The following is a 121,039-nucleotide window of genomic DNA, read 5'->3' on the forward strand; positions in this document are numbered from 1 at the left end:
TGGAGCCTTGTTGAAGGAAGTGTGTCACTGTGGGGGCGGGCTTTGAGATCTCCTATGCTCAAGGTAGGCCTAGTGTGAAAGTCTCTCCCTGCTGCCTGTGGGGAAAGATGTACAATTCTCAGCTCCTTCTCTAGCATCATGTTTGCCTACATGCTGACATGTCTCCTGCCATGACAATAATGGAATGAATCTCTGACACTGTAAGCCAGCCCCAACTAAAGTGTTTCCTTTATAAGAGTGGTCGTGGTGTCTCTTCACAACAATAGAAATGCTAACTAGGACAGAAGTTGGTACTGGGCACTGGGGTATTTCTGTGATAGGCCTGACCATGCTTTTGTTTTGAGGAATGTGGACTTGGGGACTTTGGATTAGGAAAACAGTTGAATGCTCTAAGTAGAGCTTAATGGGACATCCTAGTAGGAGCATGAAAGACAATGGTGTTGAGGGTGATTTGACTGTGGAGGTTTCAGAGGAGAAGAATTTTAGTATGTGGCCTAGAGACTGTTCTTGTGATGTTTGGGCAAAGAATGTGTCTGCTTTCTGCCATTGTCCAAAAAAATTCACCTGGGGCTAAACTAAAGAATTATGGATTAACAGCTTTGACAGAGGAGATTTCAAAACAGCATAAAATTGACTATGTCCTGCAGTTATTAGTGACCAGCTTAGACAGACCTGTAATGAAAAGGAGTAAACACAAAATGTACAGTTGGAGGAAAAAAGGAGCACCAGGAAGTGTAAACAGATTAAAGAAAAGCCTGATGCTAAGTGGAATAATGGGACTGGTGACCTCAGAGCAAGACCCCACCCAGCTAAGCTTCCAACTTATAAAAAGCAATTGAAGAAAAGTGAAACAGAATTAAAGAAAAGCTTGGGGTCAGGCATGGCTGTGCACACCTTTAATCCCAACACTCGGAAGGCAGAGACAGACAGATCTCTGAATTCAAGGCAATCCTGGTCTACAGAGCAAGTTCCAGTACAGCCAACATTAGGCACTGAACAAAAACAGAAAGCTGGCAAAAGTGTATTTGAACAAGGGGGCCATGTTCCAACCCCACCATGCACCAGAAACTTAGCAGCTTTCAGTCACATGGTTCTGGCTTTAGAGTCAAGGATACAAGAAAGGAGTTGTAAAATCTCCATCCACAACTAAGGAAAGCAGCTGAGTCCAGGAATATGTCAGTGGTGTCTCTCTGCATGGAGACCTAGAGGGGCCATTGTGTGAAGCTGTGGAGGTGAGGCCTCGATTGCCTTGGAGACCCCAAGATGCTGAAGATGCCAGAACTGTGGGATACCTGCCAAGGGGAGCTGCTAACAGGGAATGGAAACAACCCAAGAGAAAGATGTAAACTGCAGTCAACAAAGTGGAAAGGAGTTGGATATCTGAAGAGTGCTTTAATATTAGACACGGAGGTACAGAATTTGGAGTTTGTCATGCTGATATTTGGTCTTGCTTTGGTCCAGTATTTCCTCACTATGCCCCATTTCGTCCATTTTAGAATGGTAATGTATATCTTGTACCATTGTATGTTGGATGTATGTGATCTGCTTTTCATTTTGATTTTACAGGGGGTTATAGATAAGAGATTGCATGACTCTCAGAAGAAACTTTGAACCATGGACTTTAATTTTTTTTATTTTACAATACCATTCAGTTCTACATATCAGCCACAGATTCCCTTGTTCTCTCCCCTCCTGCCCCCTCCCCTTCCCCCAGCCCACCCCCCATTCTCCCCTCCTCCAGAGCAAGGCCTCCCCTGAGGACTGAGATCGACCTGATAGACTCAGTCCAAGCAGGTCCAGTCCCCTCCTCCCAGGCTGAGCCAAGAGTCCCTGCATAAGCTCCAGGTTTCAAACAGCCAACTCATGCAATGAGCACAGGACCTGGTACCACTGCCTAGATGCCTCCCAAACAGACCAAGCCAATCAACTGCCTCACCTATTCAGAGGGTCTGATCCAGTTGGGGACTCCTCAACCTTTGAACCATGGACTTTTAAACACTGTTGAAACTGTGATAGAATATGAAGACATCTGAAGTTGGACTAAATGCATTTGGCATTATGATATGGCTACAAGCCTATAGGGGGCAGGGAGTGGAATGTGGTGGTTTGAATGAAAATCGCCTCCATAGACACATAGGGAGTAGCATTATTGGAGGTTCAGCCTTGTTGGAGTAGCTGTGACCTTGTTGGAAGAAGTGTGTCACAGGATTGCACTTTGAGGTTTCAGAAGCTCAAGCCAGGCCCAGTGGCTTACTCTCTCTTCCTGCTGCCTAAAGATCCAGATGTAGAACTCTCAACTCCTTCTCCAGCACCATGTCTGCATGCTGCCATGTTTCCCACCATGATGATAATGGACTAGACCTCTGAACTGTAAGCCAGACCCAATTGAATCATTTCCTTTATAAGAGATTCCATGGTTATGACATCTATTTACAGCAATGAAACCCTAAGACACCAACCTACCACATGAAGTTTCTGCCAAGCTAAGAATCCTGAGCCTGGGTCCAGTGGCAAGATGGAATTCCACAGCCTCCTCCCTTCTGCAAGATGGTTTACTGCTAGACAATAAGATGGAGTGTCTACTTGGAGTTCATTTTGGTTTGTTTCTTCCAGTGGTTTGGTGCTCTGTTTGCTTCATCTACTCCCCAGTGTACTAGGCGACATCCATTGGTTTGGAGCTTTCAACACTAGGGTACAGAATGAGTTGGAACCTGTCTGGCCCATGGGCAGCAAAAGCTCTTTGGGGTCTGGTGCTTCACAGTACACAAAGAAGGAAGTTATTAAACAAATGCAGCCCTGTCATTGACTACACACTCGTGACCACAACAGTCCTCAGCATCAAGATCTACAGTGGGAACAAAGAGGAACAAAAATAGACCGCGGATATGACTCTCCTGCAACCTGCCTCTCAGCCTCCCACAAGTGGTCAATTCCAGTATTTGAAGAGCCAGAAAAGAAACATCTCCAGTTTCTCATTTCTTTTTGTTCTTAAACTTCTTTTCTTTTTAACCATTATTTTAGCATTGTTTTATTTTACTTAAAACAAAGCTTTTAGCAGTTTAACTTTTGATTTTTCATTTTTTGAGACAATCCTTCACTATGTGGCTTGGCTGGCCTGGAACTTGCTATGTAGACTAGTGTGACCTTGAAGTCACAGAGATCCACCTGCCTCTGCCTCCAGCGCTGGGATTAATGCACTACCATTGCCTGCCCTCTGCTTACACTTGTCTAATTGCATTTATATATATTGTCTTCATTTCACAATCAGAGTTTTAAAATCTCTTCCTCTACCTCACCTTTTTAAATCTGCTTTTACTTTAAAAATTATGTATGGGGAAGAGGGGATCCTGCATGCTGCAGTGTACATGTGCTGATCAGACTGTGGGATGTGGTTCTACCCTTCTGCTCATGGCTGCCTAGGACCAAACTCAGATGGTCAGTCTTTCTAACAGGTACATTTACTTGCTGTAGTGGTTTGAATGAGAATGTCCCACATAGACTCATATATTTCAATACTTGGTCCCCAATTCGTGGAACTGTTTGGGAAATACTAGAGGTGTGACCTTATTGGAGAAGGTATGTCACTGGAGGCAGACTTTGAGGTTTCAAAAGCCCATGCCAAGCCCAGTTAGCTCTCTCTGCCTCCTACTTATAGCTCAAGATGTGAGTTCTCAGCTGTTCCCAATGGTGTGCCTTTGTTTCATGATGAACTCTAACTCTCTGAAACCATAAGTTCCAAACTAAATACTTTCTCTTATAAGTTGCCTTGATCATGATGTTTCATCATGACAATAGAAAAGTAACTAAGACACCTGCTGAACCAGCTACCTAGTGTATATTTATCAATTTTAAGTGTGCTTACATTGTTTTATTTTTGGTATTACAATATTTGCCTTTAGTTGGGTGTTGTATTTTTCTTTAATCTGGTTTGTTTGAACACTGTCACTTTTTTACTAGTCTTTCTCCTCTCTCATCAGAACTGGGGGTTGAGCCACCAGCACAGTGGTTCTCAACCTGTGGGTCATGACCCCCAGGCATCAAATGATCCTTTCACGGGAGTCACATATCAGATATCCTTCATGTCAGTTATATGCATTACAATTTTTAACAGTAGCAAAATTACAGTTATGAAGCAGCAACGAAAATAATGTTATGGTTGAGGGGTCACCACAAGATGAGGAACTGTGTTAAAGGGCTGCAGTGTTAGGAAAGTTGAGAACCACTGCTCTAGCAGATGGCAGAGCTCAGTAAGAAGAGTCCCATATAAACCTTAAAGAAATATTCAGGGTTGGAGATTTAGCTCAGTGGTAGAGCGCTTGTCTAACAAGCACAAGGCCCTGGGTTCGATCCTCAGCTCCAGAAAATAAGAGAGAGAGAGAGAGAGAGAGAGAGAGAGAGAGAGAGAGAGAAGTAATATATAAATATAATAAATAAATAAATAAATAAATAAATAAATAAATAAATAAATAAAAATAAAAGAGGATTTCATGGGACTGGAGAGATGGCTCTGTGGTTAAGAGTACTTGTTGCTCTTGAAGAGGACCCTAGTTCAGTTCCCAGTACCCAGCTCACAGCCATCTGTAACTCCAGTTCTAGGGGACCTGGTGCCCTCTTCTTACTTCTGTGGGCACTAAACATGCCCATGGCACAAAAAAAAAGAAATATTCATTACAATAGATGCAATAATAACAACACAGAAACAAGAAATATGGAAAGCAAGACTATATGATTCATTTGAAAGCACCTAACTCTTCAATAAATAAGTCCAAAGATATGGTAAAATGGTTGAAACACTGAAAGAATAATCCAACCGTCTGATTTTTGAAAGGATCAGTGAGAGGACAGTAAAATGGCTTAGTAAGGAAAGTGCTTGTCATCCAAGCCTCTCAACCTGAGTTTGATCACCACAACCCGTCCTAAGATAGAAGGAGAGACTGATTCCACAAAGTTCTCCTATGACTTCCATATGTGCACAATGGTACACATGCGCGCGCGCACACACAAAGACACACACAGACTGTGTTAGTTACTTTTATATTGCTGTGACAATACACCATGACCAAGGCAACTTATAAAAGAAAGTGTTTAAGCTGGGTGTGGTAGTGCATATCTTTAGTCCCAGTACTCAGGAGGCAGAGGCTCTCTGTGAGTTCAAGGCCAGCCTGGTCTACATAGTGATTTCCAGGATAACCACAGATACATAGTGAGATCTTGTCTTAAAAGGACTTGAAAAATATTTAATTAGGTGTCAGAGAGCTAAAGTCCATGATGGCAGAGCAAAGGCGTGATGGCAGGAACAGCTGAGAGCTCACATCTTGATCTACAAGCAGGAGGCAGGGATAGCACACTGAAAATGACATGGTCTTTTTAAACCGGAAAGCCCATCCCACAGTGGCACACCTTCTCCAACAAGGCCACACCTCCTAACCCTTTCCAAACAGTTCTACCAAATGGGGACCAAGCACTCGAATATATGAGCTTGTGTGGGCTATTCTCCTCCAAACTACCTCACACTTACGATGAGAAAAACATTAAAAAGGATAAATTAATTAAAAAGGATTCAAATAAATATGAATGAACAAATAATTCAATTCCTGTTTTGTATAAGAAACTCGGCAATTGGGATGGAGAAGGAGAGGATGGGAAGAGGGAGGGAGAGTCCTACTAATAAAAAGGAGAATGTTGGAAATGAAAAATGTAATAAATAAAATAAAAATCTCTCAGTGGAAAGCACCACCAACAGACTATACCAGGTGGAAGAATATCAATATCAAATAAAAAGTTGAAAAATTAATACACCCAGACAACAGTGTTGTTACCAAAAAAAGCCTCTTAACCACAATAGTCCAAACCCCTGGGACACGATTGCAAGGACAAAACCTACAAAAGAAGGAACCAAGACACAGATTTAAAGAACAGAAAAAAAAACTAATCAATGGAATTATACCAAAAAATTCAAATCTGAGAAAGGAAATTTATATCCAAGTGTGAACAGCATTTAGCATTCCATTCAGACACAACCAGAAAACTCCTTTCCCTGTCATATCATAGCTAAAATATTAAGTGCAAAGAACAAAGAAATAGTGAAAGCTGCAAAAGAGAAGTGTCAAGTTACTTACAAAAGCAAACCTACCAGAATAATAGCAGACTTCTCCACAGAAACCCGAAAAGCCAAGAGAACGTGAATTGATGTATTTTGAGTGCTGAGAATAAACAACTGCAAAGCAAGGCTACTATAACTTGCAAAGTTATCCTTTAAAGTGAAAGGGGAAAGAGAGAGCTTCCATGGTCAATCTAAACTAAAGCGATTTGTGTCCCACTAAGTCAGCATTGCATATGTTTTTTAAAGGACTAGTACACAAAGAGGAAGAAAGCTCACGAAAAAAATAAATCACAAAAGCTCAAGAGAGAACACATCTCACTAGAAGTATGGATTCAAAATAAGAAACAGGATATTGGCCTGGAATGGTGGCACATCCCTTTCCTCTCAGCACGGGGAGACAGAGGCATGCAGATCTCTGTGAGTCCAAGGCCAGCCTGGTCTATATAGAGAGTCCCAACTCAACCAGGACCATGTCTCAAAAAAAGAATTTGAAATAATCAAACATTATCAACACAGTAAATAAGCAAACAGCTAAGATGAAGAAAATATTGATACACACCATTCAACAATAACTCTAAAAGTGAATTGTCTTAACAATTAAAAGTTACAGATTGGCTTAATGAATCAATATAAAAATTTGTTCTGCCCTAAAGAACCTCACTTCACTAAAACACATACAAACTGAAAGTGAAAAGATGGAAGATGATATTTCAAGAAAATAGAATCCAAAACTAATTGGGAGTGTTTGTTTTAGTATGTGACAAAACAGACTTCAATCCAAAATTAGCCAGAAGGGATAAAAGGTGATTACATATTAATAAAGGAGGATTATTAGTCAGGGCTCTCTAGTAGAACAGAACCCCCCCCCTCTCTGTGTGAGTGTGAGTGTGAGTGTGTGTGTGTGTGTGTGTGTGTGTGTGTGTGTGTGTGTGTGTGTGTGTGATATTTGTTAGAATGGCTTACAGGCTGTCATCTGGGTAGTCCCACAATGGCAGTTTTCTGATGGAAAGACCAAAGTTGCAGTCCATGAGACTGGACGTTTCAGCTGTCCCAATCTGGTGCTAGAGTTCCAAGGATGTCCTAGACAGCTGCTAGTCTTCATTCTACATTGGACTCCCAAATAAGAAGCTTCTGATACCAACGAAGAATGCCTCAGCAACAGAAAGATGGCCTTATCGGTGAGAGCGAGGGCAAGGAAGCAAAGAGAAAAAGCTTCCTTCTTCCATGTCCTTTTATGTGAGCTTCCACCAGAAGATACGGCCTAGATCTGGGGTGGGTTGTCCCACCTCCAATTATCTAGATTTAGGGTGCATCTTTCAACCTCAAATGATCCAATCAAGAGAATTCCTCACAGACATGCCTAGCTGCTTGGGTTTTCACTAATTACAGGTGTAGTCAAGTTGACAACCAAGAGTAGCCATCACAGGGAGCAATCCATCAATGGGTTATAAAAGGCCAGCAAGATGGTCAGCAGGTAAAGGCATTTTATGCCAAGCCTGACCGCCTGAGTTCGATTCCTGGAACCCACATGGTGGAAGAACACCTTCCATAAATTTTCCCTTGACCTCAACACATGTGTGTTGCACTTGCACATGTGTGTACATACAAGTGTATGTATGCACATGTGCATGTGAGTACATGCACACACACAGATACACACAACCTTTAAAAATGAAGGCCACTGGGAAGGCTCAAGGGGTAAAGGTATTTGCTGCCAAACATAACAACCTGATTTTGATTCCCGGAGCCCACATGGCAACTGGCACAAGTTTTCCTTTGACCTCCACACATGTACACATGTGTGCACAACGCGCACTCAAACTAAAGAAATGCCTTCTGACTTATAAAACAGAAGAAAATGAAATACAATTTACCAGAACCTTTGGTACACAGCTATGGCAGCTCTAAGAGGAAAGTTTTATAGCTATGAATGCTTATATTAAAAAAACGAAAGAGAGAGAGAGAGAGAGAGAGAGAGAGAGAGAGAGAGAGAGAGAGAGAGAGAGAGAGCAGACTGATGCCATCGCCCTTGGTTGCCCACCAGAACTTGGCAGGAAGGGCCTATTGGTGAAGTCAGCACACACCACTTTCCACTTTGGTCACAGGACTTGGGGAAATCAAGCTGACGCTAAACTGGAAGCCTCCCTCCTGCTGGCTAGCTTCCATAGTGCCACGAGGTGCTAGGCAGGCATCTAGGAAAGGCAAGTCACAGTCTTACCCAGCTGTGATCCCTGTGAAGTAAAATAACAAGTCACCAGGAAAGATATGCCCACTGGTACAAGCGTGGCATGAGTATCTTGAGCAGGGCAGCCAATAGCTGACTGGGCTGAATTTAAGGTCTGCTCAACAGAAAAAGAAACTCATGCCTGATATGGTAAATCTGGCAAAAAGAAAGAAATCCATGGCTAGAGAGGTGATGGGCCCTAGGGGAGAATCTAATATTTCACTGCCTTCTAAATACTTATCCTCATACCCATAGATTAGCCCAGACAGATCACACACCTTATCAGAGAAGCTTCTTTTAGCAGTGGGAGAAATTAATATGGAGAACCCAAATTATCCAAGTGCAGGGAATAGGTGACTATGGAGTACTCATCCCCAAAGGGGGCATCTATTTCATAGCCACTTCCCATAAGTCTCAGGGACTACCACAGAGGGGTCAGAAAGACTGTAAGATCTAGAGCTTGTGGAGGGTAGCTTTGAAACTGGACATGACAGGCATTCATGAACAGCTGTGGTTGTCTACACAAGATCTGCACAAGAACAATCTAGTCGATATTTCAACATGATGGAAAGGGAAGTTAAAAATCTCACTCCTAGTTGAGATGCTATAGGAAGTCCATGGCTGTCAGGGAAGAGAAAGGTCAGTTTTCTTAAGGGGTGAGGCCCCTGTTAGCTTGTCCATACTACCATGGACAGCCCTTCTATACTCATGTGCTTGGGGGTAACACTACTTGGACTCTATATATGCATATATATAAAGAATTATGAGTAATAAATACTTATATTAAGTCATTTAGTAGAAGGAGTATATTATGTTAAAAAAGCAGTAGGTTCAGGTTCAAGATTGTATCTAGTAGTCACATATGTTTTCCTAGACTATTTTGTCTATGAGCTTGGGAAATAAATTGATTTCAAAGTGAAAAAAATTAGAGATCTCTCAAATAAATATACTATTGATGTACCCTAGAGTCTAAGAACAATGAGTATGATCCAAACCCCAAAGCAGTAGACAGCAAAAGTAATAAAGCTCAACATAGAAATTCATAAAATATATACTGGATCTTATGAGAAAAAAAGATTGAGAAACCCCTAACCAAATTAACCCCCCAAAAAGACATGAATTAATAAAATTGCAGAAGAAAAGGGAGTTGTTAGACTCCAATAAAATCCAGAGACTCATTGAGAAATACTTAAAAATTTTCTATTCCAAAATACAGAGTAGATAAAATGGACAAATTCCTAAACAGCTCTGATGTATCAAAATTAAATAAAGATGATTTAAACAACTTAAACAGGCCCAAAACAAAAACAGGATTAATGTACTAATAAAAATTCTCCAAAGTAAGGATCTACTAGACAGATTCACTGCCAATTTCAGACTTTTAAAAAGCCAACACCAATGTTTCTCAAACTGTTCCATAAAATATAAAGTCAATGGATACCACAAAACTCATTTTCAAAAAAAACAAAAACAAAATTACCCTGATAGTAAGCTGGATAAGAGCACAATAAAAAGAGAAAAGTATAGAGTAACTGCTGTGATGAATTTAGGTACAAAGATTCTCAATTAATGTCTTACAATCTGTATTGCAGACACATTAAGAAGATTATACACCATGGCTGAACTGTTTTAATTCCAGGGATACAAATTTGATTCAACATAAGCAGAAAAGAAGTGTAATGTAGTACACAAATAGAATTAAGGACAGAAACTATGTTATCATCTCATCTGGAACATCAGGAAAATTCAACATCCCTTTTTTCATGATAAAGACCCCAAAGAAACTAGAAATAGATGGAATATACTGCAGTATGACAAGGGCAAAGGTATGTGGCAAACCTATGGCTAACATTATACTGAATGGTGACAAAACTGTGATTATCTTCTCTAAAATCTGGAGGAGGACAAAAGTATGCACTATCTCCTTTTTTATTCAATATAGGGCTTGATGTCTTAGCTAGAGCAATACAACAAGAGAAAGAAATAAAAGATGTACAAACAGGAATGGAAGAAGTCAGATTATTCTTTTTTTCAGATGGCATGATTGTAGATGTAAAAGACCTTAAACCCCCCACCAGAAAACTCTTAGAACTGATAAACCTTTCATCAAAATAACAAGATACAAATCAACGTGCATCAGGCAATAATAGACTTGCCGAGAAAGAAATAATGGGGGGAAATGCCATTCACAATAGCTTAAAAAAATACCTAGTAATAAACTTAGCCAAAGAGGTAAAAGACCTCTATAATGAAAACTTTAACATAATGAAAAAATAAACTTAAGAAGACATTAGAAGAGAAGACCTCCAATATTCATGGACTGACAGAATTTATGTTTTATAAATGGCTACATTACTGAAAGCAATCTCCAGATTCAATGTAATCGCTGTCAAAATATCAGTGACATTCTTTAAAGAATGAGTGAAAACAATTCACATGGGAGCAAAGAAAGACCCTCCACAGTCAAAGCAATCCTAAGTACAATGAGTAATGCTGGTGGGACCACCATACCTGATCACAAATTCTATTACAAGAGGAGGCCAGGGAGATGATGGATCAGTGGGTAAAAGCACTTGAATTGCAAGACTACCAACCTGAGTTTGGATCCCTGGAACCCAAGTAAAAGAGCATAATCTGTCCTCTGATCTCCACATCATGGAGAATAATCACTGAAGAGAACAGATAGCCTAATGAATAGGAGAAAAAACTCAACCAACTGTATACCGACAGATGATTAATAGAGTATATAAAGAGCCACAATATTAAGCAGCAAAAACAAATCATCCAATCAATATAAGTGCTGATGAACTGAATAGATAGCTCTCAAAAGAAAAAATGCAAATGGCCAATAAATACTGGGGAAAAAATCTCACATCATTAGTTATCATGAAAATGTAATTTAAAACTGCTTTGAGATTCATTCTCACCCAGTCAGAATGTCTCTCATCAGGAAAACTAATGACAACAATTGCTGGCAGGGATGTGGGACAAGAGGGACCTTTATACACTGTTGGTGGGGATGCAAACTTGAGAAGCTACTATGGAAATTAATATGCAAGTTCCTCCAAAGACTGAAATAGAACTCCCACGTGACCTAGCTATGCCACTCTCGGGAATATGCCTTAAGGACTCTATTCTTGCTGCTCTATTCACAACAACTAAGAAATGCAACTAGTCTGCATTTCCATCGACAGATGAATTCAATACAAATAAAAAAACAAATAAATAGATAAAGTGTGGCACATAGACACATTGGAATTTTACTCAGCCAGAAAGGAAAGTGAAATTGTGACTTTTATAAGACAATGGACTGAATTGGAAACCACTGCAATAAAATAAGCAAGTTAGAAAGACAAATACCATGTGTCTCCTCATATATATATATATATATATATATATATATATATATATATATATGGGGGTTAGTGTGTGTGTGTGTGTGTGTGTGTGTGTGTGTGTGTGTGTGTGTAGGAAACTACAGGTGATCTTAAGGGAGGAGAGAGTAATGGAATACGCGTCACATGAAAGTAGAAATATGAACCATTTGAAAGGAGGAGGAAAAGCAGCCAGAGAGAAGGAGGAAGCACTGGAAAGGCAGTTGGGAAGGGAGATTTATAGGAACAAATCATAGTGACTATTTGTGAAGAAGAAGAAAGAAGAAGAAGAAGAAGAAGAAGAAGAAGAAGAAGAAGAAGAAGAAGAAGAAGAAGAAGAAGAAGAAGAAGAAAAGGAGGTAATGTTTGAGTATAAGAGAAGTGACTATAACCAAAACACTTACATGCATGTATAAAAAAATGTCACAATGAGACCCATTAATTTGGTTTGTTGTTGTTTGTTTTTTTTTTTTTTTTTTTTTTTTTTTTTTTTAGACAGGGCTTACTAAATAGCCCTAGCTGGTCTAGAACTCACTATGAAGACCAAGCTGGCCTTGAACTCACTAAGATCTGCCTACCTCTGCCTCCCAAATGCTGCACTTAGGGCTTTGCACCACTACAGCTGGCCCTATAATTCATTATTTTATACAATTGATATATGCTAATAAAAGTGCCAAGAGATAAACCAGTGAAATGGGTTAGCAGGTAAAGATGCCTGCTGCCAAGTCTCATGGCCCAAGTTCAATTCCATGGCCTCACATAGTAGAAGGACAGAATTGACGTTGGAAAATTGTGCTCTGACCTCTACATGCATGACATAGCACACATATGTGCACAAACACACATGCAAGCTAAATGAATAAAATGATTTTTAATGCCAAAAGCAAGGCTGAATAGATGGCTTAGCAGCACCCATGAGCCTTCATTCTCACAACCTCCAGTTGGTCTCTGTGGGCAACTGTACTTACAAACACATACACCCCCACATAGGCACACAAGAAATGAGTGTAAGCATGGAAGAAGGAACTTGAACAGCTTTACAGTATTGAAATAAGTTATCTAGCAGCACAAAAGATGAGATATATGCAGGGAAAATGGCTAATAAGATATCCTAAAATCATTGAAGAAAGCCAAGGGAGGTGCAGACCAATAATCCTGGTACTGGGGAGGATCAGGAGTGAGTTCAAGGCCAATCTAAGCTACATAGCAAGAACCTGTCTTGATAAATAGGTTAGACAGACAGACAGATAGCAAACATAAAGGCCCAGTCAAAATAGAATAGAAATTACTGGCATCTAGAACAAGATCGGGGACTTAAAAGAAAACCTGAGGGACTTTTGTCTCTCATGTGTTTGAATTAAGGAACTTGGGACTACATAGAAGTTTTGATACAGAAACAGACTTATGAGACAAGGAGTTGAGCCATTAAAAAAAAACAACTCTCCAAAGCACCCACTTTCTCCAATTCCAGATTGGAAATTCTTGTCAAATCCTGTCTGTGTGGCACACTCTAGATCTCAGCATTCAGATGAAAGCAGGTGAGTTGAAAGTTCAGTGCCAACATGGACTCTACAGGTAGATCGGGCCTTAAAAAAGAAAGAGGGGGGCTGGAGAGATGGCTCGAAAGTTAAGAGCACTGGCTGCTCTTCCAGAGGTCATGAGTTCAATTCCCAGCAACCGCATGATGGCTCACAACCATCCATAATGAGATCTGGCGCCCTCTTCTGGTGTGCAAGCGTACATGCCCTCTTCTGTACGTGCAAGCGTACACTGCATACATAATAAAAAAGAAAGGGGACAGTGGAAGACAGGGAACTTACCAGATGAGCCAGAGTTATCTGTACCACTGCATTTTGGTCCCAGCAGGCCATGGCGCGGGTCTCACAGCCCATGTCTATGACGTCCCTGACATGTTTATCCTTTGCGTGGAAGAGTTGTTGTGAGTAGCTTCAGGGCTTCAGTCTAGGTGAGAAGGGAGAGGAAGGGAGGTAGGAGCTAGGAGCCAGCACTGGGCAAGGCATCAAGGTGAAGGGTGAGCCTATTGCAGACCACTATTCAGAGCAGGTTCAGCCATGGCTGTGGACGTTGGGGACCCCAAGAGTGGTTTCCGCCACTGCGATGTGGTTGTGTTTATCAATGAAGAGGTGCTGAGGAATGGTGGTGGCCCGAGCTTCTACCTGACCTTCCGTTCACGGCCCTGGAAGGAAATAGAAGATGGTCTGAAGTCTGTCGTGGCTGATACCCGTGTACCACGCGCCATCAAGAGGGCCTGCGCCTGGAGTGCTCTTGCCCTGGGAGTGAGGGTGGCTACGAGGCAACGAGAAAAGCAGTCACGACGTGTCCAACAGCTGCACAATGAGGTAGAAGAACATGAGGCAGCCACCTGGACTTTGGCCACAGACCTGGAACGGCTGCGTGAGGAGCGTGACGAAGTGGTCTCTGAGCTTCGCAGTGCGAGAGACAACCTGAAGCAAGTGCTACACGAGTGTGATATGCTGCACAAGAGGCTGATTGAGTTCGACCTGTCACAGCAACTTCTGGCTGAGTCGCAAGATACGGAATATCCGGGTACTCTGCCATGGCCTCTAATTATCAAAGAACATATAGAGGCTCTTGACACAGACTTGCAGAGTGGGCAATATGCAGTGACCCCGAAGAAAGACCAGATGGCATCCGTAACAGGTACGCCAAGTTCCCCAGGTCCTTGAGCCTAGGCCCCACAGCCGCCTCTACGTGTTCTCTGCATTATTGCCAGTGACACCCCCTCCCCAATCTAGAGTACTCTCAGAGAATACAGTACTCTACCGCTGAGCTATACCCTTAATCTGCAATCAGACTCTTTAGCACGGTAAACCTAATTGCATATATGGCTCTTTCTCCAGATTCAATTATACACATGTATGTGTATATATAATTTGTATTGTTTTTGAGAAGGGTAAAATTCTACTGAACATGTCAGTTTATCTTTGAAAGGAAAACATTTCCAGTAGCAGGTATGTCCCCAAGTGGACAGCAGTTGACTGCTATCTATTTAGTTACCAGTCTGAAGAAGCTGATGTTATGAAACATTCTCTTTTTTCTTTCTGTACTCTCCTTGACATCCTTTTTGCTTAACAGCAGACCTTCTGCAGGGCATAGCTATGTTTTTGAAACATAAGATGCAGGGTGCTCTGGGTACATTGCTTTTTCTTTGAGAATGCTATTGCTATTTCTTTAATTTGTTTTTATAACTATAATTCATGGGTGCTATTCTTTGTGTCTCTTAAGTTCTAGAAACTTTGCATGAAGCTGAAGAATTCTCAGCTTCCAGTGTGTGAATCTTCACGAAATGTCCTTCAGCAGCAGCCTCCACCTCACTAAGACCTCAGCTAGCTGCTGATACAGAGAACATGAGGAACTGAGAAGAAGAAACTGTCTGGGTATATATTCTAGAAAAACAAAAAGCATACAGATTCTGTTAGAACTTAATCCACTGTCACTGAGGAGTTCAAAGGGATGCAAAGGCCAATGTAAAATTTCAGAGGATGTCACAAGTTTGTTGAATTTCATTCATTTGTCCATTGAATGGTTACTGATAAATTGGTGTATGCTAGAAACTACAATTACATTACCAAGTATGCACATTATAATCCCTCTGGGTAAGGTAGGTTAGGTGATAATAGAGAACATAATTTCAGACATGGTGTGGGTCATGGTGTCCTTTGTCCTGCATGAAATAGAACCTTTGCAGAAACTCTATTGAAAACATATCAGGATCCATTTCTGTAAGTGGGGGGGAGCAACATTAAGAGACTTTTATTTGGGGAACACTGAAGAACAAAATAGTCTTGTTAAAATTTAGTTTCTCCCTTTGCCAAGGGACTAATTTGATAATAAAGGAAGAATTTAAAGAGCTATAGTGTTAATAGCAAATTTGATAAATTTTGTGTAATTCATAAAACAAAGTTATTGATTACTTGGAATTTGCTAGGAGTTGGAACTATATTGTATATTAACTGCTACACATCATAACCCTTCTTGGTTTGTTTAGCAAAGAAGGAGCATAATTTGAGATACAAATTAGATCAGAACTGTTTTATCTGTCTTGCATATAATGTGGTCCTGGGTAAAACCAGTAGAATAGCTGGATCCATTTTTTCAGTCAGTTTGGGGACAACATGAAAGAGATCTTCATGGATGGATCTGAGTGACTAAACTTAGTTTCAAGTTATGCAAATGAGCAGTGGCAAAGACCAGGAAGGTAGCCTCATGAAAATACAGGCAGGGTTTCTCTGATTCTCTGGCCATTTCATCTCTTGAGGGCCATAGATGTCTTCCTGGCTTCTCAATAGCCTACCTGGAAGATCACTAGGTTGTCTTGGAGTATTTAAGAGAGTATTCGCTACACTCTCCAGCCCTCAACCTTGAACTGCCTCCATCCCAAGTCTCTCTCCTATCAGAAGCGATGAAGAACATCAAGGCTACCACAGCACTCTGTATGGATGGTGCTTTGGGGGATTAATTGGGTTTTAAATAGAACTGATGTGTGGGAAGGCACTCTTCCCAGACTCCTCTGACAGTAGGTGTGGTGGTGATATTTTATTTGTGCTGAAATGTTGTATTTTATTTGTATGTTAATAAATAAGGTTTGCACTTGAAATCAGAGGTCATAGTCAGCCATAAACAGAAGTCAGGCGGTGGTGGCACACACCCTTAATCCGATCACATGGCAGGCTGAGTCTCTGTGTGTTCAAGGACACAGCCAAGCATGGTGACACACACTTTAATCTGAGTACCAACCATAGAGACCTGGAGGTCTATATAGACAGGCAGTGATGAGGAAGTTAGGTATCTGGGTTAAGAGCCAATGAAAAGGCAGAACAGCAAGGCAATAAAGGCGCAGGTTAGACAGGAAGAGGTTCTCTTGGGAAACTACAGCAACATGGTGGGCTAAGGTTAGTTGGTGGCTATTGCTCCCATCTCTACGGCTTGCACCCCTGTATTTGGCTCTGTGTTTCTTATTTAATAAGACTGTTTAGAAATTCGTCTACAAGGTGTAGGATTTTCAGGCTTTCTATGCCCCTGGGTCAGTGGCAGCAAGGCATGGAGAAGCCAAGGAGGAACTGGGCCTGTTAGGTTAGAGTCACATTCAGTCTGAAATACAAGTGTCCCTGAGATCCCTGAAGGACCCTGCCCAGCTAGCCAGGATCCACTTTGTCAGAGTTTTTCTGATGTTAATTGGTAATGGAGAGTGTATTTGCCCGCTGTGTGTTCTACATAGTTTATATTTCAGAGATTTGTCCACTTTCCTTCCATCCCAATGAGGGAAAGTGAAATTCAACCTCATTCCTTATTGGAATGCTACTCCTCTTCTGATGATTGACAAGAACTGGAAGTGCCTCTGTGGGGCCTTCAATCCATTGTCATTTTCCTGGCTTCCCTCATTGTCTGAGTCTGCATGGACCCTTGAGAGTGGGCATATCTGTAGTTCCTGAGCTAGGAGAGTGAGGTGGGTATTTCTCCCTGATACCAACATCCCTTTATGGAACAAGGAGTCATTTTCCTGAGGCTCTCCATGGTTCCCTAATATAAGCAGGAATCTCTTGCTTTTCTGCCCTCCATGGCTTTGTGCCCATACTCATACACAATTTTTCTTCCTTTCTTTCCTTTCTTCCATCTTTTCTTCCTCCTCTTCCCCGCCTCCTTCCACCACTCACTCTCTTTCTCTTCTCCCATCCATCTGTCCATCTGTCTGTCTTGTGGAGCCCAGATTGGTCTTGAACTACCTGATTATCTTGCACACCCCGTTGCCTCTACCTCCTGAGTGCTGGGACTATGCATGTGGCCTGGGTTTATGTGAAGCCAAGGAATGCCACCCAGAGCCTTGCACATGCTATGTTCTGATTGAACTACATCCTCAGCCCCTCTCCTACACATAATCTTACCAGGTGCTTATAATTCTGGAAAGTAGCCAAGTCATAGACTAATCACAAGATTAATATTCCATGGGCTTAGCAAGGGTATAGACTGACTACCTGCTTGGTATTGGGATAGAAAAAGAGGCAAATAACAAAAGTGACCCTGCCTCCGCAGCGTTCTCATCCCTCAGACTTGGGATGATTTGTAGAGTACTAGAGAGGAAGGAGTCCACAAAGGATATTAGCCCCAAAGCTAGACTGTCTGGGTTGGGACACGTTTTATGACATTCTTGGGTGCTATTATAGCTCCTTGGAATATAGGAAAGACAGGACACAAATGAGACTTGGGAGTATTGTGGCCCATTTTAGTGTGGACTAATAGCATCAAAATTACTGGGGCATTTGTTAATTGTAAATTCTCGAGTACTACTTCATACACACTGACTCCAGACATTCTGAAAGTGATGCCTAGCAGGCATGAGAGATGCATGCCTAAATTTGAGATTTGTCTTCTATTTCTTTGTTTTGTTTTGTTTTGTTTTGTTTTGTTTTGTTTTTTCAAGACAGGGTTTCTCTGTGTGAACTTTGGAGCCTGTCCTGGATCTCACTTTGTAGACCAGGCTGGACTCAAACTCACAGAAGTCCACCAGGTTCTGCCTCCCTAGTGCTGGGATTAGAGGTGTCCTCCACCACCGCCCAGATGAGGTTTGTCTTAATCCACAGCATAATGTGAACAAATTGTCCTAGATCTCATTACAGCTGGTTCATCTAAACAGACCTTTCCATTTATACTCTGAGGTCCACCAAAATATCTGTAGGTGTGGCTTTTGTATAGACTAATGTGATTACCTAATGTTACAGGAATTTTTTCACATCAAGTTGCAGAAATCTTTGACTAGATTCATTTACAATGGCTCCCAATTCCATCTTCATCCCAGTCTGGACACATGAAGGGAAAGGTAGTAAAGTGTTTTGCTGGAGGGGGCTGGACTATGAAGCCAAACAATTGTGCTCAAAATGCTGCTCTGCTCTGCAACCTCAAATATGTTACTGAATATTCCAATCCTCCTCAAGTGTTGGCTCCTCCATCTACCATCTGGGTTGTTCTCTGTAATGATGTGATAATGGTTTAGAGGAATAGCAACTAAGGACCCACACATATCATTGAGTGCTTAGTATTTGAGACCTTATGGCTACTATACTGTTGGTGGCTGCTAAGGTGTGGATGTTGTCTATCCTTCCCTGAAAGGCTTATGTTGGAGGCTTGGTTACCTAGGATGAGAAATGGTGGGACCTTTCAGTGGTAAGTCCTAGTGAGAGGTCCTTAAGCTATTGGGAGCATATTACCAGAAGGGATCATTCTTCTCCTGGAGTGAATTCTGAGAACACGTTGTAAAAGCACGAGTATGAGTCCTGATTTTTGTTTTGTTTGTTTTCTATTTCAAGATATAATTTCGGCCTCATTCACATGCCCTACCAGGTGATGTAGTCAATCAGTCTTTAATAGAGTAGAGCAGACACTATTGACATACTTTTGAATCTCTGGAAACGAGGGATAAATAAACCCCTTTTATTCTTCTGCAAATTTTTCATTTATTTTTGAAATTATAATTATATCATTTCTGCCTTCCCTTTCCTCCCAGAGAACCCTCTCATATACCCCTCTGCTCTCTCTTCCAAATCCATGTCCTCTTTTTTAATTAATTGTTGTTACATAATATATGCATATGGATATACATATATATATTTCTAAATATAACCTAGTCTATCTGTATAATGTTACTCCAATATATGGTTTTAGGGCTGATCATTTGGTATCAGTTAGCATGCTCTTCCCTGGGGAAGAATATTCCTACCCCTATCAGTAGCCTTTAGTTTCCTATAGTTTTTTGTGTAGGGTTGAGGCCTCTTGGGCTTTACCTGCATCTACTTTGGCATGTCTATTGTCATTGTCCTTATTCAGTTCATGTTTAGGCAGTCATGTTGGTGAGACTTTATGGGTATAGCTTCCTACATTCCTAGGGGACACAATCCTACAGCAAACTCCCTGATCCTCTGGCTGTTACCTTTCCACCTCCTCTTCTGCAATGTTCTCTGAGCCTTATGTATGGGAGTGTTTTGTGGATGTATCCATTGGGACTGGGCTCCACAACTCTGCGTTTTGGTTGGTTGTGCTTTTCTGTGATTGTCTCTGTCTGTTGCAAAGAGGAGTTTTCTTGAGGAGTGGTGAGGACTACATTTATCTGTGGTTATAATTAGGATTGTGTAGATTTAGTAAAATGGTGGTTACAGGTTCTCATCCATGATCATGACTTCACTAACCCTTAGTGGTCGGCTAGGTTTTCAGTACTAGGCACGGTTTCACTCTTGCTGATAAAGTCTTAAGTCCAACTAAGCAGCTTTTGGTTACCATCATAGTTAAGTGGGTGTGTTGGTTGCAAGGCTGGTTGTTATTGTGGCTCATAGACATCATAGTTAAGTAGGTGTGTTGGTTGCTTCCTTTCTTTGGAAGCTTGCATGGTGCCTTCTAGTACAATGAAAGCTAGTCCTCAGAGAGGACTCTCATTATTCTGTATTTCCTTCCCCTCCGTAAAGATCCCCCCTTTCTCATTTCCCCCATCAGATCACCTGTACACTGCTATTACAAAATCTATTACTCCCAACCCTCTACCCCCAAAATGGCTCCTTTTTACTTTCCAGGTTTCTGCAGTTACTCCAGGTTATGAACTCACATCTGATGATTTGGGAGAGAGCATGCAACATTTTTCTTTCTGTTTCTGGGTTACTTCATTCAATATGATCTTTTCTAGCTTCCTTCGTTTACCTGCAAAGTTCGTGATTTCACCTTTCTTTACAGCTGAATAGTATTCCATGATTTATATGTATCACATTTTCATTACCTATTCACCAATTAAAGGGCATTTAGGTTGTTCCCATTTCCTAGCTATTGTGAACAGAGCAGCAGTGAATATGGTTGAGCAAGTATCAGTGGTGTAGGATGTCCTTTGGGCATATGCCAAGGAGGGTATAGCTGGATCCTATGGATGATTTTTTAAATTTGGTTTATTTGTTTTTTGTTTGTTTGTTTTTACATCCCAACCAAAGTTTCCCCTCCCAATCCCTTCCCCCCATCTCCCTTCTTCCCTTCCCCATTCACTCCTCCTCCTCTGTTTCTCCTTAGAAAAGATCAAGCCTCCCATGGATATCAGTCAACCATGGCATATCAAGTTGCAGTGTGACTAGGCACCTCCTCTTCTATTAAGGCTGGATGAGGCAATCCAGTTGGAGGAATGGGTCCCAAAAGCAGGCATCAGAGTCAAAGACAGAACCTGCCCCCACTGTTAGGAATCCCAGAAGAAGACCAAGCTACACAGCTGTCACATATAAGTAGAGGACCTAGGTCAGTCCCATGCAGGTTCCCTGGTTGTCGGTTCAGTCTCTGTGAGCCCCGATGAGCCCTGGTGAGTTGATTCTATGGGTTTTCTTGTGATGTCCTTGACCCCTCTGACTCCTACAATCCTTCATCCCCATTTTCTGAAGGATTCTCTGAGCCCCACTTAATGTTTGGCTGTGAGTCTCTGCATCTGTTTCTATCTTTCTGGGTCTGGGTTACCTTAGTTAGGATGATCTTTTCTAGTTCCACCCATTTCCCTAAATTTTCATGACAGTCTTACAAAAGCAATCTACAGATTCAATGCAATCCTCATCAAAATTCCAATACAATTCTTTATAGACATTGAAACAATACTCAACTTCATATGTAAAAACAAAAAGCCCAGGATAGCTAAAACAATCCTGTACAATAAAAGAACTTCTGGAGGTATCACCTGTAGCTGGAGTTTTCCTAGTCCTGCCTGGCCCACAGTCAGGACAAATCTCTCTCACCCACCAGTCCTGCAGCCGCTCAGACCCAACCAAGTAAACACACAGAGACTTATATTACTTATAAACTGTATGGCTGTGGCAAGCTTCTTGCTAACTCTTCTTATATCTTAAATTAACCCATTTCTATAAGTTGCCATGTGGCTCATGGCTTACCAGTATCTTACATGTTGGTACTTATGGCAGCGGCTGGCAGCATCTCCTGACTCAGCCTTCCTCTTCCCCGAATACTCTTCTCTGCTTGTCCCGCCTATACTTCCTGCCTGGCTACTGACCAATTAGCACTTTATTTATACAGATATCCACAGCAATCACCATCCCTGATTTCAAGCTGTACTACAGAGCAATAGTAGTTAAAACCACATGGTATTGGCATAAAAACAGACAGGTGGATCAGCTTATGCTTTTGGTATCTTTGTCAAATATTAAATAGATAAATTATATGTACTCTCATGTTTGGGTCTTCCATTTCATCCTATTGGTCTACAGGCAGGAAGTATAGGCGGGACAATCAGAGTCCTTCATTTCTTTGGTTAGGTTTATTCCAAAATATTTTATTTTCTCTGAGGCTATTAGTGAATGGGCATGTGTCCATGATCTGCTTATCTATATATTTGTTAGTGGTGTATAGAAAAGCTGTTGATTTGTGCAAGATGATTCTATATCCTGCCACTCAGCTAAACTTGTTCATCATTTATAGAAGTTTTCTAGTAGAATTCTTGGGATCTCTATAGAACCATGTCATGTGCGAATATAGTTTGACTTCTTTCCCCATTACACCCTTTAATTTCCTTCTCTTGCCTTATTGCTCCAGCTAGCACTTCCAGCACAATATTGACAAAGAAGCAAGACAGTGGACAGCCCTGTTTCAATCCTAAATCCAGTGGGATTACATTTAGGATGATGTTGGCTGTGGGTTTCTCATATATAACTTTTATTGTCTTGAGGTATGTTCTCTACATTCTCTTGGACTTTAATTGTGAAGGCTTGTTGGACTTTGTCTTTTTCTGTATCTATTGAAATGATCATGTGATTTTTGTCTTTAAGTTCATTTATGTAGTTTATTACATTTATTGACTTGCATATGTTGAACTATCCCTGCATTTCAAGGAAAGCCAAATTGGTCATGTTGGATAATCTTTTTGATATATTCTGTATGCTGTTTGCCAGCATTTTACTGAGCATTTTTGAGGTTATGTTCTTCAGGGATATTGGCCTGTAGTTTTCTTTTTTGTTGTTTTGTGTTTACCTGTATTCAGTAGTAGTGATAATGGCTTTGTAGGGGTTTAAGAGATTTCTCTCTCTTCTCTCTCTCTCCCTCCCTCTTTCTTTCTCTCCTCTCTTTCTCTCTCCTTTCTTTCTTTTTTCATTCCTTCTCCTCATCTTCTCCTCTTCCTCCTCCTTATTTGTATACTTTAAGAAAAATTGGCTGTAGATCTTCTTTGAAAGTCTGGTAAAATTCTGCTGTGAATTCATCTAACCCTGAACATTTTTTAACCTGGAAGGCTTTTTTTATTATTTCAGTCTCCTCATTTGTTATGGGTCTGCTTATGTTGTTGAGTTTTTCTTGGTTTAATTTTGGTTATATGGCTGAATCTAGAAATTTAGCCACTTTTAGGTTTTCTAGCTTAATGGCATACAGGTAGTACATTTCAAAATGTTCCTTTAAAATATTGGGGATTTCTTCAGTATCTATTATAATGTTTCCCTATTCGATTCTGATTCCATTAATGTGGGTCCTCTCTTTCTTTTTCTTTCTTTCTTTCTTTCTTTCTTTCTTTCTTTCTTTCTTTCTTTCTTTCGGTTCCTTGGGACACGGGTCTATCAAGCTTGTTTATCTTCTCAAAGAACCAGCTCTTAGATTGGTTGACTATTTGTACTGTTTCCTTTGTTTCTATTTCATTGACTTCTACTCTAATATTCATTACTTTTGTCTTGAACTAGGTATGGATTTGGTTTGTTCTTGTTTGTCAAAACTTTCCAGTTACATCATTATTTGTGCTCTTTCTGATTTTTTTATATAGGCACTTAGGACGATAAATTTCATCATAGCCACAAAAGCTTTTTTGTGTTGTGTTTCATTTTCATTTAGTTACAGAAAGGTTTTAAAATTTCTTCATTTCTTATTTGGCTCAGTCATCATTCAACTCAGATATCTGTTAAGTCCATATGATATATAATATCAGCTAATTATAGAACTAGGCTGGCCTCAATCTCACAGAGATCCACCTGCGTCTGGCTCTGGAGTGCTGGGATTAAAGATGTGCACAACTGTAGCTGAAGTTTTCTCCAGTCCTGCCCAGCCCCACGGACCCTGCAGCCGCTTATAAAATAATCACTCAGAAGCTTGTATTAATTAAAACTGCTCAGCCATTAGCTTAGGTCTACCACTGACTAGCTCTTACATTTAAACTCAGCCCATTTCTGTTAATCTATATGTTGCCACGTGTTCCGTGGCTGTACCTGTGTGCCATTATATATGCTGCTCCCTGGACGGTGGGCTGGCGTCTGCTGACTCAGCCTTCCTCTTCACAGAATTCTCCTTGTCTGTTTATTCCACCTATACTTCCTGCCTGGCTACTGGTCAATCAGCTTTTTATTTATCAACCAATCAGAGCAACACATTCACAGCATACAGAACATCCCACAGCACACCACCACTACTCGGCAAAGCTGTGCTTCTTATAGAGAACAGAGAGATGGATTTTGTTGATCCATTCATCCAGCTTGTGTCTTTTGATTGTAGAATTGAGACCATTGATATTTAAAGTTATTATAGAAATATATGTGTTAATTATGTTCATCCTGTTGTTGATTTTTGGTACTGTGTTGTCAGTGGTACTTTGCTTTAATAATTATAGCTTCGTATGTCTTTTTTAAATTTTTTAAATTTTTATATGCACTGGTGTTTGACCTGCATGTCTTAGTGAGGGAGTCGAATCCACTGGAACTTGAGTTGTGGACAGTTGTGAGCTGCCATATAGGTGTTGAGAATTGAACCTGGGCCCTCTGGAAGAGCAGCCAGTGTTCTTAACTGCTGAGCCATCTCTCCAGCCACTGGCTTCATATTTCTTTACAGTCTTTCTGCTCTGCTCATTTCTCTCTTCAGTCAGAAAAAAAACACTTTCTGCATTTTCTTTAGGTTTGGTTTGTTGGATATAATTTAACTTTTAAAGTAGATTTATTCATTTTATTTTATGTGTTAGTGTTTTACCTGCATGCATGTATATATGCTTGATGCCCACAGAAGTCAGAAGAGGGTATTGAATCCCCTGGAGTTGCAGAGGTTGTGAACCACTATGTGGGTGCTGGGAATCAAACCCAGGTCCTCTTGAAGAACAAAAGTTCTCTTAGCTGCTGAGCCCTCTCTCCACCCCTACTCCAAAGCTAACTCTTTATTATTATTATTATTATTATTATTATTATTATTATTATTTCTCTCATACATTACATGCACTCCTCCCAGACCCCCTCCCCTACCTCCCTTCTCCCCCATATCCACTATCCACTCCTTCTCTGCTTCCCTTCAAAAAAAAAGCAGGCCTCCCATGGATATCAACCAAGCATGGCCTAACAAGTTACAATAAGACTAGGCACAAAACTTCATATCAAGGCTGGATGAGGCAACCCAGTAGGAGAAGAAGGATCCCAAAAGCATGCAAAAGAGTAACACACACACACACACACACACACACACACACACACACACACACTCACACATGCTGTTGGGAGTTCCAGAAGAACACCAAGCTACACAATCATAAGGTATATGCAGAGGACCTAGCTCAAGATGCCCCTGTGATGACAATTGGGCTGGCACTGATCTATGAGCATAGCAAAATAATCATCATTAGGAATCGTTTCATTGACTTTTCTTTTGAGACAGGGTTTCTCTGTGTAGCTTTGCACCTTTCCTGGAACTCATTCTGCCTTTAATCCCAGCACTTGGGAGGCAGAGCCAGGCAGATCTCTGTGAGTTCGAGGCCAGCCTGGACTAACAAGTGAGTTCCAGGAAAGGTGCAAAGCTACACAGAGAAACTCTGTCTCAAAAAACAAAAAACAAAACAAACAAAAAGAATAAAACTGCTATGAACATAATTGAGCAAGTGCCCTTTTGTGGTATGAGTGACCATCCTTTGGGTATATGTCCAAGAGTAGTATAGCTGGGTCTTGAAGTAGATCAATTCCCAGTTTTCTGAAGTACCGCCATACTGATTTCCATAGTGCCTGTACAAGTTTGTACTCCCATCAACAGTGAAGGAGTGTTCCCCTCCACATCCTCTTCAGCATGAGCTGTCACTTGTGTTTTTGATCTTAGCCATTCTGACAGGTGTAAGATAGAATCTCAGAGTCATTTTGTTTTGCATTTCCTTGATAACTAAGGATATTGAGCAATTCCTTTAATTGTTTCTTGGTCATTTGAGATTCTTCTGTTGAGAAATCTGTTTCGATCTGTACTCCACTTTTTAATTGGATTATTTGGGTTTTTTATGTCTAGTTTCTAGAGTTCTAGATATATTTTGGATATTAGCCCTCCGTCAGATGTGGGATTGGTGAAGATCTTTTCCCATTCTGTAGTCTGCCATTTTGTCCTTTTGACGGTGCCCTTTGCCTTACAGGAGCTTCTCAGTTTCAAGAGGTCCATTTATTAATTGTTGATCTTAATGCCTGTTCCATTGGTTCTGTTCAGGAACTTGTCTCCAGTGTCAATGCTTTCAAGGTTTTCTCGTCTATCAGGTTCAGAGTGACTGGTTTTATGTTGAGATCTTTGATACTTGGACTTGAGTTTTGTGCAGGGTGATAGATATTAATCAATTTGCACTCTTCTACATGCTCACATCCAGTTAGACCAGCACCATTTGTTGAAGATGCTTTCTTCTTTACATTGTATTTTTCTGCCTTCTTTATCAAAAATCAGGTGTTCATAGGTGTGTGGATTTACATCTGAGTCTTTGATTCAATTCCATTGATCCCTGTATGTTTGTATGCCAATAACATGCAGATTATTATAGTTCTAAAGTACAGCTTGAAATCAGGGATGCTGATACCTCTGGATGTTCTTTTATTGTACAGGATTGTTTTAGCTATCCTGGCTTTTTTGTTTTTCCATATGAAATTGTGTATTGTCATTTCAAAGTCTGTAAAGAATTGTGTTGGAATTTTTATGAGGATTGCATTGAATCTGTAGATTGCTTTGGGTAGGGTGGTCATTTTTACTGTTAATCCTACTGACTCATTAGCATGGGAGTGTAGCACAAATTGCTAAAAGGTCTTGTTAATAAAATCAAACCTGAAGCCAAGTATTGGGGTGAATGCTGGAAGATCAGAGAAGCAGAACAAGCCACAGGTTCCTCACCTTGCCAATTCCTCAGATGATCCTGTTTCCTCAGACTGGATGCCTCTCAGCTAAACTGTGCTGCTCCAAAGCCTAAAAGCTTAACCTGCTAGTTCCTGGTCCTCATGCCTTATATACCATTTTGCTTTCTGCCATCACTTCCTGGGATAAAAGGCTCACTTTCTGAGATTAAAGGCATAAGTCACCATGCTTGGCTGTATCCTTGAACACACAGAGATCCAGGTAGATCTCTGCCTCTGGAATGCTAGGATTAAAGGTGTAAGTGCCACCATTTTCTAGCCTCTGTATCTAGTGGCTGTTCTGTTCTCTGACCCCAGATAAGTTTATTAGGGTGCACAATATTTTGGGAAACACAATATCACCACATGGAAGATCTTTCCATCTTCTGGTAATTTCTTCAATTTATTTCTTCAAAGACTTAAAGTTTTTGTCTTACCAGTCTTTCACTTGCTTGGTTAGAGTTACCTCAAGATACTTTATATTATTTGTGGCTATTGTATAGAGTGTTGCTTCCCTGAATTCTTTCTCAGCCCATGTGTTTAGGGGGGATACTAATTTTTTTTTTTAGTTAAGGTTGTATCTAGCCACTTACGTAAAGGTGTTTATCAGTTGTAGGAGCTCCCTGGTAGAACTTTTGGGGATTGCTTGTGTATGCTATCATGTCGTCTGCAAATAGCAATACTTAGACTTCTTCCTTTCCCATTTGTATCTTCTTGATCTCTTTCAGTTGTCTTATTGGTTCAGCTAGAACTTCTGTTACTATTTTGAATAGATATAGAGTGGACAACCTTGTCTTGTTACTCATTTTAGTGGAATTGCTTTGAGTTTCTTTCCACTTAACTTGATGTTTGCTATGTTTGCTGTATATTGATTTCATTATGTTTACGTATGTCTCTTGTATCCCTAATCTCTCCAAGACTTTTATCATAAAGGGGTGTTGGATTTTGTCAAGGCTTTTTAGCATCTAATGAGATGATTGTGTGGGATTTTTTTTCTTTCAGTTTGTTTATATGATAGATTACATTGATTGATTTTTGTATGTTGAAACATTTCTGCATCTCTGGGATGAAGCCTACTTGATTATGGTGGATGCTCTTCTTGATGTGTTCTTGAACTTGGTTTGTGAGTATTTTATTGAGTATTTTTGTACCTATGTTCATGAGGGAAATTGGTCTGTAATTCTCTTTCTTTGTTGAGTCTTTATGTGGTATGGGTATCAGGGTAACAGTGACTTCAAAATGAATTTGGCAATGTCCCATCTATTTTGTGGAATAATTTGAGGAGTATTGGCATTAGCTCTTCATTGAAGGTCTGGCAGAATTCTGGGCTAAAAACACCTGGCCCTGGGCTTTTTTGGTTGTTGTTGCTGTTGGGAGACTTTTAATGACTGCAGTTTCCTTAGGGTTGGTTATAAGTCTATTTAAATTGTTTGATCTTGATTTAACTTTGGTGAGTGGTATCTATCGAGAAATTATCCATTTCTTTTAGATTTTGCAATTTTGTGCAGTACAGATTTTTTTTTTCGAGACAGGATTTCTCTGTGTAGCTTTGCGCCTCTCCTGGAACTCACTTGGTAGCCCAGGCTGGTCTCAAACTCACAGAGATCCGCCTGGCTCTGCCTCCCGAGTGCTGGGATTAAAGGCGTGTGCCACTGCCGCCCGGCACAGTACAGATTTTTGAAGTATGACCTAATTCTTTGTATTTCCTTGGTGTCTGTTATTATATCCCCTTTTTCATTTCATTTCTGATTTTGTTAATTTGGATATTCTCTCTCTGCCTTTTGGTTAGTTTGGATAAGGGTATGTCTATCTTGTCGATTTTCTCAAATAATCAACTGTTTCATTGATTCTTTGTATTGTTCTCTTTGCTTTGATTTTATTGATTTTCAGTACTGTTTATTTCCTGCCATATACTCCTCTTGGGTGTGTTTGCTTTTTCTTTTTCTAGAGCTTTCAGATATGCTGTTAAGTGACTAGTATGGGATTTCTCCAATTTCTTTATGTAGACACTTAGTGCTATGAACTTTCCTCTTAGCACTGCTTTCATTGTGTACCATAAGTTTGGGTTTGTTGTGCACTCATTTTCTTTGAATTGTAGGAAGTCTTCTACTTATTTATTTCTTCCTTGACCCAATAGTAACTCAGTAGAGTTGTTCTGTTTCCATGAGTTTGTAGGCTTTCTGTTGTTTCTGTTGTTGTTGTTGTTGTTGAAACCTAGTTTTAATTCAGGGTAATCTGATAGGATGCAGGGAGTTATTTCAATTTTCTTGTCTCTGTTGAGACTTGCTTTGTAACCGAGTATGTGGTCAGTTTTGGAGAATGTTCCATGAGGTGCTGAGAAGGTGTACTCTTTTGTGTTTGGTTGAAATGTTCTGTAGATATCTGCATCCATTCTCTTAGTTGGTTCATAACATCTGTTATCTCCAGTATTTCTCTGTTTAGTTTTTGCTGGATGACCTGTCCATTGGTGAGAGTGAGGTATTTGAGTCTCCTTCTATCAATGTGTGTCTGTGATTTAAGCTTTAGTAGTGTTTCCTTTACAAACATAGGCTCCCTTGCATTTGGGGCATAGATGTTAAAAACTAAAAGATCATTTTGGTGGGTGAGTGTGAAGTGTCCTTCCCTATCTCTTTTGATTAATTTTGGTTTGAAGCCTATTTTATTACATATTAGAATGGCTACACCAGCTTGCTTCTTAGGTCCTTTTGCTTGGAAAATCTTTTTCCAACCCTTTACTCTGGGATAATGCTTATCTTTGAGCTTGAGGTGTATATCTTGTATGCAGCAGAAGGATGGATCCTGTTTTTTGCATCCATTCTCTTAGTCTGTGTCTTCTTATTGGGGAATCAAGTATTTATTGGGGAATAGAGAGATACCAAAGACCAATGATTGCTAATTCCTGTTATTTGTTGTTGGTGGTGTTGGTGGTGGTGGTGGTGGTGTTGGTGTTGGTGGTAGTGGTGTGTGTGTGTGTGTGGTGTGTGTGTGTGTGTGTGTGTGTGTGTGTGTGTCTGTGTGTCCTTTTTTTGGTTTTGCTAGTGAGAATTACTCATTTCCTGTGTTTTGATGAGTGTAGTTAACCTCCTTGGGTTGAATTTTTCCTTCTAGTACCTTCTGTAGGGCTGGATTTGTGGGCAGATATTGTTTACATTTGACTTTATCATAGAATATCTTGTTTTCTCTAACTATGGTGATTGAAAGTTTTGCTGGGTATAGTAGTCTGGGCTGGCATCCATGGTCTCTTAGAGTCTGCAATATATCAGTACAGGTCCTTCTGGCTTTTAAGTCTGTATTGAGAAGTCAGGTATAATTCTAATAGGTCTGCCTTTGTATATTACTTGTTCTTTTTCCTTGCAGCTTTTAATATTCTTTCTTTGTTCTATATTTTAGTGTTTTGGTTATTATGTGGTGAGGGAACTTTCTTTTCTGATCCAATGTATTTGGTGTTCTGTAAGCTTCTTGTTCATTTATAGGCATGTTCTTCTTTTAAGTTAGAAAATTTTTCTCCTATGGTTTTGTTAAAAATATTTTCTGGGCTTTTGAGCAGGGGTTCTTCTTCTTCTATTCCTAGTATTCTTAGGTTTGGTCTTTTCATGGTGTCCCAGATTTCCTGAGATGTTTTGTATCCAGAAGTTTTTAGATTTAACATTTTCTTTGACTGATGTATTTATTTCTATCATATCTTTAATGCCTCAGATTCTCTCTTCCATCTCATATTCTGTTAGCAATGCTTGTGTCTGTAGTTCTGGTTTGCTTACCTATATTTTCCATTTCCAGGATTACCTCAGTTTGTGTTTTCTTTATTGATTCTATTTCCATTTTCAGGTCTTGAACATTTTTGTTTCCTTGAACTATTTTTGTTTTTCTTGGCTTTAAGGAATTTCTTCATTTCCTCCAATTATTTGTGTTTTCCTCGATTTATTTAAGGTGTTTGTTCTTTTCCTCTATAAGGACCTCAGTCATCTTATATTTCAGCTGTGTTAGAATATTCAGGGTTTGTTGGACTGTGGTGGTGAGATAGTACCCTGGCTGTTGTTGATTGTGTTCTTACACTGGTGTCTAGGCATCTGAATTTGGGGGTAATTATAGGTCTAGGTGTCGATTTCTAATTTGTCTTTGTTAGATGGGTGCTATTTTTCTTCATTTCTGTTTCCTCTCTGGTCTTCTTGCCAGAGTGGCCTGTGGTTCAGTAGTGTATCTGAGTTGGGGGCTGGAGTTCTGGAAGCTGGCACGGCCTCTGATCTAGCTGGGGGTCCTTCTGCAGGAGTTGGGGTTGGGATATCGTGGTGAGGAGGGGTGGTGGGGTAACTGAAGGTAGGCTGGGTGGCACAAATAAGGACAGTGCTGGGGCCGGTGGGCTACCTGCAGTTATGGTGGCTCATATGTCCTACGCTTCAGCAGGGTGCCTCTACTGGAGTCGGGGGCTAGATATGGTGATGAAGAGGGTAGGGCTGATTAGGGGATGGGTCGGGAAAGCACTGAGAAAGTGGGAGTGGTCCATGGGCAACCAGCCTACCTGGGGTTCTGATGGCCAGCCAGAATGGCCTCTGGTTGGGTAGGGGCCTTCCACCAAAGCTGTGGGCCAAGATATGGTGACAAGGGGAGAAGGGGCAGTTGGGGGTAGACTGTGTAGGCACCTAGGAAGTGTTGGCCATCTGCAGGGGTTGGAATCTTAACTGGGGTCCTGGTTGACAGCTTGGCTTCTGGTGGAGCAGGGGAGGCTTCCACTAGGGTTGTGGACCCAGATGTGGTGACAAGGAGAGGGGTGATAGAGGGTGGGCTGGGCAGGCAGAGGGACTGTTGGAGATTTGCAGGTGAGGTGGGGTGCATTACCTGGGGTTCTAGATGCTGGTGTGGCCTCTGGTAAAGCAGGGGCAGATATAAAAAATGTTAAGATTGTTTATGTCAAAGAAAGTCTTTGTCTCTTTCACTATTGGCAGATAGTTTTGCTGGGTATATTAGTCTAAGTTGGACATCAGTCTTTAAGGACTGGGAATGCATTGCTCTAGGCTCTTTAAGCTTTCACAATTACCATTTAGAAGTCAGCTTATTCTGCTGAGTTTTCCTTTATTTGTGACTTACGCTTATTTTCTCTTGCAGCTTTCAATACCTTTTCTTTATTATATAGAGTTTTCGTTTTAACTATGATATGCCATGGGGATGTGGGAATTTTCTTTTCTTGTTATGCCTATTTGGTGTTCGGTGTGCTCCTTGTATCTGTACAGGTGTGTCTTTCCTTAGTTTGGGAACGTTTTCTTCTATGATCTTATTGAAGAGCTGGTGCATGCCATTAACTTGGGGTTCTTCTCCATCTATGAGTATAGTTCAAAGGTTTAAGTTTTCATGATAGCCTACATTTTCTGTGTGTTCCTTTCTTTTAAATTGTTTTAAATTGTCCATACTCCATGCTTATTTGGTCTAGGTCTTTCAGTTCTGATATCCTATATTCTAATTCTATTTCCTACTTTTCCATAGTTGATTTCTTGGGGTTTTCAATGTCCTCTTCATTTCAGCTTGAGTCCTTCAATGTTTCTATCTCCTGATTGAATTCTGTTTTTAAGTCCTGGACTGTCCTTATCATTTCCATCAGCCTTATGTTTGTGTTTTCTTGGGCATCACTCAGGCATTTATTCTCCTTAATTCCCAGTGGTTCTTACCCTTCCTGATGCTGTGACCCTTAATACAGTTCCTCATTTTGTGGTAACCCCCCAACCATAAAATTATTTTGTTGATATTTCATAACTGTAATTCTGCTACTGTTATGAATAGTAATATAAATGTCTGATATGTAGGAGATCTGATATTCGATCCCCCAATGGGGTCATGACTCACAGGTTGAGAACCACTACTTAAACTCTTTCACCTTAATTTCATTTGAGCTATGTCTGTCTTCTTTAAACTCCTTGAAATCTTTGATGAAGTTTACAATTGTTCTCTTAGATTCTGTGCCGAGTTCATCTAGGAAATTCTCATTGGCAAACATTTCTACAGGACTGGTACATTTTGGAGGGAAGATACTGGCTTGATCTTTCATATTGTTTGTGTTTTTGTGATGATATCTGGGCATGTGGGCTTGTTTTGTTTTGTTTGTTTTTCAAGACAGGATTTCTCTGTGTAGCCCTGGGTGTCCTGGATCTCACTCTGTAGACCAGGCTGAGCTTGAACTCACAGAGATCTGCCTGCCTCTTGAGTGGTGGGATTGAAGAAATGTGCCACCACCGGCAGCTATGGACTTCTTTTCTTAGTTCTGATTCTGATAATGACAGAGCAGGTTGGGGTAGAAGAGATGAAGTGCAGGCAGGTTGGGAGAAATGAAGTCAAGTAGACAGTGGGGACTGGAGTGTCCTACAGGAGTGCTTCTTGGTCCAGTCCTGGAGTTTAAGGGCAGATCTGGCTCAATGGAAAGGTTGGATATGGCATGGGAGGGGCCTGTGAGTTGGAGAATAGTTAGGGAGGATCCTAGCCAAAGCCTAGAGATCATTTGTGGTGTAGGTAGGGGAACTAGACTAAGCTGGGCAATGGGCTAGATCTGGTAGGTTGAGGAGAAAGTGTAGATGGGGAGGTCACACAGACTCACCAGGCTAGATCCTAAGGAGGGAGATGGGAATTTTCAGTGGGTGCAGGGGGTGGATGAGCACAGAAGGGCCCTGGTGGTGGTAGGAAGGTAGGGTAAGTCCTGGCAGAAGCCTAGAGGTTGGCAGTGGTGCAGGCAGGATGGCCAGACTATGCAGGAATACAGGATGTGGGACACAGGGGAGGCCTCTAAATGTCTTTTCTTTGTAAAATGTCCACCTAAGTATTTCATTGTAGTAGCAAAAAATTAATAAATAAATGGATTGACATAGTGCTTATCACCACTGTGTATGGTATAGCTATAGTAGATACCCTTACTAAGAATTGTTCAGAGAACCTATTTACATATTTACTCAATTTAGTGCAAATCAATCACTTACCCACAGTCATTTACTAGAAATTAATGTGACCTGGATTCAAATCCCAACTTGTTAGACATCAAATCCATAGTTTCTACTGTAATGCAATACATTAGTAACCTTTAATTCTTGACAATTAATAGTAAGCAACAGGGTCTGATGATGCCTTGATCCACAGAAATGACAATAGTGTAGGGAGTTTGAGTTATAATCTGGTAGACAGGGAAGAGGGTGGAGATGGCGATAGAGCCGGCATCTTCCCTCGTGTTGGCACTAGAAAGGGAGGTGACTACTGAGCACATGGCCCATTGACACCATTGGGGACATTGACAGAGCCCCTTCCCCTAAGCATACCCAACTCCCGTTTGTCTCAACTACAAGTGCTGGCTCCCAGCTGCCCCCTCCCTGTAAGGGCCTCACCTACATTGTATGGAAAGATGTGATGACAGAAAGTAACCTCTTGCTCTCTTCTGGGATGAGAGCTCACGAGCCCAGGGCTATGTGACTAGACTAATGAAGAACACAAAAGAGGAACCCTTCTTGATAAATGTATATGTCAAAGAGTGATGTGAGATATGGCAGAAGTGAAGGCTTTGTCCTTTCACAAGGTAGGCTCTCACTTATGTGCAAAAAACAAGAGAAAGCCCACTCTGAGGAAATTATTTTCCCAGGGCCTTTCTCATTATCAAAGAAAACTGGATTCACCTAAACTGAACTACAAAAGGTAGTGAAAACCATTCATAACCCAAAAGCCAGGAGGAAGTTATTTATAGTTCCTAATATATTTTCTCTATACATACAAATACCTTTTTATATACATGTATACAGGCTGTAGGACTTTTTTTATAGGTTTCACAGTTGTAGATGCAGTGGCCCCAAGTGTATCCTTCGGTTGTGGACTGTGGAGCCAGCATGAGGGAAAATCCAGGCACAGGAAGAATGTGTGGAGGGCTAGAGGAGTGGAGAAACAGAGGAAGGAAGGTTTCCTTACCAAAAACAAATGGGACATAGTTTTGAGAGCCAATCTTATGTATCCCCAGATGGCACTGAGTTTGTTATGTAGCCAAAGAAGACTTCTGCTCTTCCTGCCTCCACTGCCCAGTCACTGAGATTATAGGCATGCAGTGCTGGGGATTAAACCCAGGGTTTCACGCCTGTTAGGCAAGCACCTTACCTGCAGATCCACATCCTCAGCCCATTATTTTTACTTAATAGACATAAACACATTGTCATTCTTATTTGAGAATGTGATTTTAAATGAGTATATGATATTCTAGCATATGAATGAATGTTTCACTCAGTATTACGCTAGTGTGCAGTTTTCTGATTCACAGGCAAAAGTGAATATTATCATTAAAAAATTCAGTCAAATTGGGGGCTGGCAAGATGGCTTAGTGGGTAAAGCACTCACTGTACAACCTTGGTGATCTGTGTGCAACCCCTCAGAACCTACACAAGAGTGGAAGGTGAGAATCACTCCCATGAGTTGTGCTCTGACTTGCATCCATGTGCCATAGTAAGAGTACACACCTACTCACACATCATACACACACAGGAATATTTTAACTTAAATAAACATTTAGTCTGATAGTTACCTTGTTTCGTTTCCATTTCTTCAGTGACTATGAAGATGGAGCATCTTCTCAAGTTGTCTATTTACAGCTTTTCTGCTGTGATTCACCTAGTTGAGTCTTTGCTCCAGTTCACTCACGGGAATGGCTGTCTTCTCTTGTTTTGTCAGTGTCTGGCAGTACGGATATTATCCTAACCCGTACACTTCAGAAAACAAACATTTTCTCTTTTTTTTGCTTTCATGTTTAACTTTGTGTCTGATGTTACTTTAATGCTCAGAAAAAAATAAATTTTTATGTACTGAAATGTCTTCCTTTTAATTTTTCAGTTTTCATTGTGTGTGTGTGTGTGTGTGTGTGTGTGTGTGTGTGTGTGTGTGTGTTGATGCTGGGGATTATTCCACACCCTGTGCATGCTTAGCAAGTGTTCTACCAGAACAGTATCCCCAGTACTGTGTTCTTTGAGGTAATATACACAGCCAAATTTTAATAGACCAACAGTTCAATAGATAAACCACAGTACACACAAGCAAGCTGTGCAGTGTGTGTGTGTGTGTGTGTGTGTGTGTGTGTGTGTGTGTGTGTGGTAATTTATAGAGTTGTTCTCTTCAGATCAGTAGGGAAAGAATGGAACATTGAAAATGATGGTTAGCTATTAAAACAATAGGTTACTTATTTGGGGGAAATAGGTTTAGACACCTAACTTCACAACATTAAAATAAATGCAAGTATGCTTAAAGAGGTTAAAATTTTAAACTATGAAAGATCCAGAATCAAATATAGATGGATCTTTGATTCTAGCTTTATAACACATTCCAATAAATGTATTGTGGTATTACTCACCAAATATGGCCTTTTTAATTATTATTTTGATATATGATGAGTGTGTGTTGTACATATGTATGAGTGTATGGATATGTGTACCAGCAGAGACCAGAGGAGGACCTCAAGTGTCTTCCTCTGTAAGTATCTGCTATATTCTCTGAGACAGGGTCTCTCACCTATCCTGAAGCCCACCATATGGGCAGCTCAGCTGGCTGGCTGGCAAGCTTCCTGGGTCCATCTCTCTTCCACACAGTGCTGGAGTAAAAGGCATATATGATGGTGGCCCGATTTTATGTGGGTCATAAGGACTCAAATCCAGGTGCTCATCCTTGCACAGCAAGCCTCTTACCCTCTGAGTAGTCTCCCTAGCTCAGATTCCTAAAAAACTGACACATAATTATACATAATAATGGGATACACTGTGACATTTCAATACATTTCACTATACATATGTAGTGATTAGTTCAGGGCAACTGATATGTATTTCTTTGTGGTGTGAACATTCACAATTCTCCCTACAGGTTTTAATATTTAAAATGGTATTTTCCAACTATAGTTATCCTACTCTGCTATAGACCATTAGAGGTTATTCCTCCTACCCATCTTATCTCTGTACTCTGAAAGCATTCTATCTTCTTTTCCCTATACCCTTTCTAGACTCTAGTAGCCATGATGCCATTCCCTACTTTCTATGGAAACAGCTTTTCATATCAATGGCATATGGCATTGTCTTTCTATGTCAGATACATCCCATATAACAAATATCCTCCAATTCTATCCACATTGCTGCAAATGACTGAACTGCATTTTTTCCTCTATGTTAAAAGAAAAAAAAATGTGTATGGGTGTTTTGCTTGCAAGCATGTCTGTGCACTATGCATATACCTGCGGCCTGTGGAGGTCAGAAGAGGGTGTTTAATCCTGTGGAATTGGAGTTACAGATTCTTGTGAGCTGCCATGTGGGCAGTGGGAATTGAATCTAGATTCTCTGAAGAGAGCAGCCAGTACTCTTAACTGCTAAGCCATCTCTTCAGTCCCAACTGCACTCTTTTGAGATTAAATAATGTTCTACTGTGTATTGTACAATACTTTCTTTATACCTTCATCTGCCAATGGACACACAGGATGCTTCCACATCTGGCTCTGGTGAATAGCACTGCAACTAACCTATAGTATTGCATCATACTGATTTCATTTCCTCTGGATTTGAACCCAGTAGTGGGACTTCTATATCATGTGATAGTTCTATTTCTAGTTGTATTCTCATAATATTCATATTATTTTCCACAAATATATGTTCACAGCAACAGTTTTCAAACCTTTGTCAGTATTTGTTAGTTTTTGCTGTTTTAGTGGTGAATCTTGCTGTGTTCTTGGTATCCATCACCTATGTATTCTCTCAGCTAAAGCTTTAAAATCAATGGTATTTATTCCATTGAGCCTCGTGTGTACATCTTTCTAGTGGACTCTGAGACTATGTAACTTCACAATTTGGTCTTCTTTTTCTAACTCAGTTTGACTATACATCTTCTGTTCCTCCAAGTTTTATCTCAGTCCTATTCCCTCTCTACTCCCTCCTCCTGTGATCACAGCATCAGAAATTTATCATCTTTAAGGAAAAAGTTCAGCTTGATATCATTAGGCAAATATTTATTGCCTACTATATACTTGATGGCATACTCTTCAATCTTTTTAACTCTACATCATAGAATGTAATGTTATTTTAGAGATGGGTAAGCCAAGCCTAACTTAGAGAGGTTAAATAAATTGTTTAGGGCCACATAGTTACTTTGTGATCTAAAAGCTAAGGTTCAAAAATTTGTTCTGACATATACGCCACGCTAGAAGATACAACACTTAAAAGAAAAGAGGACATTGGACAAGCTATGGGCCTTAACATTGAAAATTCCAGCAGCCACAGATATAGACGCCTTCTGGGAATTAGAAGTGGCACAATAACGAGTATGTTGTTCCCTTAGCCATCTGGGAAATGGAAATTAAAACTACACTGAGATGCCATCTCACCCCAGACAGAATGGCTACCAGCAAGAAAACTGATAAACACTGGAGATGGTGGGAGGAAAGAAAAACCCTTATACATTGCTGGCAGGGGTGTAAACTGGTGTAGCCAGTACACAAGTCAGTGTGAAGGGCCCTCAAAAAACTAAAAATGCAACTACCATATGATTCAGCCATAACACTTCCAAATATGTTCAAAGGACTATAAGGTCCTACCACAGAGGCACTTACACATCCATGTATATTGCTGTACTCTTCATAATAGCTAAGAAATAGAATCAGATCAATGAACAAGAAAAACATGGTCAGTTACATGCAATGGATTTTTATGCTGCCTTAAAACAATGAAATTGTGGGGCTGGAGAGAAAGTGGAGCATTAAGAGTACCTGCTATTCTTCTAGAGGACCTGAGCTCACAACCACCTGGAACTTCAGCTCCCAGGAATCTAATACCATCTTCTGGCCTCTGTAGACGCCTGCACTCATGTGCATACACACAACACACAAGTGCACGTGTATACATACTGTGGTGATATTTTATTTGTTCTTTGATAAATAAAGCTTGCCTGGAGATCAGGGGAAAAGGCCAGCCATTTTAAGTAAACAAAATCAGGCAGCACATGACCTTAATCTGATCACTTAGCAGGCAGGGTCCCTGTGTGGTTAAAGCCGTACTCGGGAACAGAGCCAAGTGTGGTGACACACGCCTTTAATCCCAGTACCAACCATAGAGACCTGGAGGTCTGTACAGACAGATAGAAAGTAACAGAACTGCATAGGAAGAGGAAGTGAAGTAGCTGGGCTAAGATAGCCAATGAGAGGGCAGAACAAGGCAATAAAGGCGTAGGTAAGACAGGAAGTAGCTCACATTTGGAAGCTGCAGAGTTGGTAAGGTAAGGTTGGCTGGTGGCTTTCCTTATTTACCTGATCTAAGGCTTTCACCCCTATATTTGGCTTCATGTTTTTTTTATTTAATGAGACCATTTAGAAATTCATCTACAACATACAAATAAAAATAAAACTTTTAAAAAAGAGAATCATACTGTTTACCGGAAAATAAGTGGAACTAGAAATGACGTTAAGTGACATACCAGACAATTATCACACACATTGTCATGTGGATCCTAGTAAAAATACACTTTTTTTACTTTATACATTTGTGGTTTTGTGGGAATGGTTATTGATCATGAAACTAGAAAGGGGACCATAAGAGCCAATGCCCTGAGACAAGAGTTACAGATGGTTTTGAGCTGCCATATGGGTACTGGCGATTGAACCCAAGTCCTCTGCAAGAGCAGCAAGTGCTCTTATCTGCTGAGCCATCTCTCCAGCCCCCATATGTCAATGAGATGTGAGCACAACTGGCACCAAGCCTGATAACCTGGATTTGATCCTTGAGATTCACATCATGGAGGGAGAACCAACTCCCACAAGTGGTCCTCTGACCTCTGCACATACGTGCTTGCATGTACACCAACTAGAAATGTAATTAAAAGTTTCAAAAGAGAGAGAACTGGTATGTTGTCCTATAGAAGGCTAAAATGAGAGAGTGTATAAGAGCCCTGGTTTTATCTGCTTCCATGCTATTCATTACTAGTTAATGATTAATGGCAAATGATATAATCTATGTACAGCACTCTCCATGGTGCCTGGAAAATTCCAAAATCCTTTTTATTCCAATTTTTAACATCTTTGAAATCAGCAGGCCTCTTATATTATAATTGGAAATATTGATCTTACAATTGATAGGTCTTAGACACAATGGAATAAGGCATTTGGTGCTTTATAAATGTTTAGCTGTTATATGAGATGATTGTTCATTCATTCAATAAGGTTTTTTTTTCCTGCACAAATCATATGCCAGGCAGTGTTTTAGGTATTGAGACAGAATAAAAGATTCACCACCAACTCCTGTTCTCACTAAATTCATTTTCTAGAGGGAAACAGACTTGAAATATACATTAACAAGTAAGGGACACAGCATATCTGATGCAGATAAGTGACACAAGGTAAGGAGAATGGAAAGTCATGGGAATGCTGTTATCTTGTGTGTGTGTGTGTGTGTGTGTGTGTGTGTGTGTGTGTGTGTGTGCGCGCGCGCGCGCATGCAAAGGCCCTGGTCTATGCCTTATTTCTTTGAAACAGGATTTCTACAAAATATTTTTAGCATATTCCCCTCCCCCAACTCCTCCATCTCCCTACCCACTCAACTTCATGTTTTCTCTGTTCCTCTCCCTACCTCAATCAAAACAAAAAAAAAAAACAGTAAAAAAAATTTCAAAACAAAATGAAAATGAAACAATAACTACCACCACCACCACCCCACACACAAAATAACAACAGTAACCAATAGCAACAACAACAACAACAAAAACCATGGAGTTTCTGGCCTGAAGTTTGCCATTTCAACTCATCTGGCTGGCCAGCAAGCTCTTCCACCATCTGCCTGTCTCTGCTCCTGGTGCTGGGGTTATGAGTATTCATGGCCATACCCAGCTAGGGCTTCAAATTCAGGTCCTTAAGCTTGCAGAGCAAGTACTCTTACCCACTGAGCCATCTCTTCAGCCCTGGAGTGCCATTTTCAACAGGCTGGGCAGGTAATGCTTCACTGACAAGATGACAGTTTCAGAAGACTTGACTGGGGTGACAGGGTGAGCTATGAGGAGAGCTAGGGAACAAGCTTTCCAGGAAGAAGGCACAGAAAGTGCAAGGGCCTTGAGATGAGCACACCCTTGGGAGAGTCAACATGGCTAAAGAGGAATACAGGAATGAACTAGACAAAGCAGGCTACAGATGATGGCTAGAAATTTAAATATGAAGGGAAGACTCTCTAGAAACTCTTTCAAAACTGCTCTAGATTTGGGAGTAGGAGCTGTGTTATCAGGGCTCAAACTGCCAAGTGTCATAGCTACAGTGCACTTAAAGCCAAGGGATGACTCGGGGACAGGAGTGACATCAATTTAAGGAAAGCGAGGACAGAGAGAGTGCCATTTAGTTTCTTAAACACTAATGCACAGTCAAAATGATTCATGATGCAGAAGAATTTAAGGGCAGAATGATAATGATACGTGATCAGAATAACTGAATGAGGCTAGCTTGGGGGAAAAATGACATCCAGAGCTTAACATCAGTAAAACGGTACACAGTAAACTGGCACTGAACTTTCAAAAGGCATGCTGCCACAACATTCAATCACCATTCAAAACTCAAGACTAGTGAACATTTATGGATTGATTTATAGGCAAGCTGGTAGAGCACAAAAGTCGGGTTTATGTAACTAATATAAGGCAAATGCTTTATAAGTTCTTAGAAGGGCTGGATGTATAATGCTAAATACCATCATCGTCTATGTGGACAGACAAAGCAGAGTTTAGATGTCAGCGTGGCCCACTAACTTCAATGCTTCAGTGATCTCACCTCTCTAAAAGGGGAATGATAATATACAACCTCAGAATTACTGTCCTGAATGAAACAATGTGTGTCTCCGAGAACTTAGCATTGGAGTTGCTCAGTTAAACTAGAGTTGCCTCCAGGCGTGGTGCACAATTTAGCATCAGCACCTGAGAGGCAGGAAGATCTCTGTGAAGTTCAAAGCTAGCTAAGGCTACATAGTAAGACCTTGTCTCAAGGGAAAGAGAGAGAGAAAGGGAGGGGAGGAGGGAAGGAGAAGAAAACCAAAGCTGCTTTACTATTAAAAAATGCATTGTTGTTCACTCTACATACCTCTTGAAACAAAGCAATCCAGATTTACAGTGCCTCCAAAAGACAGAAACAGTAGAAGTAATGGAAAAGAGGAAATGCTTCCCCAGGGTTCTAAAGACAGTATTAGCTTTCAAGGATTAGACATAATGAACTTAAAGGGTGATCCTTCAAGTTGACTCAGAGCCATAGAAACCCTTACAAGCAACACACATACTCCTCTTGCTAGCTGTAATTTTGTTTGTTTGTTTTTGTGTGTGTGGGGGGGGTTTTTTGAGACAGGGTTTCTCTGTGTAGTTTTGGTACGTGTCCTGGATCTCGCTCTGTAGATCAGGCTGACCTCGAACTCACAGAGATCCACCTAGTTCTGCCTCCTGAGTGCTGGGATTAAAGGTGTGTGCCACCACTGCCTGGCTGCTAGCTGTAATCTTAAAGTAAGGTACTGAATTGTGAAATATGTTCAATAAAGGAGCTGAAACAAAAAATATTCTGTAGAAATTCCCTTCTTCCCCGACCTATCCCACCAAATACTGTGTAGAGCCATTTTCCCAATTAAAGCTGTTAATGCTGTGCATGACAGTGCTGTTTATAACATCAATACCCAGGAGGTAGAGGAGGCTCAGGAGGAGTTCAAAGCCCCGTTATGTGAGATCATATCTCATGGGGGGGAAAAGGGGGAGACAGAGGCAAGGTGATATGAGTTCGAGGCTAGCCTGGTCTACAAAACAAGTTCCAGGACAGTTAGGGGTATTACACAGAGAAACCCTGACTAGAACAAAGGAAGAAAAAAAAAAGCAGGGCGGGGGAGGTTGCATAAAAACATGTAGCAGCCAATCACGAAATGAAATGCAAACATTTAAGAACAATTGAGAGTCAGTGCTAAATTCCTTCTCCCACCAAAATATCTGAAGTTATGTAAACAAAGGAGTAGTTATTATTTAACCTAGCCATCTAACAAATGAGTAGGCAGATGGCTTGCAAGGAATTCAGGGAACCTTTCAGCTCCTCTCCTGCCCCTGTTGGAAAGCATCTATTGATCAGAATGAACTTCAGTGATGAGTATAGGTCATTGGTGCTCACAAACATTTAAATACATTTATACAGAAGTTAGGGCTGGAGAGATTGCTCAGTGGTTAGGAGCAGTGGCTGCTCTTCTGGTTAGACCCGGGTTCAATTCCCAGCACCCACATGGCAGCTCACAACTGTCCCCTTTCCAAGGGAAAAAAGACTACTGAGCTATTTCTCTCTCGTTCATAACTAGAATGCAGAGCCATGTTGTGGACATCTGTCCTCAGCTCCTTTTTGAACCTCAAATAGAAGTTATCGATACAAGGATGGCTGTTTGACTGCATCTTAGTCTTCTCTACCTCACTGTTGGGGAAGACTGGGTGTGGTCATGGGGCTGCCTTGAAAGCCCAAAGCCCGTAATATCGGGACCCAGTCACTGGCCTGCTTTTAATGGATTTACTAAAGTTCCAATTTAATGATATATATACATATATATGTATATATATATATATATATATATAATTTTTTAAAAAAAGTTAAAGTTGTTGATGTATACATTTTGGTTTGGGTATTTTCTTGGCATCTTCATGATTATGTAGGCCCTCATATTTGAGTGGTCTATTAAAAAGGTTCTGGTCTCTTCCTTACAATGGGAATTGGTCAAGTTGCAGACCTTTGAGATCATGATTCCTGCTGACACGTCAAAAGAACAGGATCTAAAGATACAAATCAATCTGAGCTCTTTAGGCTGCGCACACAGAATAAAAATGAAGTTATCCATTGTGACATGGAATGTATCACCTTTATTAGATTTAATGTATCAATCCAAAATCACACATTAGGAGATCAAATGAATACTACAACATACTTTATTTGTCCCCCATTCATTAGTTCCTTAAATGAACAAATCCAAAACTTGAAAGAGCAGCAAGCGTCAGTTCTTCCAAAGAGGCTTAGGTGGAAAATGATTCACCATTCATGAGTTCAAAGTCTTAGTCTGATCCACTGTTGTACTGGTATAAAATGAACACACAGAGAAAAGCTAATTGAACACTCAACTCAGTTCGTAGACTTTGAACTTCCTATATTTGATTGGAGTTGAAGCAGTGTTTTTAACCTATTATTATTTTGTATTTTACTGCTCAGAGAATAAAAGATATGTCTGCTGTTAATTATCTAAGATAAAGCCATGACACCTAATGAAGAATTAGTAACATTAGTTTCCTGCTCAAAAGTAGAAAGGTTTTAAATAAACCCATACTTTTGGAAGCTATCTGAATATTCAAGTCATATACTTAGCAAGCCAAAAAGTCCATTTAATTAATCAGGCTTCTAGAGAATCATCCAAAATATGTATTGAAATAAAGCCACTATTCTTTATTGTATCAAGTGACTAAATAACAAATAAGCGGAAGCCATTGGAGGACATCTTCTTAAAAGCCATTCTATATATATTGGAGCAAATGGAGCACTTGACTGCTAAAGGAGATGGGATTGAATAACCCAGCATTCTACCCAGTTGGGAGTCTCTGCTTTTGAGGTGGACATACAGACAATAGGGAAGCAAATTGACAAACTTGCTTTCTTTTTAACAAAATTCCATAACCGCAGTTAATGGCAAAGTATCCTGGCATCAATTCTTGACAGCAGCATAGTGGTGAGGAGCCGCACTGTGCTTAGAGGTAGATTGGGACTTGATCCTGGGATCTGCTACCAAACTAACATCACTGAGACTTAAGATCAATATTTTAGGCTTAACCAAAATTTCTGAAGCAGATCTTTGGATTCTTCTGTTTTTAGTAGAGAAAATAGCTCAAGGAAATCAACATCTGCCTCATGATAATGTCAGGTGTGCAAAGCTGACATTTGGGACCTAAACATGCACAGTATTATACTTCAAGAAACTCAGCAGCTGAAGAATCCAGCAAACATAAGGATGTGTAGTCTCTATTACCCTACTTCAGAAGCCAGAGCCATTAGTGGCCCCTACAGGGATATACATTTATCAAATAAATTTCTAAAATCATCCCAGCCGAGCTTTGGTTAGGCGGCCACCTGATGGATGGCACGTCAGGGCCCACTAGATTCCACAGTTAGCACGTGCTAACTGTGAGAGGAAGAAGTCAATGCATTAAAATATCAATTTGAGCTCACTGAGGCACAAAGTATACAGGAGGGGTTTTCTTTTGTTATACAGGATGAATTAACTTTCTAAACAAGTTAAAAGCTGCAAAACAGTTCTAAATCACAGCCTTAGAAAACACATAGCCCATCCTAAATCAACCCCTTATAAAAGGCTGACAGTGTTGCTTTATCTTGTAGTGTAAATATAATCAATATGTTCCAAACTGCAGAAGCCCCTGCCCCCCCAAAAAAATAGAAAAAAAGAAAATCCTTGTTAGAATATAGTAGCTCTCACAGTAATGGAAAAACAGGCAGAGTTTTCTGTTGAGTGCATTTTTGTTTACAAACGTTTTTGCAGTTATAAGGGTAGAATTCAGAACTTCACATATACATGCAGTACCACTTGGGATATACCCCATACCCCTTTTTTAAGTAAAAGAATTACACAGATTTAAATAATTCTCTTTAGAAGGTGAAGAAACTCATTCTTATTTTGAGCCAAATTTTAGGTTTATCATCAAAGAAGATGAATTAAGTTTTAAACTTTATTTCAGGAAGCAAGTTAAATTCTCTACCATCTTTGATTTTGCAAATAACATCAAAGTAGCAAAATACAACTAACTGAAACATATAAAATTATACTTCAGTAAAAATGCTTTCAAAATTGGATCCAGATGCTTAAAATTATTTACTTTAAAGAGGCATAGTCTAAAGTGTAAGTTTTCTTTCAATTACATCTTAACAAATGGAGAAAAAAATGAAGGGGTGAAAAACTGGTCCTAATACATTTCTGAAGTATTACTCATGCCCAAGCCAGCTTGCAACTCACTGAAGTCAGTCTGTGAATCTCAATCACACAGCAATTCTTGGCTTTTAGCCAATGGAAGCACTATACTGATTTGATTATACAGACTGATAACCAGTACGACTTTTCCTTCTTCCAATCATGTAAGATATAAACACAGCAATTATAAGGAAGCCCAAGGCCACACCCACTGCAACAGGAATAAGAAAGTTGAGGTCAGAGTCAGCAGCACATTCTTCAGCTGTTAGAAAAGAACAGACAGACAGCAAAGAAAGGAAATTAGTAAAGAATGCAATGAGATAGAAGCAAACAGGAAGCATTTTGAGAGTGTAGACACATGCTAATCTTTTTAGAGCATTACCCTTATTTTCTCAGTAACCACCAAAACATTCCATAGCTACAGGCCATTGTTTCTTAACATTTCATGTAAAATTACCAAATTTCTCGTACAAAAAGGGAAAATGGGAAAGGGTTCAAATTCAGAATTAAGCTTATACAATATAGTTGTATTATTAGTGTATACAATTTTAGAGTTGCCCAACAGCATTAGGGAAACTGCCTCCAAATCTCCCCATTTCTTTCTCCCTTGCCACATCTAGCCTTAAGGTATTTAAGTGGGAATGGGGATCTAGCTCAGTGCTAGAGTGCTCGCCTAGCATGCCTAAGGCTCCTGGATTCCATAGCAAGCACATTTGGAAAAAAAATAATTCTGTACAAGTAATAGACAGGATCAAGATAATGTGCTATAGTTCTTTTAAAGATTAATTTATTTGTATTTTATGTATGTGGGTGTCTTGCATGTATGTCTGTATACATGTGTTCTGTGCCCTGGAGGCCAGAAATGAAGTTACAGGTGGGTGATAGCTGGCATGTGGGTGCTGGGAACCAAACCCAGATCCTCTGCAAGACCAACAAATACTCCAGTATCATTATTTTAAGCATTAGGCAGCTCACAGGTTACATGTAATTCTTTTTAGCTAACTGATGGCCTTGCTAAAAAAAAAAGAGCAGAATCTAAGGCATACAAGTCCATCCCATGGATTTACCAGACTACAGCATGAACAATGTGGGCACTAAACTCTGACTTAAGACATAATTGAATTGGAAATCAGACTCTTTGCAGGACTACCTAATTTAAGGCCTTTGTCAAGTTATTTAAGCTGGACCTCACTTCCTTCAACTATTAAAAGGGGATACTGACACCTACATCATAAGGTCCTTCAGGATTAAGTATATTTTTAAAGTATCTGACCCATAACAAGTGATCCACAATTACTCACTCCCTTCCCTTTTCCTCCTATATTTATGATGCAGAGGCTTGAGTTTTGACAGCACGGAAATCCTAACAAGTGTGTCTTAATAGATGACTAAGAAGGCCTATATTCATTATTTCAAAAAAGCAAAACAAAGGACAACTCAAAGTGCCTACCTTTGTTCTCAAAAGTTCAAGTTTAAATCCGTCATCATTTTACTATTGAGTGAGTGAATTTTATTCAGATTTTAATGCAAATACTAGTGGGTTCATTGCTACCACACATCAAACATCTGTGAAGTCATATCCCTTTCCATACAGTTCTAGACTTAAAAGTAAATAATCTCTAAGGTCTTTTCAGTACAAGGCTAAAGCAATGAATAAATTATAATGTTTTGTGTGATCTGTGATCCATCAACAGCCTGCATATATCCTCTGAGATTTCCTCTTCTTACACTTTTGTCATTCACAAACACTGTCATGCTTCTGAAAACATAATGTGAATTTCAGTAACTACAATTGGCTTTTTTTTTTTTTTTTGGAGGGTACTGTTTTACTGAAAGCTCCCTAACAGACACTGACAGCTGGGTACCTAAACACATTTGTACTGTTAATTAGTACGTGACAGAAACTCTGAACAAGCCAATATACACATTAGAATGAATTAATGATCATTTCAGTATGAACATGGTCTCATCTGTTAAATCTTTGGATTTATTTATATTTTCCATCAGCACCTCACTTTTACCATGAAAATGTTTCAATCTGGACTAGCTGTCTAGCTAATTGTAATGCCTCTCAACACGGTGCCCCACAGCGGCTATCTTGGAGAAGCAAGAGCAAAGCTGCTGTGCTTCGTTGCCTCCCTTCTGAGATTGCTGTTAGCTTACATTTCATAAGTACCAGTCTGATGACAACACTAAATAGATTTGAATGCTCCAGAGATCAACAAGATGAGGTAGAGAAACACAACACAATCTGTCCTAATTAGTTCATAGAATCTTCTATCTTTTAGTGTTAATCAGGCATCCAAAGAGGAGGAAAACAAGGCAAGTGGTTAATGTTTGACTCTTTGCAGTCTATATTGCTGAAAAATAAATATTTCCTTAAAAGCCCAGGTTGGGCATGGTAACACATGCCTGTGATCTTTGAATCTGGCAAGCCAACGCAAGCGGATCTCTGTGAGTTTGAAGCCAGCCTGGACTACATAGCAAGTACCAGATCAGCCAAGGCTACAGAAACTCTTGACTCATAAAACAACCTCCCCTCAAAAAAATCCTTCTAATTAAGAAGCCAGTTTGAGTTCTGTTATAGCCTCCTCAGCCTGTTTTTAATCTAGGGGAAAATCACAAGTTTGAGAATCTAATTTCATATTTAATTTGAAGTCAAAGGTAACAGTGAAAGTCATAACCTTAAAATGATGTAATATTCTGGTTTCTCTTTAGGTCTTATAAAAATGTGGATGGCCCTAGGACTATCTCTACTTCATACCCCTGAAAACCAAGTCTTAGCATATCTGATGTATTTTAAGCCTTGAACTATATACAAAGGCATAGCTGTAGTGAGTTTAAATCAGGACAGCTGGTACACATCGAAACAAAACACCAGTGGTGAAGCAGTATTTATTAATTTCAGTAAGGTACAACTCTATAATGGTCATATTAATAAGTTTAAGGCATCTCAGGTTAGGATCCCAATTTGGCCAAAGCTTCTTAAGACAGATCTTAAAATATTGCACATGTGTCTTTTTTTTTTTAAGCCAGTCTGCATTTTAAGTGGATCAGAGAACAGTTTTTAATGAAAAAAAAAAAAAGACTCATCTCAAAATGATGGGGCCGATTTAGGAATGAAAGTTCCAAGGAACAAAGTGCTTCATACACTGAGAGGCAAGAAAACCTTACTATTTGAACGCATTTTGTAATACAATCATGAACGAATTTTGTAATATAATCAATTAGATTGTAGGTTCTAAAACTGCTCATATCCAGTATGATGGCGCTTGAGACCAATAAAATAAGCCAGCAACACTAGAGTAAGTACTCCTGCCAGGGCTGCTCCCACTGCTATGGGCACAAGGAAGTTGTCTTCATCTGCACTGCAGTCTTGAGCTAGATGTGGAGAAAGGACAATTGAGAACAGAAACAATGACATTTCAAAAGTCTCCATTTTAAGTTAAAATGACAGCACTTCCCAACATACAGATTTTTACATCAAAATAACGTCACTAGCATTCATTATCAGTAAATGAGATGTTCCCCAAAAGTGATCCCTTAAAAAACAAAATACAAACAGACAAAAAACCCAAACCAGAACTTTTACGCAGTCATCCCTCCATAAAAAGCAGTCATTGGAGGAGAAATATGTATAGCCATCACATACTGCCAGGCTCCTTACAGAAAATAACAACAAATAAATATAATTTGATTTCCCTTGATCAGCCTAGAGCTTTAGACAGCAACTATCATATTGAATCCTGAATGTTACAAGGTACTAACTCACAAACTGAACAGCTATTTCAAGCTGACAAGAGCTCAATGCATAGTATGTCAGCTCACTTGGTAATGAGGAAAGATAATTAACCCCTACTGGCATAACTGTTGGCTTCGTGATGTGTATGTAGTCTAGGGAAAGAGGAATACTTAGTCACTACTGGTAGGAATGTAAAACTGGTTTAGCCACCATGGAAATCAGCATCAAATTTCTACTGGAAGGAAGAAAACATGAATCTGGAAAGGGGACTGATCAGTAAGGGGGCACGTTGATAGGGATGGAAGGAGACAAAGGTTGCATGAGAGAGTAATCAGAACACAATATATAGATAATTCAAATTGTCAAAAAAAACAAAATTAATCTGAAAAATTAAAAAGAGAAATACCACATATACAATGATCCAGGACTTCTAGTATTGGTTATATATCCACAGGAAAGTAATTCAGTATATCAAAACAAAACATCCTAAAAATAGAATTACTGTATGATCCAGCTATACCACTCCTCAGTATATATCCAAAAGATAAAAAAATCAACAAGTCACAGAGATACCTGCACATCCATGTTTATTGCAGCACTAGTCACAAGATATAGTCAAGACCTAACTTAAAGATCCAACAAGTGAATAGATGAGGAAAGTGTGTTATATATACAAAATGGAGTTTTATGTAGCCATAAATAAAAATGAAATCCTTCCATTTGAAGGAAAATTGTGGAACTAAAATTAGCATGCTAAGCAAAATAAGCCAGACTCAGCCAAGTCCCCCTTTTTTATATGCAGATTCTAAATGTGTGTGTAAGTACAAAGGAGACCATGCAGGGCATAGAGCTTCTGAAGAGGCAGATGATATACATGTGTGGTATATACTCAATGTTATATATATGACATGAAAGCAGAAGGGGAGGCCATTTGTCAAGAAGGGTTAAGCAAGAGGGCAGAAGGAAGGACAGGGAGGACACCAGGGAAGGAGAAAATGAGACTATAATGGAATATATAAAATGCTATACTAAAACACTGTATGCTAACATAAAAAATAGTATGTGTAGTCCAGTGTGATAATCAAATAAAGAAATCAGTGGTTAGAAATGCAAGACATTCTATAGTTGAGCAAGCAAAACACAAAGTATCATGGAAGTGTTTCAGGGACCCTGTCAACTCAGCTTTGTTACATAATATACCTTGGAAAGGTGACATTTGAGCAGAGTTTTAAGACAAGGAATTAACCATGCAGGTAGGAGGAGGCAATGCAGGTGTAAGAAACAGTGCAGACAAAAACACAGAGGGTAAGAAAACATGAAAGTCCAGGAGCAATGCAAGGGGGGGTAACACAGAACAATGAGTGGGCTGGATGGAAGCCAGAAAGAGGGTACTTAAGACCAGCTCACTCTTAAGTGGTTCTGCTTTATACCAATGGAAACAAATAGCAACAGGAATTCAAGCACAGTACTTGTTTTAGAATTGTAGGTGGAAAATTGCAGGTAGTAAGCTAGGAGCCACCTCTATTGATAGCATCCAAGTGACCAATGTAATTCTCCTGACCTGGGTTAATGAAGTGTAGATGCAAAAGGGAGAGACCACAGATCCATTTAGAAGGCAAAATTGACAAAAATGGATGTAAAGAGTGTAACAGGCTGCAATAATAGGATGGTTTCCAATTCTACACTTGAGTGGTTACGTAGATGGTGGTGCTGTCCGTTGTGATAGTAATTCAAAAGAAAGAAATATGAATTTTAGTCCTGTTGCATTTGTAGTTACTGAGGATGAGTGGGATAGAGAATGAAAAGGGATATGTAGAAGGGGGAGATACTCAGTTTTGGATTGAATTTAAGATGTCTGAGTCCCCAGGTATATCATTCCTGAGTACATACCTAAAGGGGTGTATCCTACCATAAAGACCTGCACATTTGTATCTATTGCTGCACTATACATAGTAGTAAACAAATACATAGTAGGAACTAGCCTACATGTCTACAAAAAAGTGACTAAAGAAAATGTGGCACAAATACACAATGGAAATGAAATCATTCCACTTGAAGAAAATTTGATAGAACTAAAATTAGCATGTTAAGCAAAATAAGCCAGACTCCAAAGACAAATCCCACATGATTACTCTCATACTCAGATACTGTGTTTTAATTTGCATATACAACCATGAAACTAGACCGTGGGAGGGGAAAGCTATTTTTAAGGGAAGAAGGGTGTGATCCAATATATGTGACATGAAAGCAGAGGGAGGGAAGGGGAAAGAGAATCAATAAGAATGAGTGTGTAGGAAAATGTTGTTATGAAAACCCTTACCCTGTGTAGTTTTTTAAAACACTAACAAAACAAAAGATGTCTGGGTCCCAACCAAAATGTCTATAAATTGGGACAAATAAAATAAAAAGGGTCCATAAAGAAAACCCCTAGGAATACTAATATCTGAAGGACAAGGGTATAAAAAAAAAGTAGGAAATGCAGATAGAAGATGGTATCACAGATTAGGAGAGGGAGAGCTCCAATTAGTATGGGAGAAGAGTTTAATATATTACAGAATTCTGAAACAATGAATATTGGATCTAGCAATGTGGTGGATAAGGTATGAGTCAAAGTGCTGCAGAGACAAGTAAATGGCAAGTGAATAGCTAGTGATCAGTCATGACATAAAGGACTAGGGAGAAGAAAGTCATTTCTATACGATTAAGATTCAGAAAAAGACAGCATGGAGGTACTTAGAATAGGAACATAAAGAAAAGGTGGCATGTGGAATAGATAAATATGTTTGTAAGATGAGATAAATGTTCCTAAAATGAGGAAAGGAAAATGTCCATTGCTAGAATGTGTGTTCCATGTGATATCTTGGCAGATTAAAGAGCAGATATGGAGTAACAGCTCCCCTTTATGAAAACATCTGAGTTTTTAGATCTCAGTGTCTTTAATTACTATCTTCAGTTTGAAGAAATAGTTATATTTAATGAAAAATCAAGTAAGTAGAATTTTTAAAAGGCCAAGGCTAATGACATGTTGAAGATGTTCAATGGAAGGCTTCCTAGGACGTAGGAGGAATGAGATTCCAGAAGTACTTACCATAAAAGGAAAAATCTACTTACTATGCATGCAGGGAAGGCTGGAGAGACAAAAAAGACACTTGCAAAGATTCACAAAGAGGATCAGGATGCTAAAACACTACTCATGTGTATTCCCCACTCCTTGCCTCGTGTTGCCTGGAGTTTTCCTCCAGGCACTGTACTCTACCAGAGGCTGGTAAATCATGTAAATACATTTACTAGGATTGTGTCAAAACAAGAATGAAAAGGGTTGGGGTTAAGAGCATTGGCTGCTCTTCCAGAGGACCCAGGTTTGACTCCCAGCATCCACATGGCAGCTCACAACCATTTGTAATTCCCATTCTAGGGGATGCCTTGTTCTTCATTCCATACTGAAAGGGCACACATGTGGTACACAGACATACTTGTAGGCAAAACACTCATATACATAAAACAAAAAAAGAATGAATAGACTGAAATGCGGTTCTGACCATGATTACAATCACAAAGTGTGCCAAGTTCTTTTCTGACTGCCAGCCCTTAGGGTAATAACTGGAAACAAGATGCAAAACTGGATTCTACAGACATTCTGACGCTGACTCTGGCTGCCAACTTGATGGTCATTTTAAACTGGGTTCTACTAAGAACCCAGAGAGTTGACAATGCCGAATTTGACTTGTGAACAGATGGTAATAAAGGTTCCCAGTTGGCTCCGCCCCTTCAGTTTCCCAAATTACCACCCAGCCTATAAACTATTAGGTGGCACATACCATAAAGTATTATGCCTTAGATTTAATACCTCTTGGACTCTTAAAATTTCATTATTAGATTAATTTCTTATTTTGGCAAATGTCTCAACAGTCCTCTCGTTCCCAAATTGGGTATTTGACCTAGTACTGAGATGACTTTCATAAATACTGCCAATAAGGCTTTCATGTAAGACAAATATTCCCAGAGCAGATCAAAAAGGCAATTCCACTAATACAAAGACCTTTCTAGATGCTGTCACTTACTTAAAATGCTCAATTAGTGTGTGAAATATTAATTTACAATAACTATTGATTTTATGAATTCAACTTTAAAAGTATGTAGGTAATTGAAACAAATTCTGATTTAAAAAGAGTTATTTTACTCTTTGTTCTTTGTTTTTGAAACAGGGTCTCATGCAGTCCAGATTGGCTCAAATTCAATATTTGGCCAAGGATGACCTAGAAATCCTGGTCTTCTGCTGAGATTATGAGTGTGCTCCACCACTAAAACAGTTCATTTTAATGGTACTGTGTCATGAAGAAAAGAAATACTCATTATGTAGGTCAATTTGACCTCAGCTATTTGCTTAATGTACATTTAATACTATAGTGAAAATGTTTCTGAGAAAGGAAATAAACTGTCTTTGTGGGATTTTCTTGAGACAGGGTCTCAGCGTGTCATCTTGTTTGACCTTAAACTCACTATGTAGACCAGGCTGGGCTTGAATTCACAGGGATCTGCCTGCCTCTGTCTGTCTCCCAAGTGCTTCAATTAAAGGAGTGTGTGACATTGGGTCTGATTGTTGAGATTCCCCCCCCCCGGCACTGGGCTTGAACTCAGGGCCTGATACATGCTAAGAAAGTGCTCTATCACAGAGATACACCCAACCCTGTGAAAAAGTTTCCAAGCCACGAAAGCAATAAAAAGTTTAAAGATTAAAAAGTTTCATGGCCATTAAATTTTCATTGAAGTTACCTATAGAGAAAAAAAAATAAAACCCTACTAATCTTCAATTTTCTACTCTGAGATCTTTCAAAGATAATTTTCGGTCTAAGAATTAGAAAACACTTATCTATTTATTTAAAAAAAATGAAACTCCTCTTAAAAACTAATTAAGATTTTTTTGAAAGAGTCACTTTGTGACTCACCTTCTAATGTAACACTTATTTATGCGTCTTTTAGATCTATATTCAAAACATTTCAAGTATTATCACATGAAGCTGAACAGATACTTGAGACTGGTATGGGAAAGACGGCTCAATGGATAAAGTACATGTTATTATGTAAGCATGAGGAACTAAGTTCAGATACCTAGCATCCACTATGTGCATCTGCAACCCAGGTCAGCACTAGTGGATCCAAGAGCACTCTGGCCAAGTGGTGTAGCAGAAAGAACGAGCCTCAGGTTAATGAAGACTGTCAGAAAAACTAAAGTGGAAAGCACACAGGAGGAAACTTGACCTTGATGTAGACTTCTGGCCTTCACGTACATAGATAACCACACATACACATGCATACACATACACACACACACACACACACACACACACACACACACACAATATACACACATGCAAGTACACGCACATGTACACCACAAAAATATTTGAAGCTATTCAGTATAACATATATGTCTACACCAATTTCAAAGACAAGATATAATAAAAGGAATTTAGCTACCTAGGTAAAAGAGAATAGAAGAGAAATGAATCCAAGACAATTTAACTTTACCTAACAAACAGATGAAGTGCTACAATCTTAAAAACAGATTAATCTTCTAAGAATTCATCCTGACAACACGCAGGAAATAACAAGATGTTGCACTGTTTGCTGAGTTTAAGTATGCACTTGAAATAAACCAGGTGGCTTCTTATCAGATTCCTTCTAAAATACTCAGTGGTGTATATATCTTTTCTGAAATGGAAGGTACTAATCAAAGAAGTAAGAGTAAGCAGAAATGTCAAGCCTCTAATCCCTAGATGAAGAAAACTGTAAGGCTAACACCCCCGAAAAAGTTCAGCAACTTGGCCCGAGTCTCCCACAGTAGCTAACAATCGTGTTGAGAATTGTGATAATTAACTGTAATCCCAAGGCTTACCTCAGGAACCCAGGAGAAACATGCCAGCTGGGTTGCTGTGGTGTCTTGTATGACATACTAATATGACTGAGAAATTACATGGAAGTTTTCGAGATAATCTAAAAGACAGATTGTGTTATAGATATGAAATGCTAGCCTCAACTTAGGAATTGAGAAAAGTGTACAAAAAGATGCTCTGAAGCCAGGCATTGGTGGAGCATGCCTTTAATCCCAGCACTGGGGAGGCAGAGCCCAGCGTATCTCTGTGAGTTCGAGGCCAGCCTGGTCTACATAGCGAGATCCAGGACAGGCACCAAAACTACACAGAGAAACCCTGTTTCGAAGAGAAAAAAAAAAAAAAAAAACTAACAAAAAAGATGCTTCTGAAGATTTTACTATGAAACTAATATCCCAGAGATTACTATTTTCCTGAGAATATGACTCAACAAAGGTGCTTACATTAACACATGTGGGACGGGGACACACACACACACACACACACACACACACACACACACACTCCCTTTCACAGACTTGCCAAATAAAATCATCCAGACCTGCAGCCTAGGTAATTCTTATTCTGCAGCCATCCTTGTGTCAGTCAAGCCTTACATATGGGATTTTTCTTTCCAGACAGAGCAACACAGAGACAAAATTTATTGAAAACAGTCTAGTTCTACTCTTAAGCACTTCTTCTAAGGTCATTTTTTTTTCTGTTTAAAACTGCCATCATGTAATATACAAATCTTCACTTTAACCAATGGGAAAAAATGTGAGCAAATTTCCTTAAGAAATAAAAGAATCTTTATTGATTTGATTTAGAAGCAATGCTGGGCAAACAGACAGGCAAATATCTGAGAAGAGATATGGTACATCAACTAGGAATTTAAACATTTGAAGAAAAAACATGGAAAGTACTTACATGGACCAGTTTCTTATACAAATGCTAAAGCATGGAAAAACATCCCAAATCAAATAGAGTATTACCATCAAGGCGCAAAACCATTAAAACAAAACAAAACAAAAATACAAAAGATACAAAGACAGTGTGTCTACAGGAAATAATAGTATATATAGCAGTACATAAACTGGCCCATGTAAAATACAAAAATATTTATTGAATTCAGATCTTTCTATAAAACAGTGCTTTGGAGGTATTTTAATATGAATCCAATATACAATCTAAATGTAAAAACTTTTAGAAACATTAACAGCATTAAGCCAGTGCTACCCACTTGTTCCAATTAGTCTTTTTAAAAAGCTGTTTTGTTGATTCATGACAAACGTCTAATACCTGTGCTCTTAAAAGCATAATCCTTTCTTTTAAGATTAACAAGCTTATGCTAAAACACAGTTTAAATGGAAAAATATTTTAAAAATCAGATTTGTTTCATTTCTAACAAGTGTTTTAAGCTGGCTGTGCAGTTCCCTGTTGTTCTAGGAGATGGTTAGTCAGGAATATGATTCTGAACCAGTAAGGTTTTCAGGCTAAGTGGAAAGCAAGTTAAAGTGACACAATCTCTGTCACTCCTATATAACCCAAAAGACAGTTACAGACATACACATGCTAACATGCAATTGCCTATATATGTATGCATATGTACCATGTATTCAACATTAGCATTTTGGAACCCAGACAGTTCTTCATTTTCTCATGAATGAAAGGCATATAATCTGCCCTCCAAAAATAACAAGAACCTTCTATATATGGCTGCAGATCAATATTTTAAGAAATGTTTGCTGGGTCATACCAATATGTATGTGTTGTATGTGTACATGCATGTATGTATGCATATATATATGAAAGATCTCCTAGAAGCTGCAAGGAATACATGATGTGTTAACTATCAGGCTGAAAGAATTTGCTCTCATATAAGCATTAGGTGATGCACAAAAATGAACAACTGTTGCCATCTGAGTACAAAATTGAATACAGAAGTACCACAATGAACAGTAACAATGTAAGTTTTGGTTATCACAGAACCATTTAAACATGAAGCCAAAGTAGTCAATGATGGAGCAGTCAATGCAAACTGGAAATGAAGAATGTGTTAATGGACTAAGGCAAGACCATGACTTTTGGATTAGGTACAAGCTATTTTATGAGTGTAAGTGCACTTCGTTATCTAGGTTCTGAGACATACTAACATTTCTTCTTGAAGAAAACAGGAAAGAACAAAGCACATTACCACAACTAAGGAAGACTGGAAGGTTCAAGAGAAATCTGCATTCATCTTAGTGCTGCATGTAGAGGCCAATTTCTGGGTACAAAGCACTAATGCCCTCATTTGGCATTGCCTAGCAATTATCTCTAAAGCACCTAAAAACAGATTGAAATGCCCAGTTGGAATTGCCTTGTGTCTTGCAATTTAAAAGATTGAAATATCCAGTTTTTTTTTAAAAAAGATTAAATAAAAAGATTAACATCTATTCTAAAATTTAAAAAGCTTTTGTGTTTTGTCATTTCAGCCACATTAAATACAAATGTATTCAAAAAGGGTGAGAAAAGAATTTTACTGGCAAGAGCGTGATACTGCTGGGCTCTGCTCAAATCTACTGATATCTCTCTCTTTCATAGGTCAATATGGAGCAATGCCAAAGTAGCTAAGTCAACCTGCAAATAAAAGTCACAAACAATGCAAAAGAAGCAAGTACAAATTCCTGAGATCATGTTGTCCAAAATCAACCTCATGCAGGCAGAGAAAACCTGCTTTTTCCTACACAGTACAATTCCTCATCAAAATTTGTAAGTCAAACACTGCGACACAAATTCCAGCCAGTGAAACAAAACTTGTAGTCCAGGTAATTTTGTACATGCCTTTTGCTATAGAAGTTTTAAACTCCTTGGTCAGGGAAATCAAAATCACACGACTCATTTGTAGTTGACAGTATTTGGGAGTCTTTTGTTTAAGTTTGAAATCTACCATATCACCCAATCTAAAAGCAGGACTGTAACTAAATGTACCTTCAATAGTATTACATACAGGAACTTGTACTTGCTATATGATTTTGTAACAGAGATCACATGTGTATTAGTGTTACAGAGTCTGATATCCAGCATAACTCTTTCTTCTGCCAATTAGGTAAGCAATCACTATAACGATAATCAAGCCTGAAAGACCAGCACCAACTATAATTGGTATTAGAATGGTGTCATCATCCAGCGAACACTCCTGGGCTGTAGGTGAGAAAAAGTGTGTAACAGATAATGAGTATAATCAAAAAAAAAAAGAATGTCTAAAAGTAAAAGATGTTGACTCAAGTCAGAAATGCTCTTATAAAATAAATTTCAACTAACAAAGGCAGGTATATTTTTAAGATAAAGTATAGAAAGTGATAACTGGCTAAAGCTAAAATCCTAAAGTGTATTTGTCTTTTCATTTGTGAGTACATACAAAATATTCCTACGTGTAAATAATGAAAATCACGTGATACACACACTGTGTTATAGTTCTAAGATGGGAGAATTACTTATCAGCCCATGTCTACAGAACCAGTTTCACCTCTGAGTGGAAGAGTGGACATCTCTGGGGAGATAAAGAACACCAGGGTAATCACTGAACTGAACAATTGCTGGCTCTGGAGTTCTTTAACAATGAGTGAGCGTCAGCAAACTACAGCCCATGGGCCAAACCTGGCTGAAGAGCTAAAAATAACATGAATAATTTTAAATGACTGGAAAAGAGGATAGTCTTTTGTGAAACATGAGAGTTACACGAAATTCAAATTCAAGTTTTACACTCATCTGTATGAATTGCCTAGGGCGGTTTCCAAACTACAATGGCCGAGTTGAAGAGTTGTGACACACACCATATGACCTTAAAGCTCAGTTTAGACTTTTTCTCAAAAAGCTTGTATGTCCCTAGCTTAAAATATGTGATCTGAGTGGGTGGAAGAGTTAAGGAACTAGGACCTCTTACTAATTTGAGTGTGTTTACTACATGTTTTATCAATCTGGCTCAGAATAGCAGGCCAGAGGGACTATTATTTCTATTTATAGAAAGTAGTCTGATCTAATAAAATCCAATCAACACTCTTCAACCTGACTGCAATTCTATTTCCTCCCTGAATACACTTAAGTATTACCTGGGTGTTATATTTATAGTTACCCACAACCAAGAACCTAGTTCCACAAATAGATCATGCATTCAATATCAGTATTAAATGTTCTATATCTCTCTGGCACCCAAGCTTTCAAATTAGGCAAAGAGCATAGCTCATCTTGGGCCACTGCCAACTAGATAAATAGACCTGAACTGAAAATAATACTGCAGATGACTTTAAATTCTAAACACAAAATGATGTAGTGGAACTAAATGAAGATTAAAAAAAAACCTATTAGAGGATCGAAATGATTAAAGTAATAAGCAAAAAAAAAACACACAGGAAGAAATTGGATTATTTTGGTTTTTGTGAAGCAGGATCTCATATACCCCAGGCTAGCCTGGAACTGACTATGTATCCAAGGATGACCTTAAACTCCAGATACCTCTGCCTTAACTGCCTGAGTACTATGATTAGAAGCATATGTTACCACTCCTGGCAAAGGAAATGGACTCTTGAAATTTTTTAAGTTGTGATTAACCTTTCTTCCCACAAGAATGGTAGGGTAAAGTGCCTGGTCTCTTTTGGACCCATGCAAGGCCGACTAGGTATTTGGTACCACTGCAAAGGCAGCTGAATAGTTCACAGTATATTCACTTTAATCACAACTTCTCCATTTACTTATTAACCTCTAGATTAATTGTTTGAAAGGATAGGAATGACTAGAATAGCTCTGTTCAACAAAGCTCTGCTCCACAAACCCCCAATTTTAAGTAATTGGTTTAAAAGCATAAGTCACTTAAGGAATTTGCTGTACTTTTTTATGTCATACATATTTTAATCTGCAATGCCAAATACATCTTTCATATTCACACAAATACAATATAATGAACCCTACATGAGGATTTCATTAAAAACCTGATAAAAGCCATCATTAGTCCAAAGTAGGTCTTCAAAAAGCTTTACTTGAACTAAGACTCTCTAAGTCACTTTGGCTAGCAAGACTAGAATTCATGGGATGTGAGGCTTTGCGACCACCCTTTATCTTGTGTCTTAACCAAACCAAACTGTTTTCATTTGGGTATGTTTCCCAAGAAGATGGTCCAATGAAGGCAGATGTAAGGTACTTAAAGCTGGTGCTCCAAGTGCCAACCCCACCCAAATTCAACCCTAGGGGAGCATCTGTTTCTTAAAAGGGATCTTTAAATATTTCAAATGATTTTCAGAATTTCAAAAATTACATCTACTTTGAACAAAATGATAAGCCAAATGAAGTTACACAATTTGTTTGAGGCTGTGAGAACTTTCTATCAGAATCAAGAGAAGAATTCATATTTTTCTATGAATCCCCATGACTCAGAGGAAAGTCCACCTATAGGGTGATAGAAGACAGTAAATAGTTTGCTTGATTCTTACCTGTAGAATACTTTCCTTCGGTCACATTAAAAGGTTGCACCTTTAGGTTAAAGGTATTTATCTGAAACGTTCTAGACACTGAAACAACCTGCTCTTTGTTGCACATATAAGAACTTCCCAGAGGGGCATCCCAGAAGCTAAGATTGTTATTTGAAACGCTGAAAGCTGCAGAAAAAAAGGCAGGTTAGTTAACTTCTTAGTCTATCAACATAAGAAAAATGAGACAGTCGTTAGGGTTATGTCGTGTGTGTGTGTGTGTGTGTGTGTGTGTGTGTGTGTGTGTGTGTGTGTAGATGTACCTGGATGTGTACATGCATGCAGTGATGGCCTGATGATGGTGATGGTGGTGGTGTGGTGGTGGTGTGTGTGTGTGTGTGTGTGTGTGTGTGTAAATGCACCTGGATGTGTACATGCATGCAGTGATGGCCAGATGACATCCTTGAGTGGAGACAGGGATCCACCTGTCTCTGCCTCCCCAGCACAGTGCAGAACACCACACCCACTTTCTTTCACTCTGGTCTTTGTGCGTGCGAGCACTTGAACAAATGAGCTATCTATATCCCTAGCACTTTCTTGAGGATTTTCAAAATATGGCTCTGACCCCAAAGAAACAACTCTTGCCATCACTAAGTTCACTTAACTTCTTTGTTTTATTTTGTTTGATTTCTGAGACAGGATCTCATTATATAGCTCAAACTGACCTAGGGCTCACTATGCATCCCAGGCTGTCCTCAAACTCATGATCCTCCTGTCTCTGTTTCTTAATGCTGCAATTTCAGGAATGCACCACATCCACTCCCTAATCTTTCCATAAATGCTTCTATAGTCTAAAATTCAGTCATTTCCTTAACATTTGCATACTTTGAAAAGATGAGTCTGCAAAGGAGATGATTCTACACTATACACTATAGTCCTACGTTAGATTTAAGTTGTGATCAAGAAATACTTTTTACATAGCATCTTCTATTTCATAAGACATGATCTGGCTGGGCAGTGGTGGTGCACGCCTTTAATCCCAGCACTCTGGAGGCAGAGGCAGGCGGATCTCTGTGAGTTCGAGGCCAGCCTGGGCTACAAAATAAGTTCCAGGACAGGCTCCAAAGCTGCACAGAGAAACCGTGTCTCGGGAAAAAAAAAAAAAAGACATGGTCTGGTCATAAGCTAATTATCATTTCCACTCCTTCCATAAAACCTACCTTCTTCTCCCCTAGGCCAATGCTGTGCTTACCTGAGCCATTAGCCAAATACATGCTGACATTCACTCCCTTCAGATAGAATCGGTTTTCACTTTTCTGTTTGAAAAAGAGCTTCCAGTCAATAACATATCACAGCTGTCTAAAAAAACAGTTAATACCTGCAGGATAGCAATCTAGTACTAATATACAGATGAGGAAACCATAAGACATCAGCCAGCAGTATAAACTACAACTAAGTCTTGTCACTAATTGTAACAAAACCATTTTCCAATACATTTCATTTCTAAACTCTTTGACCATGGTACGGTATTCAGGAATTCTTGGATATAAATTCATCTCTGTTTTATTCTTCTTGTCACTTGCTGAGTCCACACTATCACAATGTAACCTTTTTTGGTTTTTCGAGACAGGGTTTGTCTGTGTAGTCCTGGCTGTCCTGGAACTCACTCTGTAGACCAGGCTGGTCTTGAACTCAGAGATCCACCTGCCTCTGCCTCCTGAATGCTGGGATTAAAGGCGTGTGCCACCATGCCAGGCTCATAATGTGACCTTTTAAATGGGTGCCCTGTTTTCAGATCCTCCAGTTCTGTTCTCTTATTTTCATTACTATTATCTATTTTATTTGCTCACCATATTGATTTTTCAGTACTATTACCTTTGCATTTTATTTTTGTTTTCTAACCTTCGTAGTTTGCGGCTGGGACCCAGGGCTTATTGCAAGTAACATGCAAGTGTTATTCAATTGAGGACATCATGAGGCTAATGTTCATCTACTAAAATTTTTACTACACTTATTTAGTGTGTGTAAATGCATGAATTCATGCCATGGCATGTGTGGAGGTCAGAGGACAACTCATGGGACTTGGCTCTCTCCCTCCACCATGTTTGTTCTGGGGATGGAACTCAAGCTATCATCAAACTTGGCCCATCTTGCCCATTTTTATTTTTATTACTTATTTGTTTTTGTAAGACAAGGTCTATTATACAACCTCTGGCTGTCCTGGAACTCACTATGGAGGCCAGACTAGCCTCAAACTCACAGATCTGCCTACCTCTGCATCCCAAGTGCTGGCTAGTTTCATTTTTTTATTAACATACATTCTACTTTTATTTTGAGACAGTGTCTTGCTATGTAGCTTTGGATAGGCTGGAACTTATTATGTAGACCAAGCTGGCCTCAACTCAACAATCCCCCTACCTCTGCCTCCCAAGTGCTGGATCAAAGGCTTTTACTACCACATCCCACTAAATACATTAATTGTGTGTATTAAGAAAAGGTTTCTCTACATACACAGGAATGTACTGGATCTTACTATATAGACCGGCTAGCCTAGAACTCACAGAAACTGCCTGCCTCTGCCTCCCAAGTGCTAAGATTAAAGGCGTGCACCACCACACCTAGCACTTAATTATATGTATTAATGGGGCTCAGTGTGGTATTCTGATACATGCATACAGTATACACTAATCAAATAAGGGTACTTGGCATTCCCCTCACCTTCGAACTACTAATGTTAGAAGCTTTGATGTCCTCTCTTCTAGATCTTCATAAAATATAAAATAGGGTACACTGAATTAATTATCCCATTGTGGAACACTTACTGTATCTTATCCAGTATCCCTCAACCTAGCCTCCCCTCTCTATCCATTGCTGTGGGATGGTCTGTATGTCAAATTGTTCTGATTGGTCAATAAATAAAACACTGATTGGCCAGTGGCCAGTCAGGAAGTAGGTGGGACAAGGAGAGAGGAGAATTCTGGGAAGCAGAAGGCTGAGGCAGAGAGACACTGCCAGCTCCTGCCATGACCAGCAATATGTGAAGACACCGGTAAGCCACCAGCCATGTGGCAAGGTATAGATTTATAAAAATGGGTTAATTTAAGATATAAGTACAGTTAGTAAGAAGCCTGCCACGGCCATACAGTTTGTAAGCAATATATGTCTCTGTGTTTACTTGGTTGGGTCTGAGTGGCTGTGGGACTGGCGGGTGACAAAGATTTGTCCTGACTGTGGGCAAGGCAGGAAAACTCTAGCTACAATCCATTATTTTTCTGAAGCATTCAACTGATAAACCAGCCACTCTAATAAGTGCTTAGTATACACAAAGTAATATATCTAAGTGTTTCATGGAACTAACAAGTTGAACTAGACTTGTACCTTGCCCTCCTAGTGCTTGTAATCTGCCAAGGAACATAAGATAGATACATAAGAAATTAAATACATAGCTCAGTGGTGGAGGGCTTGCTTAGCATTTATGAGCCCTAGAGTGCTGTTCCCATACCAACCCCACCGCCCTTAGACTGGAAAGAAAAGATACACAAATAAGCTAAATCTGTTAAAAAGAAAGTGGCAAGTTAAGAAAACTGGCAGGAAAGAAATCATTTCCAATGAGGGAAGATGCAAAAGTCATGCTAGCTAAGGAGGGGTCGGGGATTTGTGGTGGGCAGATTTGGTTACAAAACAAGTGGACAAAGAACATGTTTGAGAAGGCAATAGCATAAGCAAAGGTAATCTACACACTTGAGAATTAAGTGCCAACCATTGTTCTTTTTGTATATGAGACAGTGGAAATTGAACCTAGTATTCTACCCACGTTGGGCAAGCATCCTGACACTGAGCTACATGTTCCCAGGCATTTTATTTGCTATTTGAAACAGGGTCTTACTACGTTGCCCAGACTAGCACTGAACTCATGTAGCGCAGGCTGGCCTTGAATTTGCAATCCTCTTATCTCAGCCTCCCAAGTAGCTGGGAGTATAATACCTATGCCACTAGACCTGGTTCCAATACCTCTGTACTACTGATGCTTATTGTGCCCGGTTTAAGATGAGTCATTCAAGCACAGAGTTGCTAAGTGACCTCCCTCACCGCTGCCAATTAGTAATCAGTGAGCTGGAAATTAAAACCCAAAGTCCAGCTACAAATATATGGACTGGTTACTACTGTGCTCAGACTTCAGAAGCTATGCCTGAAAGTCAGAGTGAAGGAAGCATGCGGTCCAGGAAGTGAAATAAAGGCTACAAGAGCAGAATGCCCTGAATGGAGGGAAAGGCTTGAACCACCCTTCTGCAGAGTTTAGATGTTACCTTGTTGGCAAAACAGAATCAGTGAAGATTTATGGGGAAGAGTTGTGCTTTAGGGAGATGAATCTAAGGGAGATAAGGAAGATGTGAGATAAGGTAGGAGGTTTTTGAACAATCCAGGCAAGCGGTAGCACAGCTGGAAGCAGACCTGAGGCAGAGAGAGGGGAATGAAACGAAGAAGACAGAAATTTCAGTAGCAAGCATAGTGGAGGGTTTGATGTCCTCTTACACGTCCTTCCTCTGTTGAGGCAATGCCTCTGCCTGGCATTAAACACGTCACATGCATCATCTTCCCAAAAGATCTTGACCGTGTTCCTTTACCCAGGGACAAACTCTACTCTTCCACTTCTCCTCATCTCTGTATGTACAAATCTGACTTATTCCTGAGTGCCCTCAAACGTCACCCCTTCCATTAAACCTTCACCTCCTCTCCAGCCAGGACTAACCTCTTCCCCTCCTCTTTGCTCCCACAGCACTTTGTGCTAACATCTGGCCTGGCACTAGCATGTACATAGGTATACTTGCCTAGCATTTGTGAGGCCCTAAATTCAATCCCAATCAAGACAGAAAGAGAATGAGAGGGAGAACAAGGGAAAAGAAAGAATATGAATAAAATATGAATGACTGTCTAGAAAGGCCTTTTCTTGCTGTATTGAAGAGGCTGGTTCTTTTTTGTTTATTTTGTTGTTTTTGCAGTCTTGGAAATGGAACCCCAGAGCGTCACACTTGCTAGGCAAACACTTGACCACTGAAACTCCAGGTATTTGGACATTTTTTAGTAATAATTAGGTGGTCACATGTATACTGTAACAAAGGATTTACTTGAATATCGGGGAGAAGATTTTTGTCAACATTTCTAAAATAAAACTGTTTGATATAGTCATGATTTACTCAATAAACAGTCTATAGGAAAAAGGTTATATTCAAGATAACAAGTTCAAATGTGAAATGACATACTGACATTTTTTGTTGTGTGTTATTTTTTTTTTTTTGATATGGTGCCTTACTACATAGCCCAAGCTAGCCTTGGACTCTTGATGCTCCTGCTTCGCTATAGGTAGATGTATACCATCTTGCCTGTACAACAGATACTGAAACTATATCCCATCTCTACATATAGTAATATGAATTGAAAGCAAAAGTGGTTTTTAAACAATTATACAACAGTTCTGCTCAAACTGTTCTCTCACCTATAACTATCTCCTATTCTTCATTCCCATTTGCTACTATTGCACACATACATCCACCAATCACACAAAATCAAGACTATTATTTGCTTCTGAAATGGTAGAAATTAAGATCCCCAGTTATTAATGGATGCTAGCAAGAAGTAGAACAGGTATGCCTAATTGCTCACAGTTCAGCTCTTCACATAAGCATGAGCAACAAAAACCTGAATGCTGGCACTATAAAGGACTGTGATTTAATGAGTCAATGTATGTACTTACATAGAGCCTACATATAACAAGAGAACTGTCCCTCAAATTCTCAGAGGATTAGTACCAGGATCCAGTACAGATACCAAAATCTAGGATGATGCTCAAGTCCTCTTTTCAAAATGGTGCTACTTACAACTTACACATGTCTCCTGTACACTTTCAATCATCCCCAAATTACTTATAATCCCTAAATATAAATGCTATGTAAAAGGAATAGTGTATTGTTTACATTTTAATAACAAAAAAAAGCCTGTGCATTTTCACTATAAATGCAATTTTTTATGGTTCTGGGACCAAACGCAAGGTCTTGAACATTCTAAGCAACAGTGTCTGCCACCAAACTTGAACTCCAGGCCTTTTTACTTAATATTGAATCAAGGTTGGTTTAATCTGTGTATGCAGGACCTAGAGAAACAAACAGCTGACTATGCTCATTAATGCTAGCTATTACTAATACAGACACTATTATAAAGAATCTTAATGAGGACTGGAGAGGTGGCTCAGCAATTGGGAGCACTGGTTGTTCTTTCAGGACCCAGTTCAATTCCCAGCACCCACACGGCTGCTTGCAGCAGTTTGTGGCTTTACTTCCAGGGGATCTGGCGCCCTCACACAGACATTCATGAAGGCAAAACACTAATGCACATATATATATATATATATATATATATATATATATATATATATATATCTTTTTAAAAGAGAATCTTAAGCTGGGCAGTGGAGTCACACACCTTTAATCCCAGCACTCAGGAGGCAAAGGCAGGCAGATTTCTCTGAGTTCAAGGCCAGCCTGGTCTAAGAGTTCCAGAACAGTCAAGGCTACACAGAGAAACCCTGTCTCAAAAACAAACAAAAAAAGAATCTTAAACTATGAAAGATTTAAAATGTTATGTGTAAGCATGAGAATTGTTTAATAATACTGAAAAACATTATCATAAAAACTAATTAAATATGGAGTAATTATACAGTTAGGGTTTTTTTTAATGTGAGTTCATTCTTGCTCCTACATTAGAGTATACATAATGGCAGAATGGCAACTTTCTATGACAAGAGTCTAGCCCACAGACAGTTGAACTAACTCAGAGATGCACAAGGATAAGCAAGCTTTACTTTATAATTAGTGTTATAAATGAAAGCAAAGCCAAATACCCACACACACATATACCTACCACTGTTTAGACTTTCAAGAGTACTTCTCAGAGAAAGAACTTAACTTTAGAAAACAGCTGGTACTCACCACAGCAAAGATAAAGTCAAGATACTTAATTTGGCTGTTGTTTAGCCTAAGTTGAGCAGTTTGAGGAAGACATTTGCCAGTGAAGTCAGTTGTAGCAGGGTTGATGTTAAAAATGAAAGGCACCTTCAGGGGAATGAACAGAAGGAAGGTATGGATTAACTAAAAGTCCATAGCAAAGCCTTATACTCTGATAAAACCAACATCAACGTAGAACAAAAACGCCTTTGTTTCAATACTTGAATTCGTGGTGTCTTACTTTCACGAGAACTTGGCACAAGCCCTCAAGCTATGACTCAGTCGACTTCAACAACAATAACAAGAGGGAAGCTTTCTCAGTAATGAGCCAAATAAAAACACATTTTTACAGAGCACAAGAGCCATCTGTCTGGCTTGTTTCAATCACAGGATCCTGAAAATGGGATTTGTTCATTGGCACTCCTCCTGGTGCCCCAATGAGGTACTGCAAGCAAACGAGTACTTGTGCATATCTCTGGGCTCTGACTCATCAAATGGCCTTGTTCCTGCACACTAACCTACAGTGTGGTTCAAAGAAAAGGGTGAAAGAGCTTTGGTTTGATTTTTAATTTTTGGTGGTGTTGGAATGGTACCCAGGGTCTTATGCATTATCCAAGTGCTCTACCACTTAACTCTATCGTCATTCCCAACTTAACTATGTATGCTGAGCTACTGAAGGCTGATAGAATCTAAACCATAAAGAAGTCTTTTAAATTGGCAGGTTTGCTGCTGGCCAAGATGCCTTAAAGGTGACATTAACTCTTCATGGTTATAGTCATTCCAAACTAACCAAAGCTCAAGTCAACACTAAATCTGCATTTAAACTTGAATCATTCTAGTAAGTTCTTAAGTGCATGGTAGGCTATACTTGAGATGAAAAATTTTTTTTTCAAGTTTACTGATAAAACAGACGACTTTACCTTCTCCTCAGTGATGTTGAGCTGCAGCCCCATGGTAGCCAGCAGACAGGTAGCATTGCCATTAGTAACATTATAGTTTCCAACCTTTGGAGTTGGAGTGGGTGTCGTAGTAGGAGATGGCACAGTAGTATGAATAATGGGTGCTACAGTGGTGACGGGTATGTCTTCGTCACATACGTGTTCTAAAACAAAGGAGAAAATAAGCTATGCTGGTCTTGTCTTCTTGCTTTATTAGGCCAGGAGAGAGCAAACTACTTCCAGAGTTAGGTTCCCACAGTCAACAAGAGTTAATTCGAGCAAATGAAGACCTTGGTGGTATAGTTTTCAAGTGGATGAAGCAGGGATTCTTAAACTGTTTCATATACAGATAATCTCTTGTGAGTTTTGAGCAGAGTACACAAACTCAGAACACATCAAAAGGTTGTAGCTACTGCAGTGTGGCCACATACTCTGCTTTTTCAGGCCCACAAAGGCCTTTATTTCAAAGAGCTTCACCTGCCTCTAAGGGGAAATCCATAGCATGTCTGAAAACACCCCACCCCAGCTAAAGAGTCTTTTTCCTTCCAACATACAACCACTGTGATGAAGGATAATGCTTACTAAAAAAGTTTCAAAATCATTAAAGGATCTAAATACAAAGGAATCTTTTATTTCCACTACCCCTACAGAAGGTCACAGGCATTTAAATCCCTTTTTAGGAAGTGTTAGTAGTTTTCTAATAATGAATATGAAATTATTACATTTCCATTAAAAAGCACATAAAATTATTTTCAAATCAACTTCTAAAAAGTCAAGGGTAGAACACAGAAATCTAATTTCTAAACTTTGGGCACAGAACTGCTAAGAGCACACCGCCAAGCTATTTGAGGATTTGTTCAATTGTCAGGTTTTATAAGCTGAAAACATCATAGAAAATATTTTTAAAAGACTATTCCAAAGGCTAGATAAATGGATCTGCAGTTAAGAACACTATCTGTTCTTCCAGAGGACCTGAGTTCGAGTTCCAGTGCCCACATGGTGTTTCACAACTGTGCGTTAACTCCAGTTCCTGGGGATCCAACACCAGGTATGCATATGGTGCATAGACATATATTCAGGCAAAACACTCACACAAAAAAATTCAAAAACACCAAAAACAACTATTCCAGAGCCAGGCATGGTGGTGTATGTCTTTAATGCAAGCAGTCTAAGAAAAAGTAGATCTCTAGGAGTTGGAGGTCAGCCTGGTCTCTATAATGAGTTCCAGGCCCTGTCTCAAAAAAAAAAGAAAAAAAAACTGAGGCTGAGGACATACCTCAGCTGGTAAAGTATTTGTCCTGCAATTCTGAGACCTGAGATAAAACCCCAGAACTCCTGTAGAAAATCTAAACATGGAGGCATATGCTTGCAATACCAGTGCTGAGGGAAAGGATGGCCACAGGTAGATCCCCACAACTCATTGGATAGCAGCCTAGCCTACTCAGTACTTTCCAGGCCAGTGAGATACTCTATGTCAAAAACCCATGTAGAGGGGACCTGAGAAATTATACCCAAGGTTGACCCCTGGCCTCCAGTGTGCACACTCCTATTCATTCTCTCTCTCTCTCTCTATCTGTCTCTCTGTCTCTCTCTCGTTCTCTGTCTCTCTCTTGTTCTCTCTGTCTCTCTCTGTCTCTCTGTCTCTCTCTCTCTGTCTCTCTCTCTCTCTCTCTCTCTCTCTCTCTCTCTCTCACACACACACACACACACACACACACACACACACACACACCCCACATACCATTCCTTGTATATTATAAACTTGCAACTGAAATTACCAGTAAGAATGACTATCACGCCAGGCAAATCCCAGTACTCGGGAGGCAGAGCCAGGTGGATCTCTGTGAGTTCGAGGCCAGTCTGGTCTACAGAGCAAGATTCAGGCACCAAAACTACACAGAGAAACTCTGTCTCGAAAAACCAAAATAAAATAAAATAAAATAAAGTAAGAGTCATATAATATAAATCCATACTTTAAGGACTCACCTTTTTTACTCACTGTGCCATTTTCAACAAAAGCTTGTAGGTGAATATGCCAATAGCGCTGAACCACAGGGTCCGTGTTAAAAATTAATAAACTATTGCACCTGTAGATGTTATTCAATGGAAATTTGACTGTCTGAAGACTGTTGTTAACAGGAACACTTCCTATAAAACAAGATTAACAATGGTATTGCCAGGAAGACATGAGAAACTGTTAATATATTTATATTAACATATAAATGCATGTTTTCTTTTCCTCTATGTCAAGTGATAAAATGTGGAGCATGTTGGCAGGAATGACAAGTTCACTGGGACTCAAACTGTAGGGAGTAGTAAGGGTTAAGAAAGAAAGCAGTAAGACTGGAGGGATGGCTCAGTGGTTAAGAGCATCGACAGCTCTTCCAGAGGTTCTGAGTTCAGTTCCTGGCACCCACATGAGATCTGACACCCTCTTCTCACCTCTGTGGGCAGCACACACACACACACACACACACACACACACACACACACATATTCACTCACTCACACACGTGGTGCACAGACATATGTGCAGGCCAAAGACTCATACACAAAAGAAAGTCAAATCATAAAGAAACATTCTTTGAAAAGAGAGTATTCCACTAAGTGATCTTGACAGCCCCCACATCAGTTTTTTCCCTTTTTTAATTTAAGATTTTTTGCATACAATATATTTTGATCATATTTTCCCTCTCCTAACTCCTCCCTGATCCTCCACACCTCCCTACTCACCCAACTTCAGGTTCCTCTCCCTACTTCCTCTCTCAAAACAAGCAAGAGTACAGCAAGGAAAATTGAAACAAACAAAAACCAGTAAGACCAAAAGTGTCCAAACAAAAAGTCCACAAAGAAACACACACACACAGAGAGAGAGAGAGAGAGAGAGAGAGAGAGAGAGAGAGAGAGAGAGAGAGAGAGAGAGAGAGAGAGAAGAGAGAGAAAGAGAGAGAGATGGGTTCACTGGGCCCATTTTTTGCTGGCTAACTATTCCACTGAAGAAAAATGGTTTTTGTTGTACCAGCAGGTATCAATTTCAAATAGTTTCTTGGTTAGGAGTGGGACTTAAAAGAGGAAATAAGATCTAATTTAATTTAAGGACTGTAACAAATATGCAGCAATAGGCAGAGAAAACCCTACCTTTTAATTAACAGGGGAAACAAAAGGCCAATGAATGGGCTGCTTAGGTGAAAAGTGAGAGTGGAAGGGAGGGGTTGCCAACACTAAGAGAGTTGATGGGCAGGAGGAAAAAACACAGGTCAAATTAAAAATGCCTCTCTAGGTAGAATAGATAGAACTTAGTGACTGTAAAAAAGGAAGAGTGCTGAGAACGCAGCTCAGTGGGTAGAGGGCTGGCCTACAGGTACACCAGAGGCCCCAGGTTCAATACCCAGCACCCCACACAGGCCAGTACTGAAATCCTGCCGCTCCAGAGCTAAGACTTCAAGTTCATACTTGGCTTCAGCTGGCTACATTAGAAATGACAGATCCTTCTTCTTTCTTGGCCTGCTAAAGACGGCTCAGAGAGTAAAGCGACTTGGTGCACAAGGCCTGGTGACCTGAGTTTAATTCTCAGGATCTACATGAAAATGAAAGAAAAGAACTGACTCCACAAAGTTGTTCTCTGACTTCCACATACACACACTACAGCACATACATTCTCACACACACACACACACACACACACACATACACACACACACACACACACACACACACACACACAACAGTGATGATAATTATTTTTCAAAGAAAAGATAGAGTTGGATTGAACATAGATTTTTGTAATAAATCTCTACTTTTGTGCTACCATACACAAGTATGTTACATCAATGGTAATTTATTTATGAACTTCTTCCTAGATGGAATTTAAAGATGATTCCAGCCAGGCGGTGGTGGTGCACACCTTTAATCCCAGCACTATGGAGGCAGAGGCAGGTGGATCTCTGTGAGTTCGAAGCCAGCTTAGTCTACAGAGTGAGTTCCAGGACAGCCAGTGTTGTTATACAGAGAAATCCTGCCTCAAAAATCCAAAAATGAATGAATGAATGAATGAATGAATGAATGAATGAATAAGAAAGAAAAATAAAGATGATTCCATTTCAAGAAATCTTTAGGTAAAAAAAAAAAAGTTATACCACTGTAAACAGAGTTTTTATTGGAATGCCTATAGTGAAACTGCAAAATACTGGTCTAAATGGCTTAGTCTCTTAGAGCAGCAGAAAAGAAGGTATTAATGATCATTAATGGAGGCCTGTGCCTCTCCATCATGGAATAAGGTAGCCACTTAATGCTACCTTGGCACCCCCTAAGACATTTGTTTTTGAATTTGTTTTGCTAAAATTGTCTCCTTGTTATCAAAAAGGAACAGATGTGAACTAGCACATAAAGACAAACCTCAAAAAACAATGAAAGGGAAACCTGGTGTGGTGGTGCACACCTTCCAGAAACCAGAGGCAGATGGATCTCTCTGCATGTTTGAGGCAAGCCTATTCTACATAGTTGAATTCCAGGCCAACCAGAACAACTTGGTGAGACCATTATTTCAAAAACAAATCAAACAAACAAACAAAAAATGATGGGAAAAAAAAGTTCTACACATATTAGGGTTATACTATGAAACTATATAAAAATTACAACTATTATTTATGAACATAGATAATACATACAGGAATACTACACCCTAAAGTTATAAGGCTGGTTGCTTCTAGCAGGCTGGGAGGAAAATGGAAGCAAGGAGTACCTTAAATGTATCTGTAAAGTTTTAGTTCTTTAAAATAATGAAGCAGTCATTTTAAAATTACATTTATTAGGCAAGACATACTTCTTTAATCCCAGTATCCAGGAGGCAGAGGCAGATAGATCTCTGTGAACTGGAGACCAACCTGGTCTACACAGGGAGTTCCAGGACAGCCAGGACTATATATACAGTGAGATTCTATCGAAAACAACAACAAAAAAAATAGTTCTGGGGAATGGGTCTCTGTAGGTCTGCTATATTATTCTCTCGAGCTTTTTTGAATTTTAATCATGAAAACATTTTTAAATAGCAGCTTCAAGTTACTTCAATTATTAAATGCCTAAAAATTAGTATTTCAAAATACTAAATTATTTCAAAGGCAATTCTCTAAAGTGCACGTTAGGAAAGTATTTTAAATTCCAAATAGTTTTGATAAATACTTTATTTATTATACAGAAGACAGTCATAGAAAAACTCATCAACCACTAGTTTAAAATAAAGATAAAGAAGGGGGTTAGCATGTCAGTGATTTTATCTAATGTGTCAGACTAAAGCCATCTTCCTTTAATAGCTGCCCACGTGGTTGGGGCATGCATTACATCATCTCCTGATTATAATAACAGCCTCTGAAGCTGGCTTCTCTGCTTAGTCTCCTCACTTCCAAATTAATCCAGCAGTATAATTCTCTATACACTATCCCTTCTGCTTTGCTTCTATCGTTTTCTCTGACTTAGAAAAACCTACCACAGTTTCCCTAGTGCCTACCCCCATCATGCTAAAGGCCCTTTCTTGGCTTCCCAGGCCCCTATAATGAGGCCCACTGCACTGAGCTAACTGTCTTTGCCTCCTGTTACACATACAGACAGGCTGGATTTTAATCAGGCAATTCTGCAAGAGCTGCTGTGCATCCTCTGCTGCCCCCTGGTGGAAACATCCTGCTCAAATTCTTCCACTTACATTCCACCATTAGCAGCTGCAACTCAGGACCCATTTCTCCACCCAGCTCTTTTACTCCTCCATCATAAACTGACCTCTCTCTGTTTCCAATCTCTTTTCTCTGCTCCTCATCAGGACCACTGGTGAGAACACTCAGAAAGCAGACACTCAGCCCAGGGATACATAGATGCAATGCAGAATGCATACTACGTCCTAAATTTGCTGTGTGCTTTTTTGTTGAGAAAGAGAGTCTAGAACTTTCCTCAAATGCTCAGAAAAGATTTATGAACTCTCTACCCACTCAAACAGAAACTACAAACAAGAACAAAAAAATTCAGACTGAGCTCAATGTTCTCCATATCACTTGGGAACACAATAAAGCTTTGTCTCCCTCAATGATTTCTAAACCCCTTGAAAGTAAAGGACAAATCTTATCCTAGTTATTAAAGATAATGCAACCATGCCACAGAGATAAATATCTAAAATAGCCAATAAGCTCTTGCCTCAGTTATGCTCTCAAATTAAGGGATTTAGAAGAATTAAATCTTTGATTTGCACAAGAAAACCCACAGAATCTTTTGGAGCTCACAGAGACTGAACCAACAACCAGGGAGCCTGCACAGGACTGACCTAGGCCCTCTGCATATGTGACAGTTGTGTAGCTTGGTCTTCTTGTGGGACTCCTAACAGTGGGAGCAGTAGCTGTCTCTAATGCTGATGCCTGCTTTGGGGACCCTTTCCTCCTACTGAATTACCTCGTCCAGTCTTAATAGGAGAGGAGGTGCCTAGTCTCACTGCAATTTGATATTCCATAGCTGGCTGATATCCACGAGAGGCCCCCTTTTCTGAAGACAAACAGAGAAGGAGGATTGGAGGGGGAGAGTGGGAGGAGAGGAGGGAAGAAAAACTGTGGTTGGGATGTAAAAAGATAATTTTTAAAAACTTGGGTTTGATTTTCAAGTCTCAGTTGTGCTAGCTCTCAAGTTTAATGTGAAGCTCATTCACTTCTGAGTCTTTTTTGGAGGGAGGGAACAGGGTTAGAGACAGGGTTTCTCTGTATAATCCTGGCTGTCCTGGAACTCACTCTGTAGACCAGGCTGGTTTTGAACTCAGAGATTCACCTACCTGCCTCTGCCTCCCAAGTGCTGGGATTAAAGGCGTGTGCTGGTACCACCTGGCTCACTCCTGAGTCTTTAAAATATGAGTTTTCCATCCACAAGTCCAGAAGTATTATTAATCCCCAAATCTAGGCACCTGATGCTGATCTGTCAGTGTTTCTGCAGTCATAGTAGCATACTATGGGTGAGAAGAGCTAACTCCTCCAGACACCATACTAATCTAATGTCATTGGAGGGGGTTGAAAGGACAGAATTTTGTGCCTAATGAAATCAGCATCATAAACTGAACATAGTGGTGTGCAAACACCCATAATCTCAATACTCAAGAGTACTGAGATAAGAGGAGTGTGCATTTCAGGTCAGCCTAGCTTGCTTCAGAGACAAAAAACTTAAAATCTCCACTATCCATACTTTCAAAATATTTTAATGCATATTTGTTTTAACAATGACAAGACTGGCCTAATTATCTAAGTTGTTCTTGACCTGAAGTTGTCTCAAAATAGCAAATGTTAAGCTTAGTTCTTTTAACTTTAATCACTATTTACTTTTCAAGTCAAAGTTTATCCTAATACTAAAAAGATCTGTAGGTAAGAAGAGATTTCTTCTAATCTCAAATTACTGAACTTACATACTTTCAGTTAGTAAAGAATTTTTTCATTCACCCAACATTTGCTGAGTGTCTGCTAATAAGTATATGGCCTCTATAGTTCAGTAAATTTTGCTTCAAACACTAGCTTTCCACTCACTAAATTTGGAGCCTTTGGGAAAGTCACCAAGCCTCATTCCCTTTACTTACTTCCCAGGGTTGCAATAAATGGTACGCTCAATAAAACCCTGCATGTGACAATCAGGGTAATCAATGGTATAGAGTAAAACATCCAGCAATGACAGTCAATATCACTTTGTGCCCCATACTGTTCTACTCATGGTCAGGACTGAGATGAGTAACAAGATTGATTTTTCATTCTTAAGAAGATAGATGATTATTTTGTTTACACTTTTTGTTACTAACAAAAGGAAGAGAATGTAACACAAATCCAATTGTTAAGGTTACCTTTATCTGCAGCACCAGGAAATGTTGTGCTATCACTAGTGTTGTAGGAAAGCAAGATGCTGTCAATAAAATAATAAGAAGCTTCCTTGGTAAAATTCACTTCCCAAGAGATTGCAGATCCAAATTGTACCACTATTTTGGTGCTGTTTCCGGTCATTCCCACAGCTGCTTCCGTTGTATGTCACATTGGAAGGTTCTGAAATGGTTACAGTTTTCTAAAAGATAAAAAAGTTTAGGAGTGGGTGAGAAAACAGACAGCGGTGAGTCCCATCCCTTTGCCTAGTGTGCTATGAAAAGCAATCTCAGATTCTTACACACCAGGTGTCTGGACAAGTTCATGTATATCTAAAGAAAATAGGAAAAGTTACCTGGACTCTTCTTATCTAGCCCTTTGCTCATTTCTACAGATCTAGAGATGGAATTCAGGCTCTCCTGCACAATGGGCAAGTGCTCAACCACTGAGCAGTTTCCCAGCTTATAGACAGGCTTTTGTTTTGTTTTGTTTTTGTTTTTGAGACAGAGTTTCTCTGTGTAGTCTCACTCTGTAGACCAGGCTGGCCTCATATCACAGAGATCTGCCTGGCTCTGCCTCCCAATACCGGGATTAAAGGCGTGCACCACCACTGCCCGGTTTTTTTTTTTTTAAAGTGATACTATAGATAGGGCCTTAACAAAATGAAAATAAGGCAAAAAGACCAAGAAGAGAAAAACAAAAAGGTAGACAGAAATAGCAGACTAGTTTTTAAAGGTTGGGAGCTCGACAGATGGCTCAGTGGTTAAGAGCACTGGCTGCGCATCCAGAGGGCCCAGGCTAGATTCCCAGAACCCACATTGTGGGCTCACAACTGTCTGTAACTACAGTTCCAGGGGAAGCAATGCCCTTTTCTGCCCTCCTTGGGCGCCAGGCACAAGTGGTGCACAAACACACAGAGAAAAAAAATTAAGCCCACACACCCATACCATACACATAAATTTTTTTAAATATAAAAAATTTTTAAAGATGAAAAAAGAAATTGAAGATTTAATGTTACTATATTATTTCAGAAGTGGTGAAAACTGAAATACCATGAAGTCTTTCCTCATTTGCATATAACCATCTCCAAGGAAAACTGCCCCCCCCCAAAAAATGAATTTTAAGTATCCACTCCAATCTTAAACAGAATACTTTTTAAAGTATACTAGTTAAAAAAACATAAGATTTGCAAGTTAGGTCAATTATCATGAAATCTTATTTGTACATATACAGGTAAAGGGTAAAGAAAGTCTAAATGTAAAGCCAGGCATGGTGGCACATGCCTTTAATCTCAGCACTCAAGAGGCAGAGGCAGGCGGATCTCTGTGAGTTCGAGAGCAGCCTGGTCCAGAGTTCCAGGCCAGCTAGGGCTGTTACACAGAGAAACCTTGTCTCAAACAAAACAAAACAAAAGTCTAAGTGATGTGTTTTATGTGCATGTCTGTATAGAATGGGTTAATAAAGTTGTTGAGTAACTTGATCGTAAAAAAACAAAAGTCTAAGTGTAAATAAACCCCTACTCAAGACAAATATGGGACTGGGAAATAGTAATGACAGAGTGCTTACCTGGCACCTAAGAGACTCTGGGTTTGAACCCCAGCACCACTATCATCAAAACCAAAACCAAACCAAAAAAACCTGTTTACTGAAAGGGACTAGAAAGATTGCTCAATGGTTAACAGCAGTGGCTATTCTTCCAGAGGATTCCCAGCACCCACATGGCAGCTCATTCTCATCTGTAATTCTGGTTCCACAGGATCCAATGCCCTCTATTGACCTCCAATGCAATCATGGTGCACATATACATAAAAAGTAAGTAAATCTCAAAAGACAAATATGTTTACTTACAAGAGTTCTGTTTGTAGTTTCATATGATATTGTGAAATTCATCTCCCATTTTGCAAAAAGGCAAGTACCTTTCGAATCTGTCAAATTAAGTTGCAATGCATAGGACTGAACAGCTCCTAGATTAAAAAATAAATTGTACAATATAAGATAAAAATAAATTCTAGCCACTGCTGAAGTTCAACTCTAAAATGAAATCCGTCTGTTCAAGTATATGGTGCCATGGTGGTTACTTCTCTTTGCAGTTTTTAACAGAGCACTGGTAAAAAGGGTAGCCTTTTCTCTTCTGAAAATAAATGGTTACTAGATCCTTGCTTGATGCTTAGGATGGCAGAAACCAATGACTTTGATTCCCACATAAACTTGTGCCTTGTTAGTTCAGGTTTAGACCATTGCAGTTGCCTTTTCGCTGTTCTTGTTTCTTGCAGTGCTGGGGATCAAACCAGGGCTTCACACATTGGCAAGTGCTCGACTGAGCTATATCCAATGCTTCTTTGGAGGTAACTAAGGTAGGAGGAAGTTTGGAAGATGTATTAAACTCCTGCTTCTCTCAAACCCATTCAGTGAAACCTTCTCTGCAATAATGATAGATCAGATGTCTTATGCTCTTACTCGAAACTCTGTTGTCAACTATATGACTAGGACACATGGAAGTCTTCCCAAATGATTTTTTATTCTGATGTGATCAGGGTTAGCTTTTCCAAACACATGTATCACAAGACCAGAGAAGCAACATTTCAAAGGGCTGTTAGAGCCTAGATCTGTAAGAAAAGTCAATTTTTACAAATGCAGAGTCCATAACTTTATTTATTTCACTTTGAAACTGAACTGAGTAAAAAGGCTGGTGAACCTTTCACATGGACCCACAATTACTTCCTAAATTCTCAACCTGCTCCTTCTGTAAATGGAGAAACTTTTCAGGCAGAAATGCTTTGGGACTTTTCATCTACCTTAACTCTCATCTTCTATACTAAAGGTTACTAAAACATTATCTATTAAACTCAAGTGCCTAAAGCTTCAATATTCTAATGGAGAATGGGGAAATATGCCAGCAAATACACCTGCAACATAAATAACAGGCAACCATCTGAGAATCGTCTTGCCTGTCTCATACATTACCCAAGGGGAAAGTTGTTTCCTGTTAAGATAGTTGCACACCCTTTAATGCTATCTGAGCAATCCAGTGTCATCTACAGGCAGGGACATGTTATTAGACTAAAGAGAAAACTCCTGAGAGGAATACCAAGCTGGCATGCCTCAGCAACAGCTTTCAAGCTGTACACAAAAGCCTACCTTTCATGCTCCAGAGACCTGGCTGTCTTAGCAAGCCCCAACACTATGCTAAAGCTTGTGGTTGCTGACACTAAGTACTGGCAAGGATTCAGAAAGACCTTACATGAGGAACATAGGTTTTTGCCATGATTCTTTTCTCCATAGACATGGAAAGGAGCTGTAAAGCAGATCCAAGTCTACCCTGGAGAGTGCTGCTGAGAACTCCAACTTACAATTTCCCTAATCTGGAGGTTTGCTTTGCCTGTGCACCCGCACTCTCGCTCTTGCACTCGCTCCCCCACCCCACCCCAGCTTGGCATAAAGTCCCCAGCTTGTATCCCTGGTATAAAGCCTACTTGGTCATGATAAATGAATGATCTTTGTAATATGTTGTTGCAATCAATTTACTATGATTTTATTAAGAGCTTTGCATCTATATTCATTACAGGTATCAGTGTACAGCTCTCTTTTGTTGTAGTCCTTAAAAGTTGAGTCTAGAATTGTGGTTACAAGAAGCCGGGTGGAGTAGATAGAAGAAGGAGTGGAGAAATCCAATCAATGGAAACTAAGTTACAGATAGGACAGTTAGGACTGAGAAACCTGATGTGCTTCAATGCACTACACAGTGGGGTGACTAGAGACAGCAGCAATGTACTGCATGTTTTAAAAAGAAAGGACTTGCAAAGCTTTCCCCATAAAGAAATGAGCAGCACCAGGGATCAATGCTTACCTTGATTTTTTAAAATTACACAATACTCATATGCATAAAAATATCTCATTTTATTATGTACAAGTTTATGTTTTATGTATTAGTTAAAATCAATTTAAAAATAAGAGTACTCTTCTTCTACTCAAACCACTCAAAACTATTATGAAATAATTGAGAACCAGGCATGGTGGTGCACACTTAGGAAGTGAGGAATGAGGAATTCCCAGCATTCAGGAAGCTGAGGAATGAGGCTGCAGTGATGGCTAAGTGGTTAAGAGCACCTGTTATTCTTGCAGAGAGCCGGGGTTCAAATTTCCCAGTACCTACATGGCAGCTCACAACTGTCTGTAACTCCAGTTCCAGGGATCCCATGTCCTCTTCTGGCTTCTATGAGCACGTAATTACATACATGCAAAACACTAATATACATTGTTAATATTCTGATCCGCCCCTTGAAATCCCACCCCTTGGTGCTGCCCCGCATCCTGCTGTAAAAGTCTCATTCTAAGAAAAATCTCCTCCCCTTCCTTTCTCTCTTCCACTTTTCCTCCCATGAGGTGTGCACCCTTGACCTCTCTCTTTCTGTCTCTCTTTCCTATCTTTCTCTTCATCTATTATAATAAACTCTCCACATGGATGTGGCGACTGGGGTGTGAATTACTGGCCGCCGCATCTGCATGGCATGCATCTGCCCGCCACTGCATCTGCCCAGCCTGTTTCCCTGCACACGTGGGATACCCTCAGAGGTCCCCGCCTCTGCACAATAATTCATAACGTACATAAAAAGTAAATCTAAAATACTAAAAAAAAAGGCTGGGCTGGAGAGATAGCTCAGTGGTTAAGAGCATTAGATGCTGCAGAGGACCTGAGTTTGAGTCCCAGCACCACATGGTGGCTCACAACAACCTGTAACTCCAGCTCCTGATATCCTCTTCCGGCATAGGCTGGCACCAGGAACATAAGTGGTGCACAGTCATATACGCAGGCAAACCACCTATGCCCATAAAATTAAATTAAATTTTAAAAATTTAAAAAGAGGCTGAGGCAGGTGAATTACATATTCAAAGCTAACCTAAGCTACAAAATCATCTCAAAACATGGTATCTGGAGGCAAGCAGATCTCTACGAGTTGGAGGCCAACCTGGTCTACAGAGCAAGTTCCAGGACAGTCAGGACTACACAGAGAAACCCTATCTTGAAAAAAATTTTAATTAAGAAAAAAAAGTGTCTCCTATGGTAATTATTTTCTTCTCAAAAGATATTAAAGTAACAGGAAGAAAGTTGTATAACATAGTAATAGGATCAATTTGCCCAAGGTGAGAAAGTAAAGGTTTTAAGAAGAGAGTTCAGGTTGTAGTTGACATTTATCACTTACAATCAAACTCAAGAGAGCTAATCTACCTTCTGAAGACAGAAAACAGAGGAATGTCCTAAGGACCCAGACACACCTGCCCACCCCTCTCCAAGTCCACCAGCATAGCTGTTGCTTTTACTCCAAGGCTTAACAACTCAAACTCAACAATTTCAAAATCCAGATTAATTCTTTCACTTCCTCCTCCAGATGGGCTCTTTCCTCAACCTGTATTCTATTCCCAGTCTACCACTCCATCCTTCCCCACTACAGACCCCTCTGGGCTGTCCCTGAAAAGCACTGCTAGATACCACTGCCTTCTCCAACACTCCTGTTTAAACGTTTTTACTGGTTCCCAAACTAAATTTAAATTCCTATTTGACTTTCAAAGTAATCTTTAATCTTGTCCCACCTATGGCTTCAATATCACTCAGACCATTTTCCCAGAATACACCCTTTAATCTGGTTGAACTTGTTTCCAATGGGCCCAAAGGCTTCTATATTGTGTCTAGCACTTGAGATCCACTTTCTTCTTGATGGCTTAAATAGTCCTCAAGGACTGCCATTCATTGGGGCTATAAAGGTGAAATAACTGTACCCTTCAACTTGATTCTAACTGCTGGTCCATATCACTGGCTGCTACACAAACTGAAAATGTTGAACACTTGCTGTCCCAATCTCCCTTACAGCTAAACTGTACCTAACAAAGAACTCCACCCCAGACTTAAAGTAAAAGAATTGAGAATGGCGCCAGCTATAGACAAAGCATCCTATGGTTAAGGAAATGGCTCAGCAGGTTCAAGTGCCCAGGCAAAAAGGTGACACTAGCCAGTGGTAGAAGCTGAAGTTTTGCACTTGCTCATAACAGTGCAATCCAGTATTGAATTAGGTTTTGGTACATACAGCCAGAGGTTCTTCTTTCTAAGTAACTTTAATCTACTATGCACCTTTTTAATTTTTGTACATTATTTATTTTCTTGTGGTTTGGGTACTGGAGATTGAACTGGGGAGCAAGTGTGCTATCACTCAACTACATGGCCAATCCTTGCTCACTTTTTTTTAAAGCAAAACATCTTACTAAGATGTAACATACACAGCATAACATGCAAGGAAAAGGTGTACACAGTGTTCAGTACAGCTCAGAGCATTTTTTTATTACATGAGCAAATGAGCCTCCTTCAAGAAGCAAAAAATTCCAAGAACAGTCTGGGTATCCATGGGAACAGACTCCAGGACTCTCAGATACTGAAGTTCACAGATGCTCTAGTCCCTTACATAAAATGATGTATGAAGCATTTACACTTAACCCATCCACATCGTCCTATATACTTTAAAACCTCCCTGGATCACTTACATAATACAGTATAAATGTGATGTAAACAGTTACGCTATATTGTTTAGGAAACAGTGACCAAAAAGAAGTCTGTAATTCAGTATAGATACTATGCTTTTCTCTCTTACTTTGGTTGGTTGAATTTGTGGATTTGCAACCTATGGAGAACAAAGGCGGCTAACTATAACCCCAAAGTCCCTACAGCTTCCCCATTCAGTTACTACTATTCACCTTCCAAGGTAAAATACCACCCTGACTTGTAACACTATAGATGACTACTGCCTGTTTTGTAGCTTGATATAAACAGAATAATTTACTGTGCTCTCTTCTGTGTCTGGTTTCTTCAGATTCACTGTAATGTGTATAACTGCAATTAATTCATTATTTCTATTATACTGCTTCTATTTATGGAGTGAATCTTTGCTATGTACCTGTGGTACTGTTGACAGACAGCTACAAAGTCTGTCCCATCACAAACGCTGCTGTAAACATTCTTTGTGTAGTGGTAAACCTGTGTGTGTTGAATATTTATCTAACAGTGGACTTGTGGTTTCAAAGAGTATGCAAATGTCTCATTTTAGTTTGAGGGTTTTGTTGTTGCTGTTGGGGAGGAGGTTGTTTGGATTGTGTGGTTTGTTTGCTGGTTTGTTCTGAGACAGTCTTTTCTTCCTTTTTTTCCCTTTCTGAAGCAGTGTCTCACTATGTAGCTTGGAACTCACCATGTAGACTAAGCTGGCCTTGAACAGATCACATGCTTCTGCCTCAGAAGTGCCAAGTTTAAAAGAGTGAACCACCACGCCTAGCCAGATAGTCTTGGTACGTATCCTAGAATGGCCGTGAACTCACTGTTTGCCAGGCTAGCTAAGAACTCCATTCTCCTGCCTGGAATTACAGGTCAGTGTTATCAAACTTCGCCCCATTATGTTTTTAATAAATTCCCTTTCTGCTTTCTCATGCTTGTAACTGAGAACCTGGACTGAAGCTGGGTGTGGTGATGCATGCCTGTAATCCTAGCACTTGGGAAGCTAAGGCAGGAAGAATTTAAGGCTGTAGTCCAGGAATAGTAAGCCCCCTCAACCACTGCCTAAAAAAAAAAAAAAAACCACAGAACCCATGCTTGCTCCAAAAACTTCCCTTGAATACAAAAGCCCTTACAAAGCAGTCCATAATGCATATTTGCACATCTCAGTGGACTTTACACTATCTTAAATTACCCTCATAGTTTATGCTCTTTCAATGTTTTTTATTATATGGACAAATGAAAGATAATTTTCAAATGAAGAACTACAAATGGCCAATAAATCCATTAAAAAGTATTCAACATCATCAGCTCTCAGGGCAATGCAAATCCAGCTATTTTATATCCTTGAATCCTGTCTCACCTACTGGCAAAAGCTCCAAATAGCACTTTGAAACTGTCACCTCACAGCAAACTAGTATGCTGTGGAAACTGAAATACAGTAAGTGATTTGTTATTAATAAAACACCAAAGTCTGTGAGTGAGTGATATATGTGGAGAAAGAGTCTCTTTTGCTAGTGTTTCTATCACTCATTTGAATTCCAATATGCACCTTTAACCGTAAGATCTTATCTAAGCTGCAGTCCCTAGAGGGTGTCTTTTATATGAATGCCATCTATCTTGTCTGTCACATCAGTGGAGAACAGGTCTATTACTTTTCCTCTATCTCCTATCATTCCTAGTAGTGCTGAATACATATTAGGTTTTCAATAAATACTGACTGATTACATCAAAGTGAAAATTCCCTGCAACATGGATCTGAAATACAGCTCAGTCTAATTACAAGGAAGGCCAATTCTTTTGAACTTCCAAATCATTAATTTATCAATGTTCTGGATATTGCCTCAAACCTCATGTCAGTTTTCCATAAACTGTGACTCGGATTTCAAGCTAGGAATAATGCTTTTCCCAGAAAGTGAAAGATTAATTTTGAAATGTTACACTTCAGTAGAATGTTTCTAGCAAATGATCTCCACACTTAACTGCTATGCTTGATTTTTAGAATATCTAAACTATTTTAAAGGCTGTAAGTCCTTTAAGAGCCATAGCTGAATGTATCCTAGAATGTGTGATTATGGCGCTGAAAGTTTATTCTGAAAAGAAAAGAAAAGAAAAGAAAAGAAAAGAAAAGAAGAGAAAAGAAAAGGGCTGGAGAGATGGCTCAGTGGTTAAGAGAACTGGCTGCTCTTCCAGAGGACCCAGGTTCAATTCCCAGCAATCACATGGCAGCTCAACCTGTCTGTAACTCTAGTGCCAGGGGATCTGGCGCCCTCACACAGACATACATGCAGGCAAAACACCAGTGCACATAAAATAAAAATAAATTTTAAAAAAAATATGTGTGTGTATACATACATACATACATACAAAAACAAAAAAAGAAAGAAAAGGGTCGCGGGGGGGGGGGGGGGGGGGGGGGGGGGGGGGGGGGGGCGGGCGGCGGCGGTGGCGGCGGTGGCGGCGGCGCACGCCTTTAATCCCAGCACACTGGAGGCAGAGCCAGGCAGATCTCTGTGAGTTCGAGACCAACCTGGTCTACAAAGTGAGTTCCAGGAAAGGCACAAAGCTACACAGAGAAACCCTGTCTCAAAAAAACCAAAAAAAAAAAAAAAAAAAAAAAAAAAAAACAAAGAAGAAAAGGGTCATAGCTCAATATCAATATTCTCGTGCAATTATCTTTTCTGTACTGTTCCAAATAGTTCATTTATAGGTTCTTTTAGTACTCAGACTCAGTTATCCAAACACAAAGCATTATATTAAAAAAGGGGGGAGGCAGAGGCAGGCGGATCTCTGTGAGTTCAAGGCTAGCCTGGTCTACAGAGTGAGTTCCAGGACAGGCTCCAAAGCTACACAAAGAAACCCTGCCTTGAAAAAAAAAAAAAAAAGATTACTTTAGCCAGCTGGTGGTGGCGCACGACTTTACTCCCAGCATGGGAGGCAGAGCCAGGTGGATCTCTGTGAGTTCGAGGCCAGCCTGGTCTACAGAGCGAGATCCAGGATAGCCACCAAACTAGACAGAGAAACCCTGTCTCGAAAATTCTAAAGAAAAAAAAAAGAACAAAAATTAATTTAATAAATTTGACAGTCGGGCGGTGGTGGCACACGCCTTTAATCCCAGCACTCGGGAGGCAGAGCCAGGCGGATCTCTGTGAGTTCGAGGCCAGCCTGGGCTGCCAAGTGAGTTCCATGAAAGGCACAAAGCTACACAGTGAAACCTTGTCTCGAGAAAAAAAAATCCAGGCAGTGGTGGTGCATGCCTTTAATCCTAGCCCCTCGGGTCGCAGAGCCAGGTAGATCTCTGTGAGTTCGAGGCCACCCTGGGCTACAGAGTGAGTTCCAGGAAAGGTACAAAGCTACACAGAAAAAAACCCTGTCTCCACAAAACCAAAAAAAAAAGGAAAGGAACTTAGGGGTTGGGGATTTAGCTCAGTGGTAGAGTGTTTGCCTAGCAAGCGCAAGGCCCTGGGTTTGGTCCTCAGCTCTGGAAAAGAAAAAAAAGTAAGCCAGAAGGTAGTGGCACATGCCTTTAATCCCAGCACTCGGGAGGCAAAGCCAGGTGGATCTCTTTGAGTTCGAGGTCAGCCTGGGCTACAGAGTGAGATCCAGGACAAGCACCAAAACTACACAGAGAAACCCTGTCTTGAAAAACCAAAAAAAAAAAAGTGGTTAGGTTTTTTACAAGTCTATTTGGCCCAAATGTACCTGAAAAATACACAGATTAAAACAATGGCCTATGGTGATCCATGCCTTTAATTCCAGCACTCAGGAGGCAGAGACAGGTAGATTTCTACGAGTTCTAGACCAGAATGGTCTACAGAGTGAGTTCCAGGACAGTCATGGCTACATAGAAACCCTGTCTCAAAAGAAAAATAGATGGAAGATAGTGAAAAAAATTCATACAAGAAGGGATGGAGAGATGGCTCTGGTTAAAAGCACAGGATGCTTTTCCAGAGGACCCAGGTTCAATTCCCAAAGCCCACAACAGTCTCTAATTCTAGTCCTGGGAGATCCAACACCCTCTTGTGGCCCCAAGAACCAGGCATAAATATGATACACAGATATACAAGCAGGCAAAACACTCAGAGATAAAATTTAAAAACTGAAAATAAAAATAAAAAATCCATAAAACACAGTGACCTCAGAATCAATATAATGAAGCAATGAAGAGAACTCACCTGCAGAGCTGAGAAGCTAAAATTCCACTCAGGAAGCCAAGCTTACTAGCTGTGAGACTCTGGGCCAGTTACCCTTGCCAGGAATTACAGTATCTATTTGTCTAATGGGTTTTTTGATAGGATATAAACACTCAGAGCTAAGAGATGTTTTCCAAGCAAGTTAGAGACCCTGTTTACAAGCCTCCCTTTCGGTAAACACTGGGGCTTAAAGAAAGGGATCCTTTCCCATTTAAGGTGTATCTTTACTTTCATCATCTTAAGTCCTATCCTAAACTTTACCCATTTACCTTGAGGTTGGCCAAAACGTTTTTTTTTTTGGGGGGGGGGGGTGGAGGAGAGGGGAGAAGGCACATGGAGCTGGAGAGATGGCCCGATGGTTAGAGCATTGTTCTTGCAGAGGACCTGGGTTCAATTCTCAGCACCCATATAGGTGCTCACAACTATCCATAACTCCAGTTCCAGGGAATTCAACTCCCTCTTTTGATCCCCAAGGCCACCAGGCATGCATATAGTACACAGACATACATGCAAGCAAAACATACATATAAAATAAATAAAATATTTTTTTAAAGGCACAGGACCAAGGAGATGGCTCAGCAGGCAAAGGTACTTGCTACCAACCTGACAACCTAAATTCAATTCCTGAGGCCCACAGGATAGAAGTGACTCCTTAAAGTTGTCCTCTGCTTTCCACATGCATAACACACACACTCTCTCCCTCTCTCCCCCTCCTCTCTCCTCCCCTCTCCCCCTCTCCCTCTCCCTCTCCCTCTCCCTCTCTCCCCCCTCCTCTCTCCTCCCCTCTCCCCCTCTCCCTCTCTCCCTCTCCCTCTCTCCCTCTCCCTCTCTCCCTCTCCCTCTCTCCCTCTCCCTCTCTCCCTCTCCCTCTCTCCCTCTCCCTCTCTCCCCCTCCTCTCTCCTCCCCTCTCCCCTCTCCCCTCTCCCCCCCCTCTCTCTTTACAAAACAGGGCATAGCCTAAAATCCCAGCACCAGGAGACTGAGGCAGGAGGACTGCCATGAATTCTACGCCAGCCCAGGCTACACAGTGAGTTTCAGGCAAGCCTGGGCTAAGGAATGAGACCACTAAAAAAAAAGTAGGACATAAAGGCAAATACTCTTTCTTCTCTGTTTAATGATGGCCTTCCTGTAAGTTTACATCCAATTAGCTGTTCTCATGTTTACCTGTGACTCATTCACATTTGTCTTTTTGTTACGTCTGCTACAACAGAAAACAATAAGGTCTTAAGCTATGAATGTTGGTCATGTGAAAAGTAACATTTAAAATTAATAAAACATACTATTCTACGCCATGAAATGCCTTCCTTGATTTTTTTAAGGTCAGAGAGTAGGTAAGAAAATGAGATGACTCTACTGAAGTAATGGAAAAATGCTATTGCTGAGCCGCATTTGGCAGGCCTCCAGAGTTCTTGTGCAATGCACAGCGGGATACCAACAAGTACTTATAAAAAACACTTTTGGAATTGAAGGATCTCTGGCCACTTTAGTACAAAACTGTGATAAGGAAGTACAGCCTTTCTGAACCAGGGTCACAGAAGTTACCTCCAATGCTGTGAAATAATGCTGGGTTACAGACAAAAGTCCAACACACATTACAGGGAAAGAAGGCTAGATAGACAGGAATATATTTGAATATCATTACCCTATCAGATATGATAACCAATGACTAATGGATTAATGTCAAGCCTGTCCTTTCAAATGTCTCTACTATATATAGATAAATTTTTATTGAATCATGAATTCAAAGTTATCAGTTAAACAAAATGTGCTAAGGCTGCAGAAAAAATAAACAACAACAAGTCTTTCAGATGCTCTCCAAAAGGAGAGACAGATGCTGGTGGTCTGAGAAAACCTAATTCTCACCAAGTCCTTCTAGTTCTCCACATTAATCCTCATGCCTAAGCAGGCAGATTTCCAGTGCTAGATGTAATGGTGCATGCCTTAAATCCCTGCACTAAGGAGGTAGAGGTAGGTGGATCTCTTAAGTTTGAGGTCAGTCTGGTTTACATAGAGAGTTCCAGGGCTATACAGTAAGACCCTGTCCACTCCTAACCCTCCCCCCCCCAAAGAAGCACAAGTAGGAGAGACTACAATTACCATGAGATTATCCTATACTTATCTGCACTCTTACACTGATTTGGAAGTTCTTGATCCAAAGACACAAAAGAGCTTTTTGAAAACATCCTTTATTGTCCACAGAAAACAGAGACCACGTTTGGTCTAGTTCATCATTTTACCTACAATCCCAATGAATAGCCCCAGCAAAAATTTACTGGCCTTTAACCACTAAGTCTGGTACTACATAGACCATGGGAAAGACCAGCAGCTAAGGTCACCCGATCCTCTCAGAGATAAATACCGTAAGGTAAAGAACAGAAAATAGGCAAGTATATCTAAGAGTTTGGGAGATAAGATTTATTCTTTTATTCTTTTTTTAGCTTAAGTAATTTCTTTTGTATTTATCTTTATTGAAAATTCATAATATAGTCTGATCATGGTTTCCCCTTCCAACTCCTCCCTTACCCTCCCCACCCATATTACCCCAAATAGTTATAGGTAGGGCAGACCTCCTTAAAGCACCAAGGTCTCCACCCAAATGTCACTCACTCAACCCTAGGAAGCCCTACGACCACATAATATAAACACACAGGTCATCCCGCCAACCAACTATCTCACCTATTCATTCATTCCTCATTATCGGCTTCCTCTCTGCTATGGTCCTTTTCACTATCTGAAAATGTTATTATTTACCTGTTGGGCTATCTTCCACCTCTAAAATGGAGGTTCTATGACAGCAGAGCCTCCACTGTCTTGTCCATTGCTGTCTCCCTTTCGTGGGGTTGAGTGGTTAGAATATAATAGTCAGTTAATAAACATCTGTGGGAGAGAGTAACCCCCAACATGAACTACATTCAGGAGAGTTATAAAAGGGTTTTTTACCTCCAAGAGGAGCCTCAAAGGTTTTTTAAAAGTCTCATTCAACCCTTTAAAAAACAGAAGTTAAGCCGGGTGTGGTAACACACGCCTTTAATCCCAGCACTCAGGAGGCAGAGGCAGGTGGATCTCTGTGGGTTCCAGGCCAGCCTGGTCTACAAAACGAGTTCCATGACAGCCAAAGCTACATAGAGAATTCCTGTCTCAAAAAACCAAAAATAGAAGTTAAGCTAGTTATAAAAATCGATGACCACAGAATTCTGTCACTAAGGAAACACAATTAAGCAATGATGTTAGGAAAGGAATTTCATCTGTTGCCCTTTTCATGTTTCTAACTCATAGACCTTTTTTTTTTCAACATGGTCTTTCATTGGTTATAATTCATTCAAATGAAAGCCAGCAAAAAGTTTTCTGTGAGTAGTGGTGGCAGATGCCTTAATCCCAGCACTCAAACAAACCAAATAAATGAATAAATTTCTGTGAAAAACACTAATGTAAAGTCTAAGAATATTTTCTATACTTACTTTAAAGCAAGGATTTTGGTCTTCCTTTCCCACAATGCTGGCCTAGGGCCTCACACATGTTGTGCAAGTACTCTACCATCAAGGCCCAGACTTGTAGATTTTTTTCTTCTAGTTTTTTTTGAGACAGGGTTTCTCTGTGTAACAGTCCAAGCCGTCGTGGATCTCACTCTGTAGACCATGCTGGCCTCGAATTTACAGAGATCCGCCTGCCTCTGCCTCCCGAGTGCTGGGATTAAAGGCTTGTACCACCAACCACCCGATCGTGGCTTGCTAAATTCTTAGGAGTATAAGGCACACAGAATCTTGAGCCTCACAGCAAAATCAAGAGATGTCTGAAAGAACAGCTGTGCAGACTTTTTTGGGGGGGTTTGGGGGGCTTCAAGACAGGGTTTCTCTGTGTAACAGCTCTGGCTGTCCTGGAACTCACTCTGTAAACCAGGCTGGCCTCACCCAGAGATCCACCTGCCTCTGCCTCCTGAGCGCTAGGATTAAAGGCTTGTGCCACCACCGCCTGGCCTCAGCTACACTTAAAAACTGGATCCCGGGCTGGAGAGGTGGCTCAGTGGTCACTCTTCCAGAGAACCCAGATTTGGTTCCCAGTATACACGCCACAGGTTACAACTGTCTATGAAAACTGCAGTTCTAGGGTACAAAAGTGCTGCCCTCTTCAAATCACCACAGGCACCAGGTATACATGTCATATACAGACATGCAGACAGACAAAACACATTACATAAAATAAAAATACATAAATAAAAAAAATTAACCCTGAATTTAACAGCAACTGTTAAATGTTGCTCCTGTAGATCCCTTTCTGAAATTGTGAATGGAAGGAGTCAGCTTTTGAAACCATCCAAAAGGATGAATCTAGTAACTCCAGATTCACTAGGTTTGAGCATTTCTTCTATGTATTAAGTTTCGCCTGTTTACTTTCTACAATTAGTAAGCACTGCTTTTGTAAACGCAAAACAAAAGATTTCAAAACAAAATTTAACGGCACAAAAGCCAACATGTAGGTCAACTATTCTTCTCAGTTTCTCTGAACAATAACAGCGTTGTGTTTGTGCAGATTCAATTGGCAGGGAATTACTAGTTAATAGGTGCCTCTGTCAGATGTGTTCTTGTCACTGATAAGGTGTTTTCCACTGTAAACAAGCCTCTCGTGGGGTCAGCCAGCCCTCAGCAAATGCTCCCCAGGTAAGGGTTAGAATTAAGTGTCCATGCCAATGCTCATGGCCCAATTTCAGAAGTGTTATAGGAGGAGTTGCTTACACAATGTGGTCAGCTAGATCAGATCAAGGACCTGCAAATGTTTTAGAGTCAGAATGTCTACAGAAGACCTCACAGAGTTTTGGTTTGCTTAAGTGAATTATATTTGCTGGCACTTCTGTATTAGAAATGAAAGTTGAGAAATAAATAAGTAGTAAGAACACTGGAGTCATCAGGGTGATGATATCACCACATATTATGTAGCTTCTGGAAAATTCTACTGTATATAAGCAAAAGGCTGAGAGTGAAAAGGAGAACAATCTTAGTACTGTTAGGGAAAGTTTTGAATGCACAGGCTCTCTAGCAAGGTTCTTGCGAGTTACTGGATAAACTCATCAAACGCGATGCTCAGAAGCTTGGGCTCCTCATACCTGGCATTGCTAGTGTTGAAGGAGCTAACTTTTTTTTTAGTTTTCTCTGTGTAACAGTCCTACTGATCCTGGAACTCACTCTGTAGACCAGGCTGGCCTCGAGTTCAGAGGTCGGCCTGCCTCTCTCTCCCAAGTGCTGGAATTAAAGGCCTGTGCCACCACGCCCAGCTGGAGACAACTCTTTGAGAGTGGCTGTCCTGTTCTTGCAGGCAGATTAGTAGGATCCCTGGCCTCTATTCACTAGAAGCCACCCAGTGGGGCAGCAAAAATGCCTCTAGCATATAGATATATATACAAATACTATATAGGTGAAAAAAGAGGTCATGAATATGAAGGGGAGCAGGGAGGGGCATATGGGAGGATTTAGAGGGGGTAAAGGAAGAGAAAAATGTACTCTCAATATAATGTCAAAAAAACCCTCAAAAGCTATTATGGAAAAAATTTTTTAAATGCCTCTACAAGATATTACCAAATGCCCACTGGGTGAGAGAAAACACACTGTTCTACTCCACTGAATTGTGAATTACAAATGCAATTCTTTGCCTTCTCAAAATCCCCCAATCTACCTATCTCCACCCCATTCCAATCTGGGTCTTTTCCTTCTATCCCTTTATTAAAGTACAAACAGCAAGGGCCACTAGGTAACAACAAGCAGATTAAATCAGGTCAGCAGGACTCACTGTGTTCAAAGTTCAAGTTTAGCCTGTTACAGACAGTCTATCGGGGTGGATCACAACCAACCAACCTCAACCCATTTACTCCACCTAGGCACAAGCCAATCCTTAGGCTATTACCTCCCACTTTTAAATCACGAATGAGCCGACTATACTGGGAAAGGAGAAAAAACAAACAAAAGACTGTGAAGAAAAAGAAGTAGTTTCCAAAAGTCAGATACACAAATACCATCTTGGAAGCTCCCTCACTTTAGCATCTGGTTGGGATTTTTCTGTCGGAAGCTGGCTGGGAGGAAGTAGCAAAAAGTTACAGGGAAAAGAAACAAAAAAAACAAGAACAAAAGCAAACAAACAAACAAACAAACGTGAGATTCTGAACATCTCTACGTCAGATATTCGGTCCCCATCTAAGTTCTCACTCATCCCTTTAGTCTCCAGAGGTTGGGTCTTTCCAGTAACTTAGTCCAGTTACCTTAGATCGCTTTGCTTTCGAAACTCCAAGAACACACTCAAACCCCGCACCATTCCTCATCACCTTTTCTCCTAGACTCAAATCCCACCTACAAAGCCCCCAACGCCGTCACTGCCCCTTAGGCCCTACCGTCCTATCTAACCCCCGTCCTCTGGCCCCCAACAATTTCACAGGGGTACAGCGTCTTCCGTTCCCAATTTCCTCCCTCACTCTATATAGTTTTTCCACCATCTTCAAAATTCTTCCCTGACCCAAGTAACCAAGACTCCCCAGGGTCTGCTCCCCTGCTCCCCGACACTCTTCCAAGTTGCTCCCTCTACCCCAGGTGTCTCGCTCGAACTGCTCAGTCGTCTTGTCTAAGCGGGTGCTGTCCTCCACATCCCCTTACTTGCCCGGTTGTTACTCTCAAGGGCCCTCCTAGCCCGCCATCCCTTAGCCAGGCCTTCTCTAGGTCACTGCTCAAGTTCCCCCCCCCCCCCCCCCCGCTCAGCCACCCCCCCCCCGTCCGCCCCGCGCCACGCCTGGGGCCGCCACCGCCGCCGCCCAGTGTCAGCTGCTCAGTCTCTCAACGCCTCCCCAAGACCAGTCTTTCAGGTTGTGGCCTCTGAACACCCCCTCCCATCCCTCGGGCCCAGCAGAAGACACGGAGGGAGAGGGCCCGAAAACTCACCCAGGAGCAGACAAAACAGGACGAGCCCCGCGCCCGAAACCGGAGTGAAGCGGAAGCGCATCCTGATCCCGCAGGGCAGCCGACGACCTGACCGGCAACGCCAGAGAACACCCTTGCGGACCCTGGGAAAGCGAGAGCACAGGGGACCACCGACCACAGACAGCACCGCGAAAGCCTGGAGTCGCCGCTTCAGCTCCAGTCATAAGACCGGGGGCGGGGCTCTTTCTTCCTTTCAGCCAATCACCATGCTCCCAAGCAGTGCGAGGGGCGGTGGTATCCGGGCGGGAGGGCGGGGTGGCCACGCCCTGGCTTTTTGGTTCACAACCATTACAACACTAGGAAGAGATAGGCGCGGAGGGCGTTTTTTTAAGACTAACAGGAGAGGAGGAACTTCTGAGGTTTGTAGACAGTGGGTTATTTCTGTTCCTGAACCTTGAGAACAAGCAGAATCCTTTTTCTGGCATCAAAACGGTTGCTGGGTATCTGAAGATAAATATATGTAAAAATAAAACACGATTATTCTCTAAGCATGGAGGCTACATTGGTGGACAGGGAAGCTAAGGGGTAGTATGAAGTCACTGACCACCAGATCAGAGACCCTGCTATTCAAGCTCACAAAGTTACAACACTCTCTTTCCCAGATGGGGAAATTGAAGCCAGAAAGAGGAAGCGTATTTTTAAATAGAGTAAGAAAAAGGTGAGAGATATAAAACAAGAATAAAATAAAAAAACATTGTCATTACTACCCAGAGATGCTGTTTACAAAAATCATAAACTTCCCAATATTTTCTATGCATATACAACAAATGTTGTCTAATGAGTGCATACTAAACAGTATTTTGTACACTTGCCAAGTGAACAGTAAACAGACACAACTCAAACCAACATAGGAAAACATTCGAACATAAAACTCTAGGGTTGGAATAAAACATTAACCCTCAAATATTTAGCTTCCAAAATACACTACACTACACACACACACACACACACACACACACACACACACACACACACACACAATTGTCTGGGTGGTTTGGAAGAGTTTGTGTGTGTGTGTGTGTGTGTGTGTGTGTGTGTGTGTTGGTGGTTGTTTATCATGATGCCTCAGAGATTCTGAAATAAATGGCCTGTGTCTGTCCTACAAAGTTACTTGGGTTTTTTGTTTGTTTTCCTTTTGACGGTACTGGAGGTTGAACCCAGGGCCTCCCACACATTCTCAGTAAGCACTGGGCCCTTTTTGAAAATTTTTTTTGAGACAGGCTCACTAAGTTGCCTACTTCAACCTTAAACTCACAGGATAGCTATAGCTCAGGCAGAACTTGAACACATGATTCCCCTGCCTCAGCATGCCAAGTATCTGGGATTGCAGGCTTTCACCTCCAGTCCTGTCTTATTACTCACTTAAACAAACACCTGGAGCAATTCTGATGCTATGGACCATGGACCACACTTTGAAAAGCACTGAAATATAGCTTCAAAATCATGTGGTCCAGGAGATCTTAAGTCTGAGGGTTTTGTCTGTAAGTAAGCTTGAGCAAAAATTGGAGGGCAGCTAAGTGAATTCCCAGAAATTACATGAGCCACTGATGAGGATTTTTCTGTAGAACTTTATACATTTAGTCAATTCTCTAATGGGACTGGAGCCTACCCACCTAACCCACCCCCAACTCCAATACAAATATTAATAGCCACAGATCTGCATTCACTATCATTTCCTTTAATGTGATTAATCCCTGAAAGTAAGAATACTTGCTGATGAATGTTCTCTATCATGAGTGAAACTAAGTCATGAGCAAGTGACTTGCTGAACATGGAACTAATATACATTACAGCATTAGTCATTAGCTTTAGCAAAATGTCATTTGACCCTTCTCCCTCCCGTAAGAGTTGGCTAGAGCTGCATCCTGGGTCTGCAGAGAACACATTACTGAATCAAGCCCTCAGAAGTTGCCCCACCAATCCTCATTTATGAACTCTTCCCATTTCCTCAACTCCCTTTCTGGTTGTTGTTTCATTTTTTGAGACAGGATATCACTAGGTGGCTCTGGCTGGCCTGGAACTTGTATAGACCAGGCTGTCCTAGAACTCACAGAGATCCTCCTGCCTCTGCCTCCAATGCTGGAATTAAAGGCATGCACAAGTGGCCTGGCTGGAAGATCACTGATAAGCCCTTTCCCCTATGAATATGATCCAAGTTTGTCATATGCACATATGAAAATGTAAAACCCATCAGTGTATACAAGTCAAAAGTGTTATTTATAATTTAAAAAAGATATAATGGCCAGGTGTGGTAGTGAACAACTTTAATCCCAGCACTCGGGAGGCAGAGGCAAGAGGATCTCTGTGAGTTTGAGTCAGCCTGGGGGATGCAGTGAGTTCTAGAGCAGCCAGGGTGACACAATAACACTTAGTCAAAAAAAGAAAGAACCCCTCCTAGATTTGGTAAAGGATGGAATACAGGGATTAGAGGAAGGAACTGAACGCATGGATACAAAGATTAAGAATTTAAAAACAGGGCCTGGAGAGATGACTCAGTGGTTAAGAGAATTGGCTGCTCTTCCAGAGGACCCGGGTTCAATTCCTAGCACCCATATGGCAGCTCATAACTGTCTGTAACTCCAGTTTCAGAGATCTGACACCTTCATACAGACATACATGCAGGCAAAACACCAATGTCCATAAAATAAATTACGTATAAAAAAACCTTTAAATCAACAAGTACCCCTGAGCTTGTTACCATGTGATCTTTTTTATTACCATGTATTAATTGTTCAAAATAATGGGTTTTGTTATGAAATTTTCATACCTGTGCTTTGGTCATACACACCCTCTCTATCACAACAGTGATACCACCTCCTCCTGCTGGTCCCCTTCATTTTCCCAGACAGTCCCCCCTAATTTTCATTTGTCTTCTTTTTAGATATTGAGTCTTCATATGGTATTTGATTTTTTGAGTCTGGTTTATTTCACTTAACGTAATGATCTCCAGTTTTATCTGTTTTCCTAAAAATAGAAACCCCCATTTTTCTTTATGATCACTTCTCTATTTTGTATTTACATTTCCGTGGTTTTTTGGTTCCTGTGTAATGTATGCCTTTGTGTGCACATGTGTGTGCATATTTCACATGTTACATGTGTGTGAGGAAGCCAGAGGTAGATTTTGGGTGTTTTACTCTGTTGCTCTTCTACCTTATTTTTGAGACAGAGGCTTCCATTCAAACTGGAGCTTGTTATTTTGGCTAGATTGGCCAGCCAGTGGGCCCCTGAAATCTACCTGTCTCAGCACCCCAGTTTTGAGGTTACAGATGTACTATGTCTGGCTTTTACATGGGGTGCTGGAATCCTAATTCAGGTCCCCATTCTTACATGATAGGCACTCTCCCCACCTAACCATTTCCTCAAAACTAATTTTCATTTTCATACACTCCTCAAATTTGGGTCTCTTCTGGATAATGCCTCCAATCCATGGCAAAATGGCCATCACTGAAACCCATCCAGAAGTCACTGTGGGCTCAGACAGCTGACAAACCTTGAGCTGGAGTCCTCGGTATAAGTGGAGACGTGCCATTTTGAGTTATAAGTTTTCCCCCTGCAGTATTTTCCTCAGGTCCCCTTGCAAAAGGATCTGACTCAATCTGCTAAAATACAATGGTTCTCAGGCCAACTAAAGGGCTTATCACAACACAGACTGCTGGACCCCACTGGACTTTGCACAGGTCTAAGGTAGAGGGAGAGAAAATCTGCCTTTCTAGCAACTTCTCTAGTTGTCCTGATGGTGCCATACAGGAGACCACACTCTGAGTAATGATATCTCAAACTCTTTGGGGCCAGCTTCTTCATTTATACATTTATTTATTTATTTATTTATTTATTTATTTATTTATTTATTTATACATGTAAATGTACGTATGCCACGTGTGTCCAGGTACCCAAAGAAGCCATAAAAGGGCATTGGATTCCCTAGAGCTGGAGTTACAGGCAGTTATGAGCTGCCCAGTGCAGGCACTGGAAGATAGCTAATGTGTGGGTGCTAAAAACTGTACTTAGGTCCTCTGGAATAGCAGTAAATGCTCTTAAACACTAGGCAATCTCTCCAGCCGGCCATACAAACTTTTTTTTGATCCAGGGTCTCACTATGTAGGTAGCTTTCGTTGGCCTAAAGCTCCCTATGTAGCTCAGGCTGGCCTTGAACTCACAGCAATCTGCCGGCCTCTGCCTCAGTGCTGGGGTTAAAACTGTGCACCACTGCACAAGCCTTGTTTATTTTTATTAGTGTATACTCATTTTACAAAGTGATGAGTTTCATTATGAAATCAGAAATTTTATCTGTACTTACTTCTTGTCGCCCTCTCCTGTCTCTCTTCCTGTCTCCCACCTATCCTCTTCCTTTTCCTAAATATAGTGTGTGTGTGTGTGTGTGTGTGTGTGTGTGTGTGTGTGTGTGTGTACAATCTAGGTTATGCAAACCACAGAACACCAGCAGTTTTTCTCTTTCCTCTGTGGAAAGGAATTAAGAAGTAGGAGAGGCCAGGCAATGGTGGCACATGCCTTTAATCCCAGCACTTGGGAGGCAGAGGCAGGTGGATCTCTGTGAGTTCGAGGCCAGCCTGATCTACACAGTGAATTCTGGATAGCAAGGGCTACACAGAGAAACATCATCTTGAAAAGAACAACAACAACAAAAAATACTAGGCGAGAAAAGACTTCTATTAACTTCAACAAATTTGTAGAAAAAAATTGGTTGGTTTATAGTAATGTTTTTAAATCAATTAATGAAAATAATTAAAAATACTTGGGCTTGGAGTACAGCTCTTTGGTAGAACTCTTGCCTTGCATGTGTGAAGCCCTGGACTCCATCACCAACCCCAAATTTAATAGTAAATAAATAAGTATTTAAAAATACAACATTGAACTGGTCTGGAAAGATGGCCCAGGAGGTAAGAGAGTACACTGCTCCTGCGGAAGACCCCACTTCAATTCCCAGCACACACAAAAGGCAGCTCATAACCACTTGTAACTCCAATTGAAGGTCCTCAAAAAGCTCAAAACAGAACTGATATATGGCCCAGCTATACCACATCTGGACCCCACACCCTAAAACAGAAATGCCTACATTTCCACAGTATCAGAGAAATAGAACCAGCCCAGATGTCCATCCATGAATGAATAGATAATGGAAATATATGTATGTGTGTGTGTGTCATGTAAATATATGTGATGTATATTTAGTGCATATATATATATATAATTTAGTGGTAAAGAAGAATGAAAATGTGAAATTTGCAGAAAAATGAATGGCTCTAGAGAACATTATACTAAGTGAGGTAATCCAGGCCCATAAAACATTATACTGAGTGAAATAATCCAGGCCCAGAAAAACACTATACTGAGTGAGGTAATCCGGGCCCAAAAAGCTAAACACCACATATTCTTCCCTATATGCATTGCTTAACACTGAGAGTTGGTATACTCCAAAAGCAAAAGATAGAAAGAGGCCATTAGAGAGAGGGATATGGGTCATTAGAACACATGGAAAATTGTTGTTTAATCATAAAAGATGTGGTACATTTGTTTGTGCTGCATTTGTTTAATTGTGTAAAGATGTGTTGCATCTGTTTCACCTTGCCTGCCTAAGGCACCTGATTGGTCTAATAAAGAGCTGAACAGCCAATTGCCGGGCAGGAGAAAGGATAGGTGGGGCTGGCAGACAGAGAGAATAAGAGGAGAAATCTGGGCTTGAGAAAAGGAAAAAGAACGAGAGAGAGGAAGGAGGAGAGACAGAGGAACATGCCTGGGGCAAGAAGCCTGGCAGCGGCTAGCCAACCAGACATTAAGAAGCAATAAAAGTAAGATAAACAGAAATAAAAAAGGCAATAAACCCTGAGGCAAAAGGTAGATAAGGAAAAACAGGTTAAGTTAGAAGAGCTAGCCAGAAATGAGCCTAAAGTAGGCCAAGCATAATTTTGGAGCTGCTTGGTGGACAAAAAAAAAGCCTGGTACAGAAACAGAAGATGGTCAAGGAGAGGGGGTACTGAGCATAGAGGGGGTGAGTAGGGAACCAAAACCCACCATATGGAAATCTAGACGCTTATTTGTAAAATATGAAAGTCAGTTTGGGTGACATAATTTCTATGTGGAGAGGATGATAAGATAAACAAAGGGAGAAAGTGACTTTCCTGACATTACATGATAATTAAAAAATCATTCCCTTGATATTAGGCATTAAAATTTTGTCCTTCCTTTTTTTTTTTGCTTTTCCTTTTGTTGTTTGTAGTGGTGAATTTTTGTAGATCAGGCAGCCCTCCCCAACACCCAGAAGTCAACCTGCCTCTGCCAGGATTAAAGTATGTGCCACCACACCTACCAATTTGTCATTTCTCTTGATTTTTTTGTTGTTTGTTTGTTTGTTTTTGAGGCAGGATATCTCTGTGTAGCCCTGGCCAGCATAGAATTCTCACTATGTAGACCAGACTGACCTTGAACTATGTGCCTCTGCCTCCTGAGTGCTGGTATTACAGGCGTACACCACCATGTCCAGTTTTGTAAAAAAGTTTTGGGGTGGTGGTAGTGCAGGCCTTTAGTCTTAGTACTTGTGAGGCAGAGGTAGGCAGATCTCTGAATTTGAGTCCAGCAAGTTCCATGACAGCCCTATCTCACAAACAAACAAACAGTCACATAGTTTTACCTCATTCTTTTTCTTTCCTTTTCTTTTCTTTTCTTTTTTTTTTTTGGTTTTTCGAGACAGGGTTTCTCTGTGTAGCTTTGTGCATTTCATGGTCTCGCTTTGGAGACCAGGCTGGCCTCTAACTCACAAAGATCCCCTTGTCTCTGCCTCCTGAGTGCTGGGATTAAAGGCGTTCGCCACCACCACCAGGTTCATTCTTTTCTTTTAAGGATGACCTTGAGCTACTGTTCTTCCTGCCTCTACCTCTGAAAACCCCCATTTATAAATGGCTCTGGAAACTTTATTTGCATGGCTTTACAATAGTTTATTTAAAAATAAATAAATAACCAGCCTGGTCTACAAAGCAAGTTCCAGGACAGGCTCCAAAGCTACACAGAAACCCTGTCTCAAAAAACCAAAACAAAATAAAAAATAAACAAATAAACATTTTTACCAGGCATGGTGGCACTTGCTTGTAATCCCAGCATGAAGGAGTCCAAAGCAGGAAGATCAGAAATTCAAGGCCAGCCTGGGCTATACAGCAAGACCCTGCATAAGGAAAGAAGCTTAATAAATAATTTTGTTTTGTTTCGTTTTTCAAATTGTATCACAGCTGGGCAGTGGTGGCACACACCTTTAATCTCAGCACACAGGGGGCCCACTTGGGAGGTAGATCTCTGTGAGTTGAGGGCAGCCTGGTCTACAGAAAAAATTCCAGGACAGCCTGGGCTACACAGAGAAACCCTGTCTCGAAAAACCCCCCAAAAATCGTATCACACACCACCACAGTTTTATTTTACCTTTTATTAATTTGAGGCCTAGTCTGACTGCATTATCCAGACTGGTTTTGCAAAATTAGGTAGGTTCAAGCAATCTTCCTGCCTGAGAGCCCTGACTAGCTGCTACTGCAAGAACATGCCACCATATCTGCCTCATCACCATTTTATTTTACAGCTCTATCACCATTTTATCTCACAGGGAATTTTAATCAACACCTTAGATTTGGTTTACTGTTTCGGACATTTGGAAATGTGTCGAAAGGTAAGTACTATTGATAAGATGGGATCAAGGCAGGTTCTGGCTGTTGCAATGCTAAACTAGACTTCTCGTACCCGTTCTGCCATCAGCTTATCACACACATAAGCTTCTGTTCTCAAAACCTTCAATGAATTGGATCGGGCCCACCCACTGCCTTTCTTCTTCTTCAGGGAGCTGCAGTTCTGCTCTAAATCCCTTTGAATTAGCTGCACTGTGAGCACAGTTTATCTGGCATAACTCCCATTCCTTACAGTCAACAGATTAACGGGCTTTAATAGCATTTGAACAATGCCGTCCCAGTAACACCTAGGCTAGGTTTAGGCTGATTAATTAGCCTTACTGACACATCAAAAGATCATCAAAAGAGAGTATGTTCTTTCATTTAAAAATAATCTTCAGAACAGTAGTGTTCCAAAGACAGTCCGATCCATGGAGCAGAATGGACAGTGTCAGGTTACACTTGTGTGTGTATATATGAGGCCATTTATTGTGTGATGGGGTTGGGCATGGGGTACTGTGCATGCTGGGCAAGCACCTTATTACTGTGCAACACCCCAGCCCCTTTTGTATTTTTACTTTGAAACTGCGTCTTACTAGGCTGCTCAGGTTGCACTTGAATTCCCTCTGTAGCTCTGGCAGGCCTGAAATTTAGAATTTCTGCCACGGCATCCCAAATGACTAGAATTTTATGCTTGTACCACCAGGCCATGGCTGCAATGTAGTATATCAGTAGCTCTCAACCTTTCTGATGCTGCAAACCTTTAATGCAGCTCCTCATGTTGTGGTATCCACCAACTATGAAATTATTTTTGCTGCTACTTCATAACTGTAATTTTGCTACTGTTATGAATTGTACTGTAAATATTATTGGAGACAGAGGTTTACCAAGGGTGTTGAGACCCACTGTAGTGCTGAAGTGTTCAAAGTAGCACTACAAAGGAAATGAAAGAGCCTGGAAGTGCTGACACACACCTTTAACCCCAGCTCTTTGAAGACAGAAGCAGGTGGAGCTCTGTTAGTTCCAGGTCATCCTGGTCTATGTGCTAGTTCGAAGCCAACCAGGGCTACATAGTGAGACTTGCCTCAAAAAACAAATAGCAGCTATTAAAAAGAGAAAATTATAAATTACTTAAGTTTGGGAAGATGACTTACTTTTGTAATTATCGTGCAGGATGGAGAACGTCACTTTCCCCCTTTGTGCATAAAGTTTATTGCATCCTAGTTGATGTGCATATTTTATAATTAGTCTGTGCAAATTATGTATGGGTTAAATGGAGAACATTATAAAACCACTGCTAAACACAGAAACAAAAATTGAAATAACCCATAGTCCACAGCTTTTGCTCAGCGTGTTCTTTCTCGCACCTCTGCCTCACCAGGATGATTTCTCCTCCAGGTGACCTCCTAAGTCAGCAAAGGAACAAAGAGATTGAGCCTGTGGTTCCCCCAGCACCCTGGACCTCCAACACTTGTGTCTTCACTGGCCCCGATGCTCTAGCAGTCTAAAGCTTCTCCAGGGCCAAGAATGTGGCCGTATCTTTCAACAATCTGTTCTCATAATCGGTGTTCAGTAAATGTTTCTTGAATTAATAAGTAAACAGAGGATCTAGGAATATTAGAGAGCATATAACGTCAGCACTGAGCTAGAGGAATTATCTCAGCCTACTTCCTGTTTTTTGTCTATTTGTGTCATATCAGGGAAAGTGGCAGGATTTGGTTTGGTTTTTTTTTTTTTTCCCCAATTGACTAACCAGCTGTAACTACCAAACTTCTGACTCCTACTTTGACCACTTTCTCCTTGTATATGTGTTATATGTTAGGGTCTTGGTATGTATATGTTAGGGTATGTATATGTATATGTTAGGGTCTTGGTATGTAGCCTAGGCTGGCCTTGGATTTTTAATTGTGCTGTGTTTTGGTTTTCTTTTGTTTTGAGATGGAGTTTCGCTGCGTAGTCTTGGCTGGCCTGGAACTTTGCTATACAGACTAGGCTGGCCTCAAACTCATAGAGGTCCACCTGTCTCAGCCTTCTGAGTGCTGGGATTAAAGGCAGGGGACACTACACCGGGCTGGCCTTGAGTTTATTAGCTACCTCAGCCTCTTGAGTGCTTAGGCTAAAAGAATGCAGCACCTTGTCCGACATACATAGAACTATCATACTGTTTCTGCCTTTCTGAATCTTTGTTTCTCTGTCTATTTCTGTGTCTTTCCCTCTCTTGCACACACACACACACACACACACACACACACACACACACACACACACTTGCAGATAGCCTTTGTCATCTCTCCTCTCTGTGATTTTCGTTTTTTTTTTTTTTTTTTGAAAGATGTGTGTTCTTGAATATGTATGCATGTATGGAGATGTCCTGGAACTGGAGTACAGGTGGTTGTAAGCTGCCTGACCTAGGTTCTGGTAACCGAGCTTAGATCCTCTGGAAAACCAATAAGCATTCTTTTATTTTTATTTATTTTTTTTTTTGAGACAGGGTTTCTCTGGGTAGCTTTGGAGCCTTTCGTGGATCTCACTCTGTAGACCAGGCTGGCCTCGAACTCACAGAGATCTGCCTGCCTCTGCCTCCCGAGTGCTGGGATTAAAGGCATGAGCCACCACCACCCAGCTGCAATAAGCATTCTTAAGCACTGAGTCTTAGCTCCAGACTCTAATTTTTTTCTTTTCCTTTAATGTCTCATGCTGCCTAGGCTGGCCTTGAACACTCCTTCCCAGTATTAGGATTACAAGCGTGTACTACCATGCTTTTCTTTGTGATTTTCATAGTTTTGTCTTACTTTATAGCCCAAGATATATTTGAACTTGAAGTGATCCTCCTGCCTCAGCCTCCTAAGTGCTGGAATTACAGGTAAAAGCTACCATGTCTGGCATTAATATTTGTCTTTCTATTCAATAGACTATGGAAGAAATGGATGCTAATACATTATAATCTACCAAAGTTTGAAATGACACACTGTGGGAAATAATGTCATGTTGCTCTCTTCCTTCGTAGTGGCAGTTTAGAGGAGAAAATCAGATTCAGGAAGTCTTACCTCCCCCTGTATAACACTATTGATGACTGCCACCACCTCATCAAAAAGTGGAACTGAAATGGCTGCAACAAGCTCTTTGGCATAAGATGGCAGCCACATGCTGCGCATTTCTTGATAGGGAATAGCAGATATTTTGAAATCAGAAAGGGCCCTTATCTGTGTCAACCCTGCCATTTTGTTCACCAAGGTCAAGTTACTTACTCAAGTTGGCAGCAGAGCTGAGAACAGAACTCTTACCTCTGAATTTCTTGCCTGCTGTTCTGTTCTCATTTGGCTCTAGCTCTGTGCTCTAAAAGGCTCTCTTCATTAAAGTTTTATGTGAACGAGAAAGGCACAGGAAACACTGAAAGCCCTGTGCACTTCTGCTAGAGAATTTATTAGATGGTGACCTTAGCACTCGCACCAATTGAAATGCAGAAGTTTCCTAGCAACTTCAGTCTTCGGATATTGTTTTGTTTTCCTGGTGCATGCTCATGGAAATATTTGTTGACTTGCAATAGGCGTTAAAAAAGACAGTCCCTCTAACCAACCTCTTCACTGTTAATGTAATCAAAATTAGTAAAAAAAAAAAAAAGAAAAAAAAAAAAAAGCCACCGAAATGTCATGATGTGCACCTTAAATGTGTCCAGTTTGTATTTAATAACTAATAGATACAACTACTCCTGGTAGCAGTGTTATCAATATTTATTCTTATAATATTAGTGTTGTAGTAGTATTACAACAAACCAAAACAATATTTTCAGTACTTGTGATTTGCTATCAATAGACATTGCAGGTATTTTCATGTAACAGATCTACCTTAAGTATCTCGAAATACCATTCACATATATCACCAATGGAATTCTGCTAGTTCTTAAACATGGTACTACATACTAATGTGCTAATAAAAATTATCACACACACACACACACACACACACACACACACACACACACACACAGAGCTGGGTGGTGGTGGTGCATGCCTCTAGTCCCACTCCGGAGGCAGAGGCAGTGGATCTCTATGAGTTCGAGGCCAGCCTGGTTTACAGAGCGAGATCCAGGACAGGCACCAAAACTACACAGAGAAACCCTGTCTCAAAAAAAGAAAAAGATGCTCATACCTAAGAGCCACTTGCTCTCCTTAGCAAAAAAAAGGACACTCTATTTTTATATAATTATTACCTGCCTTCTGTCTGTTTTTCTCTGTCTCTGTGTGTGTGTGTGTGTGTGTGTGTGTGTGTGTGTGTGTTTCTCTCCTTTTCTCTCCCTCTCTTTCTCCCCTTTTTGAGATACTGTAAGTTTTTGAGACCAACCTGGGGCTACACAGCAAAACCTTACCTAAAACAATGGCATCAACAATTTCTGAATCCCATTATCACAGAATCTAAAGGTCTTAGTGGAGCCCAGGAATCTACATGTTAATGAAATAGCCAGATAATAGAGATGTTTGTGGTGTTTGTAGAGGGAACACTTTCATAGACTCTTTTCTAAATAAACTTAAATCGAGAAGTTTCTGTAGTCTTTTTTTTTTTTAGTTATTTAAAATACCATTTTTAATTTTTGGGCCAGGGATGGTGGGTGGCTCATGCGTGCCTATAATCCCAGCCATCAGGAGGCTGAGGCAGAAGAACTGCTAGGATTTTATGGATATACAGCAAAACCCTTTCTCAAAGATCTCTCTAAAATGCTTTTTCTCTTTTGACAGAAATTCAGTATGTGGCTGATATAATCAGATAGGGTAAAAACAATCCGAGCTTCATGCTCTAAAGAAAAGGATGGAAAGCAGGAATGTTGCGGGAGGGGAGAGCTAAACTGTTCAAATGGATGGAAAATATGTAAGTGTTGTTCTATGAGTGAGAAGAAGTATGAAAAGGGGAATCACATTGTTGTTTGTAACACAGCACTATTCAGCCCAGGCTAGCTTCTAACTTACCATGTACTACAGATGCCTTCAAACTGACAACCCTTTGCTTCAGCCTCCCTAGTGCTAAGGTTTCAGGTGTGCTTGACTAGGAACTAACATCAATGGCAGGAACGTTTTTCTGAGTCGTCATAAACTGTAAGTGATCCAAATTCAAGAAAGCACGCTAATGTGACCATTCAAATTCAAATGCTTCAAAACCTAGTATTAACCAACTTGAAAAGTGGATTCACACCAGTGACATTACACTGAATATAACTAAATATGAAGTTCGGTGGGGAGCTTGGTTATCATTTTGGTTTTGCTATTGCTGTTTGTGTTTTTGCTCTTTGAGACAGAGTCTCATAATGTAGCCATGGCTGGCCTAGAACTCACTATGTAGACCAGGCTGGCTTCAAATACATAGCGATCCACCTGCTTCTGCCTCCTGAGTACTGGGATTAAAGGCTTGTTTTGTTTTTGAGAGAGGGTCTCACTATATAGCCCTGGATGGCCTGGAACTCTTAGACATCTTCCTGTTTCTGCCCACTAGTGCTCAGTGGTGAAGTTTGGTCTTAGGTTGATATTTTTTAAAATTTCTTAAGAATGGGCGTGGTGGTGCACACCTTTAGCTCCAGTACTCATCAGGCAGGAGCAGGCAGATCTCTCTTACAAGTTTGAGGCTGGCCTCATCTACATAATGAGTTCCAAGCCAGCCTGGGCTACAAAGTGAGGCTCTGTCTCAAAAAAGAAAATCATTATTATAGGGGCCAGAGAGAGCTCAGTGGTTAAAAACACTTGTTCTTGCCGGGAGGTGGTGGCGGCGGCGGCACACGCCTTTAATCCCAGCACTCGGGAGGCAGAGGCAGGCGGATCTTTGTAAGTTCAAGGCCAGCCTGGGCTACAGAGTGAGTTCCAGGAAAGGCACAAAGCTACTTAAAGACTCCCATTCCGAGGGAGCATTCACAGAGTGTTGTTCTTTCCAACGGACCTGACAACTTTAGGGGATATAAGCCCCAAACATATTCTTGCATTCACACATCTAAGAATGAATTGTGGTTTAAGTGGCTTTCTGAGGAAAGTGCCTCTTTCCTAGAAGTGACTGCCCTAGGGGAAGCGGCCCAGGGAGAGGACAGCAGAGAAGCTAGGATGCAGACTCCTGCTGCTTGGCTCCCTAGTACTTCTGAAGTCTTCTCCTTCCAGAGCACTGGACACAAGACTGCTGTTGGGGTGGGGAGCAGAGGAAACAGAAAACTTCTCCATAACAGGATCGCACCAGCTGTGGTTCCCTTGGAAGATGGAAGAGGGGCCTGTGAACCAAGGGCCCTTCATGAGCTAGAAAGGGAGATGGCACAGTCTCCCCAAGAACTTCCAGAAGAAATGCCAGCATGCTGACACCTTTTTAGGTCAGTGGACTTCCAGAATGGTACCACAATACGTTTGTATTGTTTTTTTGTTTGTTTTTTTTTTTTTAAGATTTTTTTTTTTAGGTTTATTTTTTTTATGTGCACAAATGTTTTGTCTGCATGTATGTATGTGCAACAGGTGCCTGTCTGGGCCCTCAGAGGTCAGATCCTCTGGAAATGGAGTTACAGATGGTTTGAGCCACCATGTGGGTTCTGGGAATCGAACCTGAGTCTTCTGTAAGAGTAGCCAGTGCTCTTAACCACCAAGCCATCTCTCCAGCCTGTCTGTATTGTTTTAAACCATCCCATACGTGCTAACTTGGTGAATCAGCAAAAGAAAAAGAAATGTATGCCTTTTAGGGGGAAAGCAGTGGGTCTTTGATTATTTTACCTTGGAAATTAACATTTAGAACATGTTGGCTGGAAAGAGAGTTATTTATATTTTTGTCTTCTCTCTTTTTTCTTTTTTTTTACTTAACAAAAAATCCAGAAGGGATGGTGGAGGAGAAGAGGTGTGTGTTGGGGGTGGGTGGGAGTACAAAGTAAGGAGAAGAGAGGGAGGTGACGGAAATATCAACATGGGGAAGAGAGGGAGGGAGAGGAGTTGGGAGAAGGGATTGAGAGGGCCAGGGATGGGGAGAGGGGAGAAGGGCAAAGGAGAGGGGAGGAGCAGAGGGAAAGGAGGAAGAGTGGGGGACAGGAGTGAATGGGGAAGGGAGAAGCAAAGGTGAGGCGAGTGGAAGGGAGAGGGAATGGGCAAGAGGTGAGGAAATGGAAATTAGAGGGGGAAGAAGGCAGGAGAAGAGCTGTGGAGTGATGGCAGGAAGGTGGAGGCTGGGTGTGGACCCGGGGAGACAGGAGGACTGGAGAGGAAGGGAGGAGTCGTAGGAAGGGTGTGGGTGGTGTATGGAAAGGGTAGGGTAGGAAAAGAGAGTGGGGGTCATAGAGATCGGGAGGTGAGACGGGAGGGGAAGCGGGGAGAGGATGGGAGGAGGTAGGTAGAGGACAGCTGAGGAAAAGGGGCAGAAGAGGTAAAGAGGGGCTGGTAGAGAGAAGGAGGGGGTGGAGGTGGAAGGCGGAGGCAGTGTTGGGGGTGCAGGGGATGGTAATGTAAAATGGAAATGCCGGGAGGGGAGAGGAGTAGAGGGGAGAGGAGAGGAAGTGAAAAGATTGTAGAGCTATGGGGGGACATGGGGCAGGGGGGAGAGAGAAGAGGAAGTGAGGGGAATTGGGTAGGGGTGGTAGCTAGAATGGAGGAGAAGATGGAATCAAAAGGTAGAGGAATCAGGGAGTGGAGGGAAGAGGTGAGGTGAGGAAAACAAACCCAGTCACAGGGTGTGGGCACATGCTGGTCTTCTCAGGACTTACACTTCTCTCCCTCCTGGAGCCTGCAAGTCTGGACAGTGACTCTGTGGGCATTTGGGGGCCCTGGCTCCATTTATAGCACAGTGGTACCTTCTGTGACTCAAGTTCTAGGAAGCCGACTTAGACGCGTCTTCTAGTAACTGCTGTCGGGCTCAGCAGCTACTCCAGCCAGTATCCTGAAGTTCAGTCAGCAGTGGAGGTGGAGCTAAAATCTTGCTACCATTACTTATCCATTTGTTTATTTATTTAAAGACAGACTTTCCTTGTCTATCTCTGGCTAACTAACCTCAAACTGGCGTTTCTCCTGCCTCAGCCTCCTGAGCTCTGGGCTGACAGCATGTGGTGCCACAACTGGTTTCTACCATTTGTTGATTCAAGCAGCTTGGCTCCCCTCTGTCAGTAGCTGTTCTTCAAGACCTTGGTGCGAGCTCTTTTGTTGGTCTGGGGCACTCTCCCTTCAGATATTTAGATAGCTAGCTCACTTCCTCAAAGGCTTTGCTTAATCGTCCCTTTCTTAATTTTTTTTTTTTTTTTGGAAATCTATTTATTTTCAGTGTATACATGTTTTTCTGCATGCATGTGTGTGCTTCATGCCCAGGGAGGCTAGATGGGGGGCATCGGATCCCCTGGAACTGGAGTTATGGATGGTTATGAGCCACCATGTGGGTGCTGGGGATTGAACTGTCACTTTCTTAATGACTCCTCTATTTAATGCTGAGCCCATAACACACAAACACACACACATTCAAATTCCCATTCCCGTCCTATTTTTTATAGCACTTGCCTCCTTCTAACATAAAATAACACTGTTTCAAATTTAGTATATCTTCCCTCATTAAAACATTAATGCCCAGCCAGGCGGTGGTGGCGCACGCCTTTAATCCCAGCACTCAGGAGGCAGAGCCAGGCGGATCTCTGTGAGTTCAAGGCCAGCCTGGTCTACAGAGCGAGTTCCAGGAAAGGCTCCAAAGCTACACAGAGAAACCCTGTCTCGGAAAAAAATAATGCCCAAAGTGAAGGGATTTATGTCTTTTGTTTTTACTAATATTAATGTACAGAACCAAGAATAATGCATGCTAAATAATTAGTCCTCAGAAAATATTGAATGAATCAATCTTTCTCCTCTGCCTATATTAGACTAGATCCTAGGGTAGGGCTATAGAAGAAACAAGACAATGTGTGGTTTAAAATATGCCTGTCCAAATATTACATACATATCTGATTACATTTTGGCTAACCTGAGCTATAAACACTTGGAGGCAAGTATACTGCCTATCTTTAATTTTTACTCAACTTCTGAGATGCCCAGCCCTTCCTCCCTGTGTCCCTACCCTAATTGCTATTCTAATGGACACCTGTTCTTTCCAAGTTCATCTTCACTACTCAGTGCAAAGGGTGTTACGTCATTCTTTCACACAATCTGGGTACTTATGGAAGCAAACGTATATGTACATTGTTGAAACCCTGTGGACAAATACAAAAGAAATTATTTAGAAAAATAATTTTGTGGGTTGTTTGTTTGGGTTTTGAGACAGGGTCTCTCTATGTAGCCCTGGCTGGGCTGGGACTCACTATGTAGCCCAGGCTGGACTGAGACTCTGTATGTAACCCAGGCTGGACTGAGACTCACTATGTAACCCAGGCTGGCTGTGGGTTTTTTTTTTTTTTTTTTTTGGTTTTTGTTTTTTTAACCTATATTTGAAGGAAAACTTCAAAAAAGTCTCAGTGTTCAAAAGTAAGGCTTAGGTATTCAAACAATCTTGACTCTAATAAATGCGAATGCAAACTTATAAACATAGATTGGTTAGGGAGTGGCTATTAGCATTTAAAAGGATGCCTCACCTCATAGAAAGAATCCACTAAGAGCTAGTTTTCTCAGCTTGTTCAAATGAAACACACACACACACACACACACACACAGAGAGAGAGAGAGAGAGAGAGAGAGAGAGAGAGAGAGAGAGAGAGAGACCCCAAAATGGAGAAACTGGGCTTATGTGAGCTTATGTGATCCATATTCAACTCCTAAAATGGACCGTGAACTGGCTATTAAGTTACATGTGGGGGGATAAGCTGTATCTCAGTTGTGGAGCACTTGCCTACCATGTGAGAGACACTTTGGGTTCAGTTCTCTCAGTACCACTAAAATAAAATAAGTTTTCAGTCAAGTTGGAAAATGCTGGCTTTGTGATGAGGAGAAATATTTTAGAAACAAAATTGTTTAGTGACAATTCCTTTTTATATAGAATTAATTAAATTTAATTTTGGTTTGGTTTTTTGAGACAGGGTTTCTCTGTATGGTAGCTCTGGCTGTCCTGGAACTCGATTTGTAGACCAGGCTGGCCTCGAACTCACAGAGATCCACCTGCCTCTGCCTTCCGAGTGCTGGGATTAAAGGTGTGCAGCACCACTGCCCGGCTTATTTTTAATTTTATGTACACTTTGCCTGCCAAGTATGTATATATAAGGGTATTAGATCCCCTGGAACTGGAGTTACAGACAGTTGTGAGCTGCCATGTGGGTGCTGAGAATTGAACATGGGTCGTCTGGAAGAGCAGTCAGTGCTCTTTACTACTGAGTCATCTCTCTAGCCCTGACAATTATTTCTAAAAGTCTGTAACAAAAAATGGAAAACATCAAATCATTAACAGATTATTTCCGAGTACAGAGATTAAAAATGTTCTCCATTCTGTCTTTTGAGTTGCCCAACTGTCCATATTTTCAATAATGAGCATGTAAAGATGAAAACAAACTTTTAGGAGCTGGAGGGAAGACTCAGCAGTTAAGAGCACTTGCTGCTCTTGCAGAGGACCCAGGTTCTCTTCTCAGCACCTTTGTCAGATGTCCCATAACTGCCTGTAAAATGGACGTAAGGGTGCACGCCTTTAATCCCAGCTCTCAGAAGGCAGAAGGGTCTTTGTGAGTTTGAGACCAGCCTGGTCTACATAGTAAGTTCCAGGACAGCCAAGGCTATAAAGAAAGACCCTGTCTCAAAACAAACAAAACTGCCCAAGACTCCAGCTCCAGGGGATCTGACACCCTCTTCTGGCTTCCATGGACACTTGCATTCATGTACACATATCTACACACAGAAGCACATATATACGTAACTTAAGAATAAACTTTTAAAAGCGAAAGCCAAAGTTTGATTTATAAAAAAATCTATTTATAAAGAACTATAACTCCAACTCCAGGGGGATCTGCCTGGTCAGGCACCTGTACACATATGCCTGTAGACACTTGATTAAAATAATAAAAATAAATATTTAAGCAACCACATATCAAACTATATTATACATTATAAACCATAATGATCAATTTATATATTAATAAATAGATATTTTTATTCATTAACAAAAAGAGAAGAAAGCAAGAACAATCTATAATAATGCAGAATTAAGATAGAAAAGTAAGAAAATGTGTAGCCGTTGCTTCCCTGGGAAATCAGCCACATAGTTATTTTTAAAATCTTATTTTTTTTTTTGTGGGCCTGAAATAAGTTGGGCTAAAAGAATTAGCTAGCTTGGTTTTAAAATAGTCTTGATTCCTGTTTTTCAGACAGGGTCTCACTGTGTGTCCTAGGCTCGCTTCCAACTCAGGATCCTAAACCTGCAGATGCAGCGACCACTCCTGGCTTTCAAGTCTTGACTTTTATTTTTTTAAACTTCCGAATTATTTGTAGTTTGTGTCGAATAAGAAAGTTCCTTTTTAAATGTTCAAAAGCGGAAGACAGAACCGTGAAAGAAAAAGGGGAAGGCGGTGATGACAAACCAAGGAATTAAAGGCGGCGGTTCGGAGAAGTCGCTGAGTCAGGAACCGGACAATCACGTGAATAGTTGGTTAAAAAATGAAACTTAAGCGGACACAGCCTCCCGCCGCCTCCACTCCCTCTAGCTACTATTAATGGCGGGGATGTAGGGTTCAGAGTGTCTTTTGCTTTGTCCCGTGGGCGGAACCCAGGCTGAGGGTGGCGCGCCTTAAAGGAATGTGGAATGCGTTTGCAAGCGGTGGGGCGCAGAAGCTGCAGAGGAAAGCGTTGGCTTCTGGTGCCTCTTGCGTTCCAGATCATTACCCGCCCCTGTGGGTACTGCCAACAGTCAAAACAACTTAGTTCAGCAGAAGGGACTATTGTACTTTGAGCGAATGTCTCCCTGTGCTCCGCTGCCTTCTTAGGCATTCTTCCAGGAGCTTTCTCCCCCTGCAGGCCTAGGCTTTAAATGCAGTTTGTTTTTACAGTGGGATGTTGCTTTATTCTTGGCATTGGCGCCAAGAGCGACATTCAAGCCCTACCAGTTAATTATGGCCTTTTCGAAAAAAGGGCTGTCCTTAGGTCTAAAGTTGGTGCTCCTGGCTTTACTGGCAGAAGATGTTTTTGAAGTCTTCGGCGTACCTACTCAACCAGCATCCGGTATGCAAGCATGAGCATGCCCGGAAGCCCAGCTTAACTTCTGGCTTGGCACATGACTTGGGTGGATCCACAGAGACATCACCATCGTTTTCTGCACCTAGTTTCTCTCAAAACTTACCAAACTATATACTCGAAATATGTGTAATTTACATGTCAACAAAGCTAGCTTCAAAAACCACACTCCCAGGATTCTATAATAAGTATCACCCTAGCTTCTAAGTAACTAACAAGATGCCATACTATGTCTCTCTTTCTCTTTTAAAATCAGGTCTATTTTTCTTTTCATTGAGTAATTTGTTTACTTTAAAACCTTGAGTTTCTACAAATAGAGGAACATGGTTTTACTTGCAGAGTTTTTCATTTTCTATATATTTTTTAAGTTTTTTTTTTAAAAATAATTTGTTTATTTGCACTGGTGTATCTGTATAAGGGTGTCAGATCCCCTGGAACTGGAGTTACAGACAGTTGTGAGCTGTCATGTAGGTGCTGTGAATTGACCCCAGGTCCTTTGGAAGAGCAGTGCTCTTAATGGCTGAGCCATCTCTCCAGCCTGCATAGTTTTTCATTAGGATATTACGTTAATGTTTTATTTGTTACTGTTATGAAAACTGAAGTGTGTGTGTGTGTGTGTGTGTGTGTGTGGTGGGGTACATCTGTGTACAGCTACAAGGTTGAGGGATTATAACATCGTGATTATGGAGAGATGAAATTTTGCAAACCCAGAACCAAACTCTCTTGAGTTTCTTTAATAGCTATCCATTGCCCAGCTATGTCAACATCCTTGACTATCATATGAAGCCTTTGAGGGTGTATTAACTTAGATCACTAGCTTCCACCAACCCCAACATGAAGAATGTCATCAAAGAGAACCAGTATTCTGCCTAGCTGGTATTTCCACCATTGTCTTCGAAAAGTATCTTGATTTATGGTTTTATTTGCCAGTATAAAAACTTCACAAAACTTACTGTGTGTTAAAATGATATTTGGAGCAACCTGAGTCTGTGTGCTGGGGCTGTGCTGGTTCCTATTTGTCTCCAGCATAAACTGCCTCTTGTTTCCTTTGAGCTGAGAGCTGTGTTTTTATGTTGATAGATGTCAACATGCCTCAGTAGAAAGAAAGACACTGAGGTGGTGTCACATGCTTGTTACTACCAGCACTCAGGAGGCAGAAGCAAGAGGATCCCAAGTTAAGGCCAACTCAGGTTAGAGATGCCATTAGTGATCACCATTAACAACCTTCTGCCCCCAAAGAAAATAACCAGAATGACAAAAAGGAGAGGGGGGAAAAAGACTAAACCATTAGTCTGGAGATTAGCTCAGTTGGCAGAATGCTTGCCTAGCATTCATGAAGCCCAGGATTGACCTCCAGCACTGCATACAGTAGGCACGGTGGCTCATACCTATCATCTCAGCACTCAGAAGGTAGAGGCAGGAAGAGAAATTCAAAGCCACCCTCAGCTACATAGCAAGTTCAAGGCAAGACAGGGCTACCTAAGAACCCGTCTCAAAACAACCAAACAAAAGCCTATTACAAACAGGTAGGCAGTAACACAATGTAGAAGTAAGAATCCCTGGCCAAGTCTCCAGGCTTCCACAGATCTGAACCCAAACTACACCACTTAACCGTTGCCAACCCCTAGGGTGATGAGATTAGTCATTTATTCTATCCAAGCCTCTGCTTCCTTAGGGAGTTCTTGAGTGAGCCAGTGTCAGCAGAGGAGGCAGTGAAGGATGGATTCTTTGGTTGGTGCCTTCACTCTTAGTTTGGGTCTCAAATACAGGCTGCTGCCTCATAATATATTTGAGTGTAGAATTGCTAAGAGAATAAGGATCATCAAAGTGGATCTTAGGTGAATTCCATTGACCCTAGTGATAGATAAGGTGGGGGTGGAGGTGGGGGGGTTTCTTGGTGAGTGTCATCAGAGTTAGTTTCCCCAGCTTTGAGGACTTTCAAGAGTCAAATAAGATAATAGTGATGATAATAGGTCTGAACAGTAGCTGATGCATAGTACTATGAAATCAGTGGTACTTATTTTATTTTGTCATCATCATTGGTGGCAGAACCATCTATCTCATAATATTGTTGTGAGCAGACAGTATAAATGAAAGGAAGGTAAAGTTCCTGGCGGAGTGCCTGAGATAGAAGGCTGAGCTGGTATTAGTTCTCATCTCTCTTCTGAGTGCTCCCTCCTCATCCAGCCCACTGCATGAAGCTTTCCCTGCTCCATGTTCTCCAGCTCAACAAATGTAGACTTTCTTGTTGTTTTGGGATCTCTACCAAGTATAGATCAAGGTGTGGGAGACCTGACTTCCTGGCACTGAGTTACAGGGAAGCATTAAGCTTGCCTAGAGGTGGCATTCTGGACTCTAGATGTTTAAGTCTAGTTTCTTGTGGTGGTTTGAATGAGAATGAACCACATATGAATATTTGGTCCCCAGTTGTTGGAGCTGTTTGGGAAGGATTAGTAGGTGTGGCCTTGTTGAAGGAGGTGTGTCAATGGGCTCTAGGGATTCAAAAACCCATGCCATTTCCAGTTTGTTCTCAATCTGCCCTGTGCTGTCGGATCAGATGTGAGCTCTCAGCTATTGCTCCAGTGCCATGTCTGCCTGCCTGCTGCCATGCTCCATGCCAGTCATGGTCATGGATAAACCTTCTAGAACTGTGAGCCGGAAATTAAGTGCTTTCTTTTAGAAGCTACCTTGGCCACGGTGTTTTAGCACTTAGAAAAGTAACTAAGACATTCCTAAAAGGTCAGGATGTGGCTTGTCACAAGTTGGGCTTTGCAAAAGCAGACACTGAGGTGGAACTGGAGGTGTGAAGTGTGTGCATTTAGAGATTAGTCACTGTGAAAGGAAGAGGTGGGAAGGCAGATGACGCAAAAGAAAAAGCTGAACTTCAACACCAGCTCAGCAAGGCGTGGACCAAACCTCCAGGAGAGTGTAGCTGAGTGTTGCCGTTTGAGTGGCTCCTGTGAGCTGACACACTGTTGCCCTCGGTTCCTGAACAGTGCCTGTTTAAAAATGCTTGTTAGCCGCCACGCCCTTCCACTTACTCAGCAGAATCTCTGGAGTTTGAGTAAGCTTCCCGAGCATCGCCACTGCTTCTTCTGCAAGGTCTACTTGAGAACCCAACCGAGGATAGATTAGCAAAGGACATAGATTACCCTCCCCAGGTCAAGATGGAGCACCCTCACTGTTGCAAGCTGGAGGAGGGAATGCGCCAGTCAGCACTCTCCCATGTAAGACTCAGATGACAGAAATGGCAAGCTCAGTAAGAAGGGAACCGATAGCACATGCCATCAAGATATGTGCACGAGTCAGTTCTTGAACATACCAGACAGTCACCATCACTTAGAATGAGTCTTCCATTAAGTGCTGAGGAGACACAATAAAGATAGGGCAATCTGAGTGGAACCCTGAGTAACAGAAATAATGTGGCCTCTCTCAGGGTCCAGAGATAGAATTCAGGGGATGCACACAGTGGGACAGGAAAAACAGAGCACAATAATCTAAACCAGTGGTTCTCACCCTTCCAAATGCTGTGACCCTTTAATACAGTTCCTCATGCTGTGGTGACCCCCAACCATAAAATTTTTATTGCTTCTTCATAACTGTAATTCTGCTACTGTTATGAATTGTAATGTAAATATCTGATATGCAGGATTTCTGATATGTGACCTCTGTGAAAGGGTCGTTCGACTCCCATAGGTTTCGGGACCCACAGGTTGAGAATCACTGATCTAAACTAATCTTCAACCAAAGTTCATGACTTCCTTAAATCATGAATATAGTAGACTCTAACAAGTGCTTGAATTCGCATAGCTCCACCAGCCTCAGCCTCCATAGTGCTAGGATTAAAGGCAGGCACTGCTTGGTGTACTGGTCAGTTGTTCCTTGGCTTAGATCCTAGTCGTTCTCAACCACAGGAGGAACATATCAGATCTCCTGCATATTAGATATTTGCACTGTGGTTCACAACAGTAGCAAAATTATAGTTATGAAGTAGCAATTTTATGGCTGGGAGTCACCACAACATGAGGAACTGTATTAAAGGGTTGCAGCATTAGGAAGGTTTGAGAATCACTGGCTAGTTCTAAATGTGAGTTTCAGAAGCAGTCAGGTCAGTAAGACCAATGGAAGACTTGAAATTTTGCAGGTCAGCTGTACATGGTATAAGTGTGAGAAGCCTCAGAATGTACAGGAAGTGGTTGGAACGTTCTTGAAACAGTCAGTGGTTGTGTAATCTGCTTGTGGTGCAAATGTACGCTTACTTATTTTACTAGTTGATGCTTTTTTAAAAAAAAAATATAGGGCTGGAGAGATAGCTCAGAGGTTAAGATCACTGACTGCTCTTCCAGAGGTCCTGAGTTCAATTCCCAGTAACCACATGGTGGCTCACAACCATCTGTAATGAGATCTGGTGCCCTCTTCTGGCATGCAGGCATACATGCAGGCAGAATACTGTATACATAATACATAAATCTTTAAAAAAAAAAATTTATAGCCGGGCGGTGGTGGCGCATGCCTTTAATCCCAGCACTCGGGAGGCAGAGCCAGGTGGATCTCTGTGCGTTCGAGGCCAGCCTGAGCTACCAAGTGAGTTCCAGGAAAGGCACAAAGTTACACAGGGAAACCCTGTCTCAAAAAACCAAAAACAAAGCAAAACAAAAATTGTAATAAATCATCTTAATAGTAGTGATCTCAAATAAATGAAAGTACATTCTTGCCTGGCAGTGGTGGCACATGCCTTTAATCCCAGCACTCAGGAGGCAGTGGCAGGCGGATCTCTGTGAGTTCAAGGCCAGTCTGGTCTACAGAGCAAGTTTCTGGACACCAGGGCTACACACAGAAACTGTGTCTTGAATCACCCCAAAAAGAAAGTACATTTTTACTGGGCTGAATTTGATGATGTGTATGTACCTTATAAGATGTCTATTGATGTCTTCCATTCAAGGGGGCCACAGTGATAAAAATGATCACAGAAAACCCAGAACATATCAATCTGCTAAAAAGTACAATCAAGATTTAGGTCACAAATCAGTGGCTATTTCAAGAATGTGCTCCAGGTTGCAGGTTTAGATACATGAATTCTCTCATATCAAATGATTGCTCCAAGCTCACCATGCTCTTTTCTTTCCTTTTCTTCCTTCCTTCCTTCCTTCCTTTCTTTTTTGACAGAGTCTCATTATGTAGCTCAGGTTGGCCTTGGGCTCTTATTTTGGAAGAGTAATTGTTCAAATGCTAATTCCAAAACAGTGTAACAAAAACCTCACATCAATGTCTTCAGGTTAAACTAAACTGACAACACTTCAATCATTTCATCTACTTCTCAATTTCAATTTTTAGCAACCTTTTTATTCATGACCACATGGATGAAACTGGAGATAGAACTAAGGAAGTAAGGGACTAAGCCAGAGGCAGGAAGACAAACACTGTCTGATGTCCCTCATATGAAGACTCTACAAAGCTTGCCTGGAGCTGGAAACATAGCATAGCTCAGCTGCTCTTCCAGAGGACCCACGTTTGATTCTCAGCATCCACATGTTGGGTCACAACCACCTGCAACTCCAGTTCCAAGGGACCCGATGCCCTTTTCTGGCCTCCTCAGGCACCAGGCTCACATATGGCACACAGACATACATGCAGGCAAAACAGTAATATATATATAAAAATTTAAAAACACTTTTTAAAAATTAATAAATAAAATGCTGACCTTGGGCTGGAGAGATGGCTCAGAGGTTAAGAGCGCTGCTTGCTCTTCCAAAGGTCCTGAGTTCAATTCCCAGCACCCACATGGTGGCTCACAACCATCTGTAATGAGATCTGGTGCCCTCTTCTGGCCTGCAAGCATGCATGTAGAACACTGTATACATAATAAATAAATAAATCTTTTTTAAAAAAAAAATGCTGGCCTCGAGGAGGTTGAGAGTACAATGGTGGTCTCCAAAGCCTGATGAGAGCAAGGTATGTGGGTTGGAATGAGAAATGCAGATAAATGAGTAATTGGAAGGAGCAAGAGGTTCGGGTTTGCTGTTGCTCAACAGGGTAACTGTATACACCACTAATGCATCATCCATGTCAGAAAGCTAGACAAAGGCATTCTGAAAATATTCATCACGAAGAATTGATAAACATTGAAGGAGACAGATGTGCTTAGCCTGATTTAGATGTAATAGTATGTAACAATATGATACAATGAGCCATAAATCTAAACAATGCTATGGTATTATATATCATACATATTAAAAATTAATTTAAAGATAACTCTAGGCTGATATTTTTTCTTGGTTTTGTTTGTTTCTTTGTGTGAGACAGGGTCTCACTATCTAGTACTGGCTGGCCTGGAACTCGATGTGTAAACCAGACTGACCCTCAAGTCACTGAGATATCAGACTGCCTCCCTAGTGCAGGGATTAAAGGTGTGTGCCACCATGTTTGGATTTTCCTTTTGCTGAAGGTGAAACATCTGACGGCATTTGAATGCTATTAGTTCAGACGGGCATGGTAGTACATGCCTTAATTCCTGGTACTCTGGAGGCAAAGGCAAATGGATCTCTGTGAGTTTGAGGCCAGCCTGGTCTACACACAGAGTTTCAAGACAAGCAGGGCTACATAGAGATATAAGAATAAGAATAAGAATAAGAATAAGAATAAGAAGAAGAAGAAGAAGAAGAAGAAGAAGAAGAAGAAGAAGAAGAAGAAGAAGCTGCATTTCACTCCAGTAAGAACAAATAACCTCAAAACAATTAACAAGCTAGGTTCAGATACACAGGAGACTGAGACAGGAAGAGCATAAGATCAAGACCTGCCTAGACTATGGAGTGAGTTCAAGGTCACCCTGGGCAATTAGGTATGCTTCTCAAAATAATAGAGAGCTGAATAGTAACAAAAACAGCATGGTACTGGTATAAAATGGGCACATTGATTAATGGAATGAAATTGAAGACCCAGAC

The 121,039-nt window shown here is 40.7% G+C and overlaps 2 protein-coding genes across 2 annotated transcripts; one reads left to right on the forward strand and one right to left on the reverse strand.

Moving 5' to 3' along the window:
• Positions 1-13,686: 13,686 nt before the first annotated feature.
• Positions 13,687-14,409, forward strand: LOC114709759 (testis-expressed protein 13C-1-like). Its single transcript, XM_028893721.2, has one exon. It carries the CDS (start codon positions 13,774-13,776, stop codon positions 14,407-14,409), a length of 636 nt encoding a protein of 211 aa, XP_028749554.2. The 5' UTR covers positions 13,687-13,773.
• Positions 14,410-47,594: 33,185 nt separating this feature from the next.
• Lamp2 (lysosomal associated membrane protein 2) lies at positions 47,595-94,493 on the reverse strand. The gene is given in 10 exon segments (XM_028893723.2): positions 47,595-49,178; positions 60,875-61,039; positions 62,103-62,166; positions 67,834-67,956; positions 68,769-68,950; positions 70,773-70,934; positions 76,633-76,780; positions 76,782-76,847; positions 78,494-78,609; positions 94,283-94,493. Coding segments are annotated over 10 exon segments (1,227 nt in total). The 5' UTR covers positions 94,344-94,493; the 3' UTR covers positions 47,595-49,038.
• Positions 94,494-121,039: the final 26,546 nt, after the last annotated feature.

The sequence above is a fragment of the Peromyscus leucopus genome, chromosome X (genome assembly GCF_004664715.2).
Source record: "Peromyscus leucopus breed LL Stock chromosome X, UCI_PerLeu_2.1, whole genome shotgun sequence".
Lineage (NCBI taxonomy): Eukaryota > Metazoa > Chordata > Mammalia > Rodentia > Cricetidae > Peromyscus > Peromyscus leucopus.

What these genes read in the sequence shown, in the direction of transcription:
- LOC114709759 (XM_028893721.2), top strand. Translation starts at nt 13,774, where the DNA reads ATGGCTGTGGACGTTGGGGACCCCAAGAGTGGTTTCCGCCACTGCGAT.